The 104,646-nt window shown below is 42.3% G+C and overlaps 2 protein-coding genes and 3 pseudogenes across 5 annotated transcripts; 3 read left to right on the forward strand and 2 right to left on the reverse strand.

The window, feature by feature from the left end:
- Positions 1 to 8,282: 8,282 nt before the first annotated feature.
- On the forward strand, positions 8,283 to 102,901 carry LOC130035298 (SLA class II histocompatibility antigen, DQ haplotype C beta chain-like). 3 transcript variants are annotated; one of them, XM_056126902.1, is made up of 6 exons: positions 8,283 to 8,434; positions 10,364 to 10,633; positions 12,917 to 13,198; positions 13,945 to 14,049; positions 14,484 to 14,507; positions 16,055 to 16,382. In XM_056126902.1, the coding sequence occupies exons 1-6, from the start codon at positions 8,338 to 8,340 to the stop codon at positions 16,066 to 16,068; spliced, it is 792 nt and encodes a 263-aa protein (XP_055982877.1). In that variant the 5' UTR covers positions 8,283 to 8,337; the 3' UTR covers positions 16,069 to 16,382. The 3 variants fall into 3 exon arrangements, with proteins under 3 accessions (XP_055982877.1, XP_055982878.1, XP_055982876.1); XM_056126901.1 differs by lacking the exons at positions 8,283 to 8,434; positions 10,364 to 10,633; positions 12,917 to 13,198; ... (1 more) ...; positions 14,484 to 14,507; positions 16,055 to 16,382 and adding exons at positions 89,831 to 89,984; positions 91,416 to 91,685; positions 99,564 to 99,845; ... (1 more) ...; positions 101,702 to 101,725; positions 102,572 to 102,901; XM_056126903.1 differs by lacking the exon at positions 14,484 to 14,507.
- On the forward strand, positions 31,947 to 32,113 carry LOC130036404 (uncharacterized; annotated as a pseudogene).
- LOC130035303 (HLA class II histocompatibility antigen, DQ alpha 2 chain-like) lies at positions 39,016 to 47,186 on the reverse strand. 2 transcript variants are annotated; one of them, XM_056126916.1, is made up of 5 exons: positions 47,067 to 47,186; positions 40,881 to 41,129; positions 40,161 to 40,442; positions 39,752 to 39,926; positions 39,016 to 39,585 (listed from the first exon to the last, which is right to left on the reverse strand). In XM_056126916.1, exons 1-4 carry the CDS (start codon positions 47,146 to 47,148, stop codon positions 39,772 to 39,774), a joined length of 768 nt encoding a protein of 255 aa, XP_055982891.1. In that variant the 5' UTR covers positions 47,149 to 47,186; the 3' UTR covers positions 39,016 to 39,585; positions 39,752 to 39,771. The 2 variants fall into 2 exon arrangements, with proteins under 2 accessions (XP_055982891.1, XP_055982892.1); XM_056126917.1 differs by having other exon boundaries at positions 39,740 to 39,926.
- Positions 56,588 to 57,811, reverse strand: LOC130035307 (MARCKS-related protein-like; annotated as a pseudogene).
- LOC130035304 (OCIA domain-containing protein 1-like) lies at positions 77,979 to 78,892 on the forward strand (annotated as a pseudogene).
- Positions 102,902 to 104,646: the final 1,745 nt, after the last annotated feature.

The following is a 104,646-nucleotide window of genomic DNA, read 5'->3' on the forward strand; positions in this document are numbered from 1 at the left end:
TTTGCAGCTGGCTGACGTTTCTGGGCTGCTCCTAGGGTAGGGGTGGGGTTCTGGGTCACAGTTTAATTTAATGTATTATTTCGCAAAACAGTCTTACGGATACAGTTAAAAAATCAAGTTTATTAAAATGTAAGCGATACCAGAAGCAAGCATATTGTATGAATGGGCTCTTCTGTGACCTCAGGAACTGGTGGAATCCTCAGACATACTGTGGCAGGGCTAAGGCATGGAAGAGACAATATAGAGGGTATCTGGTTCAGCCAGTGCATTTTTCAGAATATGATAGGCCGTTCCTGAGTCTCAGTAGGGCAGGAAGCTGCCTATTACACCTCACTGACGCCCCAGTGTCTAGAACACACCACTAAAATGAACTAATTTCCGAGTTCGTGGATCCTTGAGTGATATAGGAAAGATACAAGGCTCCAGATGCTTAAGAAGTTATAGTTACTTATTTAACAGTTTTAAGAAGATTGTTTTGGATCCCCCAATGTTCCATGTCCTGGACTCATGCTGATTCCTCTGTTTATTGATTGATTGATTGAATGATTGGGGGGGGCCTGGTGGCCATGTATCTTGTCACTCTAAGTCCATACTGGTCTCTCACTGGTTCTGTCTTTCGAAGCTCACTGCTGGTCCATCCTCTGTAGTCTGTCTTTGGGCTTCAGGCCTAACTGGGGGCTTATGGCCCAGTGGTTCCCTGTCCCCTCAGCTTTACTTCACTACCCAGGCACAGTCACGAGCACATAGGTGAGAGCTTCCGCTGTCCTGCTGTGCATCTGGTGTGAGTGTGGGGTCGAAGGGAAGATGGCTGACCAGAGGGTCCCTTCTTATCTCTTATTATTTTCCTCCAATCAGTCCCATTACTTAGTTTATAGGGTGTTATTTTGGCGGGTGAAATTTCAAAATTAACTAATTAAGTTAACCAGATGCCCCTCCCCTCTCATCCACTTGCATGGTAATAATTTGTGAGTAGTCTCACAAAACTTTAGAAAATGAATTTCTTGATAAATTTTAACTGTAGTTACTTGATATCGTAGGCATAGTGTTCCTAATGACATTATTGCTGCCATTTAGAAGAACACGGGATCCTTCAGAATATATCATTTTCCTTGCCTTCCTTCCTTCCCTTCTTCCCTCCTTCTTTCCTTCGTTCCCCTTTCTACCCTCCTTCCCTCCTTCCTACACTCCTCCCTCCTTCCCTCCTTTCCTTCTTCCTTTCCTCCCTCTCTCCCTCCCGCCCGTGCTCCCTCCCTTCCTTCCTTCCTTCCTTCCTTCCTTCCTTCCTTCCCTCCCTCCTTCCTTCTTTCCCTTCTTCCTTCCCTCCTCCCTGCTTCCCTTCCTTCCCTTCTTCCCTCCTTCTTTCCTTCCTTCCCCTTCCTACCCTCCTTCCCTCCTTCCGACCCTCCTCCCTCCTTCGCTCCCTCTCTCCCTCCTTCCCTCATTTCCTTCTTCCTTTCCTCCCTTCTTTCCTCCTCCCTCCCACCCACCCTCCCTCCTCCCACCCTTCCTCCTTCCCTCCCTCCCTCCCCTCCTTCCCTCCATCCTTCCTCCCTCCCAACCTCCTCCCTCCTCCTACCCTCTCCCTCCTTCCCTCCCTCTCTCCCTCCTTCCCTCCCTCTCCTTCCTCCCTTCCTCTTCCTTCCTCCCTTCCCTCCCTCCCTTCCTTCCCTCCTTCCTCCTCCTTCCTTCCTTCTTCCTTCCCTCCTTCCTCCCTTCCTCCTTCCCTCCCCTCCCTCCCTCCCTCCCTCCCTCCCTTCCTTCCTTCCTTCTCCTTCCTTCCCTCCCTCTTTTCCCTCCCTCCTTCCTTCACTCCCCTTCCTTCCTTCCTTCCTTCCTCTTCTTTCCTTCCCTTTTTTCCCTCCCTCCTTCCTTCCTTCCCTTCACTCCCTCGCTCCCTCCCCTCCCTCCCTCCCTCCCTCCCTCCCTCCCTCCCTCCTTCCTTCCTCCTTCCTTCCCCCCTCTTTTCCCTCCCTCCTTCCTTCACTCCCCTTCCTTCCTTCCTTCCTTCCTTCCTTCCTTCCTTCCTTCCTCCCTCCCTCCCTTCCCTCCTTCCTTCCCTCCATCTCTCCCTCCCTCCCTCCTTCCTTCCTTCCTTCCTTCCTTCCTTCCTTCCTTCCTTTTCTCCTCCCTTCCTCCTTGCTTCCTCCCTCCCTCCTCCATCCCTCCCTCCTTCCCTGCCTCCCTCTTTCCTCAGTCCTTCCCTCCCTTCCTTCCTTCCTTCCTTCCTTCCTTCCTTCCTTCCTTCCTCCTTCCTTCCCTCCATCTCTCCTTCCTTCCTTCCTTCCTTCCTTCCTTCCTCCTTCCTTCCCTTCTTCCTCCTTCCTTCCTTCCTTCCTTCCTCTTCTTTCCTTCCCTTCTTTCCTCCCTCCCTCCCTCCCTCCCTCCCTCCCTCCCTCCCTCCCCCTTCCTTTCTCCTTCCTTCCCTCCCTCTTTTCCCTCCCTCCTTCCTTCCCTCCCCTTCCTTCCTTCCTTCCTTCCTTCCTTCCTTCCTTCCTTCCTTCCTTCCTTCTTCCTTCCTTCCTTCCCTCTTTCCTTCCTTCCTCCCTCCCTCCCTTCATTTCCTCCTTCCTCCTTCCTTCCGTCGATCTCTCCCTCCCTCCCTTCCTTCCTTCCTTCCTTCCTTCCTCCTTCCTTCCTTCCTCCTCCTCCTTCCCTCCATATCTCCCTTCCTTCCTTCCTTCCTTCCTTCCTTCCTTCCTTCCTTCCTTTCTTTCCCTTCCTCCTCCTCCCTCCCTCCCTCCCTCCCTCCTTCCCTGCCTCCCTTAGTCCTTCCCTTCCCTTCCATCCTTCCTTCCTTCCTTCCTTCCTTCCTTCCTTCCTTCCTTCCCTCATTCTCCTCCCTCCCTCCTTCCTTCCTTCCTTCCTTCCTTCCTTCCTTCCTCTTCTTTCCTTCCCTTCTTTCCCTCCCTCCTTCCTTCCTTCCTTCCTTCCTTCCTTCCCTCCCCTCCCTTGCTCCCTCCCCTCCCCTCCCTCCCTCCCTCCCTCCCTCCCTCCCTCCCTCCCTTTCTCCTTCCTTCCCTCCCTCTTTTCCCTCCCTCCTTCCTTCCGTCCCCTTCCTTCCTTCCTTCCTTCCTTCCTTCCTTCCTTCCTTCCTCCCTCCCTCCCTTCCTTCCCTCCTTCCTTCCTTCCCTCCATCTCTCCCTCCCTCCCTTCCCTCCTTCCTTCCTTCCTTCCTTCCTTCCTTCCTTCCTTCCCTCCTTCCTTCCTCCTTCCTTCCCTCCATCTCTCCCTCCTTCCCTCCCTCCTTCCTTCCTTCCTTCCTTCCTTCCTTCCTTCCTTTTCTCCTCCCTTCCTCCTTCCTCCCTCCCTCCCTCCCTCCTTCCCTCCCTTCCTCCCTCCCTCCTTCCCTGCCTCCCTCTCTCCTCAGTCCTTCCCTCCCTCCCTTCCTTCCTTCCTTCCTTCCTTCCTTCCTTCCTTCCTTCCTTCCTTCCCTCCCTCCCTCCTTCCCTTCCTTCCTTCCTTCCTTCCTTCCTCTTCTTTCCTTCCCTTCTTTCCCTCCCTCCTTCCTTCCTTCCTTCCTTCCCTCCCCTCCCTCACTCCCTCTCCTCCCTCCCTCCCTCCCTTCCTTTCTCCTTCCTTCCCTCCCTCTTTTCCCTCCCTCCCTCCTTCCCTCCCTCTCCTTCCTTCCTTCCTTCCTTCCTTCCTTCCTTCCTTCCCTCCATCTCTCCCTCCTCCTTCCTTCCTCCTCCTTCCTTCCTTCCTTCCTTCCTTCCTTCCTTCCTTCCTTCCCTCCTTCCTCCTCCTTCCCTCCATATCTCCCTTCCTTCCTTCCCTCCTTCCTTCCTTCCTTTTCTCCTTCCTCCTCCCTCCCTCCCTCCCTCTCTCCCTCCCTCCTTCCCTGCCTCCCTCTTTCCTCAGTCCTTCCCTCCCTTCCTTCCTTCCTTCCTTCCTTCCTTCCTTCCTTCCTTCCTTCCCTCCTTCTCTTCCCTCCCTCCCTCCCTCCCTCCTTCCTTCCTTCCTTCCTTCCTTCCTTCCTTCCCTCCCCTCCCTCGCTCCTTCTCCTCCCTCCCTCCCTCCCTTCCTTTCTCCTTCCTTCCCTCCCTCTTTTCCCTCCCTCCTTCCTTCCCTCCCCTTCCTTCCTTCCTTCCTTCCTTCCTTCCTTCCTTCCCTCCATCTCTCCCTCCCTCCTTCCTTCCCTCCTTCCTTCCTTCCTTCCTTCCTTCCTTCCTTCCTTCCTTCCTTCCTTCCCTCCTCCTCCTTCCCTCCATATCTCCCTTCCTTCCTTCCTTCCTTTTCTTTCCCTTCCTCCTCCCTCCCTCCCTCCCTCCCTCCCTCCCTCCCTCCCTGCCTCCCTCTTTCCTCAGTCCTTCCCTCCTTTCCTTCCTTCCTTCCTTCCTTCCTTCCTTCCTTCCTTCCTTCCTTCCTTCCCTCCTTCTCTTCCCTCCCTCCCTCCTTCCTTCCTTCCTTCCTTCCTTCCTTCCTTCCTTCCTTCCTTCCTTCCTCCTTCCTTCCCTCCTTCCTTCCTCCTTCCTTCCCTCCATCTCTCCTTCCTTCCTTCCTTCCTTCCTTCCTTCCCTCCTTCCTTCCCTCCATCTCTCCTTCCTTCCTTCCTTCCTTCCTTCCTTCCTTCCTTCCTTCCTTCCTTCTCCTTCCTTCCTCCCTCCTCCTCCCTCCCTCCCTCCCTCCCTCCCTCCCTCCCTCCCTCTTTCCCTGCCTCCCTCCCTCTTTCCTCAGTCCTTCCCTCCTTCTCTCCTTTCCTCCCTCCCTCCCTCCCTCCCTCCCTCCCTCCCTCCCTTCCTTCCTTCCTTCCTTCCTTCCTTCCTTCCTTCCTACCCCCTGTTGTGCTCAGAGCTTACTCCTGGTTCTGTGCTCAGACTACACTTGGCAAGTCTTGGGGAACTCTATTCAGTGCCAGAAATTGAACCCGGTCATCTGCATGCAAGGCAAGTGCTTACATTCTATACTATCTCTCTGACCCCCTATAATGTTTCTTGACTCTTGAAAAATGAACGTAGGGTAGGGTCTTGGATGCTTCTCATGGTGACAACAAGGTTATATTCACATTAAACTCCACTGATCAAGCACAAATGATTATAGATACTGACCAGGGAAGATGATTTCTCTGGATTTCCATAGGAAGTGGTCTCTCTTTGGTGACCTTGATCCACATCAATGATTGTTTTCTATTCTATTACCTTGTTTCCACAACGAATCTGCTGGGGAATTAAGAGGAGGCTCCCTGAATTGGGGTGTTTGTCTGAGTTGCTTTCTTTTCCATCCAGTGGCTACAGTGGTTGTTCTGTGTGATGCAGTGAAAGAGGAAGCTTCAGCTTCCTCTCACCAAATGCCAAGAGTGGCTGTTACCATACTACATTTTAAATACTCGTTTCTTAAAATTTCCAGGAGCTCTCCTTAAAACTGCAAGAGCCCTAGGCCTTCAGCTGGAGGCATCAGGCTATACCTAGACTAATGTCAAACAAACTAATGTAACTTAAAAGGTCTTAAGTAGATAGTCCTCACCAGATAAATGGGAATGCAAGATGCAACATAAATGAGCCCTAAATTAATGAGTCACCTTGGGAAACAAATGTGAATCCTCTGATAAGAAACACAAACATCAATTTTCTTATAAAAAACCCACGAGAACTTGATTTATAGTACAGCAGGTAAGGTACTTGTTTTGCATGTGGCTGACTGGTGTTTAATTCCTGGCACCACATATGGTCCCTGGAGACCTACCAGGAGTGATCCCTGAGTACAGAGCCAGGAGTAAGCCCTGAGCACAGTCAGGTGTGGGCCCAAAAGCCAAAAGTAAAAAACAAAACAAAATAAAACAAAAAACCCCTCCATAACCAAAAACCAACAAAACAATCCCAAACAAATGAACAAAAAACCAAAAAAAAAAAATGGGAAAGAACCCAAATCACAAAACAAAAACACAACTCCCACACTGTCAAAAATTAAACAATCATAGCACAACGGTAGGGCATTTGCCTTACAAGTAGCCAACATCGCCGACCCAAGTTCAATTCCTCCACCCCTCTCAGAGAGCCCGGCAAGCTACTGAGGGTATCTCGCCCACACGGCAGAGCCTGGCAAGCTCCCCGTGACGTATTCGATATGCCAAACACAGTAACAACAAAGTCTCCAATGGAGACGTTACTGGGCCCGCTCGAGCAAATCGATGAACATCAGGAGGGCCGTGATACTTAGTCCTATACTAAGTTCTTCACTGGATGGGGAGTTTCTTTCTATTCTACTTTTAAATCTATTTCTAACTCTGAATCTGGGCATCTTTATTGCTCAATATTTTCATTTTTGAAAACATTGAAGAACCTGGGACCCCTGTACCAACACTTAGACCTGCTGCGGTTGCTTCTGTGTCAACACGAGGGGTTGAGGGTGAGGGGAGAAATAAAGCAGAGCAGAGAAAAAGCTTGCTGGGGTGTGTGTGTGTGTGTGTGTGTGTGTGTGTGTGTGTGTGTGTGTGTTGGAGTGGGAGGTAGTGGGGGTGGGGATGGCTTGTGGGAGGGGAGAAGCTGGCAGATTCAGAAGATGTTTTGTCCAATTAGAAAAAAGATTCTCAGATGACACTTATGTTGTTAGTTGAAAAGTTTGTGTAGAGAGGCTTGTGAGATGGGGAAATCCCAGGTCTGATGAAACCGCTGCTGAACTCAGAATAGGAGGGAGGGGGTGGGCTAATGGCCTCTTCCCAGGCACCCTGAGGTGGGAATGGGCGAAATGAGGTACCTCCAAGCTCCTTCTCTTGCCAGATTCCCTTACTATCCTCATTACTCCTATACCTTCCTTCCTCTAGAGTTACCCAGGTCCTGCTACCTCATATTATGACAAGTTTGCCAGGCTCAGGTGCTCTGGATCTGCTACTACAGAGCTTTGGAATAACTCACCACCTTCTTGTGCCGCTATTGGAAATTTATTTTCTCTGCCTTTGTTCTAATTGCTTTCTAATCATTAAGCATTGCTTCTTAACCTAGACATTGCTTCTTAAATTATGTTGTGCTTTCCATAAAAGTCATTTGGGGGAGACAATGGAATCAGGGAGCAGAAGACCCCCAGTCCCTCGCATGCTTCATCAATATATCTGCCATTCAGGGACTAATACTTAAGGTTGGCAGAGGAAAATCTATCACCCTAAACTTTGTTTCCTTCAGAACACTATTCATGTTCCAGGAAATGCTTCTCCACATCTTTTCTCTCTGACTGTTCCTGTATTTTGATTGTTTGTTGATTGTGCCTTTGTTGACCTCACAGGAATGTACTTCATGACTCAGAAAGTACTTAAGCAGATGACTCTATAGTGAAAAACCAATTTAACAAACTTTTCAAGCACCTTTATTTAAAAAGCAAGAATGAAATATTTTTTATATGCTAAGAACTACTTTCTGGCAGGTTTGGGTGTTAATTTTTTTTTTGTGGTGTTGATGGTGGGGGTGCCACACTCAGCTATGCTCAGGACTTACTCCTGGCTCTGTGCATAGGGATTACTCCTGGTAGGATTCATCATATGGGGTGCCAGGGATTGAAACTGTGTTGGCATCATGCAAGGCAAGTTCCCTAACTATTGTATACTATCACTTTGCTCCCCTGGGTATCAATAGTTTTTACTTATTTTTTAGCTGTACATATTAATTTGATATTTCCAACAATTACACATGGCAGTTACGAATTATTTTGCAAATTAAACAGGTCACATTAATCTTAGATATATGACGCTATAGATACAAAATAGATGGAATGTAATAAATTTTTCTTCTGAGAAGTCTGAGGTGAAAAACAAGAGGTTCATGATTTGTTAATTCTCAAAAAGGAGCAGAGGAGTAAATCTTCAGCTCAAAACCATTTTTTTTAAGAACTTTGTTCTTCCCACCACAACTTAAACATCATAGTTTTTAAGATAATAAAGGTAAACATCTTTGTGCCAATAATCTTACCCCTGCAATATGAATAAACGTGGCTACTTGTATTCTTTACCAAAAAAGTCCAAGTATAAGAATAATGAACTTTAAATGAAACAAATAAATTACTCGAGTCATTTTTCATTTTCATCTTTTGACTCTTTAAATGCCTATGGCATTTAATCTTCAGATCTTATACAATGACCAAAAAAATTCTACCTCAAAAGTCCATCTAGTCTAATTTGAAGAAGACAGGGTGCCAGGCATTTAAGTGAGAACACAAATGAAAAGTGTCTGCCTGGAGACAGATGAGCTGCTCCAGTTCCAGTTCTGATTGGTTCCTCTCCCGAGGAGTTGCCAATCCTGCCATGCTTGGAAGCTTTCATAGTATTTTAGTCTCTGTGGGTTCATCAGAATCACCAGGTGTGAGCCATCTTAAACAGCATAATTTCTCCCTCTGTTCTAAGTTCTGACCGGGAAGATGGCTCTGTGGAGCTCCAGGAGCCTGTGGACAGCAGCTGTGACCTTGCTGCTGGTGATGCTGAGAGCCCCGGGGGCTGAGGGCAGAGACACTCCAAGTAAGTACAGGGCAGCTTCTTCTCAGCACTCAGGGGACCCTTAGGGTTGGGGCTGGGGGAGTCTGTGATCTGGAAGAACAGTCTTTCATCACAGAGTCCTTCTCTTTGGGAAAGGGCAATGCCACATCCTCATTTCCACCTTCTAAGGACAAGATGAGAGAAATCCCCATCCCACTGGGGACGTTACAACTAGAGGAGGAGACAGAGATAGATAGATAGATAGATAGATAGATACAGAGAGACAGAGACAGAGAAAGACAGAGACAGAGACACAGAGAGAGACACAGAGAGACAAAGATAGAGAGAGACAGAGTGAGAGACAGAGACAGATATAGAGACACAGAGGCAGAGAGAGAGGTGTGTGCGTGCGTGCGTGTGCGTGCATGCGTGTGTGTGTGTGCGTGCGTGTGTGTGTGTGTGTGTGTGTGTGTTTACTACTTCCAGTGCCAGAGCAAAGTGAACCTGGGGTTATGTCTGAAAACAAGAATGTCCCTAGAGAAGACTCAACAGGATTTTTTTTTATTTGGGGGGTCTTCCAATATGGCTTACAGAACTCCTTAGAGTTTAGGTGTTTGAGGAAAAGGATTTCACATTCTTGACTATGTGGGGGATTTGAGTAAACTTTTGATTTGAGTGAGGTTGATGCAGAGACCATGGAGGGGGCATCTTAATTTGAAGTTTGACTCATATATGCCGGCCTGGTTACTGTCTTCCCAGTCAATGTTCCAGAAATTTTGAAGAAAAGCCCTGCAAAGGGAAGAGGCAAAGACACACACTTAGAGGAACAAGAAAATCCGAGTTTATTTAGCACAGGTGCTTGTCTGCCCAGCAGAGCCTATGGCAAAACCTAAGCAACTGTTTGAAGCTTTGGTTACACTAGATAAGGCTCTCCTGGTAGCTGGAGAGTCAGGGTTACACATCGCCAAGTGAGTAATATCTTGTGCAAAGTCAGGGTAAGACAATATTTAAGATTTGGTAAAAAACAGGACTGGGGTGAGGCTTCCCCTGATTGTGGTAATGAGCACAAAGGGGACAAGAACCAGGCTTCCCCAAAAGGAGAACAGGAACTAGATTCCCCTTCCCTGAGAGTCAGGCTTCCCTTCTCAACTTGACTGGGATTTTGAGAAGAATTGATGCTGGATTTAATTTAGGAGAAAAGAGAATGTAAAGAAGGGAAATAAGGCACATTGAGAAATCAGTCCATTTTAGACACAGGGTTAGAACTTTTATGTAAATTCTCTCAATCTTTCTAATTGGGATGATTAACTTTCTTTTTTCATAATTAGACTTCTGCTACAGATACTCTGTTAAGTAGCCTGCCAAGCTGATAATTAGCAACATTTAAACAGAAACGAGTTTCTGTAATTCAAAAGCTTGTGTGCTTGCCACGAGTACGATGTTCCATTTAGGTCTCCGGAAGTCATCCTTAAGCGTAGTAGTAAGAAAACTTCTAAAGCGTTTTGGGTGCAGTCAGCAACTGCAGGTACAGGAAGGAAAGAGGGCATTTATTTCTACTGTGACAAGAGAATGAATATACTGGTCAGGCAGTGGGCTAGGGTAATTCTAGACCTTTCTGGTGGTTCTCTTCAACTCTTAGATACGTATTAATCGCTACGGTTCCCAGCAATTCTATGAAAAGTGAGACGTCGCACGACCTGTAATGCGCTCACCGCGCCATCCCCTCACCCCGCTCGCATTGTCGCCTCAGACACGGCCTTTCCTCCCTTCGCTCGCGATCTGAGGGGCAGGTGGCCCCGGGAAGGGGCAGCCCAGGGGCCCAGAGAGGCGCCGGATGGGGAGGGCCGGGAGCCGCGGAGTCGGGGTGAGGGTGGCGGCGGGGGCGGCTGGATTTCAGGTTACTCTGACGCCGCCGCATGTCGACCCTAACGCCCCTCCGGGCCGCGGCCCGACGCGCGGTGATTCCCGCAGAGGATTTCGTGTACCAGTTTAAGGGCCAGTGCTACTTCACCAACGGGACGCAGCGGGTGAGGTTCCTGGCCAGATACATCTACAACCAGGAGGAGTTCGTGCACTTCGACAGCGACGTGGGGGTGTACGAGGCGGTGACCCCGCTGGGGCGGCCGGACGCCGAGTCCTGGAACTCACAGAAGGATATCGTGGAGCAGACTCGGGCCGAGGTGGACACGGTGTGCAAACACAACTACGAGTTCGAGGAACGAGTCACCCTTGCGCGGATTGGTGAGCGCCCGCGGAGGACGCGCAACAGCCCGGGTGTCGCTCCCGGGACTGGCCGCGTCCCTGAGGACCGAGCCGGCGGGACGGGCGGCGGGAGGGACCCGGGACCCGGGGCCGGGGGCGGGGGGACGCGCCGGGCCGTGAGCGTGTCCCCGGGCGGCGGCGGGGCGCGCGGGCAGCCCTCCTGGTCCCGCGGGGTCGGTTGCCTGGGCACTAAGGGCCGGTTCCGCTCGGGGAGTTTGCTCCGGGCCCTTCTCCTCTGCCCAGCGTCGTCTGGTGCCTGCAGGGCGCGCGCTCCTTGGGGTGCCCCTGCCACTCCAGCCCCGCCTGGCTGAGGACAGCGTGTAAGAAGTGGTCTTGGGCTACAGGTTTGTTAGCATGACAGACTGAAGGTTATGGAGACTGCTGAAAAACATTGCTATAGAGAAAGGATGATCATGATGGTCACTATTGTTATGCTTTGTGGGACAAAGAAACGTGTCTAAATTATTTACGTTATAGCACAGCGGTAGGGCGTTTGCCTTGCACGCAGCCAACATGTCTGACCCGAGTTCGATTCCTCCGCCCCTCTCGGAGAGCCCGGCAAGCTACCGAGAGTATTCGATATGCCAAACACAGTAACAACAAGTCTCACAATTTGTTGTGAGATGTTACTGGTGCCCGCTTGAGCAAATCGATGAACAACGGGAGGACAGTGCTACAGTGCTACTGTTCAAGGGAACATGACGAGTGTTGATGGTCCAGTAGTAGCAGGAGAGAGTCAAATCTGCAGAATTTTCTCTGCTGTGAGGAGCAGGGGAACTGACTGAAAGTGGTGTCACTGGTTTGTCTGAAGTAGCTAGAGCTGATTCTGATAGTTTTAAGAAGTGTGGGGGAGGGTAAGAAGTCTAATTTTATTGTTTTTTCTTTCTTTTTTTTCTTTTTTTTTTGGACATGGCCCATTCCTGCAGTGCTCAGGGCTTATTCTTGGCTCTGTGCTCTGTGATCACTCCTGGTGGTGCTCAGAGGACTGTATGTGATTCCAGGGATTGAATTGGGGTCAGTCACATGCAAGTAAAGCATATTCCTTCTTGTACTGTTTCTCTGATCCAGTTTTATGATTTTAAATAAAAATATAAATAATGATCTAGCATAGTGATCTACCATAAAATGTTTTTTATAATTTTTTTTCTTTTTGGGCCATACTGATGATGCACAGGGGTTCCTCCTGACTTTGCACTCAGGAATTAGTCCTGGTGGTGCTCGGGGGAACATATGGGATACTGGGAATCAAACCTGGGTTCGTTGCGTGCAAGGCAAAAGCCCTACCGGCTATCGCTCCAGCCCCATTTTTTTGGTTTTATTTTATTTTATTTATTTATTTTTTGAGGTACAGTTGTAAACTTACAACAAATTTTTGTGCTTGGGTTTCGGTTATACAATGATCGAGTACCCATCTCTCCACCAGTGCCAATTCACCACTACCAATGATCCCAGTATCCCTCCCAACCCCCTCACCCCCCACCCCATCCCACCCTGCCTCTATGGCAGGGCATTCCCATGTTTTATAATTTTGTTTTGTTTTGTTTTTCAGCCACACCCAACAGTGCTCAGGGCTTACTCCTGACTCTGCACTCAGGGTTAACTCTGACAGTCTTGGAGAACTACATGAGGTGTTGGAGAACCTAACCTGGGTCAGCTGTCACTGTCACTGTCCTCCCATTGTTCATCGATTTGCTCGAGCGGGCCCAGTAACGTCTCCATTGGAGACTTTGTTGTTACTGTGTTTAGCATATTGAATACATCACGGGTAGCTTGCCAGGCTCTGCTGTGCGGGCGAGATACTCTCGGTAGCTTGCTGGGATCTCCGAGAGGGGCGGAGGAATCAAACTCGGGTCAGCCATGTTGGCTGCGTGCAAGGCAAACGCCCTACCGCTGTGCTATCCCTCCAGCCGGGTCAGCTGTATATAAGGCAAATGCCCTACCTGCTGTTCTATGACTCTGGCCCTCGCATTACATAATTTTAAAGTGCTTGTCAATATTAAGAGATTAGCTCCCATATGTTTATTAGTATTATTTCTTGAGAATGGAAGGTAAACTGATGAATTCATTTATTCAAGCTAATGAATAAAGCATCTTGTATTCTAACCCTTATTTGCAATCATGGGATCTTTGTGCCTGGCACCAAAAAAAAAACCAAAACAAAAAAACAAACAAAACCAAAAAAAAAAAACTGACTTCAGGGGATGGGGACTTGCTCTGTGTTCTCAGATCTCACTGTCTTTTACCTTCTGTTACTCCCCTCAGTGGAACCAAAGGTGACCGTCTTCCCATCTAAGACAGAGGCTCTAAACCATCACAACCTGCTGGTTTGCTCGGTGACAGGCTTCTATCCAGGCCAGGTCAAAGTGCAGTGGTTCCGGAATGGCCAGGAAGAGACGGCTGGTGTCGTGTCCACTCCCCTTTTTAGGAATGGGGACTGGACCTTCCAGATCACAGTGATGTTGGAAATGATCCCCCAGCATGGAGACATTTACATTTGCCAAGTGGAGCACCCCAGCCTCCAGACCCCCATCACAGTGGAGTGGCGTAAGAGACAGTTTGTTTCCTGTCATTATGGGCCCCTTAAGTCAATGGGTAGAGCTCCTTTGGGCCTATCCCAAACCACCTTTTTTGTCAGTAACTGCTGAGCAGGGAATCACAGTCTAGAGCATTTCTAATCAAGTCTAACCAAGGCAGGACATCACAAGGAATCCTGATCTCACTGTCTTTGCAGATACTAGGGATCATTCTACACTCCTTGGTTCCAGAAACCAGTCCTAACAAGTTTTTTTCCTCCCATCTATGTGACTACAAAGATTTTATTTTATTTTCCCTACTCTGCTCTTCTCTTCCCCTCCTCTCCCTTCTCCTACCTTTCCCCCTCACCTTTCCATCTCCTTCTTTACCCCTCTCTTCCTACCTTTCCTTCCTTACCACTACTCCCCTCATCTCCTGTACTCTTACTCTTCCCTCTCCCTTCATCACCTCTCCTTCCCCATCTCTTGCTGCTTTCCCCTTCCTCTTTTCTCCTTCCCTGCTTCCTCCCCTCCCTTCCTTAAGGCCTCCTTTCCTTGTTCCTTAGGTCCACTGAAGAGCAGGGATCCCTTATTCTCTTTCTTATCTTCCCATGGTGTCCAAGGGTCTTATGGCAGGTACTTGCCTCCCTAGGATTGGTTGGAATGGAATGTTAGATTTCCTAGTTCTTTTTCATCCTATATCTCAGACTAGGTTTTAGGCCTTCCAAAGGGACATTGTAGTATGTTTGAACAAATGCTAACACTCACATTTTGCAGGAGTGCATTCTGCAACGAACATGATGCTGACTGGCATTGGGGGTTTTGTGCTGGGACTGATCTTCCTTGGGCTGGGATTCTTCTTCCGACACCGGAGCCAGAAGGGTAAGTTATTCTGGGGAACAGAGATGGAAAGCTATACTTAAGGCCCTCTGCTCAGGGAGAACTTTGTTTCTCTCATTACCTTCTGATCCTGAAAAGAGGAAGCAGAACAACCTAGGAGGACACATTGAAATCCATGTTAGTGGCAAATGTATCCTGACCACAAGTAATGAGTGTGTCTAGGGGTTCTTTCCTATTGATCATTATCTTAATGACTCTTTTCTGCAAACTTCTTCCATTAGGGTAGAGCATTGGCTTGCTTCCCTTTTAGTGATTGTTCTATTCTTTGTGGAGCATCTTTAGTTAAGACCTGTGTCCAATGGGCAAGGAGGTAATAAGTTTCCAGTAAAGCTGTATAACTTATTTCCCCTTATGATGGAGAGGGACTATTTGAGTAATGAGGCCTTATAACTCTTTTTGTATAACTATTTTTGTAGGATCTCCTGGGTCTCCACCAGCAGGTAACATTTCTGCTTTAATTCATTGAGTGGATTGATTGTGGGGTAAGAAGAGTTAATAAAGGGGAAAGTGTGAGGTGGGTTAAGCTGCACAAAGAGATCTCAATTTACCACCTATCTTCTATACTGTGATAACAAGAGTTAGGAGATAAATATCCTCGGTTTCAATAGGAAGCTCTCGAGATTGTTCCCAGGAATTCATCCATGGCTTTGATTTTATATTTCTGTGAAACTAGGGCTAGAGGCACATCTTGGATGTTACATATCAAGATGAGGTCCACTGTGCCATGTACTGGTGATTACTGCCCATGTACATCTGTATGTCACTTAGGCTACTAGTACTTCAAAGAAGGTGAATTATTAGATTTACTAAATATAGGAATCTTTGTATCAGCGGGAAGTATATTGTGAGTTCAAAAAGTGTAGGATGGTGTGTGACAAAGAGATGAGGGACTTATGGGTAGATGGTCCAAATGAGCCATTTAATGCAGAGCTGTTAGCATACTTACAGAACATCTGAAGGTGTTAAAGTTATAGGACTGCATGTAGGTATGATTGATCATTTACAGAGGTAAAGCATTTCAAGGGAGGCAATTCTCTTGGGGGATTAACTCAAAGAAATGCTCTATCTCCCAGGGACATCTATTTTGCTTTTCTTTTTCCCTTTAGTTGTACATGTTAAACAATTAAGTTTACTTCCTGTTAATACTTGCAGTTATTTGGATAAACATAGTACGAGATATAGGTTCCAAAATTTAGTTCTCTGGGCTCCAAGAGTAAGCAAGGCATTTACAGTAAATCCCAGACTAAGTTCTTAGGCCAGTTCAGCTTGTCCTTCCCTATGGAGGTTCTTTATCTTAATCATAACAGCTTATATCAAAATCGTGCTTTTATGTAACTGTCCCATTTCTATGCCAGGGTCACTTTGCCTCTTGCCCTGGGTCAATCGCAGTTCCATGGTGGGACCTCCCTTTGTGGGGTGTTAGGAACTATGGCAACCAGAGCCTCAGTCAAGTAATCGTGATGAATGCCCAGGAGTAGGTATACTTTAGAGTCAATCAACTCCCAAATATTAGAAGCAGAGCATAAACGGGCTTTCTGTATTTAAGCAAAGAACATTGCTCTATGGTAAAATATGAAAAGGCTTATAGTGGAAATTGAAAAATAAGTTCTATACTTCAAGTACACGCTCCAGAATCACCAGAAGTTTTGGTTTATAAATAACTAAGACTGACTCGGGGAATTGTGACAAAGAGAGGTAAAGCACAAAGGAAAAGTTAAAAACTCAGGCGGTTAGGGGTGCTTTTAAGGGCAATGTAAGTTTGTCTGGGAGGAGGAAAAGGGGGCAATTCACTGCTAAAGCCTAGAACACTTAGGATTAATATCCAACAGATATCATCCCCTCACACCTCCAATCTGGCACTGACTCACCTACCAGACATAAGGGGAAGAACTTAGATTTCTCCAAGTGATGTTGCAGGGATCCTAAGAAGAAGGGAAAAGGCATGTTTTTGAGATGCCCTGAGCTGATCATTCTTTCTTTTCTACAGGCCTTCTTCACTGATTCCTGAGGATACTTTGATGGGGATTGACTTTGTTCTGTAATACCTGTTCTTTCCCAGAGTTCTCGTGTCAGTCCTAGCTGTCTGTATGGCTTTCTGAGAGGCCTATAATGATTCCAACACTGACCCCCACTTTGAGGAACCGATTGTGATGCAATGTTCTGCATCCTAGGGCCTTTGTGTGCTGCTGCCAGAAGCTTCTACTCAAGTCCTCAGAGGTCTTTATATTTCTTTTCTTTCCCACCCCTTAAGACTGTTCAAGAGCATTTGTCTGACCACAGAGCTTTTATCATAATTAAACATGATTTTGAGTTTATTTGTATCTTGAGTCATATTGAATGAGAAGAGATGGGAAACTTACAGGATGAAAGGAAGATATTTGAAATGATCCAATCAACTTGGGTTAGGAGGAGGATGTGTTCCTAGAAACATTTGGGGTGCCCTCCTGACATGGAGGCACATTTCCCACTATTCTTCAGTATTGATATTTAGTATGGTGGCCTTAGGGTATATTGATTTCTCTTTCACTTTTGTGTTGTAAGTAAGCAGAGGGAATTATTTGGGAACAAACTTAATGGTCCCTTGTAATAGATGACTGGAATATATCCTGGTTTATCAGAGTGGGGCGATAGTATGGGGGTTAAGGCACTTGTTGCACGTACCTGGTCCTGGTTCTATCATCAGTACAGCAATGACTCTCTGAGCACTGAAAATTCTCACAAATAAAGCAAAAAACACAGTGCCTAAATCTTAAAAAATCAAGTATTTTCTGGCAAGTCACATTGATTGGACTCAATTTTCACTTTTTTTCCCTTCTTTTTCACTGGGTCTCTGCAAGAGGTTTATATATCAAGAATCTTCCTTTTTTTGTTTTCTTTTTGTTTGTTTTGTTTTGTTTAGGGCGGCTTTTTGGGTCACAAGTGGCTATGCTCAGGGGTTACTCCTGGCTATGCACTCAGGAGTCACTCCTGGTGGTGCTTGGGGGACAATATGGGATGCCATGGATTGAACCCGGGTCGGCCACATGCAAGGCAAATGCCCTCCCCATTGTACTATTGCTCTGGCCCCCTCAATTTTGACTTTTTGAGAAAGTACAACAAGGGTAATCATGCTACTTTTTTGTTTCAAACCATAGAAGTTCAATTTTTGGTTTGGTTATTTTAAATATTATAAAATAATATACAATAAATTATAATAATATTTTAATTACAAACAGCAGTCACAGAAACTTTTGTTATGGTTTAATTTTTTTTAAAAAGTTTAAAAATTAAAGCACTATTATTTAAAAAGTTATTCATAGTTATTCATGCCAGCAGCCCGGCAGACCTCCATTACCTCCTCTGCCTCCATTACCTGGCCGCTGACATACTCCAGGACACTTTCTGGACACTCAGGCTGAGACACACGCACAAGTGAGGCCCCACAGGGCGAGGGAAGTGGAACTCTGGACCTCAGACTCCAGGCTCAACGGACCCGGAAACAGAGACCTTCTGCCTGCTCCCAGCAGCCTAGCAGACCTCCATTACCTCCTCTGCCTCCACTCCTGGCCGCTGACACACTCTAGGATGCTTTCCAGACCGCTAAAACACTTAATACAAGATTACCGCACCATGTTTGATTGTGTTGCTATATGGTTTGAACCATGGGAACACCTACAAGGATGATTAGAGGATGCCCTAATAGCCTTTATCCCTTTCGGAGAGCCTAGCAAGCTACCGAGAATGTTCTGCCCACACAGCAGAGCCTGGCAAGCTATTTGTGGTGTATTCGATATGCCACAACCAGTAAATACAATGGGTCTCATTCCCCTGACCCTGAAAGAGCCACCAATATGGTAGCGTTAAGAAGGATGAGGAAGGAGAGGCTGATAAAATCTCAGGGCCGACCTAGGCTGCTACAACAAAGAAGGACAAAAATGAGTCTGTACTTTCAATGCATGTACACTGGCATCGGATGCATCCATCGAGGACCTGATGGTGCAAGCGTGAAAGATCAAGTACGACATCATTGGTCTGACTGAGATAAGAAGGTATCAATCACATCACGCCATTTTCGACACTGGGGAAGAACTCTTCCTCGCAACATGCGACAAAAAGGCGTCAGTGGTGTCGGTGTCCTTGTCAATACGAACTTGGCCATAAACATTGATTCATTCAAATGCCTAACAACCCAAATTGGACGATTACACTTGAATAATGTGGCTCACTGCCGGCAGTTTCTATCTTTTTGTCTACGCACCAACATCCAATTATGATGAAGGAGAACTTGAGAAGTTCTACATGGAGCTGGAGAAGTTCTATAAAGAAGACCACACCTTCTATAAGATCATTGTTGTTGATTTTAATGCCAAGGTAGGACCGAGAAGATCAGCCGAAGAACTCCACATCGGGACTCATGGCCTAGAATGGAACAAATAGGGTGAGAGGCTGTCCGAGTTCATCATGTCGACCAAAACCATCCATAGTAACTCACAATGGGAGTCTCTTGGTGGACCTTTCTACAACTAAATTGACCACATCACATTCAATTGACGGTTTTTGCCTGACCCATGTCACTGTTGTCCCAAAATTCCAAATGGGATCGGACCATCGTCTGCTTCAGGCAAAATTCTACTTCACAGAGTGGGGAGAAAGGAATGCAAAGTTTAAGAAGAGAACTCCCAGAACAACCACCAACTGGGAACTCTTTGGCACTATTGTGGCAACATGGGATGATGCCATCGTTGACGACGTTGATGAGGAATACGATCGACTGGTTCAGCACCTCCATGATTGTGCGAAGAATGCCAAGAGAGAGATAGCTATACTTCTGTTCTAGCATCAACAATGTTTAAATTTTTAATTAAACAACTAATACAACTATTCTCTAGACGGAACATCCTCTGGATCATCCTCTCAGTTCATGTTTTCCTGCTTGATTTTCCCTCTAATATATAGACTAATATATAGATGCCGCGCAACATCTTATTATCTCATTCCTACTTTGGACAAACTGGCAGGCTACCGAACGTAACTGGCCCACACGGCAGAGTCTGGCAAACTCCCCGTGGCATACCCAATATGCCAAATACCAGAAACAATGAAGGGTCTCATTCTCCTAACTCTGAAAGAGCCTTGAATATGGCACTTTTTAAAAAAAAAATCTCAGGGCTAGGACGAAGGAGACGTTACTGGGGCCTGCTCGAGGCAATCGACGAATAACAGGATGGTTGTGATTGTGATTGTGATATAGACTGAAAAATTCAAAGGAATCTAGAAGAGCTGGCCTCACTACATTCTCTAATCCTCATATACCTTTGGGGAGAGAGATCACAGTCATATAGTTCTATTACAGTGTAATAATTTAATTGTTCAATTGTATTATTAGTTGTCGTTCTTAATCTTTTACTGTATATATTTACAAATTAAGTTTTATCATAAGTATGTTCTGGGGGAAAAGAAGTAGGGTTCAGTACTATGAAGAGTTTCAGGCTTCCATGGGGGCCCTAGAATACACCCTTCTGGGAGAAGGGCTCTACTATGTTTAGATCCAGTCACTTCTTTTTTTTTTTTTTTTTTTTTTAATTTATTTATTGAATCACTGTGGGAAAGGTTACAAAGCTTTCAGGTTTATGTCTCAGTCATGTAAATATCAAACACATTTCCCTTTACCAATACTTATTTTTTACCATGAAGAACTCCAATAAAACCCCACCCCCCACCCCTCCCAGTCCCTGTGAGGCAGATGAATTCTAGTTAACACTCTATCTGCTTTGATTAGATTCATTGTTTCAATAAAAGATTCACCACTATTATTTAGAGTTTACCCCCCCCCCAAATCAGACATGCTGAAAAAGCATTGTGAAGTGATTTGCTTTCTACGGCTGGGTTCAAGAATTAAATGTTGGTTTTGGATTTCTGCTCTTTTACCTATTGACCCTGGAAGTATTTCTACTGAAAGTCAGATAGTTAAGAAATTGGTTTCTGTGTTCTGGAGTCCTGGCCGTGCTGGAGAGCCGCTCGCGGGGGGCAACCGGTGGCCTCGGTAGGGCGTGAAGGGCAGCGCGAAACGCCCCCCTTCCCATGAGGTTTTAGTCGCCCCCACACTCCCGGCTCATACCTGCTGTCCACAAGGCTCCCATGTGGCCGCCATCTTTCTTTCCAGAGAGGAGAGGGCGAATGGGGCAACACCCTTTCCCCTCCGGCAGACTTGATGGCCTGGATCAATGCATAGTCCGTTCACTTTTCTGCTCCAAGCTTCTGGGTTCTGCATTAAGCCCTTGTGCTTCTGGGGCTGTGGCCGTGCTGGAGAGCCGCTCGTGGGGGGCAACTGGTGACCTCGGTAGGGCGTGAAGGACGGACCGGAACGCCCCCCTTCCCATGAGGTTTTAGTCGCCCCCACACTCCCGGCTCATACCTGCTGTCCACAAGGCTCCCATGTGGCCGCCATCTTTCTTTCCAGAGAGGAGAGGGCGAATGGGGCAACACCCTTTCCCCTCCGGCAGACTTGATGGGCTGGATCAACGCATAGTCCGTTCACTTTTCTGCTCCAAGCTGCTGGGTTCTGCATTAAGTCCTTGTGCTTCTGGGGCCGTGGCCGTGCTGGAGAGCCGCTCGTGAGGGGTGACTGGTGACCTCGGTAGGGCGTGAAGGACGGACTGGAACGCCCCCCTTCCCATGAGGTTTTAGTCGCCCCCACACCCCCGGCTCATACCTGCTGTCCACAAGGCTCCCATGTGGCCGCCATCTTTCTTTCCAGAGGGAGGAGGGCGGAAGGGAGCAACACCCTTTCCCCTCTGGGCAGAAATGATTGCCTGGATTAACGCATAGTCCTTTCACTTTTCTGCTCCAAGCTGCTGGGTTCTGCATTAAGCCCTTGTGCTTCTGGGGCTGTGGCCGTGCTGGAGAGCCGCTCATGGGGGGCAACCGGTGACCTCGGTAGGGCGTGAAGGACGGACCGGAACGCCCCCCTTCCCATGAGGTTTTAGTCGCCCCCACACCCCCAGCTCATACCTGCTGTCCACAAGGCTCCCATGCGGCCGCCATCCTTCTGGGACTGTGGCCGTGCTGGGGAGCCGCTCGTGGGGGGCAACTGTTGACCTCGGTAGGGCGTGAAGGACGGACCGGAATGCCCCCCTTCTCGTGAAGTTTTAGTCGCTCCCCACACCCCCGGCTCATACCTGCTGTCCACAAGGCTCCCATGCGGCCGCCATCCTTCTTTCCAGAGAAGAGAGGGCAAATGGGGCAACACCCTTTCCCCTCTGGGCAGAAATGATGGCCTGGGTTAACTCATCGTCCGTTCACTTTTCTGCTCTAAGCTGCTGGTTTCTGCATTAAGTCCTTGTGTTTCTGGGGCTGTGGCCATGCTCCAAACTTAACTCTGATTTTCAGGGAGAAAGATTGGGTGGTTTACTTCTCATTGATTTTGGTTTTGAGAAAAAGTCCTCGTTCCCGCATACTCGAGCTGTGTTTGTAGAGGCTTCTGGTCACCAGGGTTCCATCTGGGGGAGGCGAGATGCGGCGCCTACTCCATCTGGAACTTGCCGGTGCTCTCGGCTCTTTTTGGAACCTGTTTTTTCTTTTTTCTTTTCCTCCGGGATCCCGCACCCTCCATGTGTTTTTTCTCTTATCCAGTCACTTCTTAAATCAACTTGACTCCTGCATACCTTGTAATAGGAACTAATTAAAGCCAAATTTACTGCTCAAAAGAAATTTAGGTTACTACCATGCAGTTCACTGCAACATGAACGGAACTGGAATATATCATTTTAAACAAAGTAAGCCAGATAGAAGAATAAGCACAGGATGATATCACTATTATGTTGTATTTTGAGTAACTGGACAAAGGAATGTAATGTTTGTAAGGGATAATACCAACATCAACCTTGGTCCCTGAGTATAAGGAGGAGAAGGAAAGAAAGAATGGAGGGGAGGGAGAGAAGAGACAGATGAAAAGCAACGGAGGCCAAGTCAGGGCCTTAAAGTACAAAGGTGTCACTAAGGAATGATAGAGTCAAATATTCAAACTACAGAGCCAACAACACTGAAATCAAGAGACCCAAACTTTAACAACCTAATTTAGAAAGGTGCCTGTCAAGACGGCAGTCTGGGGAATGCGGAAGAGGGTGAATATGGGAGAGAACTTGGGAACATTGGTGAAGGGAAGTTGATACTGATGGTGGGATCAGCACTACAGTATACTATGTCTAAAACTCAACTATGAATCACTTGATCACTTGACATCCCGTTACTCATCGATTTGCTCGAGCGGGCACCAGTAATATCTCCATTCGTCCCTGTCATGAGATAATGTAGCCCAATGGCGTCTGCTCGTTCTAGGAACACGAAAAGCCTCAAAATGATCATTCAGGGTCTTGACGAAGGTCGGACTACAGCTGAATGTCACGAAGACAATGTTTATGAGAAACAGTCACATTCCTGATGTTCCACTTGCTCTCAATGGGACAAACATCTCCGAATGCAACAGTTATGTGTACCTAGGTCGAGAAATCAACATGATGAATGACCTAGCACCTGAATTGTGCAGGACGAAGAGAGCAGCTTGGAACACCTTCAAGAACGCCGAAGAAATAGCTAAGAGGACGAAGACCCTCTGGCTCCTGGCACATCTCTGATTCCACTGTTCTTCCTGCATTAACATACACGTCAGAGACTCGGACCCTACAAAAACAGGATGAGAACACTATTCGGGTCTCCCAAAGAGGAATTGAAAGAGCTATGATTGGAGTATTATGCTTCACTCAGATGAGAGAATTTGGAGTTCCAACCTCTGTCAACACTCAAGAATCAGGGACCCTGTTTCGTTTGCCAAGGCATTGAAAATCAGATGGACTGGACACATAATGAGATTTGGAGATGACTGCTGGACTAGAGCCATTACTGACTGGATTCCACGGGACATCAAAAGATCACATGGCTGCCCACCTATGAGATGGTCAGACTTCTTGCAGGTGGCCAACCCAGGTTCAATACCTGTCATCCCGGATCGTCCCCTGAGGATGCTAGGACCAAGTCCTACGTGCAGAACCAGGAGTAATCCCTGGGTATGCCAGTCATAACCCCAAACCACTCAATCAATCTATAAAATGTATACATTGTTTATGAAATTTTCCATTATTAATGAACTATGGTTGACTAAGTAATGGAAATGTCAGAAAGTAAATTGTGGTCAAGGGGTAACTACTATGTTCAGTGGAATTTCATTGAAATGTGTCTATCTGCTACATAGAGAGAGCCCTAGGTGCCACAACCTCATGACAGTGGAGAGTTATTGGGGTAGTTTGCTTCTTGGTGTCCCTGCTGGACAAATGGTAGTGATTATTTTGATTCCTGATCCTTTCTTGGTGGTGCTCACTCATACCCATCTCTCCCATTTTTTTTTTATTCCTAAACAGTTACTGCTGAATTTGAGTTCTTAGAGTAGAGTGCTCCCCTTGTCTGTGGACAAAGTCATCTGTTGATTCCTGATAATATCTAAGTTTTAAGGAGGTTACTACTCAGTGTGGCTTTTGTGGGTCTAGCATTGAAAGTTAGCTTCCTTCTTAGTCTCTGAGTTTTGTCAATATGACATTGTCTGGAAGCCCTATAGAACACAGTACACCAAAGGTATGGAGTAAGGTGGGTGGCAGGGACTTTCAAACATTGGTGGGGTATATTACACTCTGGTGTTGAAATGTTGTATGCTCAAAACTTGTCTTAACAATATTACAAATTAGGGTGCCTACATAAAAACAAAACAAACACTGCCCTCCCGTTGTTCATCGATTTGCTCGAGTGGGGCCAGTAACATCTCCATTTTGAGACTTGTTGTTACTGTGTTTGGCATATCAAATATGTCACGGGTAGCTTGCTGGGCTCTCTGAGAGGGGTGGAGGAATAGAATCCGGCTCGGCTGGTCTGGCTGTGCACAAACCTTACTGCTGTGCTATCGCTCCAGCCCTTCTACATCACTTGATCACTTGATCCCCCGTTATTCATCGATTTACTTGAGCGGGTGCCAGTAACATCTCCATTCATCCCTGTTGCGTGCTAGCGTAGCCCAATGGCATCTGTTCGTTCTAGGAACATGCAGAGCCTCAAACCAATCATTCAGGGTCTTGACGAAGAAGTCTGACCATCTTGTAGGTGGGCATCCACGCGATCTTTTGACGTCCTGTGGAATCCAGTCAGTAATGGCTCTAGTCCAGCGGTTGTCTGTAAACCTCATTACGTGTCCAGCCCATCTGATTTTTGATGCCTTGGCAAATGAGACAGTGTTCCTGATTCTTGAGCGTTGACAGAGACAAGAACTCCAGATTCTATCTCTCATTTGAGTGAATCGTGATATTCCAAGCATAGCTCTTTCGATTCCTCTTTGAGAGACCCGAATAGCGTTCTCATCCTGTTTTCGTAGGGTCCAGGTCTCTGAGGCATATGTTACTGCAGGAAGAACAGTGGAATCGAAGAGATGCGCTCGTAGCTGGAGGTTCTTTGTCCTCTTAGTTATTTCTTCAACGTTCTTGAAGGTATTTCAAGCCACTCTCTTCCTCCTGCACAACTCAGGTGCCGGGTCATTCATCATGTTGATTTCTTGACCTAGGTATATATAACTGTTGCATTCGGAGATGATGGTTCCGTTGAGAGTGAATGGAGAGTCAGGAACAAGGCTGTTTCTCATAAACATTGTCTTGGTAAGATTCAGCTGTAGTCCGACCTTTCCACACTCACGGTCGAAGTTGGTCAGCATTTGTGCCGCTTGGCTGATGTTTGGTGTTATTAGAACGATGTCATCAGCAAAGCAGAGGTGGTGTAGTTGCCGACCATCTATCTTCACTCCCATTCTTTCCCATTCCAGTCGTCACATGATGTTCTCGAGGGTGGCACTGAAGATTTTTGGTGAAATGGTATCACCCTGCCGAACCCGTCTCTTGACATGGATGATTACTTCTTTGTAGAATGGTGAGATCCTGGTAGTGAATCCGTAATAGAGCTCACGAAGGATCCTGATGTATTGAGTTTGTACGCCCTTATTGGCTAGGGCTTCTGTGACTGCTTCAGTCTCAACAGAATCAAAGACCTTCTTTAAATCAATGAACGTTAGACAGAGCGGCATCTTGAACTCCTGAGAAACCTCAATGAGCTTAGTAATCATGTGGGTATGGTCGATGGTATTGAATCCTTTTCGGAATCCGGCTTGTTCACATGGTTGTCCTTCATCTAGTGTTCTGCTAATCCTATTTAGGATGACTCGAGTGAAGAGTTTGTAGATGACAGACAATAGGCAGATTGGGCGATAGTTGCCAATGTCGTGGATGTCTCCCTTCTTGTATAGTAGTACAGTCCTGCTGGTTTTCCATTGGGATGGAACCTTGCATTCAGACAGGTTGCGTGTGAAGAGCCAAGCCAGTGTATTGATGAGTACTGATGGTAAGTTCTTCAGGTGTTCAGGTCTGATCTTGTCTGGGCCAGGTGCTCTTTGTTTCTTTACCGACGAGATGGCATGCTGGATTTTGGAAGGGAGAACATTGGGAACGACATATCCATCATGCAGAATGTGGTATGTGGGCAAGTGGACGTGGCTATTAAAGAGATCTGAGTAGAAGTCATGAATAATCTTCTCCATTGTCCTTCTGGAAGATGTGATAGATCCATCAGGATGTCGGAGGGCAGTCATCTTGGTCTTGTAGTTGGTGAAGGACAGGCGGGCATTACGAATGCTTTTCCCGGGTTCTGCCGCATCTACCAGCACTGCTGCTCTCCTGTCTTTGAGGTCATCCTTGATGGCTTCTCTGCATTGTTTTGCCAGATCGGACATTCGCTTGTGGTTGCCTGAGGCATGTGCCAAGCCACGTTGGCGAATGAGTTCAAGAGTGTTTGAAGAAAGGCGTTTTTTTGTGGTTATCTCTCTCTTGGCATTCCTCGCACAATCATGGAGGTGCTGAATCATTCGATCGTAATTCCTCATCAATGTTGTCAATGACGGCATCTTCCCATGTTGCCGCAACAGAGCCAAAGAGCTCCCAGATGGTGGTCATTCTGGGAGTTCTCTTCTTAAACTTTGCATTCTTTTTTCCCCATTATGTGAGGTAGAATTTTGCATGAAGGAGATGGTGGTCCGATCCCGTTTGAAATTTTGGGACAACAGCATCATCGGTTAGGCAAAACCGCCAATTGAATATGATGTGGTCTATTTCATTGTGGAACCGTCCACCGGGAGACTCCCATGTCCAACATTTAGATTCAGCCTTTTGGAACTGTGAGTTACCATGGAAGGTCTTGGTTGACACGATGAACTCAGACAGTCTGTTACCCTGTTCATTCCATTCTAGGCCATGGGTCCTGATGTGGAGTTCATTGGCTGATCTTCTTGGTTATATCCTGGCATTAAAATCACTGACAATGATCTTGTAGAAGGTGTGATCTTCTTTATAGAACTTCTCCAGCTCCATGTAGAACTTCTCAATTTCTCTTTCAACATAATTGGATGTTGGTGCATAGACAACAAAGATAGAAACTGCCAGCAGTGAGCCACATCTATTCAAGAGTAATTGTCCGATTCGGATTGTTAGGCATTCGAACGAATCAATGCTCATGGCTAAGTTCATGTTGACAAGGATACCGACACCACCAATGCCTCTTTTGTCACATGTTCCAAGGAACAGTTCTTTTCTAGTGTCGAAAACAGTGTGATGTGATTGATATCTTCTCGTTTCGGTCAGACCAATGATATCATACTTGATCTTTTGCGCTTGTACCATCAGGTCCTTGATGGATGGATCAGATGCCTGCATACGTGCATTGAAAGTACAAACAATCATTTTTGTCTTTCTTCATTTTGGCAGCCTATTTCTGCCTTGGAATTTTATCAGCCTGTTCTTCCACATCCTTCTCGACTCTGCCGTATTCAGGGTGAGGGGAATGAGATCCATTTTTTTTTACTGGATTTGGCATATCAAATAGACCACGGATAACTTGCCAGGCTCTGCTGTGTGGGTGGGATATTTAAGTACCCTGAAAAATTAAATAAATGTAAATAAAAAGACGTGTGGCCGCAAATGCGGCCGCACACTCCCAGGAGCTTGATGTGATAATCTCTGGATCCTGGCCGTTGTTGGGGTTACACAGAAGTTGGTGGATGTAACTGTCAAGCTACTGGCAGGTCCAGTCCCAAACCGTGCAGGGTTGGAGATCTCAGCCTCGGGTCCCACACACCTGGGTTCCTCTGCCAGTTCTTTTATACTTGAGGCTCATCCAAGTGTGTGGAGAGTGGTCCCATCATGACCTTGGCTGGGGCCCGGAGGTCTTCAGCTGTCAGGCCCTGGTGAGGACAGTCAGGAAATAATAACTGTTAATGTCAACTTCTTATTATGTTCCAGGCTATGTGTGAATACTTGATTTGTAATAAAATACTTGATCATTCAAAGCACCTAGTTTGTATATGATAAATAAAACCCGACATATTTTGGGTGATTTTATATATTATGTAAACCTGAAGGGACATGATGTTAAATGCACCATATATTAATAGTCATACTTTATGTATATAATAGGAAATAATGTAATTAAATCAATTGCTTAAGAAATCAATAATTAAAATCATGAGGATATTTGCTTAGAAAAATGTCAGTGATATTTTTAACCATAGTTTAATAATTTTAGTTTTGCTATTTGAAAATCATATGCATATTCACTTGTAAATTCCTTTAATAAAATGAAACTACTCTTAAATTTGCTTTTCTGAGAAAGGACTCTGAAAGCATTTGTGTTGATCACTGTGGTTTACAATACTGTTCAAAGTGGGATTTCATACATAACACAACCCAGCACAAGTCCCTTCCCCAGAGTGTCCACTTTTCTTTACCACAGCCCCAGTGTCCTCCTATCTTCTCTGACCCTCACTGTGGCAGACTTTCTAATGAAGACCTGTACTCAGTTTCTGTTTGCTTTTGGGTATTTGTTATTTCCATGTCTTGTTTTTTTATATCCCACCTATGAAAGAAATCACTGTACTTGTCCTCTACTTCTGGCTAGCTTCAGAATAATACTATCCATATCTCTTCAGGTAGCAGCAAACTGCATCATTTTTTCTTATAGCCAAGTAGTATTTCACTGTGTATATGTACCATAGTTTCTTTATTCAGTAATTTATTCTTAGATACTTGGGTTATTTCCAGATTTTGGATATTGTGAATAATACTGCAAGAAACATAAGAGTGCAAATTTAAGAGTTCAAATGTGAAATATTGTGAATATATTGTGAATAATACTGCAAGGAACATAAAAGTGCAAATGCATTTTCTTAAAATATTTTTTGGGGGGCCAGAGCAAATAAAAAAATACAACCTGTAGGGCATTTGCCTTATACTAAGCTGAACTGTTTTTTTTTTTTTTTTATCTTTCATCCTATAGGGTCTCCCAAGCATCAGGTAGTAATTCCTTAGTATAGGGCCAGAAGCAACTCTTGATCATTGCTGGGTGTAGCCCAACCCCCACCCATAAAACAGGAAAAGATTTTTGGAACCGTTGGCTTATATACCCAGAATCACAGTTATTGGGTCACCTGGAAGCAAAATACCTAGTTTTTTTGAGTTGTCCATGTTATTTTCCCAAAATGTTGAACCAGTTGACACTCCCACCAGCAGTACATGAGGGTCTCTTTCCTCTCATATCTTCTCCAAAACTAGTTTCTTTTGTTCTTAGAACTTTCCTTCTCAGAAATTTTGTTGACCTAGGTTTTAATGCCAAGGGCCTTTCTCTGTCTACTTGCCTACATCAACAGGACGTTCTGTGTCACTCTTTTCCGGGGGTTTTATTTCACAGTCTCTGGATCTTGGCTTTGATGAGATTATATGGTACTGAAAGCAGTTCGTGGGTGTGACTGCCAAGTTACGGGAAAACTGGGGATCTGGGGGGAGGAGATCCAGTCCCATTCTGAGCCAACTTGGATATCTCAATCACGGGTCCCACATACCTCCGTTTTTCTGAAGGTTACCTCATAGGTGAGGCTCGTCCAAGCCTGTGGAGAGAGGCCTTGAACATGGCTATGAGGTTGGTTTCTGGGGTTTTTGGCTGCCAGCATTCTGCTGGGACAGGGAGGGGAACTCAACCCATCACTCCCTCTGAGTTTTCTCCATGAAGACAGCCTGGTGCAGGGGTCAGGATGTTCTGTAGATATCAACTTATTATCAATGGGTGATGGGTAAAAATTTTCTCCCTGTCTGTGAGGTGTCTTTGATTCTGGTCACCATTTCTTTTGAAGTTAAGGAGGTTGATTTAGTACCATTTATTTTTTATTCTGTTTGTTTGGTCAATGGCACTGAGACATTGAAAATACCTACCTCTAGCTTGACTGGCACACATCAAAAAGAATAAAAACAACCAGAGTTTGTGTGGATGTGGTAGAAAGATACTCTCATTCATTGTTGGTGGGAATAATAACTAGTCCAGTCTTTGGAAACCAACTTGGGCCTTCCTCAAAAAACTAGAAATTGAGCTTCCATATGACCCAGCAATACCACTTCTTGGAATATATTCCTGGGGTGCAAAAACACACAGCAGAAATGACATCTGCACTAGGGTATTCATTGCAACACTGTTCACAATAGCCAGAATCTGGAAACAACCAGAGTGCCCGAGAACAGGCTACTGGTTAAAGAAACTATGGTACATATACAGTGGAATACTATACAGCTATTAGAAAAACATTGAAGTCGTGAAATTTGCTTATAAATGGATGAACATGATACTTTATGGTACAAATTTATAAGCAGAGTATCACTCAGAGTATGATGCTGAGTGAAATAAGCCAGAAGAAGGATAGACATGGAATAACTGCACTCATTCGTGGGGTATAAAAACAGAACAAAATATAGTGTATAATCACAAAAGAAAGAGGTGAGCGGTAGCAGTGGCATGGTCTCGCTCATCTGCCATGTGCGTTTGGTGGCCATGAACTATTTCCCCACCCCAGCCTGCAACCACTGCTGACAGATGCATGAAAGAAGGAATAGGACTGCCAGGCTTGTTGGTGATCAGTTGCCATTTATTCCATTCTCCCCATGTGCCTGTTCCAGTTTTACTAAGCACCCCATTCCAGTCTCTCACTACCCCTCCTTCCCATCTCCTTCGGTCTCCAATGCTAGTTTCTCCATGCTCTGTCTAGCAGCCTTGTCTCGCTCCCAATCTCCAAGCCTTGGGATAACCACTACACCCAGGTCAGATAGCACAATAAACATGTGAAAGCCCCTCCTTCCAAGGGAAGCTCTTCTGAGGTAAGACAAAGATCTCCTGCAGTGAGGATATCTGCTCAAGGGCAAAATACCACCTCGGGATGTGTTTCTCCTTTCCTTAGTCCAACAACTATTTAAACATTCATCTTAATTCTACTTCTTAATAATATTAGCCATTTTGCATGGACACAATAAGAGATGCATTAAGCGTCTAGAGTGACTCTTCTGGGAACATCTCGCCATAGATCCCAGACTAGAGTGCTCACACCAGATTAGTCTTTCCTAACCCTAGCAGGTTCCTAATCCAGTTGTTACTCTTTGGATTATGACAGAATTTGTCCATGACTGTGCTCTTAATTTATAGTTAAGTATTATTGCACTTGTCCTGGCCTATTTTGATGCCAGAGTAGCTCACAGCTTGCCCTTGGGTCCATCCAGCTCCTCCTTGGGACCCTGCTTTTGGGGTGCTAGGAAATAAGAGCAACTGAGGCAAAAGTCGAGAAAACAGATGCCCAAGAGTGAATATTATTCAGAGTCAATTAACTCTCAAGTTACAAAAGTGTAGCACTGTTTTCCTGTGTCTGTACAAAAAAGACATTGCTGTGAAGTAAGCTATGCAAAAGACATATGAAAAAGAGAAAAGCTGTATTTCACTTACAAATACAAAATCAGAAATTTCTGAGGAATTTGGCTTTACAAGTCATATAGGAGAAAAAGGTGATTAACTGGTTGGGGAAGCAGACACAAGTTAAAGGTAAACAGAGAAGAATGGCAGTGACTCGTGAGCACTGTGAATGGTATAATGCAATAAACCTAAACTCCCTGACACCAGGGAGAAATGACAAACCAATATTATCTTACGACATAATATGAGACAAACACCCAAGGACAGTAGAAACAAGGGCCAGGACGAATGGTCCAGTGCTGGAAGCCTTCTTCAAGGGCTAAGGAGAGGGCAGTTTGGATAGGAAAGAGACCATCATTACTGTGATGATTGGAAGAGTAAATTTCATGAAATCTCAGTTCTTGATCCAAACTGGATGGGAGATGTGTGTTGAAAGTGGTTAAAGGACCAAACATTATGGCGTCAGTATCTGTATTGCAAACAATAATGCCCAAAAGAAGAGAGGGGAGAGAGAGAGAAAGAGAGAGAGAGAGAGAGAGAGAGAGAGAGAGAGAGACAGAGAGACAGAGACAGAGACAGAGACAGAGACGGAGAGAGACAGAGAGAGAGAGAGAAGAAAAGTAGAAAAGTGCTGGCATAGAGGTAGACAGGAGGAGGAGTGGGAGGAGGGATATTGGGGATATTGGTGGTGGAAATGTATAAGCTGGAGGGGTGTCAGAACATTGTATGACTGAAACCCAATCATGAAAATTTAGTAACTGCATCTCATAAAATAAATAAAAGAAAGAAAAGAAAAGAAATAAAATACCTCTAGCTTTCATGTCATGGAGTGTTCTACCTATGTTTTCCTTGAGATATGGATTCAAGTCTGATGCTATGGTCTTCAGTTCAATTTGATTTTACTTTTGTGTACGGTGATAGGTATCTATAAGGTAAGGTAAAGGTAAAGGCCCTCCCGTTGATCGTCGATTTGCTCGAGCAGGCCCAGTAACGTCTCCATTGGAGACTTTGTTGTTACTGTGTCTGGCATATCGAATACTCTCGGTAGCTTGCCGGGCTCGGCCTTTTGGCTAAGATCAAGTGTAGTATCTGTTCTTATCAGTTTAATAGGTATCTATATATCTCTATATATATTTGCATGTAACTTACCAATTATTCCAGCTTGGGTAGCTTCTTTTTTTTTCTTTTTATTAGTGAAACACCATGAAGTACAGTTGTAGATTTACAATTTTTTGTGCTTGGGTTTTGATTATACAATGATCAAATACCCATCCCTCCATCAGTGCCCACTTTCCACCACCATGGATAATATCCCTCCCACCCCCACCCCTATCCCACCTTGCCTCTGTGGCAGGGCATTCCCTTTTGTTCTCTCTCTCCTTTTGGGTGTTGTGGTCTGCAAAAGAGGCATTGAGTGGCAAACAGGTTCAGTTCATAGTCTACTTTCAACATGCATCTCCCTTCCTGGGAGGATCCTCCAAACACCCTTTATTTGGTGCTCCCTTCTCTATCTGAGCTGCCCTTTCCCCTAGAATGCCCGGCTGACCTCTAAGCTATGGAGTAATCCTCCTGGTGCTGATCTCAGCTATTCTTGGGTATTAATCTCATATTTTGTTACTTTATATCCCCCAGATGAGTGCAATCTTTCTATGTCTATCCCTCTCTTTCTGACTCATTTCGCTTAGCATGATACTTTCCATGTTGTACCACATGTATGTAAATTTTATGACTTCATCTTTTCTAACAGCTACATAGTACTCCATTGTGTAGATGTACCAAAGTTTCTTTAACCAGTCATCTGTTCTTGGGCATTCAGGTTTCTTCCAGTTTCTGGCTATTGTAAAGAGTGCTGCAATGAACAAACAACTGCAGATGTCACTTCGACTATACATTTTTGCCTCTCTGGGATATATTCCCAGGAGAGGTATTGCTGGGTCAAATGGGAGCTCAATTTCTAATTTTTTGAGAATCGTCCATACTGTTTTCCAGAAAGGCTGAACCAATCGACATTCCCACCAACAGTGAAAGAGTGTCCCTTTCTCGCCACATCTGCGCCAGCATCGGTTGCTTTTGTTCTTTTGGATGTGGGCCAGTCTCTGAGGTGTGAGATGGTATCTCATTGTGGTTTTGATCTGTATCTCCCTGATAATTAATGATGTAGAACATTTTCTCATGTGCTTTTTGGCCATTCGGATTTCTTCTTTGAGAAAGTTTCTGTTCATTTCATTGCCCCATTTTTGGATGGGGTTGGATGTTTTCTTCTTGTGGAGTTTAACCAGTACTTTGTATATCCTTGATATCAACCCCTTGTCAGATGTGTATTCGGCGAATATCCTTTCCCATTCTGTAGACTGTCTTTGTATTTTGGTCACTGTTTCTTTTGAGGTGCAGAAGCTTCTTAGTACCATTTATCTATCTCTGTTTTCACTTGCTCGGCCAGTGGCGTGACATCTTTGAAGATACCATTAGCTTCAATGTCATGGAGGGTTTTGCCGACTTTTTCTTCAATGTACCTTATGGTTTCTGGTCTGATGTTGAGGTCTTTAATCCATTTTGATCTTACTTTTGTACACGGTGTTAGGCAGAGTTCTGAATCCAATTTTTGCATGTAGCCATCCAGTGATGCCAGCACAATTTGTTAAAGAGGCTTTCCTTACTCCACTTCACATTTTTTGCACCTTTATCAAAGATTAGATGATCATATGATTGAGGGGAGATGCCAGTGTATTCAACCCTGTTCCATTGATCTGCAGTTCTGCCTTTGTTCCAGTACCATGCTGTTTTAATTATTACTGCTTTGTAACAGAGCTTGAAGTTCGGGAGGTTGATTCCTCCCATTTTCTTTTTCCCAAGAATTGCTTTAGCTATTCGTGGGGGCTTATTGTTCCATATAAATTTCAGGAGTGTTTGCTCCATTTCTTTGAAGAATGCCATGGGTATCCCTATAGGGATTGCATTGAATTTATACAATGCTTTCGGTAGTGTTGCCATTTTGACAATGTTAAGTCTCCCGACCCATGAACAGGGGATATCTTTCCATTTCCTCATGTCCTCTTTTATTTCCTGAAGTAGCATTTTGTAGTTTTCTTTGTACAGGTCCTTTACTTACCTAGTTAAGCTGATTCCTAGGTACTTGATTTTCTGGGGCACAATTGTGAACGGGATTGATTTTTTCATGTCGCTTTCTTCTCTCTCACTGTTTGCGTATAGGAAAGCCATGGACTTTTGGGTATTGATTTTATAGCCTGCAACTTTACTATACAAGTCTATTGTTTCTAGGAGTTTTTTGGTGGAGGTTATTGGGTTCTCTAAGTAGAGTATCATATCATCTGCGAATAGTGAGAGCTTGATTTCTTCCTTTCCTACCTGAATGCCCTTAATATCTTTTTCTTCCCTAATCGCTATTGCAAGTACTTCCAGTACTATATTGAACAGCAGTGGAGAGAGTGGGCATCCTTGTCTCGTCCCTGATCTTAGAGGGAAGGCTCTCAGTTTTTCCCCATTGAGGATGATGCTTGCTGTAGGCTTGTGGTAGATGGCTTTAACTATGTTGAGGAAAGTCCCCTCTATATTGGGTAGCTTCTAATCATTTCTTCCTCCCCTCCAAAGTAAACATGAGTAAAGATATACTGTATTATAATTGGCTAACATTTTTTGAGCCATAAGGAAAAATGTCTTTGTTTAAGAGTAAATTTTATGAAATCTCAGTTCTTGATCCAAACATTTTCTTAGCAACCCTTTGCTAGTGCTATGTCACTGAGCACTGCATTATATTGTTCTTTCTTCCTAACCGAATCTTGACCTCGCTCAGTGGGGAAGAAAAAATACTGCACATGAAAGAATGCTCATTGTTGGTCCACATTTGAATTTCCTATTTGTTAAAGTGCTCAGATAAATAAAAAGTACTTATGAATGCTTGGTCTTCAGATATTAATCATTAATCTTATATATTGTGTGCAAATATTTTCTCCCAATTAGTAGGATTTCTTTCACTTTTATCTGTGTTTCTTTTCTCATGCAGAAAGCTTTTTCTCTTATGTTATTTGAATGGAAAGTTCAGATCCTTTAGAGGAGTAATTATAGCAATTAAGCAACTGATTAACAATTTCTTGGCTTTGTAGTTTCTTTTTTATCTTTGCGGTAGGGCATTTGCCTTGCACGCAGCCAACATGGTCCACCCGAGTTCGATTCCTCCGCCCCTCTCGGAGAGCCCGGCAAGCTACCGAGAGTATCTCGCCCGCAGGGCAGAGCCTGGCAAGCTCCCCATGACGTATTCGATATGCCAAACACAGTAACAACAAAGTCTCCAATGGAGACGTTACTGGGCCCACTCGAGCAAATTGACGAACAATGGGAGGGCCTTTTTATATTATTATTCTCTTTTTATATTATTAAAATAATATAAATATACTTATATATAAAACATTTGATGTAATGTCATTGTTAATTTTTATTTTTGTTGACTTTTTTTATTGGACTAATACTATTGACAACATCTTTGAAGTTCAAATTTTGAAATAGTCTGCCTATATTTTATCTTATGCTATCTGATATTATATCAAGATCTTTGATCCAACTTAAATTGACTTTTATTTAAGATGTGAGATATGGATCCAACTTGATTTTTTTGTTTATGTAGCTATTCAGTTTCTTATTACAATTTGTTGAAAAGGATATCTTGACTTCATTTCCTGAACCTGGCTCCTTTGTTATAAATCAGCAGACTCTACATCAGTAAATCCAATAACAACATTAAAAAATGGTGGAGAGGAAATGAATGTACACTTCTTAGAAGACAAATAGATTGCCTGAGGCATATGGAAAAATGTTCATAGTCTCTTATTATCAGGAATATTAAGACTAAAATCCCAATGAGATATCACTTCACAGAAGTTGAGCTGTCATATACCATGGAGAGTGCTGGTGGGGATGTGGTGAAAACGAATGCTTCTAGTTCATCCTTTATGGAAAACATTATGTAGATTCCTCAAAAAATTAAGACTAGAGCTACCATATGACCTGCTTGGTATCTACTGACAATTTACCAAAAAATTCATTTGAAAAGATACATGCATAGCTATATTCATTGTAGCACTCAGTGCAATGGCCAGGTCACAGAAACAGTCAGGAATCCAATGATAGAAGAGTGGATAATGAAGGTGTGGTAAATACACAAAATGGAATACCACTCAGCCACAAGGAATGATGAAATCATGTGATTTGCTACAACATGATTGGAGTTGGAGGATCGTATGTTAGGTGAAATAAGTCAGAAGGACAAGGTCAACACTGGAATTCCTCAATAATTTGTGGTATATAGTAGAACATGTTTAGAGAATGGTAGATAACAAAGGCATGCAAAACCTTGATCTAGATCACAGAGACAAGAATGTCAAGGAAAGAGAGAAATGGAGGGTGGAAATAGAAGAGGAGTTCTGGATGTCCTCCTCTGGAAAAGTGGTCAGGGTATATTATATATATGTATATATCTAAATTACCAAATCCAATATGACCATAAGTTTGGGAATCAAAATACAACAATTAAACTTAAAAATATAACTGTTGGAACAGGCTCATAGTATAGCAGATAGAGTGCTTGCTTTGCACACAACCAACCTAGGTTCAAACCTGGCATGCAATATGGTCTCTTGAGTACCACCAGGAGTGATTCCTGAGTGCAGAGCCAGGAATAAGCTCTGTAAATGGCAAGTTTTAGCCCTAGCCCAAAACCAAAATTAAAAAAAAATCATAGCTGTCAATGAGGCATGTTGGAGGTGGGTGGGAGGGAATCTGGGGTAAATAGTGATAGAATGGGGATGTGGAATGATGGGATTGGAGTTGGTAACATTCTGTGTATGACAACCCATTGTAAACAACCATGTAAATCACAATGTCTAAATGAAAATTTAAAAATATTTTGGACTTAATATTAATATATATTAAAATTCTGTCAATAACTGCAATCAGGTATCCATATTATAGATGATAAAAGTAAGAATCAGAAGTGTTGTATACTATACCAGGTGTCATAAAGTTAAAATACTACTGATGTGAGGCCGAAGTGATAGTACAATGGGTTGGGCATTTACCTTACACATGACTATAGCACCCTATATGTTTCCCTGAGCTCCACCAGGAGTGATCACTAGTGCAAAATCAAGAATAAGCTCTGAGGACTGCAGGTATGATCCAGAAACAAACTAAAATAAAATGCTAGTTATGAGGGGCCAGAGCCAAAATACAGTGGGTGGGACACCAGCCTTGCATTCGACTGACCCAAGTTCAATTCCCAGCACCACATATGGTCCCCTTCCCCCCAAGTGTGATCCCTGAGTGCAGAGTCAAGAGTAAGCTCTTAGCACTGCTGGTGTATCCCAAATACACACTCCCCTCCCCTTATACTAGTTATAAGGTATCAAATCCTGAATTTACACTAAAACTATGCTGTTTCAATTCCTTTGTTAATAGTTTGTCCCCTCCTCCATTAGAATTTTAGTTTATAGATGACGTGTGAAGGGACAGCCCCATACATATTTATAGCTGCACCATAAATTGTTAGGAACAATGCATAAAAAAACAAACTATAAATTGTTAGGAACAATGCATCCACAGCAGTTACAGGATGAAAAGACTGAGGCACCATGTCTGAAAATAATTTTATTTTATTTGTTCATTTTGGGGACCATCTATAGCAGTGCTCAGAAGAAGCTTTCATTTTGTTGTTCAAGGGTTGCATTTGCACTTTTCAGTGCTTGAGGGGACCATATGGTGCCAAGCCTAGGCCTGCTGTGTGCAAAGAATGCACTACAGATCTTTGAGCTACCTCTCTGGCCCTAAAAAAATTTCAAAAGGCAAGATGATTCTAAGTCAGGTCAAATATATTATTGAAAATGGGGTCTTGCACACACAAGAACCAGAGGATCCCTTGGGGCAGCAGAGATAGCACAGCAGGTAGGGAGTTTGCCTTGCACGGGCTGACCCGGGTTCGATTCCCAGCATCCCATATGGTCCCCTGAGCACTGCCAGGAGTAACTCCTGAGCGCAGAGCCAGGAGTAACCCCTGTGCATTGCCGGGTGTGACCCAAAAAAGCAAAAAAAAAAAAAAGAACCAGAGAATCCCATCTGTAGATCCATTTCTTTGCAAAAGTTTCTACTAAGAGACAATGCATCAGAGGAGAATGCAGCACCCGTATTCACTGGTGCATTATCCCAGTCATGCTGTTTATCTGGATTTTCTCTCCCCTTGTCTTGTGATTGTTAGAGGCAAGGACTGGGGATATTGAAATGATTTATTGTAATCTAAGTTAAACATGATGCAGAGGGGATTCTATTCACTTGATTTAGGTTTATCTGCTTAGAAATATTCCTAAGCTATTTTCATGGCATGACATGATAGCACAGGAAAGTCTGTGTTGTTTTCTAGGAGAGCTTTAAAGAGGAGATGAGGTAAACTAAACCTGTGTTCCAGGGATTCTGAATAGGTCTCTAGTAACCAGTCTCATCCTTTCCCTATTGCTATGAATTCTAAATATGGTCAAGTATTTGCTTCTTCTCAGATGCTCTTACTATGAGACTTTACGAATGGCTTCCACTTCTTTTACTGCTTAGAAAAATTCTTATCTCTTAAGTGGTGAGGACAGAAGAAGAAAGCTTCTCTTACCATTATTATTTATTCACAAACTAAAATTTTTGGAGAGTAATTCTGACTTGGGTACTTTGAAGTTTCAATATTACTTTATCTTAATTAATTTATGTCACTACATTGTTGTTATTGGTATTTTGGTGTGCAGTATTATCTCAGGGATCACAGGAAACCAGTTTTGACTTTTGGTACTTTCACTTTTCAATATTCCTTTTACTTAACTTATTCATGCCATTATTCTGTTGATGTTATTGATATTTTGCTGTTGTTGCAGTGTTATGACAGGAATCACAATTAGTGCTGTGCTGATATTGTGCCTAGCAATGTTGATGGAACTAGTGATCAACATACAAGGCACATGCTGTACCACTGAGCCACATTCGTAGCCCTCTTTACCATAAGTTTTGAAAGATGTATTAAAATGAGTAGAGATTAATTGCTTCCATCTTTTGATATCTGTTTTTAAAAATCTCATTAAGGGAAGAGTTAAATATGATTTTTATTTGTCCTTTAAGGTGGTTGATTGTAATAACTAATAATAGGAATATAAGGGAGAGGCAATTATTAAACTTAGTTTAGGTTTAAAAGCATTTTGGTTGCTTTTGTGTTACTGAACATAAAACATAATCTTGTAAATGATATTAAATTGATATGAAATATAAAGTCCTGGTTAGCCTTGAGATGAAAGGAAAAATTGCAGCAAGAAGACCTTTAAAATGTGTGTGTGTGGTGGGGGGCATTTATTGCTTCCATGGAGATATCATAGCAAATGTAGAATTAGGCAGTTTTGTAGAAAATCCAAGAGATTCTATAATAGGTACAAATGAGTAAAAAAATCAAGAGGTGGTGGAAATTATAAAGATCATGTGAGTTTTTGGCTAATAGAGCACTTTAAATACCAAAGAATTAAGAGGTGTTGGAGTAAGTAAGTAAATAAGTAAAAATGCTGAAGTAAGTATTTTTGAATACTTATTTTTGAAGTAAGAAATAAAGTAGACCTAGGTCATCTAGCATTTCTGCTCTTCCACTCTTGCAGATTATCAGACCTGCAACAGAACAGACATGAGATTATTGCGTCCTGGGGCACTCCTGTGCCAAAATCAGATCTTTTTCCAATTCTGCCACTTTCCAACCACATTTGTATCCACAACCTTCTCCTACTTTTCTTCCTCTTGTACTTTTTCTCCAGGTCTAACAAACCTGCATCTTTACCTTTTCTTCCATGATGTGATTCACAAAGGCCCTTGGTGTCTGGAGGTGGCACTTGAACGCAGGCCTTGGATAATGAAGACAGTGCCCACCATGATTCCCACGAGGCCCACAGTCAATCCCAGAGCACAGACCACAGTTTCTGTCAACTTTGACATGGGAGTTGGAATCTCAGCTTCTGTGAAGGGGAAAATATGGGGATCAGAATATAATGCTTTCCTTTGCAAAAGTGTGGGATGGGATAGGGAATGACTCATTGTACAAAGACTTGGGACATTGAATTTAGGAAGTGTTTTACTTTGGAAAAGCTTGAAATGATGAGGTCAAAGTCTGAGAATTAGGGGTCAAAATGCAGAATATTCTGATACTGAGAAAAAAATCAGGTATCAAGTATGCTTAAATTCATACATACCCCAGTGTTTCAGAAGTGGTTCATCCAGGCCCCAGTGCTCTATCTTGCAGTCATAAATATCATCAGCAGAAGGGAGGAAGGTGAGGTAACTCAGCTTATAGAAGGAGTGATCATTCTTGGGGAGGAAGTTGGTTTCAGCAACACCTTCCATGATTGATTGTTTATTTTTCAACCATGTAATGTTGATCACAGGAGGGAAGATATTGTCCACAAGACAGATGAGGGTGTTGGCCTCATCCAGCATCACAGGAAACTTGGGGAACACAGTCACCTCAGGAATCCCTGTGGTGAGGAAACAGTAGTGAATAAATTATGAATAAATCTTCCCCGAAGTTCCATATTCTATCTAGGAGAAACCCACCAACTCCCATTTCCCCATCTAAGAGCTCTTCTTTTCCTTATGCTCGGGAAATGATGTTACACGGCCTGTATTTTATACCTGAGACCTTGTATTTGTTGGAAAGATAGGAGATCTATGATACCTCTCTTTGAAGGAGTCATGGGTTGTGCTATGGTAAGTAACATTCCTTATATTGCTGGGAATATATGATTTGTGAGATGGGAAAGGATGAAGTTTCCATAATTACTATGAGACAACCTTGTAACTGCTTAGATAGGAGAGAGCACTTTATAGGAAAGTGAAGAATATGTATCCCTAGAAATAAGGGAATGAGATCTGTAATAAAGAGTGAAATTCAATAAAAGGAGTTAAACACATACTATTGGTAGCAGCAGTTTTGTTGGAGCGTTTCATCAGAATATTTAAGTTGAATTTTACTGCATTTATGTTTCTCAGTGCACCCTGTGGGTCAAAACTGGCGAATTTGCTAAACACAGGCAGATTCCAGACTGTTTCCTCCTTCTCCAGATCCACGTAGAATTCCTCATCTCCATCAAACTCATGGCTGTACTGGCCAGAGGGTCCATAAGAATGGTAGACATTTGTGCCATATAAGGCAACATGGTCAGCTGATGAGCAAGGAATGGGAAGACAGAAGAAACAGAGAGAAAAGTCTTTAAATAAAGTGACAGAACAAATTGACTTTCACACATCGTGGAATCAACTTTAGTACAGTCTCTAGATGAAACCTCCAACCCTTTTATTTATTTATTTGTCTATTTATTTATTTTCTGACTTATAAGCTTTTGTGATTACGTTTCAGTCATACAATGATTCAGTACCCATACCTCCACCAGTGCCCATTCTCCACCACCAAAGTTCCCAATATCCCTCCCACCACCACACCCCATTTCTTCCCCTTCCTTTGAGGCAGGCATATTCCCTTTTACGCTCTCTCTCCTTTTGCGTGTTATGGTTTGCAATACAGTTACTAAGTAGCCATCATGTTCCGTCCATAGTCTACTTTCAGCACACATATCCCATTCCCAGTGAGCCCTCCAAGCATCATTTAGTTGATGGTCTCTTCTCTATCCCAGCTGTCTTTTCCCCCAGCATGTGAGGCCGGCTTCCAGGAGTGGTCCTCTTGGCCCTTATCTCTACTATCCTTGGGTGTTAGTCTCCCATTGTGTTACTTTATATTCCACAAATGAATGCAGTCATTCTATGTCTGTCCCTCTCTTTCTGACTGATTCACTTAGCATGATACTCTCCATGTCCATCCACTTACACGCAAATTTCATGATTTCATCTTTTCTAACAGCTGCATAGTATTCCATGTGTAGATATACCAAAGTTTCTTTAACCAGTTATCTGTTCTTGGGCACTCAGGAACCCCCCAACTCTTGCTTCCTCTCCATTCAGTATTTTTAGTTGTCAGCCTGAATTCAGTCTTTTTCTACTATCTGTGCTCTTGGAAGGTAGAATTCCACAGGTTTTGCTTACAGCTATTCCTTCAGTGTGTGCATGTGCCTAACTCAGTGTTTTATACACCAAAAGTTTGTGAAGACTGTAATGGCAAGGAAGAAGAAACAAATAAATTACTGTAGTTTTGGCTTTCTTCACCAGACATCTATTTTAGTTTCTTTTGCTTCATAGTTTTATCTATCATTTACTTTATAGATTAATAAGGTGCTAATTTTGGTTTCTCTCCTGTCAGAAAGGTTTAGAACAGCTTTTTTATACACAATGATTCCCTGCTCACTTTTTCTTCTTTTTCTTTTAAAACAAAAATGATGGGCCAGAGCAATAGTATGGTGGGTAGGGCATTTACCTTGTAGGTAGTCAACCTTGGTTTGATCCCTGGCAATCTATATGGTTCTTTGAATAACACCAGGAGTGATTCCTGAGCAAGGAGTAATCCCTGAGTACTGCTGGGTGTGGCCCAACCCCCTCCCCCCCAAAGAAAAAACAAAGCAAAAGAAAAAGAGGTGAGATAACATTGCATACATTTTAAATGTATGCATTTAAATTAGATATCTTTATAATCTACAATGTGGCCATCACCAAAATCCTAGTTTTTATCCACCACCATACAATTGGCCCCCTTTATGCATTTTACTAGTGTCTCCCCCAGGCTCCCAGAACGCAAAAGCAACCAACTTGAAAGACACATGACCTCTACCTTCATTGCAACATTATTTACTTTAGACAAAATATGGAACCAATCTAAGTATAAATCTCATTTTATCTTATTTTTCTAAGGAATCTTCACTTATTAAAAAGCCTTTTTTTGGATGTTGTGTGATATTAGAACATTTGTATGATAATCACATGCTAATATTACAAAATTATGTACACAGTAATTCTAAGATCTTTCCAGCAACAGACATTCTTAGGGAATCTGACTACTTCTGAAATTAAAAAAAGAAGTCTTAGGTTTTAGAATTCTGTCATTACTTACCTCTTTTCTTCACTCTAACCTTTGCCTTTTTCTCTTTTGATGGAGGAAGTTACTTAATTTCTCTTCTACTTATAATTAAACCCTAATATTCATTGACGATCTGAGGTAATGGACAATGTGCTAGTTGAGGCTATCAAAGAGTGCCACACATTATAGTATGACTCCACCTACTGAATCTAACTAGACAATTTTTTTTCAACACACTTATAAGCCAGTCCCTTGTTTGTTTTTTATTTACTGAAAACCAAAAAGATTCCAGGCATTTGGGAGGTAAAGACACAAATTAGCATGGTCTTGTATCAAGTTGCTCACTAAATAGTGCAAGAATCAGGAAAACAGGAACAAGTTATGTGTTATGTGGTGAATTCTGTGATGGGACTATAGACAATTTTATATAGTCAATAAATAGAATAGATGCCTCTACTCTATTTGAACTATTTTTGTTATATCTATATACTAATAGAATCCAAAGAGAACTATACAGATGGTCAATAGGCATATGAAAATGAATTCATCAGCACTGGTTACCAGGGAATGAAGATCAAAATGACAATGAGATAGTCACCTTAAATTAATGAGAATAGCCTGTATTTAAAACAAACAGATCCATTGTCTTAATAAGCAGTATGGAGAATCTAAAAAAAATCCAGGTTTTCCTCTTCTTGATATATATCCCAAAATACAAAATTAAGAATTCAAGAAGATATATGCATATCTATGTTCATTAAAGTACCACTTGCAGTACCAAGATCTGGAAACAATACAAGTGTCAAACAATAGACAAGAGGATAAAGAAATTTCAAGGAAATACAGAATAAGAGTGAGAACAAATTGAGATTCTGCTAACAGAACTGAGTCTACCAAGTGGAGAGTAGGGGAGGTTAGGATGAAGGGAAGCAGGAGAGACGAGGATAAGAAGGGACCTAAGGACAGTGGTAGAGGGATATTGATGCTCTGTTGGCAGGTGTGGTGCTGTAACATCTATAAATAAGGCAAAAATTTTAATACTGCTTTAAATCATGTAATTTTATTTTATTTATTTATTTATTTTGCTTTTTGGGTCACACCTGGCGATGCACAGGGGTTACTCCTGGCTCTGCACTCAGGAATTACTCCTGGCAGTGCTCAGGGGACCATATGGGATGCTGGGAATCAAACCCGGGTTGGCCGCATGCAAGGCAAATGCCCTACCCGCTGTGCTATTGCTCCAGCCCCAAACCAAGTAATTTTAAATAGTAACAACATACCAAAATCCAAACAAAAAGCCAAACAAAATCCAAATCTTTCAGCTAACAATCAACCAAACTTTGTTATTCTTTCAAGTTTCTTGATAATTGAAGGTGTCTGTTTTTCTTGTGCTAATTTCAAGGATTTCCCAGGCATAGTTAATTCATTTTTAAGATTTTGAAACTTTAATTAGGAAATTTTTTGCTGAGCTTCCTAGTCAAATGTTTTTTTGCCATTCCTTTAACACCACCATCTTAACATCCTCTATTTCTCATCTAGCTCACTTTCTGTACAGCATGACCCTCTTCATGGGTTATTTAGGTCATCCAATAAGGCCTTCTGTCTTTGTAGTGAGCTTTCTTGACTTCCTTTTCCTAGTATGAATTTTTGTAATTCCTATTTTTATCTGATATTTTGTTATTATTAAAAATTATTAAAATATTTTTATCATGGTTTAGGTTAACATGGTTAAAAGCATGTTAAAGTTGTGTTAAAGTGTAACACTGTCATCCCATTGTTCATTGATTTGCTCAAATGGGCACCAGTAATGTCTCCATCGTGAGACTTGTTGTTACTGTTTTTGGCATACTGAATATGCCATGCTGAATTTGGCAGGCTCTGCCGCATAGGTGGGATGCACTCGGTAGCTTGCCAGGCTCTCCGAGAGGGCTAACGGAATCGAACCCATGTTGGCCGCATGCAAGACAAATGCCCTACCCGTTGTGCTATCACTCCAGTCCTAAAAAGTGTGGTATTGACATAAAGTTCCTCCATCCTCCAAGAGTTACACTATTGTCCCTGTGTTGCCTCTAGTCTGATTTTAATTCTCTCCCTCCCTTTTTACCATTCCCACCTCCCTCCCCATTCCCTGCTTGATGACCTTCATTTTGTGATCTTCATTCCCTCCTCCCATCCCCAACTTTCTTACTCAGTTTGGTAATTCAAATCCAAGAATTAGACAGCATATCTTTTTTATCTTTGAATTATAAAAGGCAGCTCACTGTGTGTTCCAAAAAGTGTATTGAATGTCATTGATATTCTGGGGACCACAGATATTTTAGGGAAGACTGGCAGTGACAGAGGTAGCAAGACAGCACGAAGGTCAGGACTGGTAGTGACTAGAGCTGCACTGACTTGTGAGCCTTCAGCACACAAGTCCTTTGTGGCCTCCCTTCTCCACAGAAATATTGAAAGTCATATTTTGTGACTATACCTGTACAAGGATCAATATTATCCAGTCTGGATAAAAATTAAAATATCTTGAAAACATTTAAGATTTCTCTAATATTAAAATAATTAAATTGTTTTCGTGAGACCTTTCAAGATTCGTAGACTGAACATTGTGCCCACTATGACTTGGGCACTAAGGCATATTGTGAATGAAAGACAATTTAAAAATGTTCTAGAGAGGCAGATGCAACTTCTAGGGGAAAATAATCAGAATGGGAGCAGTCATGGTTTATAAAAGTTACTGAAAAACAGAGTGAATTCCATTTCATTTTCCATTTGAACTGTTTAACTTTTTAATTCAGGATTTAGAGATTATTCTTCACATCTATGAAACAAGAGGGAAAAGAACCAGGCATGGATTCTAAGGACAAGAGGATAAAGGAATGTGTGAAGAGAGGGTGGAAGAGGTGGAGAGCAAAGGTAGTGAGGCAGGCCTAAGACAGTAATTTTCTGCTAATCAATGTTGGTCTACAGATGTAGAAGGATTGACAATTTGTGTTCTGCCACAGTTGTTATAATAGGCAGTCCCTAAACTGGTTTGCAGATAGATACTAGTCCTTAGGTGTAAAGAAAGTTGAAAAATGCAGTTTAAGTATGAATCAGTACTTCCCCATTCCTCATACAGCAGTTCCTTAGATGGGGTAAAGGACAGATAATTTGGACTGACAATTTGAGAATAATATAATTTAATTCACCAAAATTTTTACCATAAATTTTGCAATTAAAAATGAATTCTCCGTTAAGGGGAAAAAGGAAGCTACACTTTAAATGGTAAAAAATTAAAAACTAAGAATAATCATTACCATTTATGTAGTCATTTATAAACAATGTTTTATACTAATTTTGTGTGATTATCTGTGAGGTCCCATATATGAGGTAACTGAGATCAAATGATGACTTGTCTAAAGGTATTTGATTGGGCTTGTTTACTTACACCTACCTGTGTCAGTTCCTATTGTGGAGAATTATGAGATAAAAAGGTTGTTTTTCCTCTGCAGATCTTTATAACATACATTCATGACACTATTGATTTGTATGTTCATAAACAGCACTCTTTCATTATTTTCTTATCATTTAAGGAGAATCAAAGTCAGTTAGAGAAAATGGAAATTTTAGTAACAAAATAGTCACACATGAAGATATTTTGTCTTTGAGACAATCATGAAAGTGAACAGAGACTCTATTCACAGGATACAACATCAGCAACAGAACAATATCCTCAATGAATTCTACAGCAACAGAACAATATCCTCAGTGAATTCTACAACAGCACAGGTGGTAGAGAATGAATTTAGATTTGGTTTCCTGAGAAAGGAATGAACATTATTTTAAGAACTGTTTAATATTGAGAATGCCTTTGAAGAGTCTCTAATATTTTTTGGGGTGCAAGAGGGCACATTTTGGGCCACATATGACTGAGATCAGGGCCTATCCAGGCTCTGGGCTCAGGGATCACTCTTGGTGGTGCTCAGAGACCATAAGCTGTGCCAGGATCAAATCCAGGACAGACTTGTGCAGGGCAAACATTGAAGCCACTATACTATTTTTCCAGCCAGATGATATTATTTCTATGTCATTTTTTCTTCCTCTCGACTCCAATTCCTTGTTTCCTGATTCTAGTTCCCACACCCCTCAATTGAATACTCACCCACAATGTCTTCACTTCCACAGGGGCTCATGGTGGTCAGGGCAAGGACCACCAGAATCAGAGCTCTGTTTAGTACCATCATCTTCTTGATGTCTCAACAGTTGGTGTTCTGACTTGAAGAGCAACGGTGAGGATAATACTGAAAAGGATATCTAAAAACATCCAAACCCAACTCTGCCTGGTCAGGTTCTGGCCAATAAGAAAAATTCGCTGTGATGACACTGCAGTCACCAGCTGAAGACTTTGTACTAAAAGGCCAGAAGAATTGGGAAGTCCCCTGTTCTGCTGTAGCCTCCACTCAGAGTGGGCTGAGGGAATTTTCTGAGACAGGGGAGGCTGTTCAATCAGAATCTTCTTACAAAGTGGATCTAATTAGTAGAGACAGGGAGGTGAATTTCTGAGCAGTCTCGTGGAGATGAGGCCATGATTAATATGCTCTGCTTAAGGATTTTCTGAGTTACAACCTCCAAGAATTCTGAGTTACTCCACTTCTCTGAATAGATCCCCTTTCCTTTCCCTAGCCTCCATATGGCTTTTCTTTTTCTTTTTGTTTCCATAGTTCATATGTAATTCTTTAAAATTTGAATTGGTGCAATTGCCAAGGGTTTCTCTGGTGAGGAAATAAAGAAATACCATTGCTTTTTTTTCTACTTATATAATTGTAGTGGAATAAGTTCTTCTTTTCATGATCTCAAAAGCTCCAATTACACAGGGGAATATAATGACTTGAAGTTCCATGCTTTCTGCCATCAATAATTCATGATTTTTGAAATTTGATTTTTGCTCCTGTTTGAATATTTATATTCTGGACTTTGGTGCTACTTTCTATCACTGTCACTGTCCTCCCGTTGTTCATCAATTTGCTCGAGCGGGTCCAGTAACGTCTCCATTTTGAGACTTGTTGTTACTGTGTTTGGCATATTGAATATGTCTCGGCAGCTTGCCAAGCTCTCTGAGGGGGCGGAGGAATAGAACCCGGCTCGGCCGGGCTGGCTGCGTGCAAGGCAAAAGCCCCACCACTCTGATATTGCTCCAGCCCTATATTTAAAAGAAATTTGGGCATGTGAGCCCAGCTTCCAAGCCGTGGTGACATTCTCCTGGCCCTTATCTCTACTATCCATAGGTGTTAGTCTCCTATTATGTTACTTTATATTCCACAAATGTGTGCAATCATTATATGTCTGAAACCCCCCCTACTCATTTCACTTAGCATGATGCTCTCCATGTCCATCGACTTATATGCAAATTTCATGATTTCATCTTTTCTAACAGCTGCATCATATTTCATTGTGTATATGTGCCAAAGTTTTTTTAACCAGTCATCTGTTCTCAGGCACTCGGGTTTTTCCCAGATTCTGGCTATTGCATTTACAATAAATAAACATACAAGTGCAAATGCCCTTTCTACTGTATTTTTTGCATGTCCAGGATATATACCCAGAAGTAATATTGCTGGGTCATATGGGAGCTCAATTTCTAGTTTTTTGAGAAATGTCCATGTTGTTTTCCAAAAAGGCTGGACCAGTTGGCATTCCCACCAGCAGTGACAGAGAGTCCCTTTATTCCCACATCCATGCCAACACTGGTTGCTTTTGTTCTTTTGGATGTGTACCAGTCTCTATAGTGTGAGATGATATCTCATTGTTGTTTTGATCTGCATCTCCCTGATGATTAGTGATGAAGAGCATTTTTCTCATGTACCTCTTGGTCATTTGGATTTCTTCTTTGAGAAAGTTTCTGTTCATTTCATCACCCCATTTTCTGATGGATTTGGATGTTTTCTTCTTGTAGAGTTCTTTTTATTAAAAACATACAAAAATAATTCCATTTAGGATTACATTCATTTTCTATCCATTGAAGTTTTTATCTGATGAGGTTAGTATATCCATGATTGCCTGGAGATAGTTGATATTCTTCCTTCATGTACAGTAATGACTGGTTCTCTTCCCATGAAGTCTCCAATCATAATATATAAGTATTGTGGATATTCATTACACAAATATATATGCTTAATATTGGCTAATAAAACAAGTGAAAATAGGCTCAAATGAAAATTTTAAGTGTGCTGATATTTTTAAAAATAGAGTATTTGGCCAAATGGCAATAAATATTTTTATAACATTTTACTAGAAAATTTTAAATTATGATTTAACCCAAACTCTGAAAATGAATCTAATAGCAAACTGCAGAGGTAATAGCAGTGGTAACAGAGTGGATCCAGGGTGAGTGTTCCTAGAAGCAACCAGGCAGGATTCAAATACTTGTAACTTGTCCACCAGTTATACTCTATCACCTGTAAGATCTATTTCCAAAGAGACTACACATAGTTACACAAGAACATTAAAAAGGACTGGATTGTCCTAGAAGGGGAAAGAAGAGATCATCAACTCCAGATTGCCATAGGCATTATGGGAAAAGAGCACAGAACCTCACCACAAGGAGTGGAGGAAGATAGGAGCCCTGAAGCCTCAACAAGGAATACAATACCCACATACAAAATCTCTCTTGCAAAAAATTCAGAGATGAAATGCTGAGAATGTTCAATGAATTCAAAGACACAGTGGAATGGACATCCAATAAAATACAGGAGGAAATGAGAGCAGTAATAAGAAAATTACAAATAGCAGTGTCATTAATAAAAAAATTGGTAGACAAAATGAAAAACTCAGTAAGTGCCTTCAACTGTAGAATGACAACAGCTGAAGACAGAATCAGTGAGCTTGAAAATGAGCTGCACCTAGGAAACAACAGAAGATGGAAAAAGACCTCAATGTAGTTCAAATTTGTTCAAGAGAACTATGGGATAACTTCAGTAAGAACAACATAAGAGTCACTGGAGTCCCCAAGGGACAGGGAGGCAACCCCAGTGAGGTAGTAACAGTTAAAGATATTATCACTGAGGGGCTGGAGCAATAGCACAGCTGGTAGGACATTTTCCTTGCACGCAGTTGACCCAGGTTCAATTCCCAGCATCCCATATGGTCCCCTGAGCACCACCTTGGGTAATTCCTAAATGTAGAGCCAGGAGTAATCCCTGTGCATCGCCAGGTATGACTCAAAAAGCAAAATAAGAAAAAACAAGATATCACTGAAAAGTTCAGTGCTGGAGAATGCAGGCATTCAGGTTCAAGAAGCCCGAAGCATACTAGTTGAAAGAAAATCCAATAAAAATACCCCATCATTGATAGAGACACAAAATTGAAAACAGCAAGATCAAAGCAAGATCAAAGAAGGGCATTATATACAAAGGAGCATTCCTTGGATTTACAGCAGACCTATTTTATGAAACTCTCCAGGCCTGAGGTCAATGGTGGGATATAGCTAAAAAACTTAATGAATTGAAGGCCTTACCAAGAATACTTTACCCAGCTAAACTCTCATTCAGATTTGAAGGAATGATACAGAACTTCATGGATAAACAACAGTTCAGGAACTTCATAAATCAAAACCAAACCTTAAAAAGAAGAACTAAAGCTTCTACTGTAAGACAGGACAAATCCTACAAACACAACAGATTTCTACTGAAAGATGGCACAAAACCCCTGAACAATAATATCTCTCAATGTCAATGGACTAAATGCATCAATTAACAGACAATAGTTGCAAATGGAATAAAAAAACTGAATTTGACATTCTGCTGCCTATAAGAAACACATTTGAATAGTCAAAGCAAACACAGTCATAGTCAAAGGTTGAAAAACAATTCTTTAAGCAAACAACTCCTTCAAAAAGTCCAGGATAGCCATACTAATATCCGATGACATAAATATCAGGTTGAAAAAAGTTAGAAGGGACAGTGAAGACCATCTCTTAATAATCAAAGAATATGTATGTCAGGAAGAAATTATATTCTAAATACATACTCACCAAATGTGGGGCTAGTAAAATAGTTAAAACAACTGCTAATAGATGTCAAAGAGGCAGCAACACAATACTAGTTGGAGAATTCAACACAACCTGTCACCTCTTGCTAGGTCACCGAGACTATAACTTAGCAAGAAAATACTGGTTTTGAAGGAAGAAATGGAAGAGAGAGGGCTAGTAGACACATGCAGGGCTTTTCATCTCCCCAAAGCTGAATACATATTTTTCTCCAGTGAACACTGGAACATTCTCCAAGATAGACCACATGCTAGGGTACAAAACATACCTCCAAAGAATTAAGAAAATGTTAAGTAGTATCGATTATATTTTCAAACCAGGACACATTTAAAACAGAAGTTAATCACACACAAAAGTGGTGAATCAAGTAAAGAACCTGGAAATCAAACAGCTCACGACTGAACAATTAGTAGGTTAGAGAGGAAACTAAAGAATGAATCAAAAGATTTCTACAAACAAACGAGAATGATGACAAGAACTACCAGAACTTGCAGGACACAAAGCAAAAGCAGTCTTAAGAAGAAAGTTTATAGCTCTGCAAGTGTTCATCAGGAAGGAAGAAAGGGCCCACATAAATACCTTAACTTCACAGCTTAAGATCTTGGAAAAATACCAACAAAAGGAACCCAAGCCAGGCTGTACCAATTTTCCTAACCATCCCTCAATGCTGCAGGCCCACAATTTATTTTATATTGCTTGTTACCACTAAATGACTGATAGATGGAATTATCAAAACATACTTCAGTAAAAGAAAATTTGTGGAAATTGTTGTATCTCACCATAGGGACATTAAATCCTTGTCTGAGGGTTTATTAAGCTATTGTTGCAAGTTAGCCTTCTGTGTTAATGTTTTTCTTAGTGGAGATTAGTTGACTTCTGGTTTTGAAGGAAGAAATGGAAGAGAGAGGGCTAGTAGACACATGCAGGGCTTTTCATCATTACATTCCCACCCAATCTGCTGTGCTTCAACTGGGATGTCAGTATTGTAGAGTTTGGAGATGTCACTCCAGAAAATCCAAAATACTTAACTGGGCAGTCTGGCCAGAGGGATGGTGGCAGCCACTGGGGTGTGGGTGTGGCTTCCAGGGCTTTGGTTAGGTGGGGACATGGTCTGCCTTCCCAAGATCACACCAGAGGTCTCAGCCTGTACCGGGTACCCAAGAAATTTTTTGTGGCTAGTTGATCTTGAAGAGACACTTTCTTTGTAGTTTATGTTCCTGTAGTTTTCTTAACAGCTTAGTTTTCTGGTAACAAGTGATGCTGCCCTATGTACCATCTTCATTGGCCAGAAAAAATATATTCAGCAGCAAGTTTTTGCTTCACTTGAAACAAGATTCTGCAAATCCTCTTTGTCAATAAATTCTAATTTAGTTTATGCTCTCCGTATAGACATGAGACATGAGAGTATGAGTTGAGCCAAATAAGGCAGACTGCAAGGCCGCTGAGAGAGAGAGAGAGAGAGAGAGAGAGAGAGAAGAGAGAGACAGACAGACAGACAGACAGAGAGAGAAAGAGAGAGAGAGAGAGAGAGAGAGAGAGAGAGAGGAATATTCTCTTATTTGGTGTTCTGAGCCTGCCTCTAGGATTTAGCTTTTAAGGCCAAACATTATTATTAATATTACAATCATAGATGCTAAAATAAATCATCTTCATATAGGAGGAGCTGAATAAAACAAAAAAGGCAGCACTTTCTAAAACTAACATTGTGGAAAACAAAAATAATTTTTTAAAAATTTCCAAATACAGTGGCACTCTTATATGTATAAGTAAATCAATCCTAAACCTTCAACCTAAGCCCCCGCGTACTGACTTTTGGAACCAGTGTCAATTTTTAAATTTCAGTTTTAATTAATACTACAGTAATAGACATGCTATATTCTTATGTGACTATATTGTATTTTGCTCCTTTTTTATTTTTTGGTTACTAGTGGCTGGAGGCTAGGAGGAAAGACTATGGAATGAGATATGTTTTTTCATTCAATTAATTTATTATGGTGCCAGGGATTTAGGGGCTCACACATGCAAGGCATGCACTCAGTTATGGAATTATCATTTAATACATTTTATTATAGAGTCAGAATGTAGTTTAACAAGAGTATCTGCCATTCTTGTGTGAATCCTGGGTTTGATTTTTGGAACAGAAAAACTATTTCAAAATTTTAAAAATATGTGATTTAAGTAATTTTGTTTTTGTAAGGTATAATTTCTTCCCCCCATAAGTAGATTTTTTTATTCCAGATTTTCATGACTCAGTCTTACAAACTAAAGGATCCTGCCTCCCACGTGGTTTTCTTTGCCCAAGAGAAAAGTATCCAGTGTCTTATTTTGGCTTCACTTAAGTCAAGCTTCCTTAAGGTTGTGTGTCCCCAAAATCTAACCAAAGAAGACTGGATTATGGATTGGAGGTTGGGAAAGTTGGAGATAATGTTTAGTACATGAATCTGAAACAAGAATTCAAACCTAAAAAGATCAATTTCAGGGATAAACCAAAGGGGATATTGTGCCCACAGAGGCACTGAACCATTGTCAATCCACCATTGATTCTTGGTAACAAGTAATTGCTGAGGGGTCTAATCACTTACAACTTTAACAGATTCTGGCTGGCAAGGGTTCTCTGGAGTTACCCCTGAAGTGGGAAGTTGATTTTTTCTTTTTTTTTGCAATTGACTGACTTCTTTGTGGGTTGAGAAGAGTGCTTCCTCTTCTTTGTTCTGTATTTCTCTTTCCTGGCACAACTCTTAATTGCTTCATCACATGCATATATGATGAACACTCCTGCTCAGATCTAGATTTACTGCAATTTATCTGTAGGTTGATCAGATAGATGACATAGTTTGGAGGCATGATCAGCTGAAGAATCTAAAATTTTATTCCATCAGGCTTAAGGATTTTGATAGATTCAAAACTAAAATTGTATTTTGTGTTGAGACCACTCATTAAGCAAGACTGAAGAATCGGGACTTCTATCCAGCCCCAGAACTTCAGACACAGCGGTTGCTATACTTTAACTCTAGATAAACTTTTATTTTCCCTTAAAAGTTTCCTTTTGTGATGAAAAGATCATGAATCTCAGTAGTGGTCTTCACTCTCTGCTCACTTGGATATCTGGGGGTTTGTAGGTACATAATTAAGGTTTATTGAATTCGGGGAATGCTCATGTCTTCTTATGTGGTACAATATGATTATTCAGTTTCATGAGGTGAGTGTTTAAAAAAAACCAACTTGAGACTGGAAAGATAGTACAGCAAGTAGGGAGCTTGCCTTGCACATGGCCTAGCTAGGCTCAATCCCATATCCCATATGGTCCACTGGGCACCACCAGGAATAATTTCTGAGTGTAGAGCTTGGGCTGGAGCGATAGTACAGTTTGCCTTGCACATGGTCGACCCGGATTCGATTCCTCCACCCCTCTTGGAGAGCCTGGCAAGCTACCGAAAGTATCCTGTCTGCATCATGGCAGAGCCTGGCCTCCTGTGGCGTATTCTATATGCCAAAAACATAACAACAGGTCTCACAATGAAGATGTTACTAGTGCCTGCTCGAGCAAGTCTATGAACAGCAGGACAGTGGTACAGTGCAACAGTAGAGCTAGGAGTAAACCTCGAATACAGCTGAGTATGACCCCCCAAAACAAACAAACAAATGAAACCCCTCTAAAACCAACATAGAGTGAAATGAGAAGTACAAATGACTAAATGTTTATAAAAGATTTTAAAAGTAGGGTTGAGAGTTCAGTGGAGGCTGAACGCTTTATGGCTCTGGTTCTATGGGGGACTATGAAGGCTCCAGGAAAGAAAGAAAGAAAGAAAGAAAGAAAGAAAGAAAGAAAGAAAGAAAGAAAGAAAGAAAGAAAGAAGGAAAGAGAGAAAGAAAGAGAGAGAGAAAGAAAGAAAGAAAGAAAAAGAAAGAAAGAAAGAAAGAAAGAAAGAAAGAAAGAAAGAAAGAAAGAAAGAGAAACAGACACATGCACATATGCTGGCAGAGAATGTCTTTGAAACAGGATGGCTGGGCAGGTACATTCAGAAATTCTACATAACGCTCCCTATGCAGATGTGCCTTAGGCAAATCTCACTGAACTGAAATCTGTCTGCTCCAACCAAAATTGGGAACTGTTTGACAGTTGTGTCTGCCAGAGACAAGTGACACTGCCTTCATTCCTTTCCCTTATTTGCTGGAAAGTGAAGCACTTACTGAGATGTCATGGTTGCGTGAAAACTTGGCTTATTCAAGAATTTTTGTCATTGTTCTCTATTTTGAACCACAGCCCTAGTCTAATAACCACTTCCTCTGCCCAGGCGTATGTATATCAAATGCGTTATATATTTTTCTGAGTTTTTAAATTTAGATAGTAATTTTAGACAATAATACAATATTTTTGGTCAATCTTCCAACAATACACACAAAGCTGAAGAGCATAAGAGTGAACTTTTTGGAAAATTATCAAGAGTGCAGGTTAACACTCCTAACTGAAGACAAAGTTTAATTATGCTACATTTTACAAAACACTTTTTGGATATATGAATTCAACATATTAGTAATGACATTACAGAGTGTCCCCCAAGGAAAAAATATTTTTTGAAAATCACAAATAAATGAAATTGTTTGATATGATAATGATAATTTTACCTAGCTTTAGACCAGACGGAATAAGAGCCACTTTTTGAAAATCTGAAAGAGATCAGTTTCGAAGAATGAAGTTTGCATTAAGCAAAACTGGATTTGTAGAGTTCAATCTTGAACAGAGACTGGAGCCAAACTGACCATGAGCTCAGGATCTATCAACAAGAAAGCCCCTACAGGAAGTTAGTCACTGAGCCCTGTGCATATCCAGGGTCATAGTAAGGGTACAAATATGTTTTCTGGGAATGGTGAACCTTCAGAACCTCAGATATATTAGTCAGTGCTCCTGTCTTTTCATTCCATGCAGTCAGTGGTAAGCCTGATAACTCCACTTTGCTTCATATGCCAGAACTTACTAAATGTGATGAGTATTAATTTGGACTAAATTGATTTATATCGCTGATTCAAGAACAATATATAGTGATGACTCCAGTATAAGAACAGGATTACATATTGCTATGAAATTTGGCAGTGACAATACTTTTCATTACCCATTAGCTTTTGCATTCTTTTCCTTCTCGAAAATTTACTTATTTTGTTTTTATTGACTGGAATTTTGTGATTTACAATACTGTTAATGATGGTTTCTCATACACATGATTCTTGTGTTCTTTATTAGTGCCATATATATTATTTTCTAGTGCCACATATATGTATATAAACTCCTTAATATGTATCTACAGGTACATATACATGTTTAGCATATAATATTTTGTGTATGTAAATATATACTATATGCAACATATGTATATGTACAATGTAGATATAGGTATGCATATGAGTATATGCATATTTGCATACTCACAATATTAAATTTATGACAGATTGGTGCCATGCCTTACTTCATTTCCAGCTTTCTTTTTTTTTTTTAAAGGGACAACATTTATTATTCCTTTTCCAAATGTTACAGTAAAACCAGGTGGAAGAGAATGGTTTTAGCAGTTAGGAAAAAAAAACTACAAATCTGGAGTTTGGCCATTAAAAGTTCTTTACAACAATGGGAGTGTGTGTGTGGGGGGGGGGGAGACAACAAGAAGTTGTTTCACATTACAGACCTCCCTCCACCCCAAAGTCTAATACTTGCTTACCAAAAGAGAGCTGACTCACAAGCAGGAAGTTTGAACTTGAGTAAGTAAAGACATTTATAAAAACCCAGACAGGGACAGTGTGCACCAGCCCAGGTGCCACGAGGCACAGCACAAGAGACTAAAAATGCAACAGGGGGAAAAGCGTGAGACACTCAGGATTTGGGAGTGTAGGCACCCCACATCTGGCTCAGGGATTTGGGGGGTAGACAAAACCTACTTGGAAAAGAACTGGGGGAAGAAAACCAGCGATTGCCTTCAGGGGCGGGACAGGGGGCGGGAGGGCGAGGAGCCAGGAGCATTTCACGTCACTAACCTAACTTGGGAAACTGCAAAGGACCACCTTCTACTGACCTCAGGAGGAAGGCCAGATGGATGGTGGGAGAAACCACAGGAGGGAGAGGAGGGAGAACGTGGCTGGGAGGGAGCAACAGCCCCTTTCTTTCTGGGCACAGGAAGGCAGCCAGGGCACCAGGTCCAGGCAGTGACCTCACAAGCACAGCACAGTTTTGCCGCTCAGAGATCACTCACCTGCCCCCACCTAGCTACTCATTCTGCTCGCTGGCTGGTGTGGGGCCACCCTCAGACCCCGAGGGGGAGGACGGCTCAGCGGCCTGGGGCCCTGCCTCCTTCTCAGCATCTCCGCCTGCCTGGGGCTCCTGGCTCTGGGGGGAGAGGGGGTTCGGGGAGGGGGCGAGTGGCAGCAGCCTTCTCCCCTTCTTGGGCAGAGCCTTCCTCGCTGCAGGCACCGATCTCCCCCTGCTCCTGCTCCTCTTCAGTGGGCGAGGAGGCCGAGGAATCACCCCCACCCTCCTTCCGATTTCTCTTGAAGGACAGGCGGCTCAATCTGAAAGGCTTCTTGAAAGAGAATTTCTTCTTCTTCTTCTTAGGGGTCTCCTTGGGGGAGGGGTCACCCTTGGCTTCAGCACCCTGGCTAGCGGGTGCGGGGCTCGATGGCATCACCAGTGGTCCTGGCTGTGTCCTCTGTTCCGTTCACGGGGGGGTGGGGGGGGGGTGGGGGGGTGGGGGGACGACTCCCCTTCACCTTTGGGGGATAAGTCTACATTGCTTTTCACGTGGCCATTCTCCTGTCCGTTGGCCTTCGCGGGAGAGGCGCCTGCTGCCTCCTCCGGGAGCCTTGGAGCTCTGGCTGCCCATGGTGGGGGGGGGGGGTCCTGCTGGGGAGTGCCCGGAGTCGCCCCGGGCTCGCGCTTCAGGGGAGGGTTCAGCTGGGTAGGCCTGGCCGGCAGAGGGGTGGGGCTCGCGCCAGAGGGGGTGAGGGGTGTCCGGGTAGACCAGGTTGTGCCCCCCGCTCCGCGACAGACCCAAGAGCTGCGCCCACCGCAACTAAGCTTTATGCCAGAATGCCCAGTTCCAGCTTTCTTGAGTTTTCTTTTATACTCTTCTATTTTTCTAGTTATTGCTGAGGCATCATCCAATAAGCTTGTAAACTTTACAATCTTTCTCCTCTCGTACATTTTACTTATCTAAATATTATATTAAGACTGGAAATCCATTCTGACACTTAGACACTGAAAGGAAGCATGTTTCAATTCCCTTCATCTTTTACCGATCTTTCCTTCAGTTGGAGAGTCTAAAGATCTCAATATCATCCCGACATGGATATTTTACCAGCTAATTGTTTCATCATGGAACCACCCATAACACAGGAGCCTGTAATATGTACCTTGGGTGAACATTTAAGATTTACTGGCATTTTAAGTTTGGTCATGGGGGCTCAGCTGCACTGTATTAAGTAATTCAGTGAGAAGTACTTCTCTCTCTCTCTCTCTCTCTCTCTCTCTCTCTCTCTCTCTCTTTCTCTCTCTCTCTCTCTCTCTCTCTCTCTCTCTCTCTCTCTCTCTCTCTTTCATGCATGCTCTTTCTCTCCTCTCATTTAAAGATCTCCTTCATATCAACACTTTGCATCCCCAGTGGATAATGGAGAAATTCTGAGAATTTTTCTGAAAAAATTTCCATGGCAGAATTCTGTTTATTTCTGTTTTTAACATAATATTTATAGATATGTATATACATTCAGTTGATCTAGGACTCATCAATACATATTAACTTAAAGGAATCAGTTTTAGCATTATACTAGCTTCATTCAGGTAATATAGAGAAATGTTCAAAAAAAGTTTCTAGTCCCCTTTCTCCCTTTATTGGTGGAATTTTGTTAAATATATTATTGTTACTAATATTGTAACCCTAATATTACCTTCCGTAATTACTTCTTTATCACCTGTCATTATTTCTTTGTCACGTTGCAACTTGGCTCCTATCCAGATACTCTATGCTATTGTTGTTGGAATAAGAATCCTCTATTTGTCTTTTCCTTTTTTGTGACCTCTTGGCTTATAGAAAATTACCTTTCTGTTTTTTCCCTCAATCCCTTCTGTTCTCTGATAATCTCTCCTCTAACTCCTTTAGACTTTGATTCAGAGTGCTGTTGACTTTCTTCTCTATTTACACTCTGTAGGAAATGTTAGTCATCCCTGCTGTGAGTCTTGTTCCTTGCAGTAAAGAAAAGTCAGTAGTCCTGGGAACGTACCTAGACCTTTCAGGTACTTTACCTTTCCCTCAGAAAAGAATTTCAGGAGGAGTCAAGCAGTAAAGTAAAAACAGGTTTTATTTGAAGTTATGAGGAAGAGGAGAGAGAAAGTGAAAGAGAGAGGGGGGAGGGGAGAGAGCAGAGGGGAAAGAGAGAAAGAGAAAGAGAGAGAGGGGGAGGAAAGGAGAGAGACAATAGAGGACACGAGAACAAGGGCTTCTCCAGAGAGTACACATTCCAGTATTAAAGCATGAAGTTATGGAATGACACATCTCAAGAGGGGTGATATGGGCGACATGTTCAGTGAGGTTGACATGCGCCTGCAGGCCCCGTATGCATGAACTCAAAACAGTGTACAAGAAGCAACACGTGCATACTTCCTTTGCTCAAGCTGGCTTTTTAAACATTCCCTCACCCCAGTTCACTGTCAAGACAGAGTGTGGGGTAGCGGATGGTCTTTTGATGTTCTCCACCTGATCTTTGTTGCAAAGCTGGAGCTCCTCCTCTCCGCAGGTTCATCCACCTCTCCACTCAGGAAACCTGCATTTGTCCTGGAATTCTGCATCTCAGTGGCTTTCCAGGCTCCTGAGATGGGTCCTCAGGGCCCTCAATGCCTTTGGGCTGGTTCTGGTTTCAGACTGTTTCCCCCCAAAACTTACAATATCAGGGCTCCCCCTATCTTCCTGCCAGGAACAACACTAAGGTTAGCAGGGTACATAGAAGACAACCTGCCTAGTTCTTCTGGGACCACCTATTATTTGAGAATTTTATTGTATCTATATATTATTATTCATCCTTATATTTCTATTCATCTCGTGCTTAGTTTGTGCATAGGTCACACGTTTTTGCTCCTTCAATTTCTTCTGTAATATCTCCTTTTTTTCCTTCCACACTTCCCTTCTGGTTTAGAAAAATCTACTCTTTCTCAGTAGCTTCATCTCCACAGGGCAGGGAAGAACTCATGTGGTGGATAATCCAAGCGTGAGCCTGTTAATTCTGAAGTGCGGCTTGAAACTTTGTTCACCAGCTTGTTTTCTTTATCTCCCAGGTCATGTTACACAAATGTAAACCACTATCAGTGATTCTAAAGGTAAAGGAATCTTGGGTGGTCTGACACAACTCAGTGAATGAATTCTATTCAGCACCTAGCTATGTGTTACTGTTTCATCTTGCTTGTTATCAATATGAGCAGTTTCCAATCCTGAGGAAGACAAAAAACTTTCTGTATGCCTAATGATTTTTTGGACTGAGTTGTTTTGTGACAATCTCTATTCTGAAGAGGCTGGTGATGTTTTTGTCCGTTTTTCCAGAATGGCCTCTGGATGGATTCCCCAACTGATGCCTTCTTTAGTGACTGCAATGAGGCTATATTCTTCCATGGCTAAAGCAGAAACTCTCCATCCTCCCTCCCACCACCCCTCCCCACCACCAGCCACAGTATGTATGCAAAAAATTGGTCTGGAAGAGGGGTGCTATTCCCTGGAGGGCCAAGCTACTGACCAAGTTTGATGAGCTCTGACTTTGAAAAGAATGTTTCTCCCCTCTGGCAGCAAAGAGCTCCTTCCTTTGCTACAATGCACAATAGACCATTGGGCAACCCTTTCTCTACAGAACCACAGCTTCAGGGTGCCGGGAGGCAGGAAGAAGAGACACATTTTGTCATGCTTCAGATAAGGTTCTCATTGCCTCAACAACAATAAAACAGACATCTCTCAAGAAAAACAGGCTGAGGGGCTGAATAGCATAGCAGGTAGGGCGTTTGTCTTGCACTCGGCCAACCCGGGTTCAATTCGGTTCAATCCCCAGCATCCCATAAGGTCCCCTGAGCACCGCCAGAAGTAATTCCTGAGTGCAGAGCTAGGAGTAACACTTGTGCATTGCCGGGTGTGACCCACAAAGAAAAACAGGCCCAAACAACAAAGCTCACTAGAACCTAGAACCCCAAAACCAAAAACAGAGGCAGGCTGTCTGAGAATAGTTGCTACTCTTCAGCCAGAGAGTACATTTATGGTTGTAACTTTTTCTGTGTTTATTCAGTTGGGGGGGATTATCTATGTGCACACACAAAAAGTTACAAAATTGCCAATTTTCACTAGTTGAGTCCCTATAATACAGTCAGAATGGTACTAAGCAATTTTGAGAAATAAGACATGAAAGCAGTTACCCCCATCCTCAAATTAGAGATATGCGTTCTATTGTGCATTGTATAATAGACACATATAGGATATGTGTTTCTCAATTTAAAGTATTATTTATTCACGAAGTCCTTTCCTGACCATTTTGCCTTATTAACCTATTTTAATTTCCTTTGATTGTTGTTCTCAAGTATATAGAACCAGGTTAATCCTATACAGTGACATTAATCCTCTCCTATCACAGCACTTTCAAATCAATGGTTGTTGCAAGGACTCCCTCCTCTCCTCTCTTTCATCTATTATCACATCTCCCTTTTCCAAAGTATCTCCAATGGAGGGGCCAGAGAGATAGCACAGCAGTCAAGGTGCTTGTTTTGCACTTGACTGACTCAGATTCAATCCCCAGCAGCCCATATGGTTCCCCAAGTCCAGCCAGGATTGATTCCTGAGCACAGAGTCAGAAGGAAGCCCTGAGCACTGCTGAGTGTGGCCCCACCAACACCCCCCCCAAAAAAAAACACAAATGGAAAATTTTCTTTCTTAAACCGTCCATCTGCGCCACTCCTCTCAGTGATTGCAATCACCACCCCCCAGCTCTCCCAGGCATCTTTTATTCTTCCCCTTCTCTCCACAGACAACTGAGGGAAACAGGACGCATCACATCTGCTTCCTTACGTCTCTCTGGCTCTCCTGTTACTCCACCATCGGCTTTCATTTAGTTCCTTCCTGGTCTGCTTTTTGCTGCTCTAACGCTCCCCTAACTGCTTTTATGCCTCCATTTTTATGTCCCTCTAGTCTATCCTTCCACTTGAGCATTCTTATGTGAGCTGAACTATGAAGTGGTTCATTACGGTTTCCTCACTCTCAACTTGCACTCTAGCCCCTATTGCTTGCCGTTAGCTGACAAGTGAAGTATCTACGTCCCATTCCAAAATTCAATTTTCCCTCTGCTGCTTTACCACTCCTAAATTATTTCCATGTATTTTTTCCCTTTTATTTTACATTTTATTAGCCACTATAATTCATAGTTTTATTCTAGTCACCGTGATTTACAGTATCAAAGTACTGTCAACAGTATGATTTCAGGTGCAGGACATTCCAACCCCGCACCCTCCACAGAGTGCCCAGTAACCTCTCTGTGTTTCAGTCTTGCTTGTCTCTGTTGTATTTGAAGTGTTTTGTTCTCAATTTGGAGGCATGCCTTTTGAGATATTGCCATTGAGCCCTTTCTATGGGAAAAGAAGACCATTTGTTTTTTCTTACAAATATTTCTTTTCAAATATTCTCTTCTGAGTATTTTTTTTTTTTTTTGCTGAGTATTGATTTTGTCTGGAGCGATAGCACAGCGGGTAGGGCATTCGCCTTACAAGCGGCCAACATGGCCGACCCGAGTTCGATTCCTCCACCCCTCTCGGAGAGCCCGGCAAGCTACCGAGAGTATTCGATATGCCAGACACAGTAACAACAAAGTCTCCAATGGAGACGTTACTGGGCCTGCTCGAGCAAATCGACGATCAATGGGAGGGCCTTTTTTACCTTATTGATTTTGTTAAGAATTGGTAGTAAGATCCTATGGAATGTCCCTGGAAACAAGGATTTCCCCCATATTGGGTTGAGACTGCTTTTCTGCCCTCTTCTCTTTGGGAAGCTTCTTTGCTTCTACCATTGATCCATGGCACTTATCTGGGCTGGGGTCCTGAAGGGATGACAGAGTTCTGCAGAAGGAGAAGGCAGAGAGGCAGTTGCTTGGGGACAGAAAGTTTTCTCATCTCAAATATCTTCAATAAACCAAGGACAAATTGGCGTGTTTATTTTGTTTTGGGGTACACCTGTGGAGCTCAGGGATCATTCCTGGCAGGGCTCGGGGGCCTGCAATGAGCCTGAGTTGGTCACATTCAAGGAAAAGTGTCCTAACCCCCGTACTATTTTCTAGCCCACACCAGCAACAAATTAAAACAAGACGACTTTTCATGCACAGAAAGGGACAGTTACGACTCTAGATTAGCCATCAAATAACATTGTGTTTTGGAAAAATTCAGTAATTTCGCATTCCTAAACTTGGTTGGGATTAGTTACAGAATCAGGAATTATTGCTCCGAAGGTGTGATGTGGCGAATGACCGCCAGATGGCGATAGAGATAGAAACCGAAGTTGCATTTCTGAACTCTCTGGACTGGAATGCCGTGGTCCTTTGCTAAGGGGCTCCCACCTCTTGCCTTTGTACGTTTTTTTTTTTTTAATGTAGGAGTACTGCTATTTATTCAGCCACTGATTAGCTGATTGAATTGTGCATGAACTCCACCTTACTTTTTTTCTTCATTTTTTATAATTTTGTTTATTGAATCACCGTGAGAGCAGTTATAAAGCTTTTGGGTCTAAGTCTCGGTCATACAGTAAAACACCCATACCTTCACCAGTGCCCATTCTCCACCACCAAAAGCCCCAATATATCCCCATCCCACACCTTACCCTTACCTGTGGGGCAGATGATTTCCACATTACTCTCTCCCTGCCGTGAAGCAGCTTGATCAGGAGCCAGAGAGGCCGTTCGTGGGCAATGACTTGGGGTCTCGTTGGGACGGGGAGACCAGGACCGGCTCCACCCCCATCCTGTGAGGCCCAACAAGTTTTGTCACTGTGGGCCCAGATCTGACTGTCCAGTGGCCTCTGGAGGATTACAGCCACCAAGCTGCCATGGGGGAGCAGGGGGAGGGACAAAACCCTTTCCCCCCTGGGGTGGCCCGGCAACAGTAACCGACTGCGGGGTCCGGACACATTTCTGCCAAAAGTCGCTGGGTTTCGAGATTTGTTTCTGAGCCTCTGGGATCATTTGCCTTTGTACTCTTAACTTTTCATTTTGTCTGTCTGCCAGTTTTAAAGGAGCGCTAGAGGATAAGGACTTTATGAGAGCGGAGGAGGGCAACTCTGAGTGTCCTGCTATTATGGGACCTTAATCAAAAGACCACCAGAGAGCAAAAAATAGGATTTTGGAGTCCATTGACATTGGCACAGGCTATTCTGCTAGGCAAGAGCAGTCTCACCTCCAAAGCACTGGCCTTTTATTAGGAAAAAATCTCATCCTGGTGCCCCAGCACTTTCATAAGCACCTGCAAAACCTGTTTTCCCCACCAGAGTCCACATCTTGATGCCTGGTAAATTCACCCAAGCGTAGCAAAAGCAAGCATTGTTACAGAAGCGAGAAAAAAGAGGTTGTTACAGGAGTCCATGAAGAAACCAATCAGTCATCTTTAACCATATCCTTTTAGGACCCCAGCCCATTGTTCCTATTTGCATCCCTGATGGACTTTCTGGCCCTTGTGGGAAGTTCAATTTGCTTCTGGAATGATATAGTTGAATAAGCTGAAAACCAAACTTCTAAAGTACTAAACTTCTTTGTTCTTTCCTTTCAGTATCCCTTGTACACTGCCAGGTTTCTTACTGCTGTACCTTGAGCTCTGACGCTCTCTCTTAGTGAGGACTGTGGCCTCCTGTCTCCTGCCAGTTTATAGTCGAGTGATAGGGACCTGGATCAAAGATTAATTTAGTTTAATATTTTGCAAAATGGTCCTACAGACACAGTCCAAAGTCAGATCAATTAAAATGTAAGTGATAAAACAGCAAGTATATAGGGTGAACTGGCTAGTCTGTGACTCAGCTGTACTGATGGCAGGGCTAGGGCATGGAAGGGACGATATACAGGGTATCTAGTTCAGTCTGTGTGGTTTGTAGACTACAACAAACCTCTCCTGAGCTCCAGGAGGACAATTAGCTGCCTATTAGTCCACCTCTGCCACCTCAGGATGGGCTGGGAAATTTAGGACAAATAAGTCAGTCCTAGACTTTACACAGGGTTTCCAGGTAATTCATCCTGTCTCGCAGAAAAGAATTTCAGGAATAGACAAGAAGTGAAGTAAAAATAGATTTTATCTGGAGGTTTTGGAAAGGGGAGGAAGGAGAGAAAGTGGGAGAGAGTAACACACTCAAGAGAGAACGGGGACTTCTGACAGAGAGAGTCCCTACACACATCCCAGCATTAGATATGAAAGCATTTAGTACACATCTCAAGAGGGGACCCTCGTGGGCAAAAGCAGCACAAGGTGTTGGACAGCATATGTGCATTCCTTTGTTCAAGGTGGCTTTTATACGGTTGTTCCCAAGGTGCCCCACGTGGGGCTTTCTAGCTAGGTAAGAGTCTGTTGCTAAGGTGGTTGCCAAGGGGTGGTCCGTGGCCTTCTTTGAAATTCCTTTCCTGGCCTTTTGTTCCTGCTGGAGCTTCTCTTGGAGTGGGGCCCAGACTTCTTGGTCTATTACTGGTTTCAGGCGAGGGTCTTTATCAGGTTTTGGTTCCTATGTTTGCAGCCTTGACCCTATTTTATTACTTTCTAGAAATTCCATTGCCACAGGTGCCCTTTCCTATTTAACTGCCTACATCATATTAAAGAAAAGTCCTCTCTTACAGCGTTTTAGTAAGCCTAAAGCTGGAATGATTTTCTTTTTGCTAGAAGCATCTCAATGAGACACTTTTTATTTTTATTTAATTATATATTTTTTTGCTTTTTGGGTCACACCCATTGATGCTCAGGGGTTACTCCTGGCTCTGCCTTCAGGAATTACTCCTGGTGGTGCTTGTGATGTAGGCAGGCATATAGGGAAGCCCCTTCCCTAGGTGATGGCAATAAACTTCCAAGGAACTAATAGCTCTGAAGTTGTAAAAGTCAATCTTGCAGAAGACAGGGACTGAGGCTTGATAAGACCCTCACCTGGCACCAACAATGAACCCTGAGGAGATTGAACACCTAGCCATGAAGGAAATTCCTCGAATATCCTCAGACCTCTCCCCTAATCCAATTAATTTTAGTGTTCAGACCAGAGAAGACCACCACCACTCCCAACCTCCGCACCCCCCGCCCCGTAATCTCCTTAGCAACAGACTTTGACCTAGGTAGAAGCCCCACATAGGAGCAGGTTGGAGAAACCTTTGGAGAAACCCTATAAAGGAATCTTGAACAAAGGAAGAGTGCATATATGCTGCCTGAGCCTATGTGCTTCTTGTGCCCATGTGGCTGAGCACGTGTGTTGCCCATATCCCCTCTCTTGAGATGTGTACTTTCATGCTTTCATGTCCAATGCTGGGATGTGTGTAGGGGCTCTCTCCACCCTTGGAGAAGCCTTAGTTCTCTTTTGACTGTGTTACTCTCCACTCTCTCCCACTTCCTCTTCCTCTTTCCCTTCACAATCTCCAAATAAAATCTGTTTTACTTCACTGCTTGTCTACTCCTGAAATTTCTTTCTGCGAGGCCAGACAAGAACCCAGTAACCCTGCGTCCTAGGTGGCAGAGGCGTATTGGGAGAAAGTGGCTGTCTTTCTCCTCCCCACTTCTCATGAGCCACCCGTGGGGTCCACCAACATCACTTAGAGGACCATATGGGATTCCGGGAATTGAACTCAGGTCAACCGCATGCCAGGCAAATGCCCTACCTGCTGTATTAATCGCTCTGGCCCGATACATTTTTTTTTCTATCTTAATCACATTTTACACCAACCACCTTTTTATATTCTTTTTTACATTTGATGTCGGTGGACCCCACGGGTGGCTCACGTGAGTCAGGAGGAGAGAAGAACAGTTACCTTCTCCCACTCTGCTCCTGGCACCCAGGACCTGCTGGGAAGACTAGGACCGGTAAAGTCTATGATAAGCCCCTGCTCGGCATAGGCCTGAGCCCCGCCAGCCCCACGACATGTCCATCAGACCACACCTGAAGTCCACTTGGTCTTCTTGGCATGGGAGTCGATCCCACCACCTGATTTCTTGGGTTGCCACGGACTCAGTCTGGAGCGAGGATTTGCTCTTTGCAGGAAAGGAGAGGCCAGTACCGGGGCCTTACCCAGGGTTTTCAGGGTTCTTATCTCTCTTGCAGAAAAGAATATCAGGAGTAGACAAGCAGTGAAGCAAACAGATTTTATTTGGAGGATTTTTGAAGGGAAGAAGGAAGAGAAAAGTGGGAGAGAGTGAAGAGCAAGAGAGACAGAGTAAAATGCTCAAGAGAGAACGTGGGTTTCTCCAAGGGTGGAAAAAGCCCCTACACACATCCCAGCGTCAGATAGGAAAGCATAAAAGTACACATCTCAAGAGGGGAGATGCAGGTGACACATGTGCTCAGTCATGAGGGCGCAAGCAACACAGGGGCTCTGGCAGCATATGCATGCCCTTCCTTTGTTCATGGTGTTTTTTTTTTCTTTTTGGGTCACACCCAACGATGCTCAGGGGTTACTCCTGGCTTTGCACTCAGGAATCACTCCTGGTGGTGCTTGGGGGACCATATGGGATGCTGGGAATTGAACGCGGGTCTGCCGCATGCAAGGCAAATGCCCTACCCACTGTGCTATTGCTCCAGCCCATTCATGGTGTTTTTTATAGGCTCTTTTATATAGGTTTTTTAATAGGTTCCTGGTGTTTTTTATAGACTCTTCTTGGGTTTTCTTGATTCAGAAATTTTGGAGTCTTCTCAAGGCTAGATCATATTTTAATCAGATTAAGGGAGAGATCAAAGGGTTTGAGGAACTTCATGGGGAGGGGTCCAACCTCCTCAAGGTCACTGAAGGTCTTATCTTTTCTGTATTCACAGGGTGGATCAGTCTTAGGATTTTCCTCCTAGAAGTTCTGTTGACCTAAGTTTTGTTGCCAAGGGCCTTTCCCTATCTAGCTGCCTACATCACATTAATAGTTATGCTAGCAACTGCACCAATATATAGTGCATTGTGCATATATACATAGATTAGATATATGGTTGAATAGATAAACAATTACTCTATGGTGTTTCCTGGGAGACATATTAAATTTCTGCCACTATTTACCTATGAATATGCAGTAAGAATTCTTTTTTGTTGGGGAGGGGGTGTCACACCGGTTGTGTCCAGGGCATTTTTTATGCTCAGTGATAACTCTCTGGTAGTTTCAGAGCATCATATGGGGTGCTGGCAATTGAACCCAGGTTGGACTCTTGACCCCACAATTTCTTGTTACAACTTGACTGCAAATCAATTTTGACAATTTTCCAATTCAGTCCCCCATTTTAATTTTTTTTCAGTTCAGGACTTGTATTAGTAGCTATCTTGGTTATTTGGTACGGAGCAGTCACACTGATCTCTGGAGAAGTGTCAGGAGTGATTCCTGAGCACAGAACCAAGAGTTGAACCCTGAGCATTGCCGGATGTCGCCCACAAATCAAAATCAAAATCAAACAAAAACAAAAATTCTGAAGCACAACATAACAATGGTCACATCTATCCATGAAGTTGCTCAGAAATTTCTCTCTCTCTCTCTCTCTCTCTCTCTCTCTCTCTCTCTCTCTCTCTCTCTCTCTCTCTTTCTCTCTCCCTCTCCCCTCCCCCCAGCAGTTATGCCCATGTATGAGAAGATATTGTTTTAATCTCTCCTCACTATCCTACCATAGAAAATTCCCTTGGGCACACTCTGAGTGGAAGCTACAGCAGAACAGGGGATTTCCAATCCTTCTGGCCTCTTAGTACAAAGTCTTCAGTTGACAACTGCAATGTCATAACAACGGATTTTTCTTATTGGTCAGAGCCTGATCAGGGTTGAGTTTCAGTTTTACATTTTAGGTTTTGAATTTCCTTCTCAGTCAGTTTGGTCCTCACCATCGCTTGACAGCTCAGGAAAACAACTGCTGAGACCATGGCTCAGGAAGAAGATGGCCCTAAACAAAGCTCTGATTTTAGGGTCCTTTTCCCTGACTACTCTGCTGAGCTCCTGTGGAGATGAAGACATTGTAGGAGAGGGCACAGTTGAGGAACGTGGGAACTATAATTGAGAAACAAGGAACTGGGATGGGGGAAGTGGTGAGAAAAAAAATTGGCATAGAAGTACATAGATTCAAGAGTATCATATCCTCAATATAAAGCATCTAAAAATTATGGATGCTTCCCCTTCAGAAAGCCAGAATATAAACTCACTGTCTTTGCTATCTGAGCTGTTGCAGAATTCACCAAGGACATAGTTCTCTCTCGATTCTGTGAATATAGCCTAAAGATCTCTATGCTTTCTCTCATGATTTACTCAAAGATAAGGATGTTTTCATATGGGGCTATTTTGTGACTAAAATTTTAATTTTCTCTGAACAGCCTTTGAAGTTATTTGTTTTGACTCAAAATTAGTTTTACAAACTATGTACGCTTCTACAAACACACACACACACACACACACACACACACACACACACACCACCCTATCTATCTATCTATCTATCTATCTATCTATCTATCTATCTATCGACTTATATATGGGAAACTTTTTTCATTCTAGATTTACATACTTCTCTATGATGGAAATGAACACAGGTGGTGGGAATAGACGAGCCCATCTGAATACCTTTAGACAGGTTATTATATCACAAGGTTCTTATTTAATCTCAGTTGCCTCCTATGTCACCTCAAAAATAATCACATTAAATTGGCATATAGATAGGTTTTATAAATAATGAATATATAATGTCAATTATTATTATTTTTGGGCTGGAGCGATAGAACAGCTTGTAGGGTGTTTGCCTTACAAGCGGCCAACATGGCCGACCCAGGTTCGATTCCTCCACCCCTCTCGGAGAGCCCGGCAAGCTACCAGAGTATTCGATATGCCAGACACAGTAACAACAAAGTCTCCAATGGAGACGTTACTGGGCCCGCTCGAGCCAATCGACGATCAACGGGAGGGCCTTTACCTTTACTTTACCTAAGATGTAGCTTCTTTTCTCTTAATAAAGAATTGTCTCTATTTAAAAATTAAGAACTTTATGATGAAAATTTTGGTGAATTAAATTATAATTTTCTCGGATTGTCAGCTCAAATGACCTCTTCTTCATCCTATCTTAAGAAGTCCTATGAGAATGGGCAAGTACAGATTCATAACTTAATTCCTTAGATATCTCTACCTTTGCTTTGTAACCACCTCTCTCCATCCTCTCTTCACACATTTCTTCATCCTCCTGTCCTCAGGATCCATCCCTGGATCTTTTTTATGTTATTATATCGATGTGGATGTTGGTTTGTAAAATCCAAAGTAAAAAAGTCAAGCAATTCAAAGGGAAAAGTAAATTGGAAGCTGCTGTTGTATTCAGTTACTTTATGAGCCTGGGCTTCTTTCTGCCGTGTGTGTGTGTGTGTGTGTGTGTGTGTGTGTGTGTGTGTGTGTTTTGAGTAGAAGCTTTGTCTTCTTTACCAGAGAATTCCCCAATTTCCTTTTTCTAAAACACACCAGAGTACCATAGTCAGGTTTTACTTATTAGGAACAGTGGGTATGCTGTTTAGAGTCTATGAGAGTGGGATGGCCCCACAAAATAAGTTTTAATTTTTTTCTAATATTAGGAGAAACTTCAAATTTTAAAGGATATTTTAATTTTTTAAACCATACTGAATTATATTTATATTTGTGTATATCTAGTCATAAAATATGACTTTTAATATATTTATGGAGGAAAGGGACCACAAATGATAGCGCTGAAGGCCCCAAGCCAGTGCAGCTCTAATCTTTGCTAATTCTGACCTTTGCACTGTTTTTCTACCTATATGGATGTCAGTCTCCCCTTGAATAATAGCAATAATTCTTACTACACTGCCTGAGCTCAGTGTTTTAGAGATTCAAAGAAAAAAGACATTCTGTCTTAACCACTTGGCCTTGGATTACAAAACTGAGAAACAGAGCGGGGAATGGAATATGAAGATCACGTTAGAAATGACACAGAGACAATGATGGAGTGTCCTGGCCACATTGGTAGTGGTGGGGGTGCCATAATGTGACATGATATTACATATATCAATACTACATACTTTAACACTATTGTAACCATGTTACCTAACACATGCAAGAAATGAAGACTTCTCTTTATGATATTAATGATAGAACAGGCAGTACAGGAATGCAGAAGGACTGCAGCTGAACAGTACAGAGGACCTAGCAGAAGCTGAAGTCATAAAATGAATTGGTTCAAGGGTGGGAGCGATATTACAGCAGGTAGGGCACTTGCCTTAACACATGATTAACCTGGGTTTAATCACTGACACCTGTATGGTTTCCCAAGCTCTGCCAGGAGTGATCCCTAAGCACAGAGCTAGCCCTGAGCACCACTGAGGTTGTTCTAAAAAAAGCAACAACAACAACAACAAAAATGTTTCCAACTGGTTCAGATTAATGTTCTTCCAGAGTAGTGTTCTTCAAAAACTGCTGACAGTCCAGGACAAAATCATATGAAAACAAAAATTGCATATATTCATATATTCATGTTATAAGGGGTGTCAAGAAAATTCATTGAAAAGATAAGATGATCTTTAAAATAATCAATGGAGAGGGGCTTGCTGTATAGGGGAGGAGCCAGATGAGAACTAGATAACTTGGAGAGCATTAAGATAGAAGCATTAGAGGATACTATGGGGACCAAAATATATTTAATGAGTGAAATTAGCTAAAATGTTTCTAAGTAGAGTTTCAAGAATGTATTAGCTATGTTTGGGAAATCCTAAAAGATACCACAATGAAACAGACCCCTGAAAAAAATCAAGGAATATGAAAGAATGATAAATTTTGATTGGGAGCTGAGGTATTTGTTTTTTGTTTATTGTTGACAAATAATTGACAAAAGTATTTATTAAAATGTATGCTTTAAACATACAATGTACCCACCAGCAGTCTTTACCCACCATCAGAGTGCCAATAATCCTCTATTACAATCTCTCGAGCTCTTCTGGTTCTTCTTTTGCCCTCATTTTTCCTTCTCTAGCTTCCATTTGGCAGAATCAGTGCTGTTAGTAGTATCTCAGGATTTACTTTCATTTTCATTGCCTATTATCTTGTTTGTTTCTTCATATTTCACAAATGAATGAGATCATATACTGTCTGTCTTTCTCCCTTTTCACTTCATTCACTTAACATGACACACTCCAGTTCCATTCCAAATTTTATGAAACTGCAAGATTTTATCTTTTCTTATAGCTGAGCAATATCCCATTGTGTCTGTGTGTATTACTATTTCTTTATCCAACTCATCTGTTGTTGTACATTAAGGTGTTCTTTATAGCTCTTGCAGTGAACACAGGTATGTAGACGTGTTCTTGAATTTGTGATTTTGTATCCTTGCGATATAAGGCAAGAAGTGGAATTGCTGGATTCTATGATATCTCTATTTTTATTTTTTGAGAAGTTTTTGCGCTGTTTCCAAAGAGGATGAACCAATTTACAATCCTACCAGCAGTTCCTCTTGTTGCTTTAACACGGTATCCCTTTGAGCACCAAAAAGCAAAAAGCAAGTTGTTTCTTGCTTTTTGGATACAGGATATTCTCACTGATATAAGGTGAGGTGAGCTCATTGTTGCTTTCATCTACTTCTTCCTGATAACCAGTGGTTATGAACACTTTCTCATATGCCTATTGGCTATCAGTCTATCTTCTTTGAGAAGTATTTATTCTACCTGAGGCATTTGGGCTATATACCTGCTCATAGTCCCATCACAGAACTCACCAGAGTATACTACACCCAATTCTTTCACTATTTATTAAGTTTCTCATGATTTATGGATGAATTTTGCTCTTTTCCTCCCAAATATCTGACATCCTACTAGTATTCAGTAAGTGAGGAAGAAAAGAGGAAATTGTAAAAGGCATATATATATATATATATATATATATCTTGAACAAAACTGTCTAATTAGATCTACTGAATTAAATCATACTACATTGGCTTTGATTCTGCTTTGGTATCCTCAGATAAGTTCATTGTCAATTACTTGAGTGCTCAATGGATGTAAGGTCTTAATCATGAGTGAAGAAAAACAGTACCCTCCTCCATGAAAAGAGAGAGACGGAGAGGTAGAGACAATGGTGAGGAATGACAATACTGAAAAACTAAGGATTTCATTTTTTTAATTTCAGAAGGAATCAGTTGTCTTCTTTGAAGACTAATTTTTACTAGAGATCTTAGAGACAATGTTTATTTCACACAATTTTGTAATACTAACACTATCCTTGTTATAAATATTCTCATACAATATAACATGTAGAAAAAGCTATTTATTTATTTATTTATTTATTTATTTTTATGTAGGAGTACTGCTATTTATTCAGCCACTGATTAGCTGATTGAATTGGACATGAATTCCACCTTACAGATAAAGCTATTTAAAAGTAATAATATCTTATGTATGCTTCCTTAGAAAAATAAGAAAAAATTATCAGGGAATTCTTGGTAGAAAATAAATGTGCTGTTCTAAGCTAATTATGATAGGAGTGGAGTAATAATAAATATGCCATTACCTGACTAAAAAGTAAGAGACAAAACTGTGAAGCAAAAAATTAAATTAGATTTCTAGTGAAGGAAGCTAAAACCACAAGCTGAAGTCTGTGAAATTCTGCCAACCTGAAACACTAAAAGGGAAAAACAGACTGGATTCTAGCTGGGGAGGAAGTAGGGACTGGGGATTTCACCTAAAGACTGTGTCAAAGTTGAATCCCACAATGTATGAAGTCAATTTCTCCTGCTCCTTGATTTAATAGGGCTCTTTTCTTTCCTTTTGTCTTTGACCTTCCTGTTCGTCACCCATACTCATCAGCTGACCATAACATACAAATGTCTACCAGTTTTTTATGGTTCATTTATCCATACACCTATGACTTTAACAGAGATGAGGAGCTCAACATGGATCTGGAGCAGGAGAAAACAATCTAGTAGGTACATACGTTTGACCAATTTAGAAGTTTTGATCCACAATGCACATGAGCAACATGGTTATAGCAAAATTTAACTTGGATGTTCTGATTAAACTCTCCAATGTTACTGTTGCTATCAACAGTAGGTGTTCCACTCTTTTGGCTGAATTTATAGCTTCATACAAGATTTTGCTCTCTCTTTCCTAGGAATACAAATTCCAAGATTTTCTTAGTAATTTCTGAATTTTGGTTCCTTCATCTTACAAATCATGTATTTTTATGTAACACTATTCCCACATAATAATCCTTGAATCCTTCAAAGTGAGTTGCCATAGACCTTCTACCTTAATATGCACACCTACAGAGATAGAGGCTTAGAACTAAAATATAGGCAGTAGGGAAATAAGAACTCTTCCATATTAGATGGAAAAATATGGGTGGGAGGGCTTTCCCTGGATAGAATACAGAACGTCAGGGCAGATTTGTTCACAGTTCATTCCAGACCTATTTTCTCACTATAGACTTTCCTGAGGCGACTGTGTTCCCCAAGTCTCATGTAATCCTGGGTGAGGTCAACACCCTCAACTGATTGTGGACAACATTTTCCTTCTTGTGATCAATATTACATGGTTGAAAAATAGAGACACTTGCTTGAGCATTATATGACTGAAACATAGTCATGCAAGTTTGTAACTGTATCTTATGGTGATCCAATAAAACTTATTTTAAAAAATAGAGACTCAATCATGGAAGGTGTTACTGAGACCTTCTTTCGTCCCCCAAAGGACATTTTCCCCCTTTAAGATGAGTTAATTCACCTTTCTCTCTTATGGTGATGATGATTTATGACTCTCAGGCAGACGTTTGGACTGGATGAGCCACTTTGGAAACACTGTGATATGTTTGAATTCTACCTACTTGGCATCTGGTTTTCTTTGTCAGGGCCAGAATTTTATATCTCTTAGATCCCCAATTCTCATTATATTATGCTCATTATTTCAAGTATTTATAAAAAAAACCTCTTCCTATACTCAATGTTTCAACAATTAGTACAAATGCCTTTCTCCTGCCACTTAGATGCTCAAGCATGGAAAAGCACTGTATTCTAACATCCTGTACTTGATCTTTCCAGAAGCTGAAATTCTAGCCCCTCTCAGAGCTGTCACAGATTGCAGTCTGTGCTCTAGGGTTGAATGTGGGTCTTGCGGGCATGATGGTGGGTATCATCTTCATTATTCAAGGCCTGTACTCAGGTGCATCCCCAGATGCGAAGTGCCTTGTGAGTTGCATCCTGGAAGGAAAGGTAAGGATGCAGGTTTGTTAGATTTGGAGGTAAAGAATAAGATGAAGAAAAGTGGGAGAAGCTTGTGGACACAAATGTGCCTGAAAAGGTGTGGAACTGGGGAAGGACTTGATGATGGCACAGGAGTCCCCTGGGACCCATTAACCACATACATGTTCTACTGCAGACCTGATAATCAATGAGTAGAAAAGTGGAAATAGTAGATAACCTAGCATTCTTTTCTTTTCTTTATTTATTTAGCATTGAATCTCCATGAGATGCAATTACAAAGCTTTCATGATTGAGTTTCAGTCATACAGTGATTGAACACCCATCTCTCCTTCAGTGTACATTTTTATACCACCAGTGTCCCCAGTATGCCTCCCGCCACCCCCACCCCATCCCACCCTCTGCCTCTGTGACACACAATTTCCTTTGTAGTCTTTCTCTACTTTGGGGCATTATGGTTTTGCAATACAGATAGTGAGAGGCCATCATGTTTGTTTCTTTATCTTCTTTCAGCACACATCTCCCATCCCAAATAATCCCTCCAAACATCATTTACTTAGTGATCCCTTCTCTATTCTAGCTGCCTTCTCCCCAAGTTCATGAGGCAGGCTCCTAACCATGGAGCAATCTTCCTGGCCCTGGTCTCTACTGTCCTTGTGTGTTAGTCTCATTTTATGTTATTTTATGTTCCACAAATGGGTGCAGTCATTCTATGTCTTTCTGGTCCTCTTTTACTTAGCATGATACTCTCCATGTCCATCCACTTATAAGCAAACTTCATGACTTCATCTTTCCTAACAGCTACATAGTACCCCATTGTGTTGATGTACCATAGTTTCTTTAACCCGTAGTCTATTCTCAGGCACTCGGGTTGTTTCCAGATTTTGACTATTGTGAACAGTGCTGCAATGAACCTTTGAGTACAGATATCATTTCTACTGTGCTTTTTTGCTCCACTGGGATATATCCCCAGAAGTGCTATTGCTGGGTCATATGGAAGCTCAATTTCAACTATTTTTGAGGAATGCCCATATTGTTTTCCAGAAAGGCTAGAGGGTCTGCATTTCCACCAACAGTGAAAGAGAGTCCCTTTATCCCCACATCCATGCTGGCAATGGTGGTTCTTGTTCTTTTTGATGTGTGCCATTCTCTGTGGTGTAAGATGATATCTCATTGTTGTTTTGATTTGCATCTCCCTGAAGATTAGTGATGTAGAGCATTTTTTCATGTGCCTTTTGGCCAATTGTATTTCTTTTTGAGGAAGTTTCTGTTTATTTCTTCTCCCCATTTTTTGATAGGGTTGGAGGGTTTCTTTTCTTGTACAGTTCTACGAATGTCTTATATGTCCTGGATATTAACCTTTTATCTGATGGGTATTGGGTAAATAATTTTTCACATTCAGTGGGCTCTCTCTGTATTTTTGTCACTGTTTCTTTTTTTTTCTTTTTTTTGCTTTTTGGGCCACACACTGTTTCTTTTTTTTTCTTTTTTTTGCTTTTTGGGTTACTCCCGGCTTTGCACTCAGGAATTACTCCTGGTGGTGCTCCGGGGACCATATGGGATGCTGGGAATTGAACCCGGGCCAGCCGCATGCAAGGCAAATGCCCTACCTGCTGTACTATCGCTTTAGCCTCAGTCACTGTTTTTTTTTTGAGGTGCAGAAGCTTCTTAGTTTAATGTAGTCCCATTTGTTTAAGTTAGTTTCCACTTCTAGCATTATTTTATGTCACAATTCATTGTATTTCTTCTCTCTTCCAATGCCCCTCCTCTCACCCCTTCTGGATTTAAGGTGCTCTATCACCTGAAAACTCACATGACCCTCATATACTCTCCTGATCTCTTGATCTTTTAAAAGCTCAATTATTACCTATTGTTGGATGTTAACCCTAAGTATTTAAGCTTCATCAGTGAATTTCCCCTTTTTCCTCCCCTCCCCCCCAGAAGCTTACACTTTATAAAATGTTCTTATGAGCACTCCTAGTCCCCTGAGTTTATCTTTATCCTAACAAGAAATTGGAGAGTCTAGAAAGCATAAAAGCACGGTCTTGATGCAAGCCATCATGATTTAAGAGACAGGACAGGACCCCCATGGCGAAGAACAAGTCTGGGATTTCTGCTAAAAGTCTTGCTTACCCTTGAAGCCCAGAGAACTAAGTTTTGGGATCTTTATTTCTTACTGTGTTTATCTAAACAACTGCAAGTTATTATAAGAAGCAAACGTAATTGTTCAATATATACAGCTATAGGGAATGAGAAAAGCAATATAGATATCCCTGGGAGACAGAGAGTTAATCCTCCCAAGGGAATTGCTTCTGCCAAAATCTGTAACTGGTAAATCACACCTACATGCAGTCCTCCACCTCAAACCCTTTCAGATGTTCTATAAATATGCTAACAGCTCTGCATTAAACAGGCCTTTTTGACCATCAGTCTGGGTCCCCTGCCTCTTTGTTCCTCTGCTGGGGAGGCTGGGGAGGCCAAGAAGGCAAGGTACCTTATGTGCCCCCATAGTTCTTGAACTCACTACCTACTGAGAGTCTAGCTGATTAAGTCCACAATAAACTAATATTTTCATAGAGGCAATAAATGTTCCCTTGGGGTGGCGGGCCACGCCGCTAGCTGGGCCGTAGCAGGAAAGATGAATGGGAGGGCCGATTTCCAATTTCCGAGAGCCAAATGCAGAAGTTCCAAGATCAATCCCCCACATAGGGGCTGACTACATTCCAACAGAGGAAGAAAGAAGAGTCTTTGCAGAACGCAATGATGAAAGTTTCTGGTTCAGCTGTTTCTTTGGCAGCAACAAGTATGTTAATTACTCAAGGATTAATTAGTAAAGGAATCCTGTCAAGTCATCCCCAGTATGACTCTATTCCTAAACTTATATTTGCTTGTATCATGGTATACTTCACTGGAAAACTTTCTTATGTGAAAACTTGCCAAGAGAAGTTCAAGAATCTTGAGAATTTCCATCTTCGAGAAGCCTTACAATCTGGAGAGTCACGTCGCTCTTCACCACCTGGACACTATTCTCAGAGGTCAAAATATGACTCAAATATGAGTGGTCACTCATCCTTTGGGTCATCCCCAGCAGCAGACAACATAGACCAGGAGATGCTTCCTCTTTATGAGCCAATTCCATTTAGTGCTTCTATGAATGAATCTACTCCCACTGGTATTAGTGATCATATTGCCCAAGGACCTGATCCCATTCCTGAAGAAAGTCCCAAAAGAAAAAATATTACATATGAGGAATTAAGGAATAAGAACAGAGAGTCATATGAAGTAACTTTAACACATAAGACTGACCCCTCAGTCAGGCCTATGCAGGAAAGAGTGCCCAAAAAAGAAGTCAAAGTAAACAAATATGGAGTTACTTGGGATGAGTGAAAAATTGCATCATTGGATCTACCAAAGGAGTTTCACTGTCCAGCTTCATCTAGGTGATCATGAATCTCTGCATGCTTTGAACTCAGCAGCAGTCTTCATAAACACATTCAAAACAAGAACCTGGGTTTTTGTGGTTTGGCTTACTGTGATGCTTTTTAAAAAGATTCCAATGTTGTATAAATACTCGCCTTGAAGAACTATCTGAATGATAGTATTATACCATGATAGTATACAGTTTGTTTAATTGCTTACGTTACAGGGCAAAGATCTCTTATACAAGCTAGACTATAATGCTTTGGAGTCAGCATATGAAAATGTATACATGTTTAACAGGGGTGGGTGGGTGGGGTTCAAACATACTTTCAGTTGTTAAGCTTTACATTCAAAAAATAAAGTCTCCAGAGTTTGCTGTATTCTCAATGTTTATGGTAAATAAAATATAAAGGAACATGAAAAAAAATAAATGTTCCCTCATTGTAAGGTTTTTGTTGAAAGTTTTCCTTTTATCTAGGCCAAACTAAGATAGTGGTCCTTTATACTTCAGGTTTATTTAATCATATTTCAATATTGAGTTTCATGTCTAATAACACAAAGCAATCAAAGTATTTTGATATCTCAGTGGAAGTTAATAGCTCTGCCTTCCTTGTGTTTCCACCATTGACCGCTGCTAATTACTCCTTTAATTCAGGGACAAATGAAAGTCATATCTAGCTCTGTACTTAACCTAGATTTAAAAAAATAAATAATTATTATTTTATTATCTAATAAAAATTAAAGCAGATATATAAAACAATAGGAAATAGGGGATGAAGAATAGAGTACAGCAGATAGGATGCTTGCCTTACCCATGGTTGACCTAAGTTCAATTCCTGGCCCCCCATTGAGTCCCCTGAACTCTGTCTGCAAGGAGTGATCCCAGAGCACAGAATCAGGAGTTAGTCCTGAGCATCACTGGGTGTGGCACTGAAACAAAACAACTCTCCCAAAAGCCCAAGGAATAAATCAGTACTCATTTTAATATATCTTTAGAAAGTTATGATAGAGAGGGCTGGGAATGTGGATCAGTAGTAGGGCCTGCGCCTTGTATATGTAAGACCCTGGACTTGATAGCTGGCACCATAAAATAGCTGGGTATAATCTCAGAGTTGTAGCACCCGATCTGATCCCTGACATAGCACTGCAATAACAGCAGTAACAAGAAGTTACTATGGAGAAAGAAATTTTGAAACTTGAAAGTATCAAACCAAATTTCAAAATTTGTTTCAAAAAATTTTAATTTGTAAGTTATCAAAAGTGATAAGAAAAATTTCTTGTCCATTTCTCACAATTACTGAGACAGGAATTCTCTAGGTAGGAGCTGGTAGGGCATTTGCCTTATAAGCGACTGACTCAGGTTTGATTCCCGGCATCCCACTTGGTCCTCTGAGCATCTCCAGGAGTAATTTCTGAGCGCAGAATCAGGAGTAACCCCTGAGCATTGCTGAATGTGATCCCAAAAGCCACAAACAAACAAACAAACAAACAAACAAAACGAATTCTCTAGGCAGGGTCCCAGCCCCAGTATCGAGAAACTGAAGTATTGAGGCATTGAGGCCCTTTTTGTTACTTCAGGATCCTCTTTTTGTCCCCCAGGTTAGGATTCCCTGCAAAGGAGTAGGGGACAGCTGTGAGTCACTCCAGCTTGGCTCTGCCCAGCCCCAGTTCCAAGAAACTGAGGCATTGGGGCATTGGAAGCCTATTTTTTATTCAGGATTGCCATTTCCCCTCCCATTTGACAAGTCAGGACCCCTTGTGAAATGTGTGGCCACTCTGAAGCAAGTCCTTTTATCACCTCTTCATTTCACTAACAGCATACAAAGACATACTAACTCTAATCATGTACACACAACAAAACCTAAGAAACGCCTCTAGACTGCAAAGTTCACAGTGGGAGAGCAGCATAGAACTCCACCATGCTTAGGGAGCAGAGATGGTATCCCTGAAAATTCAATCAGTAATAACCAGCCATATAACTTCTCTGATAAGGGCCTTTAGAGAAAAAATGTTGAGAATGTTTAAGGAGCTCAAAGAAACAATGGAACAGGTAGCCAAAACCCACAAAAGGACATGAGAGCAGAAATGAAGAAACTACTTGCAGAAATGCAGAACTAAAGAGTTTAGCAGGTAAAATGAAAAACCCACCGGAAGGTCTCAGCAGCAGAATAACAGTAGCTGAGGGCAAAATCAGTGATCTACAAGATGAGATGCAAAAAATCTCCAGACAATAGCAGAAGATGGAAAAAAGACTAGAAAGAAAATTCTAATTTAGAGGCAATAGTTAAAGAAATCATTACTGGGAAGTTTCCAGACTAAAATTCAGCAATGAAATATTGGATATAAAGTAAGAAATATAAGAGAGGGACTTATTAACAAGTCATGTATATATGACATTTTAATTTATTTTTTGCTTTTTGGGTCACACCTGGAGATGCTTATCTGACTCTGCACTCAGGAATTACTTCTGGTGGTTGGTGCTCAGGGGACCACATGGGATGCCAGGGAGATCAAACCCATGTCACCCACATGCAAGAAAAACACAATCTACCAGCTATACTATTGCTCTGATCCCCTATTTATAACTTTTAATCCCAAAATAGAAGTTAATCACAAAAAGAAAAAACAGAGATAGCCAGATAAAGAAGTAGAAGCCATTTGGGGGGGATATTTGAATAATAATGAAAGCATCTCAGAAGAAGTAAATACTTTGACCTTATTTAGCATAACAATGGGGAATGGATGAGAATGGTTACTAGTACCTCTTTAGGCTCCCTAGCACACAGGTGTGGTTTGCCCCATCAAGTCCCTGAATCCCTGCTTGATAACAACATTGTCTTTCTTGGGCTTCCATGGCATGGCAGTAGGATGTGTAAAATTCAGGAATGTTTATAAGCAGATGAGCCTAAATCAAGTGCACAGAATCCCCTGTGCATCCATGTTTATTCTAGGTTACAAGAAGACATACAGTATTTCCAGTGACTGTCAGTTACCTCTCCTGGTTGAAGAAACCATAAACCTAGAGGAGAAAAAATTTCAGGATGAACAGCACAATTGAGGTAACATATTAGTGGAAACGGGTGCTATATCCTTTTCCAGATCTGCTCTCTCCTAGTGAAACCTCTGCAGAGGAAATGGATCAACAGACAGAATTCTCTCACTCTCTGGAGTGTGTTCAAAATCTCTTGAGAATATATGTGACCTGATTTAAGAATCTTATTGCTTTAAATCAGAAGTGAGTCAGAAGTGAGAGTGAGTCAGAATCCAGAGGGTCGGAGGCAGAAAAAGAGAGTCAGGGAGTCTTCAGAGCAAGAAGCAGTCAGAATCAGAATCCAGAGATCAGAGTCAGGGTCAGGGGATCTGGGATCTAGGAATGCGGGGCTAGGAAGGAAAAGTGTGTGAGATGGGAGAGATGAGAGATTGAATAAACGGCAACTAATCAGCAACCAGCTGGTCCTCATTCTTCCTTCACCTGCCAACAGCCATCCCAATCCGGTCTATACACAGTGGCTTGAGAGCACTGAATGTGGGCAGCGAGAGAGAGCTGCCCAGAGAGCCAGTGAACACATCATCACATCTCATCCTTCCACGTGTATATATTTTTACAACTGCCCCCGCGCCAGGCTGTCTTCACTGGAGCCCCTCGGAGGGGGGTGGGTTGAGTTTCCCTTCCCACCCTAAGCAGAACCCCGGCAGTCGAAAACCTCCAGAACACAGCGACAGCCATGCTCAAGGCCACTCTCCATACACTCTGATGAGCCTCACACATGAAGGAACCGGTAGAGGAACCCAGGTATGTGGGACCCATACCTGAGATCTCCAAGCCTCCTGGGATCGGGACTGGGCCTCCTCCACCCAGATTCCCCATTTTCCAGTAGTTTGGCAGTCATACCCGCAAACTCCCTCCCCCCCCTCTCTGGTGCCATGTAATCTCATCAACGACCAAGATCCAGAGACTATAAAACAAAGTTCTAGGAAGAGAGCGATGCAGTATTTCCTCCATCTCTCCCTGAGAGCCCGGCAACCTACCAAGAATGTCCTGCCCGCAGAACAGAGCCTGGCAAGTTACCCGTGGCATACTTGATATGCCAAAAACAGTAACAAATGACAGTCCTCATTCCTTTGACTCTGAAAGAGCCCCCAATATGCCATCGGGCTATACTAGCATGTGACAGGGATGAATGGAGATGTTACTGGTGCCCGCTCGAGCAAATCAATGAACAACAGGATTACAGTGATATAGTGATTGCTTTAAAAATAATTTTCAGTTGGTTGGAGAGATTATTATCTTATTATCTCATTCCTACTTTGGACAAACTTGCAGGCTATCGAATGTAGCCTGCCCACAGGGCAGAGTCTGGCAAACTCCCCGTGGCATACCAAATATGCCAAATACCAGTAACAATGATGGGTCTCATTCTCCTATAGAGCCTTGAATATAATCTCAGGGCTAGGATGAAAGAGACGTTACTGGGGCCTGCTCGAGGCAATCGACGATTAACAGGATGATGAAATGAAATGAAATGAAATGGAGAGATAGCACAGGATTTTAGGCACTTACCTTGCATCCTGCCAACCTGTTTGAATCTCCAGCACTCCATTTGGTCTCTACAGCATATCTAGGGGTCACTTTTGAAGACAGAGAATTGTTTTCAGGGGCCAAGGACACAGTGCAAAAGTTTGGAGCATATGCTTTGCATCTTGTACTCTGGCAATACCTCAGTGAGCTTGGTCACCATGTGGATATTGTCGATCATGCTGAATCCTTTTTGGAACCCGGCTTGCTCACATAGATGTCCTTCGTCTAGTGTTCTGCCTATTCTATTCAGGATAACTTGAGTGAACAACTTGTAGACGATGGACAACAGGCAGATCGGGTGATAGTTGCCAAAGTTGTGGATGTCTCCCTTCTTGTACAACAGAACAGTCCTGCTGGTTTTCCATTGGGACGGAACCTTGCATTCAGACAGGCAGCAAGTGAAGAGCCGAGCCAGTGTATTGACGAGTACTGGTGGCAGATTTTTCAGGTGTTTGGGTCTGACTTTGTCTGAACGGGGTGCTGTATGCTTCCTTCTTTACTGATGAAATGGCGTGGGATTTCGGGAGGGAAAACGTTGGGAATGACATATCCACCCTGTGGAATTTGGTATGTGGGCAGGTGGACGTGGCTATTGAAGAGATCTGAGTAGAAGTCATGGATAATCTCCATTACCCTTCTGGAAGATGTGATAGATCCATCAGGACGTCGGAGGGCAGTCATCTTGGTCTTGCAGTTGATGAAGGACAGGTGGGCATTCCGAATACTTTTCCTGGCTTCTGCCACATCGGCCAACACTGCTTCTCTTCTCTCTTTGAGGTCTTCCTTTATCGCTTCTCTGCACAGTTTTTCTAGCTCGGACATTAGCTTGTGATTGCCCGAGGCATGCACCAAATCTCACTGGTGAATGAGGTTGAGAGTTTTTGAACACAAGATCTGGCCCAACCCTCTCCCCCCCACCAAATACACAAATATGTCATGTCTTAAAAAACAAAAACAAAAACAAAAACCAAACAAAAAACAAGGTCCCAGATGTCACTTCTGTTGATTCCTATGTTTATATTTAAGATCATTGATCAGAGATCCTATTTCTTCCCGAATTTTCACAAGGAAGTAGTCTTAAAGTTTTTCTTCCACCCTGAGGGCGCAGAGGTTATCCCACAGGGAGAGACTCCTACTCTACCCTAACTCAGATCAATGATTGTTTTTCTAGTCTTCTGCTTACTCAGCACACATTTGTTTGTTTGCTTGTTTTTGTTTTTGCTACACCAGGTTGTGTTCAGGGCTTATTCCTGACTTTGTACTCAGAGGTCAGTCCTGGTGGGGCTCGGGGTAGCATTTGGGGTGTTGCATGCAAGGTAAACTCCCTATTTGTTGTACACCGCCCCCCCACCCCCCACCCCACAACCATCTCAGTACACAATTCTTACAACTCATTTGTTGTTTTCACAAAAAACAGTTACTGCCCTGAGTTATGTAGCTGGGACATGAACAGTGCAGAGAATTCTGGAAGAATGTAGAGAGTGCTGAGTGGCTCAAGAAAACACAGCTGGCAATAAAGCAACCACAAACTAGAGTCATTCAGCTGAGATTTTAACCATTCAGAAAAAGGATTCTAAGATGACACTTTTGTTACTAGTTGTTAATTTTGTGTGAAAATGTCATAAGGATAGGGAAATTCCCAAATTTTGAAGCAGTCTCATCAGAGTCCCAGGACAGAATTGAGAAAATTCCTCCCTAAAATAGGCAGGGGGTGATGGATCAGAGATCTCTGTTCATTCTTAGGTACGTTGAAGAAGTAGTGAAGATACTATTGGACCTACCTTCCCTGGAATCACTCTTCCAAATATGAATTTGATAGTCCTCTATCCCACCATGGTACCATTCTTGTTTTGCAGTTACCCATATTCTGATGGATCATTGCTCCTGGAAGTTCAGTAGGACTAGAGAGAGAGTACAGGCACTTGTCTCATAAGCAGCATACCCTAGTTTTATCTACAGCACCACTAGGAGTCATTCCTGAACACAAAGAGAGTAGTAAGACCTGAGTACTGCCTATTGTGTTCCATATTAGAGGCTCTGAAACTGTGTACCCAAAGCAGCAATAACTTATTGCCTTTGCATGCCATTTCTTGTTGGAAATTTCTTGTTGCCTCTCCTTTTGATGTTTTGGAGGGCAAATCTCCAGGGCCACTCCTGGCTCTGTGCTCTAAGATCACATACGGTGGTGTTGCACGGGGATTCGGGGGATGACTTTTCATGTTGCTAAGTATTCAAACCAGGTTTGTGTCTGTAGGTGCATGCAAGGAAAATGCCTTAACCTCCACAGTATCTCTCTGACCCCTTCATTTTTTTTACTTATTAATTTCTATATTCTTTTAGATCCTGTATTATATTTTTTCTGTCTCTATCTTTAAAATTTTTATTTATAAAACAGTTTATTTTCCTGTGTTATGTTTTGTTTATTTTTTGACACAAACTTGAAAGAGAAAGAAGAAAAAAGGGGGGAAAGAAGGAAGAAAGAGAGAAAGAAGGAAAAAGATAAATTTCTCCGAATATTGCAGAGTTTGGTATGCTGTAAGATATAACAAATAATTAACAGTAGTGATCAATTCACATGTAGATTACATTCCAAATTGGAAACAAATTTGTTATCTAGAGTACAAGTCTATCTATTATCCTGCTTAAAATCTTTTTTAGGATCCTACCAATTGATTGAGTAAAAATTCTGTCTCTTTTTGGAGTCATCAGTCTCTACCATCATAGGCCTTTCCCTTGTTTTCTTTCCTCTTACCTTACATTCTACCTGAAAATACATAATTCCCCTTTCATCACTCAAATTCACGCTAATGGAGATGTTACTAGTGCCCGCTCAAGCAAATTGATGAGTAATGGGATGTTAAGTTGTCAAGTGATCAAGTGATCAAGAGTATTGCTATTAATTTTATGAGCATAACATTCAGTATATATCAATCTTACATCCAATATTTATAGGGCACGTTTTTAAAAAATAATATTTTTTATTGAATCACTGTGAGATAGACCCTTAAAAAGCTGTTCATGATGAGGTTTCAGTCATACAGTGTTCCAACACACCTTTCCCAGCACCAGTGTCCCATTTTCCTCACATCACCCCTTCCCACCCCAGCCCCTTTCTCACCATTTTGGGCATTGTGGTTTGTAATGCAGATACTGAAAGGTTGTCAGGTATATATCTTTATCTACTTTTAATACTCAGTTCTTGTCCAGAGTGACTATTTCCCACTATTATTATCACACTGGTCTTTTAACTCTCTTACCTACTCTACCCTCCCCCCCCATATACACACATACACTTGTGGTTAATTCCAACCATTGACCAGTCCTCCTAGCCCCTGGAAAACTAGTTAATGGTTGGAATCAATCACAGTTGATTACTTGGCCATGGATATGCTTCATATCTTGTTTGTGGTGGTGATTTTAATATTCGTCAAAATGTATTATTTTAAAAGGATAAATTTTATTTTCATAAATTGTATCACATTTTAAAAAGTTGTGTAAAAAAGCCCTGTATATAATGAGTTAGAGGTGTGCTTTTTATGTTTAATAATTATGTCTAGACTTTTAAAAACTGATTTAGAAATTATTACATAATAGATTTATGCATCTGGAATGGTGATTTCAACTTCAACTACTAGCAAAATGCTTCCCTATCCTCTATTTTAAGAAGCTAAAGCACAGAAGAAGGGTAGGAAAAGAAAAAGGGATATATATAATATATATATATATATTATTTTGTACTTCATGCCAAGTATTGATCCAATCACTTTATAACCATTTTGCTCTGCAGTCTTGGGCAAAAGGAAACTGATACATTATTATAGTATTATAATTATTTTTTGGGGGATCATATTCAGCAGTACTTAGAGCTTACTCCTGGATCTGCACTCAGGGATCACAACAACTTAGGGGACCAGATAGGGTACAGGGGATTGAAAGCAAGTACTCTACCCAGTTCAATAATTATATTATTTAAAAAAATGATAATATGTTATTTGCTACTGGTGTTTGCACAGTACAATCTGAAACTTAAAATTCTGCTCCTTCATTTATACTATTCAGAGCCCAGGGAATGTTTCTCTACATCTTTTGTTTCTTCAAAACAAATGCTGACTTTTTTTTTTTTTAGTGAAACACCATGAGGTACAGTTATAGACTTATAAACTTCTGTGCTTGGGTTTCAGTTATACAATGATCAAGTACCCATCCCTCCACTAGTGCCCATCCTCCACCACCACGGGTTCCAGCATCCCTCCCACCCCTCATCCCCCCCCCCCCCCGTCCCACCCTGCCTCTGTGGCAGGGCATTCCCCCTTGTTCTCTCTCTCTTCTTTTGGGTACTGTGTTTTGCAAGAGAGGCCTTGAGTGGCAGTCATGTTTGGTCTATTGACTACTTTTAGCATGCTTCTCCCACCCTGGGAGGGTCTCACAACACCCTTTATTTGGTGCTCTCTTCTCTATCTGAGCTTCCTTTTCACCTAGCACATGTGGCTGGCCTTCAAGTCATGGAGCAAAATTCCTGGTACTAATCTGAGCCATTCCTGGGTGTTAGTCTCCCATTTTGTTGCTTTATGTTCCCCAGATGAATGCAATCTTTCTGTGTCTATCCCGCTCTTTCTGACTCATTTCGCTTAACATGATACTTTCCATATAGTACCACTTGTAAGTAAATTTCATAACTTCATCTTTTCTACAGCTGCATAGTACTCCATTGTGTAAATGTACCAAAGTTTCTTTAACCAGTCATCTGTTCTCGGGCACTCAGGTTTTTTTCCAGATTCTGGCTATTGTAAAGAGTGCTGCAATGAACAAACAATTGCAGATGAATGCTGACATTTTCTGGGTTGTGCCTCTGGTGACAACAGATGAAGCTGCTTTATGACTTGGGGAGATTTAAGATGAAGAGCTTTAAGAAGTGAAGCCAACTGAGTTTTCAAATATTTTTATAAAAAAAAAACAAATTCAATAAAGTGTCTCCATAATTAATCACTTGTCAGCCAGGCTAGGTGTCCATTGTTTTTGTTAGTTTTCTTGATGACCATATTAACCTGATACACGATAGAAATCTTGCATTATGAAACAAGTTTTATTGCTCTTAAACTTTCATACATGAATAAATAGACCTAAATGCATGAAACATGATCGCTAATTTACAGATTTGCCTGAGATTCAATAATTTAAGTCTTACAAAACACATTGCTGAGAAAACAGCTGCTTAAACCACTTTCTTCTAAAAACTCTGCTCTTCTTACAACTTAAGTTTTCTTAGAGTGTCTAAGAAATGGAGGTGAACATTTCTGTCAAAATATTGTTTTCCTCCTGAATTATGATCTTTGTTTGATTCTCTTTAAAAATGATAGGTCCTTCACGCCCGACCGAGGTCACCAGCTGCCCCCCACGAGCGGCTCTCCGGCATGGCCACGGCCCCGGAAGCACAAGGACTTAGCACAGAACGCCACCCGCTTGGAGCAGAAAAGCAAATGGACTATGTTAAACCGCGCCAGCATGCCTGCCCCGAGGGGAAAGGGTGTTGACCCACCCGCCCGCTCCTCTCTGGAAAGAAAGATGGCGGCTGCACGGGAGCCTTGTGGACAGCAGGTTTGAGCCGGGGGTGGGGGGCGGCAGGGACCTCATGGGAAGGGGAGCGTAATGGGCTGTCCTTCACGCCCGACCGAGGTCACCAGCTGCCCCCCACGAGCGGCTCTCCAGCACGGCCACGACTCCAGAGCACAGAAACCAATCTCTTAACTATCTAACTTTTAACAGAAATACTTCCAGGGTTAATAAGTAAAATAGCAGAAATCCAAAACCACGCGGCCGCGATAAACCCAGCTGTAGAAAGCAAATCATTTCACAACGCTGTTTCAGCATATCTGATTTGGGGTGGGGGGTCGTAAACTCTAAACAATAATTGTGCATCTTCTATCGAAACAATGTATCTAGTCAAAGTAGATAGAGTATTAACTAGAACTCATCTGCCGCACAGGAATTGGGAAGGGTGGGAGGTGGGGTTCTATTGGGGTTCGCGGTTAAAAATAAGTATTGGTAAAGGGAAATGTGTTTGATACTTACATGACTGAGACCTAAACCCGAAAGCTCTGTAACTTTTCCCACAGTGATTCAATAAAGAAATAAATTATTAAAAAAATAAATAAAAATGATAGGTTTTAAATAAATAGCACAAAACTATACGCTTGAATTATTATTCTTTATTGGTGCCTTAAACCCCAAATGTATTCACTCTTTAAATCATTTATAATGGAGAAAAATATCTTTATTTTGAATGGTGCGATTTGCTGAAGACAAAGACAAAGGTGAAGCACCACTGCTGGTGCTGGATTGGGCACTGCTGTAAAGCATGTCTGCCTAGAGACATATGAGGTGCTTTGATTCCAGTGCTGATTGGTTCCTTAGCTAATAGTCTCCAATCCTATTGTGCTTGAGAGCCTTCATAGGCTTCTTAATTCTTTGAAGTTGGTACAGTTTCATTAGGTGTGAGCTGTGTTGACTAAAATAAGTTTTTCTTCTGTTCTCAGATTGTGTGTTGGAAGATGGCTTGGTGCATCCCCAGAGGCCTGGGGATAGTAGCTGTGATGGTGATTCTAGTGTTGTGGAGCACTCCGGTGACTGAGGGTGGAGACACTCCAAGTAAGTGCAGACCCCATAGTCACTACCTTGGGGGAAAGGCAATGAAGGGCCTTTGAGTTTGAGTGGGGGAATCTTTGACTTAGGTTACAATCTTTATTCACAAATTTCTTCTTGGGAAAAGAGAGCTGTTTTACATTCTTATTTTGGTGGAAATAAGAATGGCTCAGAGTTCCATTTTTAATGGTAAGGTGAGGATAATCCTCATTTCAAGATCTAACTCTGGGAGTATTGTTGGGCAGAGACAGGACCACTTGTGAGTGTTCCCTATGAGAAAATACAGGATAAAATAAGTTCTTTTTTCTTTTTTTAAACCAATGATTTTCTCCGGAGAACACACCGTAGGATGTGTGATTTGCTTGGACTAAAAACTGTTGAATTTTAGGTTGGGGAAACACAAGGTTGCAGCTTTCTCAGGTGTTGAGGAAAGGGGCTTTGCATTTCTAATTTGAGTGCAGGGCCCATGGAGGCAAACTCAAGGTATCTTAGTGTACTTTATCCCTGATAGGGACTTTGGACGTTTTTGGGATTGGGTGGTCAAACAGGAAATTCAGTGAGATTCACAGACTTGAACTGACAATGGACTGAATTTGAAGAAAGGAGAATACAAAGAAGGAAAATAATACATGCTGAGGAACCACTTTAGACAGCATTAGTATCTTGCTATAAATTAGCTCCCAATTTTTCTAACTATCCATATGTAGGTCTGACATTTTTTATATACAATTATGCTTATGCTGAGTTTTTTCGAATTAATCTACACAAGCTGGTAATTAGCATAATTTAATCGGAATCCAATTGATCTAGTCAGAAATCTGTTCTTTTCAAAAAGAAAATAATCCTTCCTAAGACTGGATGTGCACCCTTTTCTACTGGGACAGAAATCAGTGGACCTCTGGCTGAGGAGAGAGATGCGAAGGGAGAGAGGCGAAGGGAGAGATACGAAGGGAGACCCTTTGCCAGGAACGAAGGAAAAATTCTCATCAGGAAAGGGACAAGATTATTTTTAGGCATTTCTGGTCATTCCCTTGAACTGCCGCGCTCAGGTGGATTCTGAGTCTCAGGTTCCTGGGACTCCTTAGGGAAAATGAATTTTCCACGCAAGGTCCGTTTTTCTAACTCCAGGGCCCCAGACTGTCAGTGCTTCTGCCCTCCTTACTGACCTCGCAGGTCCCAGGACTGTCCCCCGACAAGCTTCCCCCCACAGCCGCCATCCAAGGACGGCCCTAGACACCTTCAGGCAGGCCTGGAGTCAGGAAGGAGGCGTCGGGGGCGCAGGGGTCTTCGGGTGCTCGGGAGCGGGTTCCGGTCCGGGCGGGCTCTGGGGATAGGGCTGGTTTCAGGGGTTCGGATCCCATCGTTTACTTGCGGCCCAAGTGGCCCGTCCAGCCTGTGGTGTCCCCGCGGCGGCCTGACACGCGGTGATTCCGGCAGGGACTGCAGTGTTCCAGGGGAAGGGCCTGTGCTACTACACCAACGGGACGCAGCGGGTGCGGAGCGTGGACAGATACATCTACAACCGCGAGGAGTTCGTGCGCTACGACAGCGACCTGGGGGTTCACGTGGCGGTGACCGAGTACGGGCGGCCAACCGCCGAGCTCTGGAACTCACAGAAGGACTTCCTGGAGCAGAAGCGGGCCGAGGTGGACACGGTGTGCAAACACAACTACGAGATAGACATCCCCACGTCCTTGAGCCAGCGAGGTGAGCGCAGGGCGCGGCCGCGGGCGCGAGTCTCGGCCGGGGAGTCGGGCGGGGGGCGCAGCCGGCCGCGCGCGGACCCCAGGGTGACCGGCAGGAGCGTGTCCGCGGGGAGAGGCGGGGACGGGGCGCTCGGGGGACTCGCTGCCGCAGCCTGGAACCTTCCGCAGGGCGCCCGCAGCCGCCCCGCCCTGACGCTGCTCTTGGGCAGAAACAGTTTTGATACTCGGGCCAATCCCTCACCGAGTCTTGAAACCCTGAGGACATAAAATCATTAGTTCTTTCCGCCATCTCTGGCGGAGACAAAATCTCCCCAGAGCCAGTTTTACCGGGAGCCGCTGTATGGTCTGTTCTTAAAAACAGGAATTTATCTCGGAGGTGCCGTTACAGCAGGGGCACCACCAGAGGGCAGCAGAGGGCGGAGCCACCAGCGTCCCTAGGTTCCCTCCCCTCCGCCCTTCTCAGAGAAATTTCTTCCCTATATTTCAGTGTTGATGGGTGAATAATAATACTCTCTCAAGAGTCTTAAAATTTAGATTAATCTTTGTTTTAAAATGTTTTCTTTAATATTTCTGGTTCCAATTAGAATTTATTTTATTTGGACATCTGTCAAATCTGTCACTGTCCTCCCGTTGTTCATGGATTTGCTCCAGCGGGCCAAGTAACCTCTCCACTGGAGACTTTGTTGTTACTGTGTTTGGGCATATGGAATACTTCACAGGTAGTTTGCCAGGCTCTCTCCGAGAGGGGCGGAGGAATCGAACTCGGGTCGGCCATGTTGGCTGCTTGCAAGGCAAATGCCCTACTGCTGTGCTATAATGGGCTGGAGATAGAGCACAGTGGATAGGGCATTTGCCTTGCACACAGTTGACCCGGGTTCAATTCCTCTGTCCCTCTCGGAGAGCCCGGAATGCTACCAAGAGTAACGCGCTCGCGTGGCAGAGCCTGGAAAGCTGCTCCTGGTGTATTCAATATGCCAAAAATAGTAACAAGTCTTACAATGGAGACGTTACTGGTGCCCGCTCAAGCAAATCGATGAACAACGGGAGGGCAATGTTTTCAATGCAGGTCCTCCTAACTTTTAGCAGACTTTTCCCTGCTTTCTTCTGACTACATCCTAATGTTATATAGTATGTAAATATTTATTTCTATAATATAAAAGTTAATATTTTTCTCACAAATGGTTGCCTTTTTTTTACCCCTAATCTGTAAAGAAAACAATATTTTAGAAATCCATATACCTGACTACAATTCTAGTCAGACAAGGAAGCAGAACCAAAATTAGAGTGAAAGGCCTAGTTTAAAATTCTGCCATTCAATTGGGGTGCTGAGATCACTAGCTGCCTCTAACAGTGTAAGTCCTACTTATACTTTCACGCTCACGTCATGTTCTCAGTAACCAAACCAACCTCCGTAAAAAAATCTTAAAATATAGTTATTGAAAACATTCATGATGATAATGTCTGACTGCAAATTAAGCAAGTCTGTTTTTTTGGATTGAATTACCATGAGATACAAAGCTGTTCATGATGAGCCAGTTTTAGTCGTACAATCTTCCAACACCCACTCTGTACCAGTGGATATTTCCCACCACCCATATCCCCAGTTTCTCTCCTTCCTCCTGCCCCACCCCTGCTCTAAGTCTCTAATGGCAGGCACTTTACTTCTCTCTCTCTCTCTCTCTCTCTCTCTCTCTCTCTCTCTGTCTCTCCCCACCTAAGGGCATTATGGTTTGCAGTACAGATCCTGAGAGGTTATCGTCTTTGTTGCTTTACCTATTTTTAGCACACAGTTCTTATCCAGAATGGTAATTTCTGACTATTTTTGTCATAGTGGTCCCTTCTCTATCCCAACTCCCTTCTCCCCCAGCACTTCAGACTGGCTTCCAACCAATCCTCCTGGCCCTTGTTTCTACTGAACCTGGGTATTAGTCTCATATTCTGTTTTTCTTTTTTTTCATATCCCACAAATGAATTCAATCATTCTATGTTTGTCCCTCTCCTGACTCATTTCACTCAACATAATACTCTCCCTGTGCATCCATTTATTTATTTATTTATTTATTTATTTTTTGCAAGAGACACATGTTTAATTTCATTAATAAGAATGAAGCATATGAGATCAACACCAGGAGGATTACTCCATAGCTTAGAGGCCAGCCGGGTATTCTAGGGGAAAGGACAGTTCAGATAGAGAAGGGAGCACCAAATGGAGGGTGTTTGGAGGATCCTCCCAGGAGGAGAGATGCAGGTTGAAAGTAGACTGGACTGAACATGTTTGCCACTCAATGCCTCTTTTGCTGATCACAACACCCAAAAGGAGAGAGAGAACAAAAGGGAATGTCCTGCCACAGTGGCAGGGGGGATGGGGGGATGGGGGGGGATGGGGGGAGGGATATTATCCTGGTGGTGGAAAATGGGCACTGGTGGAGGGATGGGTATTTGATCATGGTATGACCGAAATCCAAGCACAAAAATTTGTAAATCTACAACTGTACCTCATGGTGTTTCACTAATAAAAAATAAATTAATAAAAAAGAATGAAGCATAAGGTTTTTTCCCAACCCTTTTATTTATTTATTTATTTATTTAAATTTTTATTAGTGAAACATCATGAGGTACAGTTGTAGACTTACAAATTTTTGTGCTTGGGTCTCAGTTATACACCGTGTGCATCCATTTATAAGCGAATTTCATAACTTCACTTTTTCAAACATGTGCATGTTACATTGTTTGGATGTACCATAGTTTCTTTAAACAGTCATTTGTTCTCAGACACTGGGACACTCCTGTTGTTTTCAAATTCTGGCTATTGTCAACAGTGCTGTAATGAATATAGTAATACAGAAGTGCTTTTGGGCTCCTGAGGTATATTCCCAGTATATTCCTGGACAATATGGAAGCTCAAGTTCTAGCTTTCTGAGGAATGCCCACGTTGTTTTCCAGAAGGCTGAACCAGAAGACATTCCCACCAATAGCGAAGGAAACTCTCTTTTTCCCCACATCCATGCCAGCTCTGGTTGCTCTTGTTGTTCGTTTGCTATATGCCAGTCTCTGGTGTGAGATGATATGTCATTGTTTTGATTTGCATCTCCCTGATGATTAGTGATGTAGGGATGTAGGACCTTTTCTCATGTGTCTTTTGGTCTTTTGAGTTCTTTGAGGAGGTTGCTGTTCATTTCTCTTCCCAGTTTTTGATGGCATTTGATGGTTTTTTTCTTGTAAAGTTTTACCAGTGCCTCATATATCTTGGAAATTAGCCCTTCATTAGATAGATAATAATTTTTCCCATTCTGTGAACTGTCTTTGTATCTTACTCACCATTTCTTTTGAGGTGCAGAGCTTCTTAGTTGAAAGTAGTCCCATTTGTTACCTTTGCTTCCATTGCTTGTTCAGTGATGTTTCATCCTTGAAGATTCCTCCAGCATCAATGTCATAGTGAGTTTTGGCCATATTTCCCTCAAGGTATATTATGGATTCAGGTCTGATATTGAGGTCTTTGATCCACTTTGATCTGACTTTTGTGCCTGGCATTAGAAAGAGGTCTGAGTTTACTGTATTCCCTTTTTTCTTTATTTTTCTTTTTCTTGTAGCTGCCCAGTTTTCCCAGAATAACTTGTTGAGGATGCTTTCCTTGCTCCCCTTCATATTTCTTGCTGCTGTATCAAAGATTGGCTGATTAGATATTTGAGGATCTATGTCAGGATATTTAACTCTGTTCCACTGGTCTGCAGGTCTCTTTCTATTCCAATATCATGTTGTTTTAATTACATCTGCTTTGTAGTACAGTTTGAATTTGGGGAAGGTGATGCCTCCCATTTTCTATTCCCCAAGGATTGATTTTGCTTTTTGTGGGGTTTATGTTCCATATGAAAAATAAGTAATTCTTTAAAAAAAGGAAAATAGCAAATCTTAAGAGTACATAGGTAATCAGCTATTTAATTAAACGCATATGAATGTTAAGAGAACATGCTAAGATGAAATGAAAGAACATAAGATATTAAAATAAACAAAATGTACATGAAATATTAACTCATTCTACACAAAAGAATAACTGTAGCACTGTAGCACTGTCCTCTCTTTGTTCATTGATTTGCCTGAGCGGGTCTAGTAACATCTCCATTATAGACTTGTTACTGCGTTTGGCAAATTGAATATGTTATGGGTAGCTTGGCAGGCTTTGCCGTGCGGGTGAGATACTCTCGGTAGCTTGCCGGGCTCTCTGAGAGGGACAGGGGAATTGAATTAACTCAGCCGGGCCAGCTGTGCTCAAGGCAAATGCCCTGCCACTGTTCTATGGATAAAGGAAAAGACAATACAATGAAAGGAGTTTGGCATTACCAAAAATAGTAATAAGAAAAGGTAGAGTGGCAGAAATGTGATATTTTGTCAGCATTTGAGGTTTCAAGGTTCCTTTTTTTCCTAAACATTTATAAGCTTTCTTATTTCTTTTTTCCTTTCTTTTGATCAAGATGCCTAGCTATTTGCTATACTTTATTTCTTTTTAATTGAATATCCGTGAGCTACAGTTACAAAACTTTCATGTTTGAGTTTCAGTCATACAATGATTGAACACCCATCCCTGAACCAGTGTACATTTCCTACCACCACTGTCCCCAGTATCCCTCGTCCCCCCACATCCCACGACTCCCCTACCTCTCTGGCAGACTATTTCCCTCTTAGTCTCTCTATACTTATGGGTATTATGGTTTGCAATACGGAGACTGAGAGGCTATCATGTGTGGTCCTTTATCTACTTTCACCAGGTGAAACTCAGGGGTGACTAATGGCTCTGTGCTCAGGAATGAGTCCTGGTGGACCTCGTGGTACCATATGGGATGTTGGGGATGAAACCCCGGATGGACACATGCTAAGCAAGTACCCTATCTGGTGAACAATCACTTCAGCTCCCAAAGTATAAACTTTTGAAATAGCTTTCCTGTTTCTTTTTCCAGATTGTGAATGCTCTTACTTGTTTTTGAGTTCCAGTGCTTATCAAATTTATATTATTGAATTAATTAATAAATGCACAAAGAAATGTAAAATATGGATATATGATATGAAAAGGAGATGGCAGCTTAATAATAGAAATGTTTCTGGGAAATATATAAAAGATGGCATCTGAGCCAAGATTAGACTGAAAGCTGACAGAGATGATTTGTTGACCTGCAGCATGTTGGAGGTACTTTTATTCTCAAATGGTGTTAGGTTTGAAGCCTGTTTGAGAAGCATTGCTATGTAGGAAAGGTTGTGATTGTGACTGTTGCCCTACTAGGTGTGATATAAAAATGCTTATTCAATGGGTATGGTGCTGCCTGCAGGTCAAACTGTGCCTTGGGGCGAGTGCCATCAGCAGCCTGATGTTGATTCAGGCTTCCTGATACCTCCAAATTGCCTCTGTGCCTTTGGCTGGATCCCAACAACTTGGGACCAAGTGTTTCAAGAAAACAAATGGCCAAAAGTTAGGTATGTGGGAGCTATGGCCAGAAACAATTTCTGGCTCAGCTTTACTAGCTCATTTACTGCCCTTATTTCAGAGACCCATAAAGAAATCTCGAAAGTGACCAAAAACTGCAGTTAATCTTTGCTGAACAGACTGGAGTAAATGGGAAGGGGGGTCGACGCAGCCCAGACCCTGGAAAAGCAGAGCCGCTAGCAGCTGCTTGCTCCCACAAACCAAAATCGCCACCATATCTGGGCCTGATTCCACCATCTCAGGACGGATTTCACGGACATATAATCTGCTGAAAAAGTGGGTATTCAGGTTTTGTGACTGAAATCTCCAGGCTTTCTCAGAGTTGACATGGGCTACTTCCCCCCACTTCCCAATACCCCTGGAAACACTGACAGTCATCCCCATATACCAACTCCAGAACCCCCATGTAAGCACTACTACCGGTTTTGCTTCAGAGATCCAGATATAAATCTTGAAAGACTTCAAAAGTCTCAGTTAATCTCAGACCCGCGCATGGCTGAACAGACTGGAGTAACTCAGAGAGGGGAAGGTCAGCCTGGTACCTGCCCAAGCTGAGCCCTCAGCAGCTGTTTGCTTCTACAATCCAAAATTATAGCCATACCTCTGGCCTGACTCTACAGTCTCAGGATGGAACTCACCGAGACATAATCTGCTGATGGGTATGCAGTTGTTGTGACTGAAACCTTCAGGCTGTCTCAGGCTCCAGATGGGTTAACCCCCGACTCTGAACAAACAGGATGACCTCTTAGTAGCTGAATAGAAAACCATAATGCAAAAAAGGAAAAAGAGTAAGAAGTAGAGTGCCATAAATGGAAACTGGAGGAGGGGTGAGGCTTGGGGGGTGGTGGGAAGGAAAGAGGGGACATTGGTTGTGGGAAATGTGCACTGGTGGAGGGATGGGTGCTGGATTATTGTATGACTGAAACCTGATTATGAACAGCTTTGTAATGGTCAAGGTCAAAGATATTCAATTTAAAAAAATTTAAAAAAATAATTCGTAGTTCATCCCTCCTTTACTCAGCTTATTCAATGACTGAATAAATAGTACTACTCCTATATTAAAAAAAGAGAAATGTCTATTCAAATTTAAAAACTGGCTTGTCTTTGCATTAAAACATTATATAGTTTGAGGGATTTAGCTTTATACTTCTCCATATAATACTAACCACTTTGTACCTATTCTTATTTCTTGTTTTATATCACTATTCCTGGGATAATGAGAGGGTTCAAAGTCCCACAGCAGTGGGAGAAAATCAAAATTGCTATTGCCTTCTCTCCTTGGAAGAGCACTGGGAACTGCAGAGCATTGTGTTATATCCTAGTTCACACGAGTTACTAGAAATGGTCCTGATGGAAGGGAAAAGAAGTTAATGTTTATTATAACATATTTTATATGACCTATATAATTATGATATAGCACTGTTCTCCCATTGTTTATCGAGTTGCTTGAGTGTGCCCAGTAACGTCTCCATTGTGGGACTAATTGTTAACTGTGTTTGGCGTATCAAATATGTCATGGGTAGATTGACAGACTTTGCCGTGTGGGCGAGATCCTCTTGGTAACTTGCCTGGATCTCTGAGAGGGGCGGAGGAATTGAACCTGGGACGACCAGTCTGCCATATGCAAGGCAAGTGCCCTACCAATGTGCTATTATGAAATATAACTTTTAAAAGGTAAAGGTAAAGGTAAAGGCCCTCCCGTTGATCGTCGATTTGCTCGAGCGGGCCCAGTAACGTCTCCATTGGAGACTTTGTTGTTACTGTGTCTGGCATATCGAATAGTCTCGGTAGCTTGCCGGGCTCTCCGAGAGGGGCGGAGGAATCGAACTCGGGTCGGCCATGTTGGCCGCGTGCAAGGCAGACGCCCTACCCGCTGTGGAAAAGAGCTGAATTTTTTTTTAGCTTTTAATAGCAACTGACGCCGGGCGACGTCTTATCAGGACATCTTTTTTTGACATCTTATTATCTCATTCCTACTTTGGACAAACTTGCAGGCTATGGAATATAGCCTGCCCACAGGGCAGAGTCTGGCAAACTCCCCGTGGCGTACCAAATATGCCAAATACCAGTAACAATGATGGGTCTCATTCTCCTAAAGAGCCTTGAATATAATCTCAGGGCTAGGATGAAAGAGACGTTACTGGGCCCTTCTCGAGGCAATTGACGAATAACAGGATGATGAAATGAAATTGAAAATGAAAAATAGCAACTGAGTCTCTCTTGGCACTGTAAACTTACTGATGTGTTTATTCAAGCTAACAAACTGACTAAGCTTGTATCCTAATCAAAGTTCTGGAACCTAGGAATCTTTTCACTTTGTTACCAAGGAAGGACTCAGACCCTTGGAATGATTCCATGCCCGGTGTCTATCTCAGTATGTGTTTTTATGTCTGTTGCTTTTCTCAGCGAAACCTAAAGTGACCGTCTACCCAAGCAAGACAGAGGCTTTAAACCACCACAACCTGCTGGTATGTTTGGTGACAGATTTCTACCCAGACCAAGTGAATGTTCGTTGGTTCCGGAATGAACAGGAGGAGACAGCTGGCGTTGTATCCACCCCACTTATTAGGAACGGGGACTGGAGCTTCCAGATCATAGTGATGCTGGAAATGACCCCCCAGCGTGGAGATGTCTACACCTGCCAAGTGGAGCACCCTGTGCTCGAGACCCCCATCACTGTGGAGTGGCGTAAGGGACAGTTTGTTTCTGGTTACTATGGGTCTCTCAAGTCAGTGGGCAGAGCTTCTCTGAGCCTAGTTTATTTTATTCTTTATTTTCTTTGCATGAAACTTTGTTTAAAGCTTATTTATAATTTACAAACTAGTTCACAAATGCTAGTTGAGCTTTCTGTATCATTGGTTTCAGTCACTGAGCTCAGTGGACTCATGGATTTTCTTCGTGTAATTTTTTGTGCTCCTACGGGGATGTCAGTTCTGTGAAGTTTAGACATGTTACATGGTAAGAAGCAGTATGCTTCAGCTTTGGAACTTCCAGTGTCTCATGGCATCTTCCAAGATCATATGTGAAGCTGGCCTGTTTCTCTGGTGGTAGTGTGAACTGCATATGGATGGGTGGAGTGCTGGGCTTTGGCATGGTGGGGACACTCTCTGCCCCCATCCCCTTTAAGGCTCTAGAGATCTGCACCACAGGGAGGTAGGCCACCCTGGAATAAGTCAGCTGCCAGTGTGTGTGTGAGGTCAGTCACAAAGCTGGACCTTCTGTCTGGTGGTGGTGGGAGCATATGTCGATATTTTATTTCAGACATCATTCGTGAGCTGGATGGAAACTACAGAAAACTTGATTACAAGAGCATCAAAATAATTCTGATGTGATTTTCTTTTCAGGTTTTAGGGATATTACTCCTCTTATTGTGGTCCCAGAACCCAGCTCTGATAACTCTGAAACATTGACTATTAGAGCTTGTAACTGGGGCCTTAAGGTAAAGGTACTTAAGGCAGCTAGAATCCATTCCCCACTTCCCTCTTCTCTCACCAGCTCACTATGTCTAAGAATCTATTAGTGGGTCTTTCCATCTTGTAGGGAGTGGTACAAGTGAAAAACAAGGTTTTTCTGACACCTCCTGTTTGGTACTCAAGTTAGAGTTTAGATCCTCAACTAAGGAACTCATGAGCTGTGGAGCAAATGCTGACACTCAGACTTTGTTCCCTAGGAGCCCAGTCTGATTCTGCCCGGAACAAGATGCTGAGTGGCATTGGAGGATTTGTGTTGGGGTTGATCTTCCTTGGATTGGGCCTCTTCATCCATTACAAGAACAAGAAAGGTAAATCCATCTGGGAAAATGAGGAAAATAAACTATGCATCAATCTCTCTGGAGATTCTGCCTCCAGATTGCCCCTTTTCCTCCTTACTCTTGAAAAGAGGAGGTCATGCTGCCTGTGAAATGAGTCAGAACAACCTTGCTGGAGACTTTGGAGTTTGATTTGAATAGTTAATTGTAGCAGTATAACATGTAGAGAATGTTCTAGGACTTTCCCATTTTCTGTAGTCTCAGTAGCTTGTTTCTAAAAACTTTTAATAAGACTCAGACCTTGTTACCTCCCCCAAATTAGAGGTGTGGTGTATGTATTTATGTCAGCTACTCAGTCAATGATACTGTAATCAGGAGATTTCCATAACAACAACCAAACTAGAAACAGTGCTTGTCAAGATGACAGGCTGCTGGGAGGGAGGGAATCTGGGGACATTGGTTAGGAGGGAAGTTGATTCCGGTGGTTGAATTGGTGAGGGAACATGATATGTCTGAAACTAGTATTAAAAACTTTGTAACTAATGGTAACTTAATAATAAAACAAAGAAAAGGAAAGAAAAAGAAGAAATTTGGAATGTTGAACTGTAGTGGCAGTTTTATTCCTTTGATGAGGGTGGGGTTCATGGATTTAGTTTCTGGTAATGAAGGTTTTGTAGCAGATGGCTAGGGAAGAAGAAAAATCCAGTTGTGTTCCAGATGTCACTTCTGTTTGGGGTAAATGAGAAACTTTCTATTTGAGTAATGAAACCTTTCTCTCTCTAACTTCCTTTTGTAGGACCTCATGGGCCTTTGCCAACAGGTACTCTTTTTGTTTTTTTTTTGTTTTTTTTTTTGCTCTGATTCAATGTGGGGTTTGGGGAAGGAATAAGTAAAGGAGGAAAGGGTGTGAGATGAACATATCCAGATACAGTGACCTCAACTTGTGATGTATTTCCCCTTATAAAATCAACAGTTAGAGAATTATACTTAGTTTCTCGAGAAACTGCTGAGCTTCTTCCCTTCAAAGAGGACACGCATTGGTGGGATCTTTCTATGTAACTTGCAGTCAGAGATACAGCTTGAGTGTTAGATATCAGAATTTTGCCTACAATGTTCACATATTGGCGCTACTTCCTTGTATAGTTACAGATGAGTGAATATTGGGGTGGTGAGGTAATATATAGGGTAGAGTGCTTATCTTGCCTTGCACGCTACTATCCTGGGTTCCATTACCAGTACCCCAAATAATCCCTTGATCTGAGCTGGGTGTGATCTCTGAGCAAACTCTAAGTAAGTTTTGAAAACTTTTGGGTATGCTCCACCAAAAAGAAATTAAAAAAAAAGAAAAAAAGAGATAAAAATAGGTGAAAGTAGCTACTAGCAATGGAAAATAGCTACTAAAGGTGGAAAAGTTTAATTTTAATTAGATTTATAAAAAAAATTGAAGTCTTCATATCTTCAGCAAGATAACAACTTCTCTGCTTCCCACACATCAGAACAGATCTGTTGCCATTTTCTTTTTAGATAAATTGATCTCAACTTAGATGTCATGGGAGGTGAAGACCATGTGAGGGAGCCCTCAGCTTTCTTGATCTGATTTCTCTAAGGGGAGGAAAGAGGTTCCATTCATCGGGGTGCACTATGCTCATCACTCTCTCTTTTATAGGGCTACTGCACTGACTCCTGAGTTCTCCTGAAGATCTTTGATGGATACTTCTTTCTCCTCTTTTGTAATACCTGCCTGTAACTGCCCATAATTCCCAGTTGCCTGCAAGTTTCTGTCTCTGAGATTGGAATCCTCTGATTCTGAGATAGTCATCAAATCACTGCCTGAAATCACTCTGTGGAGAGCCTGGCTGTGAAGTTTCATCCTGCACTGACTGCAAAGTCTGTTTTTGCTGCAGCTATGAAGACAAGGGCTTTTCCTTTCTCATTGTGTGTTCATTTGCTGTTCAAAAGAAGCACATGAAACCATATATATGGCTATAGAGATTTACCATAATTAAACACAAATACTTATAGTATATGTCGTGAGCTTTCTAGTTTATGCTAATTAGATTTTTAAATTTTTTTATAATTTTATTTATTGAATCACCGTGAGAACAGTTAAAAAGCTTTCAGGTCTAAGTCTCGGTCATACAATGAAACACCCGTACCTTCACCAGTGCCCATTCTCCACCACCAAAATCCCAGTAATCCCCCATCCCACACCCTCACCCTTCCTGTGCAGCAGATGATTTCCACATTACTCTCTCTCTACTTTGATCACATTCAATATTTCGACACCAGACCCACCATTATTATTTGAGATTTTACCCCAGCACTCAGATCTGCTGAAAAGGCAACAGTAGACAATTTGTGTTCTATTTCTGGTTATGAATAACATATGATGTCACGTGGCTGCAGTAGGGCCATGTGATTTTGAAATTCCGAAATTTTAACACTTATGCTAATTAGATTTTAAATTGATATGACATTCTATTAGTTTTGGTTTGTAACATTTATATGATATCTATATATTATGAAATAATTATGATAAAATGTCTAGTTAACGTCTATGTACTTATAATCAAAATTTTTTCTCAAAATATTTTTCTTGTAGTGAGAATCTTTCAGACATGCTCTTTTAGTTGCTTTAGAATATACAAGTTTATTTTCTATAATCACCATTGTGTACAGTATATGACCAAGAATTAATTATTTCATAATTGAAAGTTCCCAACAACCACTAGGCTTCAAGAGCCCAAATTCTGGAAAGATGTTTTCTATTCTGGCTCTATTCTATTCTTTTAAGACCTTTTCCAGAGAAGCTCTAATTTATGCCAACAATTGGAGCTTTGTTGGAACTAAGGATATAACTATTTTGAAATAAAAAGTTTTATCTATTTACTCTTTCTAGGTAGGTTACAATAGTGTTAACTCTCACAGTTTTTAGAAATGAAATGAAGCACCTTCACCACTAAAACATCCCAGAACCTCAATCCCTGTCCTAATATCACTCTTAATCTACTTTCCTTTCAATGCCCTCCCCCCAACTTCATCACTTCTTTCCTTTATTTCCTGGCTTCCACACTCTCCCAGTTTGAGAATTTCAGTTTTGCAATTAAATGAGAATTCTTTGCCTTTCTTTATAAATTCCTTTTTTTTGTTTCTGAGAAATATATAATTTCTACTTTTTGGGGGGCTGGAGTGATAGCACAGTGGTAGGGCATTTGCCTTGCGCACAGCCAGCCCGGCAGAGCCGGGTTCGATTCCTCTGCCCCTTTCGGAGAGCCTGGCAAGTTACCGAGAGTATTCAATATGCCAAACACAGTAACAAGAAGTCTCACAATGGAGACGTTACTGGGCCCGCTTAAGCAAATCGATGAACAGCGGGAAGACAGACAGACAGACTACTTTTTTTTTTTAAGAAAACAAGCATATACGCACACACATACAGCATTGGGTTAACAATAAGCTTTGAAGTACCTGAAAGTATCTGCAAAGCATGCATTGAAAATAGTCCTGCTAATAACACATTTTTTAATATTTTAAAGATGAACATTTAAGCAAAACTTTATATGAAAAAGGAAATATCTAAGAAGGTAGTTCTAAAAAGTGAAATTGGGGCTGGAGTGATAGCACAGCAGGTCGGGAGTTTGCCTTGCATGTGGCCGACCCGGGTTCGATTCACAGCATCCCATATGGTCCCCTGAGCACCACCAGGGGTAATTCCTGAGTTCAGAGCCAGGAGTAACCCCT

Source organism: Sorex fumeus, unplaced genomic scaffold (assembly GCF_029834395.1).
Source record: "Sorex fumeus unplaced genomic scaffold, SorFum_2.1 ptg000063l, whole genome shotgun sequence".
Lineage (NCBI taxonomy): Eukaryota > Metazoa > Chordata > Mammalia > Eulipotyphla > Soricidae > Sorex > Sorex fumeus.

Bases quoted from the DNA above. Each gene is read 5' to 3' on its own strand.
- LOC130035298 (XM_056126901.1), top strand. From the start codon at position 89,888: ATGGCTTGGTGCATCCCCAGAGGCCTGGGGATAGTAGCTGTGATGGTG. The intron at 89,985-91,415 runs GTAAGTGCAGAC...TGATTCCGGCAG, and splicing joins TGAGGGTGGAGACACTCCAA to GGACTGCAGTGTTCCAGGGG. The intron at 100,939-101,701 runs GTAAATCCATCT...TTCCTTTTGTAG, and splicing joins CCATTACAAGAACAAGAAAG to GACCTCATGGGCCTTTGCCA.
- LOC130035303 (XM_056126916.1), bottom strand. From the start codon at position 47,148: ATGATGGTACTAAACAGAGCTCTGATTCTGGTGGTCCTTGCCCTGACC. The intron at 41,130-47,066 runs GTGAGTATTCAA...CTTGCTCATCAG, and splicing joins TGGAAGTGAAGACATTGTGG to CTGACCATGTTGCCTTATAT. The intron at 40,443-40,880 runs GTATGTGTTTAA...TCCTCACCACAG, and splicing joins CAAAACTGCTGCTACCAATA to GGATTCCTGAGGTGACTGTG.